The sequence below is a fragment of the Phyllobates terribilis genome, unplaced genomic scaffold (assembly GCF_046119375.1).
Source record: "Phyllobates terribilis strain yellow unplaced genomic scaffold, ASM4611937v1 Scaffold_1__5_contigs__length_1240528914, whole genome shotgun sequence".
Lineage (NCBI taxonomy): Eukaryota > Metazoa > Chordata > Amphibia > Anura > Dendrobatidae > Phyllobates > Phyllobates terribilis.
In genome coordinates, this window is record NW_027362761.1 from 499,264,137 (window position 1) to 499,408,315 (window position 144,179).

The following is a 144,179-nucleotide window of genomic DNA, read 5'->3' on the forward strand; positions in this document are numbered from 1 at the left end:
TGAAATCTTGTGGAATCAAAAGAGATGTTCACACTTGACAGATGCAGATCAGTGAATAATACCTTCTGGTCACTTTTGGGACATTTCTGGTATATTTCTAATGTGCGCTTAAAAACTGCTTTTGAGAAGGTGCACTCAGAGACTCGTGCAATATTCCTGGCTGCAGGTAAAGCCGGGTTCAGATGAGCATAAGAAAAATGTTCTGATTTTCATCCGTCTTCCATCCATGTGTCCGTTTTTTGAGACCAATACAATTTTGCATGTTAAGAATTACAATGTAACCTTAAAAATGGGATGCATCACGCGTGATCTGTATCGGGTTGATTATTTTTTGTTGCGCACCCATAGACTTAAATAGACACGCCTCATCCGAAATATAGAAGGGGCTATATTTTTTCACATGGACACTCTCTCCCTGTGAAAAAAACATCATCTGAACAGCACTATTGAGTAACATTGGTCTGAGTACTATGTGATTTTAACACGGTCAGCACATGTATATGTGATAGATACACTCTTCTGACCGAGCCCTAACACCGTCGCACAACAAAGGCACCGCATAATTTGTGCTAGAGATACATATTAATACTTATATGTACACATACTGCATTTATCTCCACAAAGCTATAATATTTTTACTCCAAACTAGATCTGCTTGGCCGTTGATTACTATATAATTGTAGGGGGAAATTATTTAGCTAAATGTAACAAGGAAAGACACAGATATAGACTGACATATACTTATGGTATTTATTAAGGATGTAGAATATACTATTTTGATACACAGAGGTCCAGTTTTGGGAATCACATCATTGCCATGTTCTTTTCTATGTATACATACTTTCTCTCGCCATGAATATTCTTACTTAAGCACTATATGATTCTGGGAAGACTCTATGCATGCTGTGGTTGTTCCAGGAGACACAAAATTATAGATCTGTATGTATTCTACTGAAAGCACAGCAGACAGGGAACCACAAACTGATGAGATGTTTCCACTCCAAAAAAACAGGCTGTATTTAATCCTGACCATTTCTTTTCATCCAAGATGTACTGCATAGACACCACCTACAGTTGAAATCTGAAATTTGTATAAATATGAAAAAAAAAAAATATATATATATATAAAAAAAATAACATTTCAAATCATCACCATTTTTCCTTGTTAAAAATTTTGGTCTGTAAAGTCAGGTCTATCAAAATATAAATTAATTAACGTGAGTGGTAAACAGCTTAATTAGAAAAAGAACTGAAATGCCAGAATTGCAAAAACTACAATAAAAAGAGATCAGTTTATTGCATCTAACCAAATATACAGTTGAAACAAGAAGTTTACATACACTATATAAAAAGACACATATGCATGTTTTTCTCAATATCTGACATGAAATCAGAATAAACCTTTCCCGTTTTAGGTCAATTAGGTTTACCATAATTTATAATATTAGCTAAATGGCAGAATAATGAGAGAGAGAGAGAGAGAGAGAGAATGTTTTAAGGAATTTTTATTACTTACTGCAAAGTCAAAAGTTTACATACATTTCATTAGTGTTTTGTACTAGGCATGAGCGAACATTTCAATGTTCGGTTCGGAAAAGTTTGCCAAACAAATTAATATTCACCGAATTTATTCGCTGAATGTTCGTCGAACATTTCCGAATCCCATAGGAGTCAATGGGGGGACCAAAAAAAATGCATATACAACACCTAGAAACGGGACCAAAAGCCGCCAAAACACATCAAATTAGGTGTAGACACCAGGGAAGTGCCATCAATTGACCCAGAGTACAAGTACTATAATTATTATTACAGCGACATTTATCCAGTTGCGTTTACATGTGAAAAGGGGTTACCAACTGGTACAACAGGAGAGAGGACCCGGCCTGCGAGGGCGCACTGTCACGGACGTGGTTTGTGGAACCACTGTGCCACGGACCCCGGAGAGCCTGGAGGAGCGTGACTAAGTGAGCACCGGACTGTTGACTAGAGCCTCTGATGGTGAGGTTAGACTTGGCTCCCGATGAACGCCAGGTGCCACTCCAGAACAGACCAATGCACGCACAGCAGCTGGACCCAGTAGACTAGATGGTGCAGCAGGCAGAGTCTGTATCAGAGTGCAGCAGGCAGAGTCTGTATCAGGAGTGCAGCAGGCAGAGTCTGTATCAGGAGTGCAGCAGGCAGAGTCTGTATCAGACTGCAGCAGGCAGAGTCTGTATCAGGAGTGCAGCAGGCAGAGTCTGTATCAAAGTGCAGCAGGCAGAGTTTATCAGAGTGCAACAGGCAGAGTCTGTATCAGGAGTGCAGCAGGCAGAGTCTGTATCAAAGTGCAGCAGGCAGAGTCTATCAGAGTGCAAGAGGCAGAGTCTGTATCAGGAGTGCAGCAGGCAGGTTCTGTATCAGGAGTGCAGCAGGCAGGTTCTGTATCTGGAGTGCAGCAGGCAGAGTCTGTATCAGGAGTGCAACAGGCAGAGTCTGTATCAGGAGTGCAACAGGCAGAGTCTGTATCAGGAGTGCAACAGGCAGAGTCTGTATCAGGCATGCAGCAGACAGAGTCTGTATCAGGATTGCAGCAGGCAGAGTCTGTATCAGGAGTGCAGCAGGCAGAGTCTGTATCAGGAGTGCAGCAGGCAGAGTCTGTATCAGAGTGCAGCAGGCAGAGTCTGTATCAGGAGTGCAGCAGGCAGAGTCTGTATCAGGAGTGCAGCAGGCAGAGTCTGTATCAGGAGTGCAGCAGGCAGAGTCTGTATCAGACTGCAGCAGGCAGAGTCTGTATCAGGAGTGCAGCAGGCAGAGTCTGTATCAGGAGTGCAGCAAGGACTAGTACGCAATCTTACACAACTTAGACTGCAGAACAGGAAGGTTCCACCACAGTCAACCTAATAGATGGAGACCCAATCAGGATTCCCCACATTTAAAAAAAATTAGTGGCAGATGGCAGCAAAGTGGCATCAATTTCACTACTGTACAAATAGTGTAAATAAGACCCACACCTCTTCCAGTACAGCCAACCCAGGAGATGGAGACCTAACCAGGAGTGTTCACATTGCCCTAAATGAGGGCCTAACACCACCGAAGTGGCATCAGTGTCATCAGACTACAAGTAGTTTGTCGCAGACCCAAACCTGTCCCACTACAGCCAACCCAATGAATGGAGACACAATCAGAATTCTCCACATATCCCAAAATTAGGGCCTAAAACCTGCAGCAGCAGCAGCAAGAGCAGGCGCAGAAGCCATATCACAGACTGCAATTTCAATAGATCAATGCAGCACACTCAAAACGACAACATCTGTACAGTTTGCAATTGGGGTGCAAAAGTCCTTGGAGATCCATGACTTGTTCATCTTGATGAAAGTTAGGCGGTCTACACTTTCAGGGGACAGCCAAGTGCTCTTATCCATCAAGAGACTACCAGCAGCGCTGAAGACACGTTCAAAGAGAACGCTGGCTGCTGGGCATGATAAAACCACCAAGGCGTGAGAGGCGAGCTCAGGCCATTCATCCATTTTTGAAGACCAAAATGTAAAAGGGTCCAAACCCTCCCTGATGGTATTGATATTGAACTCTAGATACTCCTGCACCATCCTCTCCAGTCGTTCACCACGTGTCAGACTTGTACTCTGTTGTGCTGGTGCATCAGCTGGTGCAAAAATGTGTGAAAGGACTCCCAGAAATTGCTTCTGCCACTTACTCTGCTGTTGCTGCTAATGTTTTGGCATTGATGGACTGACGTGCCGGAGGTTGAAAGACTACAGCTGCGATGCACACTGTGTGTCTCACTGTTATCTTGGGGAAAACCTCTATTAAGGTTGCTTAAAAGCTTGTTTCAATACTCCAACATAAGTGGGTCCCTTTCCAGGGCGGGAAGCATCTGGCAAAATTGACTCTTATAACGTGGATCTAACAGAGTGGCAGCCCAGTAGTCAGCATTATTTCGAATCCTAACTATACGGGGATCATGTTGCAGATAGTGCATCAAGAAGGCACTCATATGTCGAGTTCTTCCAGGAGGTCCAAAGCCAGGCTGTATTGTGGGCTGCGTAACACTGATGCTTGTTTCCTCCGTCCCCTCCTGCCAACCACATTCAAACGAGAGGGGATGATTATCCTCTGACAGCTGCTCGCTCGTCACCTCTTGCTCCTCCATTAGTTCCTCGGCTCTTGCACTTTCACTAACAGTTTGCCTGGTATTACCAAAACCCCTTGATCGCTGTAATCCACCGTCACTTGGCATCCGCCTGTGTGACGACTGTCTGGAAATTTGAGACATTGGTATCCCTTCTGCATCCTCCTCTTCTTCTGGGGCCACCACATCTTGCCGCGGGTTATTAAAAGTTTGCTCCAGCATGTATATGACCAGAATAGTGATGCTGATGATGGCATCGTCAGCGCTAACCAGTTTAGTAGCCACTTCAAAACCATGCAGAGGGGTGCAGAGGTCCTTAATCTGTTCCCACTCTGCTAACTTGATATGCCCCAAGTCCGTACTGCGTTGCCCCAAGCTATACATCATAACATACTGCGTCAGAGCTCGTTGCTGCTGGCACAGTCACTGCAACATGTGCAGAGTGGAATTCCACTGCATCGGCACATCGCAGATCAACCTGTTAACTGGCACGGACAAAGACCTCTGTATCGATGCAAGTCGATGACATGAGGGGTGCGAACGGCAGAAGTGATCACACAGCTTCCGTACTTTGTGAAGCAGCTCATCCAGGCCAGGATAGTGGTGGAGAAATCTCTGTACCACCCGGTTGAGGAAGTGAGCCATGCAAGGCACGTGTGCGAGCACCGTTATCGCACACGGCCTTCCCTGGCTCTAGGTTCAGCGGAGACAGCCATTGCTCAAACTGAGCCTGGAGAGCTGCCCACAACTCTTCACCTGTATGACTGCTATTTCCAATGCATATTAATTTGAAGACTACCTGATTAAGGTGAGCCCTGACTGCGCAGCACAGAGGTGGTGTGTAGTCGCTCTGCACCCTTGGAACGTGTGTCTCGTTAAGGCAGAGGTTGAGTACGCAGGTGGAGGCCCTAGGAGGAGGTGGAGGACGCAGAAGCAGCGGAGGAAGTGGGAAATACAGAGGTTTCTTCTGCAAGCCTTGAGGATTCTAAGATTTGTGGTGCAGCCCCTTCCCCACTTGCCCCCACAGCCACCGAGTGCCCAGTCAGCGAGATGTAACGCCCTTGGCCATGCTTATTCATCCAGGTGTCTGTGGTGAAATGCACCCTGGCACACGTAGATTTAGACAAGGAATGGGTGATGTTCTCTGCGACATGCTGGTGTAGTGCAGGCACAGCTTTCTTAGAGAAGTAATGGCAACTGGGCAACTGGTACTGCGACGACCATCAGTTTTCGGAAACCATCTGTATCTACCAGGCGGAAAGGCAGCATTTCCGTGGCCAACAGATTGGAGATGCGTAGGATGTCATGGGTAGGATGAAACAATCTTTTACGTGACCATAACTGCGGGACCGAGGGCTGGCTAATGTGCTGAGAGAGGGTGGAGTATGGTGAACCGGAAAAACTGGTGGCTTGTGAGTGAGGTGCTGATGTTTCGGTGGATTGAGAAACATGCGGGTGCTCGGTGAAACAAACATAGCAGGCATCCGCTTCCATTACAGCTGACGGGCTGTCACTCAGCCTGACTGGAGTGGGTAAAGAACCGGAGTTTCTGCGATGGGAGACCTGCGTGACAATACTTGGCACAGTAACAGAGGAGGAGGAAGAAGCAGTGGATGCATTTGATGGGGCAGCTAATGGTTGTTGAGGTGTGCTGGTCCACATTTCAGCACGGTAAGAATCCCAGTGTAAAGAATGTTGTTTGAGCATGTGAACATTCTTGCATGTAGTAGTCAAATTATTGCAGTTTTTCCCTCTACTGAGTTTTTTATTACAAAGTTTGCAGATAACGTGAGTTGGCTCATCCATTCCAGTGACAAAAAAGGCCCATGCTAGGCAAGCCTTGCTGCCCCTGCGAGCTGCAGACCCATGACCGCTGCTTGCCACAGCCACGGTTGTGGCTAAGGATGCAGTGCTCCTCGTGCTTGCATCACTCCGTAGGGTGAAATGTAACCTCCTAGTCTTCCTCCTCCACCTTCTCAGATGAGCTACTCGGCTGCGTGAATCTGGGTTCACATGAAGTAGGATCTTCAACCTCGTCATCATCCAATGTGTTATCCCATTCCTCGCCCTCAGAGTGACCCCTCTCCTCTTGTTGCCCTGACAACACAGTACAGTCCGCATGAGCCTCAGGTATCTGAGTGTCATCGGGATCACCTCCCTCCCCTGTGGGTAACGTCTGGTAACGAGGGTCAGGAACCTGCTCAGACCCTACTTCGTCCGGCCCCGAATCCAAGCTAAAAAAATTTTGGGCATCGGTGCAGATGCTTTCCTCCCCTTGACTCTGTGACTGTTTGGAGTACACTTCTGATGCCCATGGTGTAGAATGGGTGAAGAGTTCTACAGACTCGCCCATCTGTGTTTCGCTACAATCAGTTGGGCAGTTGTGACACGGGGGAAAGCATGGGTAATTGGGGTCCCATCTCTGTGGACTGTACTGCGTGTGATGTTGAGGTGGAGGAAGAAGAGGAGAGGGCACTGGAAGCAGAGCTTGCCATCCACTGGAGCACTTGCTCTTTCTGGGCCTTATCAACAAAGCGTATTTCTATGCGGCTGCCAAAGGCAGGGAGTGCAGTAGGCCGTCCACTAACATAAGTTGTCAGTTGTTTTTGGATAGGACCTGTTTGTGTTGGTTCACTAGTGCTTTCACTAAGATTACCACGTACCCCACGTACACCTTGAACACTAAGCCTATTCCCCCTTCCACCATGCCCTCTCTTTTTCCCACTCATGTTGGTCAGATACAGTGGTAGGAGCACGCAATTAACTAAAGAAAAATACATTTTTTTCCTGTGCAATAGCTCAGCACACACCTGAATTTCAGCGACACTAAATGACAAGGTAAGATATGGCCTGCCATATAACGTTACTAACAGACAAAAGAAATTTGTTAGTGTACATGAGGCCGATAAAACCTACGAGATATTCTCCAAACAATTTCAAACTGAGATGTCCCTTGCTGTATTACTTTAGGAACAGAAGAAATTTTTTTTTGAATGTGGATGAGGCCAGTATGATATAGAATATATGCTCTAAAATATTTCAAACTCAGATCTAGCCATCTGTATCACTTTACTCAGAGCAAAAAAATTTTGGGGGTTACTCTGCATAAGCTTTGCGTCCAGTTGACTTTGAACGCCACTGACGTAGTAGTTGGCTTATAGCACTGTATGACTTTTGGCACAGGAAAAAATATTTTTTGGACTAGGCGTAGCAAGAGAAAAATGTTATTTTTTTACTCTGAAACCACCTGAAGTTCAACTCCACTTAGATAGTATTTGACACAAAAAAACATTAGTGCACACAGCTTTCAATATCAGAATAGCAACAGAAAAAAAAACAGATTTTGTGCTCTGCAATAAGAAGTTCTGCAGACTGTGCAGAGCACAATTTCAACCCCACTAAATGAAAAGGTGCACTGCGCTTGCTTGATCACATTAGCAAGTGCAAAAAAAGATTCAAGGTATAGTGAGACATGGAGCTATATACCAGCGGTACACAGCACTATTGTATGGCACGGGCCCTCTGTTTCTGTCAGAATCTCAGTACTTGCACAAGAACATCAAAATGTGCTGCACCAGTGGTTGCAGAGGTACACAGGCCAGGAATTATCTACACTATCTGACTACCACACAAGCGCCCATCTATCTAGCTAATATCTCTCATTACACAGGAAAACACTGAGCTGCGTCTGTCTCCAGCTGTGACATGGATATAATGGCGCTGAGGGAACATGGCCGCTTTTTATATTGAGAGGACATGTGATTTCTGCAGCCAATTGCAGAAGCCGTCTGGACAGTGTAGATGCGTACTGCGCTATGATTGGCTGGCCGCGCTTTCCTCAGTTAAAGTTACCGCCCACAGGAATAAAATACAAAACAAAAAATAGTGCTCCGCTGATCTGACCTGTTCTAAGCTCTCCACAGCTCCCATACTCACCTGGCACATGTCACCGCTCATCATACACTTGCACTATGCTAACAAAACTGTTCAAAACGCCGTGGTTGCCCTGTATTCGCAGTCCCATGCAAATTCATAAAACTTTTCCGGTTTCAAGAAAATTTGCTCACCTTTGCGATCATGAATCCGAATCTGCCATATTCGTTGCGAATTTGAAACTTTTGAACATTCGCCGAACAAATTCGCTCAACACTATTTGGTACCATTGCCCTTAAACTGAATGACTTGGGTGAAACGTTTGGGATATCCTTCCACAAGCTTCTCACAATAGTTGATCGGAATTTGGGCCCATTCCTCCTGACAAAACTGGTGTAACTGATCCAGTTTTGTAGGTCGCCTTGCTCGCATCTGCCTTTTCAGCTTTGCCCATAAATTTTCAATAGGATTGAGATCAGGGCTTTGTGATGAACACTCCAAAACATTGACTTTGTTATCCTTAAGCCACTTTGTTAGCATTTTGGCATTATGCTTCGGGTCATTGTCCATTTGGAAGACCCATTTCTGCCCAAGCTTTAACTTCCTGGCTGATGTCTTGAGATGTTGTTTCAGTATTGCCACATAATCTTCTTTTCTAATGATGCCATCTATTTTGTGAAGTGCACCAGTCCCTCCTGCAGCAAAACAACAATACAACATGATGCTGCCACCCCCGTGTTTCACAGTTGGGATGGTGTTTTTAGGGTTCCAAGCTTCTCCCTTTTCCCTCCAAACGCAACGATGGTCATTATGCCCAAAAAGTTCAATTTTAGTTTCATCATATATAGTGTATGTAAACTTCTGGTTTCAACTGTATGTCAGTACAAGTGTAAGCTACATAAAGAAAGCAACTGGAACCCAAACTGGTACAAACTGAATCATTTTGGTGCTCCAGTTTACCCCAACAAATCACAGGTAGATTCCTGTAAAGTATGCCCTACAAATAGAGAAAAACTTCCAGATGTTCAAATGCTAGTTCCTGATCTCACTAACCCTAAGGGATCGTTCAGACATGTTTTATGGATGTATACAGTCTGTACGTACCATGGACCACAGATGGAGAACATACACCCATTATAGCCAGTGTACCACAAAACATGGGCGATTTTCCAGAGACCAACCGTTTCTGAGGAAAAATCACAGCATGCACTGGTCTGGTCCGATTTATGGACGAGCATATGGAGCAAGTCATGTCCGCAGTTTGCGAAAGTGAATGTCCTGGGATTCAGTGTGGCTGGCTGAACTTGGCCCAAAGGAGTTGTTCACTTTTATGATACTGATAACATTTCTTATCGGATTGGTGATGGCGATCTGACACCCAGCACCCGCTGGATGTAATCATCACTGTATGGAGCAAGTCACGACAGCTCCATCATACTGGTGACTGCTTCCGAGTACTGCAGATTAGCTCCTATTCATTTAAAGAGCACCCCACCAATCTGATACTGATGACCTATCCTAGGGATAAGTCATCAATATCATAGTAATGGAAAACCCCTTTAAATGAAAATGCAACCAAATGTCTCTTGGTGGAGATTTAATCATTGACTTCTCTCTCCTGGCCCCTTAGCTTAGTATTCTGTTCAAAGGATAGCTTATACTTCAACCTTAGTTTTTCTCTGGTTTACAAAAGCTATGCTTATTTATTTTCTTAGGTTTTTTTTTTTGCTTAAAGATTTTTTAGCAATGCATTAAACAGTATAACAGTGAAAGGGGAAGATGTATTATGGCGCCGTTAACACCGTGACTGAAGGAACGGACAAGACCCACCCCACATGTACCCCAGCTTTCCATCACTAACAATCCTCCTCTGCATACTCTGCTGCAGCAGCCTGCACAAACTTTTTCCCTCCCCTGCAGGCAGTCTCCTCCGGTACCTCTTCCACTGTGTTAGGTCTCTTTCACACGTCCTAATATTTCCGGTACTGGAAAAAACAGTACTGGAGATATCTGTGTCCATGTGTCATTGTGTGGCAATCGTGTGCCGCATTAGACTGGGAAGCAGCGGTACAGTTAGCGCTGTTCCCCAGTGCCGGGTGCTGAAGGAATCCCTCATCATTGTCCCCTGCTGGCTCTGAGATCAGCTCCAGCAGGGGACAATGTTAAGAGTTGTAGTCAGTCCCTGCTGTCTACAACAAGTGTAAAATTAAGAACAACAAAAAAAACACATCATACTCACCTTTACACCTAATTTCCTGAAGCCATTGTCCCCTATAAACAAACCAAAAATAAAAAAAAACACAATATCCCTCACCTGTTCGAAGATGAAATAATCCAGTGTTCCACGCCATTATCCATCTGTGCGACATTTCTTCATCAGCGTATGGGGTGGCTTGATGCGATCATGCACGCTGAGGAGCAGAGGAGAATGACTCGATGCAGCGAGCAGGCCCCTGAACTGCGCTGAGCTCACCTCACTTTCCACTGTGCATTTATTCACATACTATTCTGGGACATGTAGTACCCCAATATTGCAGTGTGTATGTCTTAATTAGATTATAAGCTTTAGGCCAGATTCATACATCTGTATTTTGTGGTCTGAGTACAGACCACTACACATGGACCAGCAGCGGGTTTGCTGACATACATGTCTATGGGTGTGTGTGAAACACCAGACTGCACTCGGATGTCATCCGAGTGCAGTCCGATGTATGCTCACAGAGACAATGGAGAAAATGAAGAAATTAAGTTCTCCGTCTTCTCTGCACCTGTGCTGCAATTCTCTTATGTGAGAGAACTGGACCACATTCAGGTGACACTCAGCTCAAACTCTGACAGAGTTTGAGCCGAGTGTCATTAGCATAATTGGCCTGATTTTCTTGCATGAGAGAACATATGGCCTTCTGACTGCAGCCTTAACCTCAGCGTTGTGTGTATTTGTTCATGTCTATGTTGTGCTGGCATTTGTGGTACCTCAGTGTCGCAGTGTGCATTCATTCAGGGCGCAGTCAGACAGTCGTACTACTTGCATGAGGATCGCATCGCAATGATCGGACTGGCCGTCGGCTCTCCTGACCTGAGCGTGACAGCTGCATAGAAATACATCACGCTGTCACGCTCAGGTCAGGAGAGTCGACAGCCAGTCCGAGGAGTGCAAGAAATATGGCAGTCTGACTGCATCCTCACAGGGCATCCAGTACAGCCAGTTCCAATGCAATGTGATTGCCATTTTGTTTAAATTACAAGGGCATGTCCAGGTTTGTATCAGACTTCTACTAACCCGCAGCATCAGATTGACTTCACTCAGCAGAATCTCCTCCTCTCCTCCCGGCAGACATGTCTCCTGTGTCACATCACATCTGACGACGGCTGAATTCTCAAGTCAGAAAAGGCCTCATCCACTCCAATTGTTGTGGGAGAGGGGTAAGATTAATATAAATGTTATTACACTCTTCACCATTAAAATTACAATACCAAGAAGGAAAAGTTGTGGAATTGTGGAAATCACAGGGTGGATAAACTTATATTAATGATATGCAAATAATGAAAAAAATTGGAAACAAAATTTTCAGGACATCTCGATTTCTCCAGTATCAAGTATAAGCACCATGTGAAGAAATCAAACTTACACCCAGAGCCGACTCCAGGTTTTTGTGGGCCCCAGGCAAAAGAGTCTCAGTGGCACCTTTAACACATACCATGAGTCATGATGCACAGATACCGCAGAGAAATATAGGTATAGTACAGAGGGCCCAGCCTGTCCCCTCATGCTTCACATATGCAGACATGTGCACACACACACAGTACGCAGACATGCATGCACGCACACAGTACGCAGACATGCATGCACGCACACAGTACGCAGACATGCGCACACACAGTACGTAGACATGCATAGACACACGGTGCGCAGACATGGCCCTGGACCATCAGGGAGGGCCCACTCGACGTCGGGGCTCGGGCTGCTCCCCCAGCATCTGTGCAGGAACACTGGCGGTGTTTGATTGCAGTCACTTTACCAGACATGGCCACGCGCAGTGCGCTGTGTGGCTGTGTCTGATAGTAATGACGAGGCAGGGCCGTCACACAAACACAATTAAAAGTGCAGTGCCCCTGCCGTGTCATTACTATCAGACACAGCCACACAGCGCACTGTGCGCGGCCATGTCAGGTAAAGTGACAGCACTCAAACAGTGCCAGTGTTTCTTCACAGATGCTGGGGGAGTAGCCCGGGCCCCGACATCGAGTGGGCCCCTCTAATGGTCCAGGGCCCCGGCACTTGCCTGGGTGCTGACGCCGGCCCTGCTTACACACCTTGGCTGCTATCTATGAGATTATTAATGGTTGTCTGAGGAATGCTCTGTCATGCTGAAGCACTTGGTCATTCCAATCATCAAGTCAGACGTTGCTGATTCTTTAAATGGTGCACACCTCTTAATGAATCAGGAGCAATTGACAGGTGGTGTTGTGCACCTCGCCACAAATCTCACTCCAGGCAGGGACTGGAGTAAGATTTCTGGAGTAAGGAATGCCACAACTTGTCATGAATTAAGATGAACTGTGATGTCATGCCCCCATACCGCCCATTTTGGTTAAAGCTGGGTGAAACTGGCGGGAAATCGCCAAAAGTCGCAATATTTTTGTTCAACTCTATTTTGTGCTAAAATTTAGCGACTTTTCAAAAACATTTATGCCACAAATCTGGCGCAATCACTTTGATGAATCGGGATTAATGTGTGCAACACCATGAACAGGCATTCACAAGGGAACGTCAACACTAAACTCCCCCAACCTTGCCTTCATGGACCTTGTGTTCACTGGTTCACAGTCATGCTGGAACAGAAAAGGGCCTTCCTCAAACTATTCCAACAAAGTTGGAAGCTACAATCATCCTAAATGTATTGTATGCTCCAGTATTAATATTTCCTTTCACTGGAACTAAGGAGGTCTATGCCGACTACTGAAACACATCCCATAGCATTATCCCTCCTGTGCCAAAGAGATGGCACAATGCAGTCAGGCAGGCAACGTTCTGGCATTTGCCAAATACAGACTTGTTCATCAGACTGTCAGAGAAACGTTAATCTGTAGAAATCTTTCTACTGCTCGGCCGCATGCTTTATACCGTTCAATCCGATGCTTGGCATTGTGCTTGGTGTTATAAAACTTGCATGCAGCTGCTCAGCCATGGAAACCCATGTCATGCCTGGTGCCTTTTTACGGTTGATGGTCTTTGCAGTGGAGGTTTGTACTCTGCAGTTATGGAGTCATCAGAACGTTGGTACTTTTATTGTCTGTACTCCTTAGCACTCGATGACTCCGCTCTTTAACTTTATGTGGTTCCCAGTTCTTGACTCGATTTCTGTGGTACCTTCCACATTTCAATAATGTGAAAAATTTAAGATGGAAGAAATTTTCCTGAACAATGAAGATGAGAAAACCCCTTTAAACAGGTCTATTTTACCAGCTGAATAGTAGGTATGGTTATGCTGTAACATTAGTATTCCTATAAACTGTGCGCATCGCCTTATTCATGAGAGCTGAGAACTATTGGATTAAAGGGACTCAACAATGGATAATTGTGCCACGTAAAAACACCCAAGTCAAATTAAAAAAAAGAAGGCTACATATGTTACTTATACATCAAAACTTTATTAAGAATATAGTGTTTAAAAAGGATATAAAAGGCTTTATATAGGAAACATTGCATGACTTTAATTTCACAGAAATGACAATTGAACCTATGGCCGATACTCCCATCATCTGCCAGATTTTGTGGAAAAACTAGAACAACTTCAGATAAAATCTTTCCACTCCCCATAATGCAGATCACATCCTCCGTCTGTCAGCATCAATCATGAGAGCTGAAATTCTGTACAGAAAGACGATCTATAGTTCTCACACCAAGCAGCCTGAGAATTGGCAACAAATACCAGAAATGTTCTGCGCAGCTTCTAGCATCCCAATTTTTTTTACTTAATAAATTAAATCAAAATCCCCACCACCACCCGATAAAAAATATACAAAAGCAAAAAACTATAAGTTAGGACTTTTGAAATAGAAAAAGGGGCAAATATATAAAAATTCTTCAAAATATCAGGCTTACGAAATAAAGAATAAATCAGTGTCTTTGCACTCCTGGACCTACATTGATATTATTAGTACTTTTTTGTACCTAAATTGGATATTTGGGCTTGATTTAAACTATTTCCAATTGTCTGCCCTTTGACGATAGTTCTCAGCAGGACTCTACTAATAGTATTTCTCCTGTGCGGTTTTTGGCAGACACATATAGAGATGTAAAAGACAGACATGGCTTTGGCCCTATGGACTATTTAGTTCCGGCAGGTGTAATGACAGATACCATCTATAGGTGCAGTCTTTTTATGGGAAAGAAGTGGATTGGAATCCTCCATTGACATAAATGTATAGGAAATGTTTTCTACTTTTAAGTAGCCTCTATAGTAGTGCTGACTGCATGTATGTGTATAGACAGCTCAGATGGAAATACTCCTTTAAGACTAAACATTGTCCTATTACGTGATGTGAAAAAAAGCTGAATGTTTTCTTAGGGGAACCCAAAAAGGGCCGATAACAGGAAGAAAATAACTTGTGGTTGAAGTTTGTGCATGTTGCCAAAGAAATAAATGTGTCTTATCTCAAGTTACGGGTAAGCAGAACTTCCTATTACTGCAGACACTGGAGCAGTGTTGTGTGCAGGCAGCCATTAGCTTATCTCCACATGCTGGCAAAAAAAAAATCATGTATACATTTTGTTATAAGAGGGCTGCTATGGGGTCTGCTATGCACCCATGATGTATATCCACTGCTCCAAGGACAGCGCAGTCCGCTTGGATTTCAATCCTGAGACCACGGCCCCACTATCAGTATTCGGTCAGCATTTTTTCTCAGGAGTGGGAGCCAAAACCAGGTGAGGAACGATCAAAGAAAATGTTTTCTTAGGGGAACCCAAAAAGGGACGATAACAGGAAGAAAATAACTTGTGGTTGAAGTTCGTGCATGTTGCCAAAGAAATAAATGTGTCTTATCTCAAGTTACGGGTAAGCAGAACTTCCTATTACTGCAGACACTGGAGCAGTGTTGTGTGCAGGCAGCCACTAGCTTATCTCCACATGCTGGTTAAAAAAAAATCATGTATACATTTTGTTATAAGAGGGCTGCTATGGGGTCTGCTATGCACCCATGATGTATATCCACTGCTCCAAGGACAGCGCAGTCCGCTTGGATTTCAATCCTGAGACCACGGCCCCACTATCAGTATTCGGTCAGTATTTTTTCTCAGGAGTGGGAGCCAAAACCAGGTGAGGAACGATCAAAGAAAAGGTATAATAGAAAGAAGTGCACCAATTCTGTATTTATCACCCACTCCTGGTTTTGTCTCCCACTCCTGAGAAAAAATACTGACCAAATACTGATAGTGGGGCCATGGCCTTACATAAAGTTTAGGCTTTGCTTCTAAGGAGACTCCATTCCCCTGATGCTTTTACTGAAAAAAATAGAGAACAAAAAATGACCAATGCACAGAATGCTAAATTGATGTAGAATCCCATTAGGCTGCTTTCACACTAAGCAATTTTTGAAAAACGCCATTGCAATTTTTGATCCAAAGCCAGACATGAATGGAGCAGGAAGGATGGTATAAATCCTCCCTAAACATTTCCAATTACTATAAAATGGGTTGTCCGGCTTTGGGGTACAAATCTGCAGTCACGCTTTGTGGCTGCAGACTTGTGAACCCTCACAGTGCGCTGTCAGGAAAATCCAGTGCCGGCAACGGGAGAGAGCAGTCATGTGACAGCAGGTATGCAATCTGCATACTTCCGACCACATGCCGACTAGACGTGTCCAGCCTTGCTCAATTTACTTGTATTGAGTGAAGCTGCGCATGTCTAGTCGGCATATGACCGCATATATGCTAATCACCTTCTTGCGGTCACGCGCCTGCCCACTCCCGACACTGGAGAATCCTGAAAGCGCCTACATCATGTGCTGTGAGGATTAACAAGTCTGCGGTCACAGAGCCGCAAGCCTATTCAACCCTTTTTAATCCACTTAGGGATTTGTCTCCAAAAAAGTACAATGGTGTTTTTTCTTGGCCTCAATTCTGGAGATTTGAGCTTTGACTTTGGTAATATTACTCCGGCTGGTTACTCGGAGCACAAAGTGGATGACCCCTTGAATCTTTCCATTTGGAGGATTTAAGACTAGAAGACTAAAGAATGGAAACAAGCATGGAATCATGATTAAAGGGGTTATCTGATTCTTTATTGTTAATGACCTGTCCTTCGGATAGTAGATCACTATGGTGTAAGTTTTAATCAACTTCAGATTAAAATGGATTGTCCGGTGAAAACAAGTTATCACCTATCCACAGATGATAACTATTTTATCAGTGGGGGTCCCAACGGCTGGGACCCGGTCCATTCAGCAGAACAGGGAAATTTTATCCCCATTAAAATGGAGTAGCAAATGCACATGTATGATCCACTCATTCCCTATGGGGCTGCTAAGTGCTGTGCTCAGCTTTACCAGAAGGACCCATAGAGAATAAATGGAGCAATGGTTGGGTGTCTGATCTGCCGCTTCGTTTTGTAACAAGATAAAAAGTTCCCTGTTCTGCCAACCGCTGCAGGTGGGACACCCACTGATCGGCAAGTTATCACCTATCCTGATAACTTGTCTTAACTGGACAACCCCTCTAATGTGTATAGCCACCTCTTGGTCTCTGAACTGATCTTCTTCATCATGTAGAAACACTGGCGTCAATTTAATAGAAAGCCCAAGCATATTTTTGGGGTGATTGAGGTGACCTGCATGGACATTGGAAGATGATGCATGCTCTTTATAGATGATGTCCGGGTAATGAGTGATTTCCAGTGCTACAAAATGGCAGTGCACTCATTCCCTATATTTTATCACAAAGATTAAAAAGGTGTTGTCCAGTTTTGGAGCTCAAGAATCCGCACACTATCTGGATTTTCCGGTGTTGGAAGCAGGAGTCATGTGACTACAAGTATGGGATTAGCATACATTCCGACTAGACGTGTCTGGCCTCACTTAGTTCCTTGTATTGAGCAAGCCCATGCACATCTAGTCGGCACATGACCGCATGTATGCAAATCGCATACTTCTCGGCCACATTGACGCCCACTCCCTACACTAGAGAATCCCGATAGTGAGAGGTGTTATTAAAAAATATGAGGCAGGACTAGTCTAAGGGAAGAGACGTCCCTCCGGGCTAGTCCTACTTCACTAGCAGGACTAAAGTTCACTCTTGAAACATTGAAGCATTGGTATGGCACATAGAATACCTCATCATATTAACGAAATCTGCACCCATACCGCTATAGTATATCCGGGGACCTGACAAGTTCTATTCAATGTGAGTACTCACCACAATGCATGATAGTCCATGAAAAATACATTCAGTTTTCACTTATATACTAGGATGACATTAAATGAGTTGTGGATGTTGGTTTTTGAAATGAATAGAGCTAAGTTGCACTACATGACATAACCAACAGACAAGGGTGGTGACATTACTTAAAAATACAGACCTTTTTTTCCTGATCTCATACACCTTTAATTTGATTTGAGATCGAAAATAATATTTTATGAAAGTTTTGTTTCAAGAAAAATTGCATCCTTTCTAAGTAAAGAAAAAATGTACGACTCACTGCCCATGTAAGAATGTTCGGAGAATTCCCCAGTAATTAATGTCAAAAACACATTGTTCCATTTATGCTACAATTAAAGAAGTTCTGATGAGTAACACAAACCAGATGGTACCGGAAACCCAACTACAACACTAAAATATGACATACGACCAAGCGGAAAATGTAACAATACATTAACAGAGAGAAGGGAACATGGATTTAATTTTAATCCAAAATGTGTACAAAATGTTACAGACTTTACCAAAAACTTTTAGCAAAATGGCAGCTAATATGACAATTATGCAAAATAATTAGTTTGTATTTGATTCTTCTCTATACCCTATTCCCTTATACTGTACAAAAATTATATGAAAAAGATCACTTTTATGCTTTTATACACTTATTATTCCCTTTTCATTTAAAATTTCAAGAACCACTGATCTTATCAATACAACCAATAAGTACGGCTCAAAGCGGATTAAAAAGTATTGCAATGCATATTAGATATTTTTCGGTTTCACAATGTACATTGGTTAGTAAATTATTGTACTGAGAAGTAAATGATTTGTAGATATTGAGATAACGTATATACCCCATGTAACATTTCTAGAGCTCTGGAATATTGGAGAATTGACACATAATACAGATTATTTGGATAATTTCAGTTCCAAATTCAAAATCTAATCTCAGGCTTCTGTGGTGTCTTATTTAGAGGAGACGAGACAGAAGAACATTTCTCAGACACAGCTAATGACATAATAAAAAGAGATGGTTTGCACAGTATCGGATTAGGGTCATTAATTTGAGCATTCAATGAATTAGGCACATTGCCCTGGCCTGGCTTTCTAGAAGTGAAAGCTTCCAGTAACTGCATCACAGGATAAGGAAAGTTCTATGCATATCTATAGTACAACAGCTCCACAAGGAACATCATCTTATGTTATCCTACCTGAGGGCAGCTGAGGAGAGAGGGGTAGATGATGAGCTCGAGAATATATGTTTTTTATAGTTTTATATAGTATTTTCATTTAAAAAGCTGTAAAGACTACTGACATGTGCATGAGAGTCCTGCCTCCCACATCCAAACAGAGAGAGCCTGTGAGTCCTGCCTCCCACATCCAAACAGAGAGAGCCTGTGAGTCCTGCCTCCCACATCCAAACAGAGAAAGCCTGAATCCTGCCTTACACATGCAAACAGAGAGAGCCTGTGAGTTCTACCTCCCACATCCAAACAGAGAGAGCCTGTGAGTTCTCCCTCCCACATCCAAACAGAGAAAGCCTGTGAGTCCTGCCTCACACATGCAAATAGAGAGCCTGTGAGTCCTACCTCCCAAATCTAAACAGAGAGAGCCTGTGAGTCCTGCCTCCCACATCCAAACAGAGAAAGCCTGCGAGTCCTGCCTCCCACATCCAAACAGAGAGAGCCTGCGAGTCCTGCCTCCCACATCCAAACAGAGAGAGCCTGTGAGTCCTGCCTCCCACATCCAGAGAGCCTGAGTCCTGTCTCCCACATCCAAACAGAGAGAGCCTGTGAGTCCTGCCTCCCACATCCAGAGAGCCTGTGAGTCCTGCCTCCCACATCCAAACAGAGAGCCTGTGAGTTCTGCCTCCCACATCCAAACAGAGAAATCCTGAGTCCTGCCTCCCACATCCAGAGAGAGCCTGTGAGTCCTGCCTCCCACATCCAAACAGAGAAAGCCTGTGAGTACTGCCTCCCACATCCAAACAGAGAAAGCCTGTGAGTCCTACTTTCCCCACTCACATATAGATAAAGCATGCAAGTCTTTTGTTCTCAACCTTACACAGTGACTTGCAGCTCTTCTATACAAGCTCATATAAGAAAAAAAAAATAATAACAAAAAACTATCAATCAGTATGTCAGTATGTGAGGGCGTGGAAAGCAGAACTCACAGGCTTTCTCTATAAGTTGGTGGAGGAAGGAGGACTCACAAGCTTTCTCTATGTGTGAGCAGGGGAAACAGGACTTACAGGCTTTCTTAAGTGTGAGCAGGGGAAACAGGACTCGCAGGCTTGTAAGCAGGACTCACAGGCTCTCTATAAGTGGGTGGGTCAAGCAAGATTCACAGGCTCTCTCTCTAAGTGGGCGGGACAAGCAGGACTAACAGGCTCTCTATAAGTGGACGGGGCAAGCAAGACTCACATGATCTGTATAAGTGAGTGGGTCAAGCAGGACTCACAGGTTTTCTCTAAGTGGGCAGGGCAAGCAGGACTCACAGGTTTTCTCTGTAAGTGGGCAGGGCAAGCAGGACTCACAGGTTTTCTCTGTAAGTGGGCAGGGCAAGCAGGACTCACAGGCTTTCTCTATAAGTGGGCAGGGCAAGCAGGACTCACAGGCTTTCTCTATAAGTGGGCGTGGCAAGCAGGACTTGCAGGTTCTCTCTGTGTGGGAGAAGAAATTACAACTCACATGCTTTCTCTACAAGTCCTGGCAGAAGTTTAACAGGATTTTATATGAAAATATTGAATCAAGTCATAGAAACCAGTAGATCACCTAGCTCAGCACCTACCTCTCTATCCCATGTTGCCCTCAGACAGAGAATCAGAGTAATTTATATTAGTATAGTTACAACAATCAGAACAAAGACATAAAGCTGTTTTTTTTTTATGGCTCGGAAGATTCACAGCTTCAAGTAACACAAAGTAAATAACGTTTTTGGCAATGTTATTATGTACATGTGCTTATGCATAGCCTTTATATGGTTTATATTACTATAGAATATAATATACGATCTTTATTAAAGCCACTTTACTCTGAATAATCCAATGTACGACTGAGATATAACAAATAAAAATATATTATAGAAATGGTAATAAATGGAAAAAAAAGTCATCTCTCTCTAGTCATACACAATTTACCACAGATTGCAGAACAATACACAGTAAGAATTGCACGCTTCCTTTGTCCAGTCTATAGTATATCAGTTTTTTTCTCTATATGTCAGGCTACGCTCCCACGGAAGGTGTTAACTGCGGACGTCTAAGCAGAGATGACCCCAGGGGTATTTACCGCTGTGGATATCACTGAGGAAAAGGTGCGGGGAAGCAATGCAAAGGATGAAACTCGCACCCATATCCACAGTATAAACTGACATGCTGCAGATCTACAACCCACAGCGCGTGTCAATGTGGAGATTTTTCACTGCTTGTGTGGGACATTTTTTAAAATCTTAAGCACTATGCCGTCACTGTAAAACGCAGCGGATTTTCTGTAAGCAAATATTTAGCAGAAAATCCGCTGTATTTTCCCTGTGTGGGAACTTAGCCACAGAAATTTGCCTGTAGGATGGTCTCTGTAATAAGCCCTAGTCATATATATGGTATATGTATTCCCGCTATTGGCAATAAAGGACTGTTCTTAAGGAAGCTGAGGAGTGCTGCATTTTCCTTTTCTCATCTTCTAATACACACACATATATATGTATGTATGTATGTATGTATGTATGTATGTATGTATGTATGTATACACACATACATATATAAGTTATATATATATATATATATATACATATACACACACACACACACATACATATATAAGTGATAGATATATATATATCACTTATATATGTATGTGTATATATATATATATATATATATACACACACGTATATACATAACATAATAATATATGTGTCTGTATGTGTCTCTCTTGAATATGAATATATATATATATATATATATATATATATATATATATATATATATATAGACATACATAAATATATATATTTATTTATTATAGTGCATATGTCCCACAAACTAAAGCCGCCTGTCAAACATTGGTTTTTATTGCACAAAATAATTAAATGATCATTTCTGATTGGTCCTTGTGGTTTGAGGACAGTCCCGTAATCAGTATTTAGATACTAATGCCCCGAATACATCATACTCATAGCCCTTACTATAAGGGAGCAGATAAGCGGCAGCAGCCATGACACTTGTTTATTTGGCTCTAAGTGTAATTCACCACTTGCGTATTGCATAACACACACACATACATATATAAATATATACATACACACACACATATATATATATATATATATAAAAAAGTGTGTATATATATATGTACATAATATAATAATATATGTGTCTGTATGATAGGTGTCTGTATGTGTCTCTCGAATATGAATACATACATACATATAGAAATATATATATTTATTATAGTCCATATACCTCACAAACTAAAGCCGCCTTTCAAACATCGGTTTTTATTGCGCAAAATAATTGAATGATCATTTCTGATTGGTCCTTGTGGCTTGGGGACAGTCATGTAATCAGTATATAAATACTAATGCCCCGAATACATCATACTCATAGCCCTTACTATAAAAGAGCAGATAAGCGGCAGCAGCCATGACACTTGTTTATTTGGCTCTAACTATAATTCACCACTTACAGTGGGTACGGAAAGTATTCAGACCCCTTTACATTTTTCACACTTTGTTTCATTGCCGCCATTTGGTAAATTCTAAAAAGTTCATTTTTTTCTCATTAAAGTACACTCTGCATCCCATCTTGACTGAAAAAAACTAGAAATGTAGAAATTTTTGCAAATTTATTAAAAAAGAAAAACTGAAATATCCCATGGTCATAAGTATTCAGACCCTTCGCTCAGACACTCATATTTAAGTCACATGCTGTCCATTTCCTTGTGATCCTCCTTGAGATGGTTCTTCTCCTTCATTGGAGTCCAGCTGTGTTTAATTAAACTGATAGGACTTGATTTGGAAATGCACACACCTGTTTATATAAGACCTCACAGCTCACAGTGCATGTCAGACCAAATGAGAATCATGAGCTCAAAGGAACTGCCCAAGGAGCTCAGAATTGTGGCAAGGCACAGATCTGGCCAAGGTTACAAAAGAATTTCTGCATTACTCAAGGTTCCTAAGAGCACAGTGGCCTCAATAATCCTTAAATGGAAGAAGTTTGGGACCACCAGAAGTCTTCCTAGACCTGGCCATCCAGCCAAACTGAGCAATTGTGGGAGAAGAGCCTTGGTGAGAGAGGTAAAGAAGAACCCCAAGATCACTGTGGCTGAACTCCAGAGATGCAGTAGGGAGATGGGAGAAAGTTCCAAAAAGTCAACTATCACTGCAGCCCTCCACCAGTCGGGCCTTTATGGCAGAGTGGCCTGACGGAAGTCTCTCCTCAGTGCAAGACATATGAAAGTCGCACAGTTTGCTCAAAAACACATGAAGGACTCCCAGACTATGAGAAATAAGATTCTCTGGTCTGATAAGACGAAGATAGAACTTTTTGGTGATAATTCTAAGCGATATGTGTGGAGAAAACCAGGCACTGCTCATCACCTGCCCAATATAATCCCAACAGTGAAACATGGTGGTGGCAGCATCATGCTATGGGGGTGTTTTTGAGCTGCAGGGACAGGGCGACTGGTTGCAATTGAAGGAAACATGAATGCGGCCAAGTACAGAGATATCCTGGATGAAAACCTCTTCCAGAGTGCTCTGGACCTCAGACTTGGCCAAAGGTTCACGTTCCAACAAGTCAATGACCCTAAGCACACAGCTAAAATAACAAAGGAGTGGCTTCAGAACAACTCTGTGACCATTCTTGACAGGCCCAGCCAGAGCCTTGACCTAAACCCAATTGAGCATCTCTGGAGAGACCTGAAAATGGCTGTCCACCAACGTTCACCATCCAAAGTGACAGAACTGGAGAGGATCTGCAAGGAAGAATGGCAGAGGATCCCCAGGGGTGAAAAACTTGTTGCATCATTCCCAAGACAACTCATGGCTGTACTAGCTCAAAAGGGTGCTTCTACTCAATACTGAGCAAAGGGTCTGAATACTTATGACCATGTGGTATTTCAGTTTTTCTTTTTTAATAAATTTGCAAAAATTTCTACATTTCTGTTTTTTTCAGTCAAGATGGGGTGCAGAGTGTACTTTAATGAGAAAAAAAAAAGAACTTTTTAGAATTTACCAAATGGCTGCAATGAAACAAAGAGTGAAAAATTTATAGGGGTCTGAATACTTTCCGTACCCACTGTACATATCTAGAATGACCAGATTACTAGAATAAAAGCTTTACATGTAGCTAGAACATTCGTTTATGATATTCACAGAATTTATGTTATCCCTTTATTGCTTATAAAAGTGAGCCATACAACAAGCCCCCCTCCACATATATTGGGGTCTTCTATCACAATTTCCCCCAGAAACACTGGAGGAAAACCGATGTTAAAACTGGACCTATGAAATAGTAATTTACTTTTTGGTGCTTCTTTGCGGCATTAATACCCATGATATCTGCAATAATTGATGCTGTAATGTCGGCGTTGGAGAAGCATATTAACCTGAAGAAGCTAAATTTCCAGGGAATGTGTCATCAGAAAATGATCTATTGTTTAAATCGGGTTTTTGTGTTCCATGTTTTTTTTTTTTTTACATTTCTATTCTTTCATATCACAATCTGTATAACACATTTAGAAAGTTTTCAGTTATCACACTGTCAACTGGGACTATTTTACAGTAATACACTTTCTGCTCTTTACAGAATAGTTTTCAGCAGACTCATTATCATCACAGGCAGGGTGACAACATCAGGTAACACTTCTATAGACAGATGAGAACACCGAATCCACCATTCACATTAGGTAACGTCACAGCTCCTTCTCCCTTCACAATGATCCTTGAACGCGCTCATTAGATGCTTCAATACAAAAGATAGGGTCAGGGTTTGTTCATTGTTGCTAAAGTACATGAGGATAGACTGAAATAGGAGGTAAGAGTCTAGAACAGCCCCAGTGACCAGTGTGAAAATTGTAAGATTTCTAATTTTTTTTTGTATATACAGACAGATAATGACACATTTCCTTTAATGATTAAATAACACAGTAAATCCATGTCTGCTGGGTGCACAAATTTTGCAATTACCATCCAGCTGACTGTAAAACAATAAAAAAGAAATCTTTGTAATTTCTGACCTAAGCAGTGAAGGTGGTAACAGCCCTCAGAGTAAAATAAAAAATCCTTGAAAAAAAAACCAAAAACAATAATAATCACTAAACCAAAAACTATAGCAAAAACACACAAAATTATATGGCAGCACCTGAGCCAAAAATACAAAAATGTCAAACCCTACAATAAAATGGAACATAAAGCAAACACTGTCTTAAAAAATGCAGAATCCTGACGTACTTCATCTATTGTACAGATTATACTGTGTAGGCATTGGGGCCAATTCAGTGAAACGTTTACTCCACAAAAGTGGCTTGAAAGCCACAAAACTGTGCATTGCAGAGCTACAAAAACATGTTCCGGCTTTTGAAATTTTCACGCCACTTTGGATCACCACCGCCGAAATGGGCGGAGCTAGAAAGCAGCAGGGGCATGGCCACGCCCACCGGTCCGATGCATCAAAAGTGCCGGCGTTTTGAACGGCAGAAGTGCTACTGCAGTCCCTGACTGGAGTAGCATTTCTGGCACGGCGCATGCCAAATTCATGAAGTGACGTGTGCATCTTCTACTCCATCAAGACTGTTGAAGTGCGCTACGCCAGTCTTGATGAATCGGCCACATTGTGTGTAAAGCTGCCTATACATATTTTATAAGTGTCTTTCAGAACTGCCAACAATCTGCTATCTATGGGAAGTGACAGACCCCAATCTGAGGTTCAAGATTGGGTGGGGGAAACTGTGTATAAGGTGGATTTTCCTTTGACTGTTGTCACCAAGACAGGAGGCACTGGACCTGTAAGGTATCCACCCATCTTCCCCTACCATCTTACTGTTGCCAATTAGGTCTACAGTCAAACTAAATGTATAGTGCTTAATTCAAGTGGACATGTTAGATCAGACAAAAGTACAGAAAAATACAAAAAGTTACTTACACGATTGTTATAGTTAAAGGGAAACTTGTCACATCGAACACAAAGTCCAATCCGCTGGCAGAATGTTATCGGGCAGGCCGAGCCAACTGACTGATATATAGTTTTGTAGGAAAAATGAAACTAGTACTTTATTCATTTCAATAAGTGCACTTTTTAAGCTTAAGAGTCCAGTGGGAAGTCCTATTCAGTGATCGACTGCTGTCACTGTGTGTAAGACCGCCCACTGGACTCTTAAAAAAATAAAAAGAGCAAAAATTTCAATCAATTAATTTTAAGGTTCAATTGAATCTCCCGCTTCTTAACCTATACATCAATCTGCTCGGGTCCTTCTGCCCTATAACACCATGCTCGTGGATTGATCAGCATTTTCAGGGTGACTTAAAATAAGTCAAGGCAAGAGGGCACGTTTTGAGGAAGACGTCTGAAGCTAAATAAATAGAAGTTCTAGTGTAACAAAATCTGCATCTATTAAACAACCCTAATTGAAGAGCAAACAATAACTCTACTTCACCGCAAGCCATTACCTCTGCTTTGCTCTGTTTTACACACTATGGCTGAATATTGTTTGCTTTTTTTAGTTAGTGTTGGAGCACATCTACATATAGCCCTGTTCAAAAAAGATAAAAAAAAACGTTTTAAGAGTAAAAAAAAAAAATGTAATTGTAAGACACTGAATTGTAAGACAAGCACATTGTGACTCTCACAACAGAATGAGCAATGGTCTACATGTTCCTGCACATGCTAGAAGAACACATATCTAAAAATCCTTTGTGTCCGGCACAATATGCTTTAGGGAAAAAAGTAAAAATCAGAAAAGAAAACGTAAAAAACACACGGATGTTCTGCCACATCTGGATTAAGGGCATGTAACAGATAAGTCACAATGTCAGATCATATATTTAGACTACGTATCCTCCACTTGAGCAGCACACGGGGGCCAGTAAAGTCCAGAGGTAGACCGCCACACACCCCCAGCAGGACACCATCTTGATCCAGAATGGGGACCAGCTTCCAACAAATAACTTTTCTATGTCAGCGTGGTTGTAACTGTTGAGAAAAAAAAGAAATATAAAGTGAAAAAACTTTGGGTCAAAATGTCAGTAGAGAGAACTCTTGGAAAATGGTAGCACAAATCATCAAGTCATGAAAACTGAATGACTGAAACTGGAGAGAGTGTCCGGCTACTCACTGGAACCAGTTGGTGATGGTCATCATCATGTAGAAAGTACCAAGAAAGAAGATAAAGTGGAAGCCGGCGTAGCTGTACGTGGTCTTTAACTCCTCATCGTACGCCACCATCTGTCCGCCCTTTGCTTCAACTCTTTGCTCTTGATCTGTTCAGTGCAATAAAAAAAAGTTACTAGAAAGTTAAAAACAAAGAATTTTAGCGGCACAATGATGAGCGCTTTTACGGAGCCCCTGAAGGATTGGGGGTCAGACCAGGAATAGGGTAGTATACCTAAAACCTTGCATTCATACTAATGACATAAACTATAAAATGTTTTTACCGTCATGACTGTTTCCGCAGCAAAAACAGCAACGCGCCACCTGCAAACATACAAATGTAGAATATCAGATTGTCTGTGTCCATGCAACACCATGAGGCATCCTGTGCGTTTCCTTCCACGAGTGTCTTTTTACATGCTGGATGTTGTAACCTGTCATTCATGGTGATTACTTGTTTGGTTATAAGAATTCATGCACATGGCAGAGTCATGTACAAGTCATTATATATAAGAAAAAAAGTCATTAAATAATATCACTGGCAAATATAACAACATTCTGATGATATATATGTATGCTACTTGCAACTCCCTCGAACTTATCCAAAATGCTTTTCGTATAATCATAGTGTCGTTCTAGAATGGAATCTATGATAAAGTGTTCCTTGGTTGTCTCTAGGTAAAGGAGGCAACTGTTGAAAGTCAGTAAATGGTTTACAGGTTATTTGTACTAATTTTCTTGCGTTGAACAATGATTTGAAAGGAGACTACCTAGTGGCAGATAGACAGAAATTTGCCTTAAAGGGTTTGTCTGATCTTCATACTTCAGAAGCGCACAGCTCCCTGCCTGCTGGCTTCCTGATGATTGAGAACTCTGACCACCAGCATGGTTAATCTCGAACTGAACATTCTCCAATGCTGCAAAAAGAGACAGCTTTGGAGCATCAGAAGAGCACAGGGGCACTGAAACTGGCCAAATTCAATAGACAAATTGCAAAGTTGCTCCTTTTAACAAGCACTTTGCCATTTTTCTCATTTAAGAAGATGAGCCAACCCCTTATAAGCTCATGCTCTTACTGCTTTTTTGGTGGAAATCTCACTTGGCCTTGTTTATTTCAATCTTTCTTCAAAATTTTTTCACTTCTAAATACAGTACAGACCAAAAGTTTGGACACACCTTCTCATTTAAAGATTTTTCTGTATTTTCATGACTTTGAAAATTGTACATTCACACTCAAAACTATGAATTAACACATGTGGAATTATATACTTAACAAAAAAGTGTGAAACAACTGAAAATATGTCTTATATTCTAGGTTCTTCAAAGTAGCCACCTTTTGCTTTGATGACTGCTTTGCACACTCTTGGCATTCTCTTGATGAGCTTCAAGAGGTAGTCACCGGAAATGGTTTTCACTTCACAGGTGTGCCCTGTCAGGTTTAATAAGTGAGATTTCTTGCCTTATAAATGGGGTTGGGACCATCAGTTGTGTTGTGCAGAAGTCAGGTGGATACACAGCTGATAGTCCTACTGAATAGACTGTTAGAATTTGTATTATGGCAAGAAAAAAGCAGCTAAGTAAAGAAAAAGGAGTGGCCATCATTACTTTAAGAAATGAAGGTCAGTCAGTGCGAAAAATTGGGCAAACTTTGAAAGTGTCCCCAAGTGCAGTTGCAAAAACTATCAAGCGCTACAACTGGCTCACATGAGGACTGCCCCAGGAAAGGAAGACCAAGAGTCATCTCTGCTTCTGAGGATAAGTTTATCCAAGTCACCAGCCTCAGAAATCGCAGGTTAACAGCAGCTCAGATTAGAGACCAGGTCAATGCCACACAGAGTTCTAGCAGCAGACACATCTCTACAACAACTGTTAAGAGGACACTTTGTGCAGCAGGCCTTCATGGTAAAATAGCTGCTAGGAAACCACTGCTAAGCACAGGCAACAAGCAGAAGAGACTTGTTTGGGCTAAAGTACACAAGGAATGGACATTAGACCAGTGGAAATCTGTGCTTTGGTCTGATGAGTCCAAATTTGAGATCTTTGGTTCCAACCACCATGTCTTTGTGCGACGCAGAAAAGGTGAACGGATGGACTCTACAAGCCTGGTTCCCACCGTGAAGCATGGAGGAGGAGGTGTGATGGTGTGGGGGTGCTTTGCTGGTGACACTGTTGGGGATTTATTCAAAATTGAAGGCATACTGAACCAGCATGGCTACCACAGCATCTTGCAGCGGCATGCTATTCCATCCGGTTTGCGTTTAGTTGGACCATCATTTATTTTTCAACAGGACAATGACCCCAAACACACCTCTAGGCTGTGTAAGGGCTATTTGACCAAGAAGGAGAGTGATGGGGTGCTACGCCAGATGACCTGGCCTCCACAGTCACCAGACCTTACCCCAATAGAGATGGTTTGGGGTGAGCTGGACCATAGAGTGAAGGCAAAAGGGCCAACAAGTGCTAAGCATCTCTGGGAACTCCTTCAAGATTGTTGGAAGACCATTTCCGGTGACTACCTCTTGAAGCTCATCAAGAAAATGCCAAGAGTGTGCAAAGCAGTCATCAAAGCAAAAGGTGGCTACTTTGAAGAACCTAGAATATGACATATTTTCAGTTGTTTCACACTTTTTTGTTAAGTATATAATTCCACATGTGTTAATTCATAGTTTTGATGCCTTCAGTGTGAATGTACAATTTTCATAATTATGAAAATACAGAAAAATCTTTAAATGAGAAGGTGTGTCCAAACTTTTGGTCTGTACTGTATACTGAGATTTCTTTTGACAGATTTTCTCCCCATACGGGGTACATGGGAGTCCCTGTTGCTCTGTGCTACAGAGCTACAATTTGGTGTGCACCTCCATGAGGGAACCTGTGTAGAGCATGCAATGGAATATGGCAAGACTTTTTTTTTTGACAGTTTGACATATAAAACAAACCCTTATGCCTCTGCAAAAAAATTGAGTTAATAAAAATATATAAAATAGTATGCCATAGAGGTCTAAAATCCTTTAATACCTCTACATACAACTAATGCCTCATTCATACATAAGTATTTTGCATCAGTTGTTGTATGCCAAAACCAGGAGTGGAACTTGCAGACAAAAACTATAATTGAAAAATTGATAAAAATACTGGTGTGTGAAGAAAGCCTCAATTTGGCAGAGTACGAGTCCTCATTCAGGTATTCACTGCAGAACATTGGCGCTCGGGCACAAATCTATATCACAGAGACACTCAGTTGTAAGATTTGTTGCACCACAGAATTGGGGTCTAAACCTTTAAAAAAAAACAAATTGACGTATTAAGTGGCTCATATAAAACTAGAGTCTTCTATGAGTGAGGTTGGGATTCTATGCCCCACTGGAGACGTGGATTTCCAAGAATGCAGATCACAGATCCACTATGGCGTCCGCACACTTGTCAGCTGAAGATGCTTTCATTATCAGGCTTAGTATAGAACAGGCATACAGTTTTCTAATGAACTTTCAAATAGTAAATGTCACGGGTGTGTCAGGTGTGACAGACAGTCGCTCTGGATCCGGCTGTAGAAGGTCACTGGGCTTGGCATCGCAGATGCCTTATTGAGCCTCTCATCTCTGTTGTATTTTTATATCCTTTTCCCTTCAGGACCCAGCAGCGACCTCCACCTTCTGCTGCTGATTGACACACCCTTGCTTGGTAGTTAAAAACTCTCAGTTTCTCCAGAGAGTCGCCGGGGTGATAGTTCTTTGTACCTCTGTGCAGACTTGGAGTACTGGCAGTCGGCTAGTCTCGTCTTTGGAGCCCTTGGAGGATAGTTGGCGTTATCTCTCTGGTGTCTGCTCAAGCTAAGTGTATCCCCTTTGTTTGTTTACCTTGTTGTCTTTAATTTGTAGTGGGGCCACTACCGTCCCCTCCCTATCTAGGGCCTAGCTCTCGGGACATTCAGGGCTTAGGTCCTGCTCAGAGGTAGGTGCGGCACCTATATAGGGATGATAGGGTAGGCAGGGTGACATTAGATCTGCCTAGGGGTCTCCACTCCCCCTTTCCCTAGTTGTTGGGCTCCTTCCCCCTCTTGCCATTGTTGTACACTTACACTTATTCCTTCCTTCACCTTGCGTGACATTAAATCAGCAATAGTAGTAGTACCAGGGAGCTGGTTACACTACATGAGAATACAGCCTGTATACCAGGTAAATATAGGGCAAACAAGCAGTAATGAGCGCTCAGAGGATTTCTCTGGAATTACGGAAACCATAAATAGAAAGACGTTCAGGAAACAGATGCTTAGAACAAAGAAATCATGTCCACAAAATAGAGAAGGAAATGTATTCTGGCCCAGATCTAAGCCATGAACAAAGCATTGAATCTGCACAGGTAATGGGAAAGACGATGATCCAGCTCCACAGACTCCAATAGTAAAAACAAATGTCTTTTATTTAGAATTTTTTTTAAAATATCCAGATGGCGATAATGTAACTCCAGCTGGTGGAAGAACAATATTAGAAGGGAAACACAGGGGCACCAAGTTTTGAGCGCAGACCACTCTTAAACTTAGTATGAATAACACTTATCCAGCGCTGATCACGGATCCCGGAGACACCCAGCTGGTTCATGGAAGTGAGCTGCTTTTTTTTACTTTTCTCTTTCCATTGAATCTGCACGCCTTAATATGTAAAGTATATGTGACCCTATGTATTTCTATAAAGCGCCACTGTCACATGTTTATTTCTGGCCACAGCAGGTGCCCCCGTGGCCTCACTATCCACAACGATTTATAGAAAATTTTAGGTCACCGTATTTAAAATTCATATATTTAAATGAGACCCCGTCCAGACAGAAAGAGCAAAGGCTTATTCATATGAAAGTATTTCTCATCCATGCGAGGTGTGTTTTATGGACCTATAGAATTTAATGTAAATGTCTGTTGTTATTTTCCATTTCCATGCTGTTCTGGTCCTTTTCGCTGATCAAACTCTGCCATACAAGTCTATGATGCCAGTGGGTACGCGTGTGTGAATGTGCCCTAAGGCTACATTTGTATTTGCAATAAATGGATCTGTGAAAGCGGGCGAGTACACATATGGCTTCTGTGTGCGTTAGTATTTTTGGCAATCTCATAGATATGAATAAAATCTGTCATGTGATCTGCCAAAATGAACCAGAACGATCACACGGGTCCATGATAAAATGGATGTGTGAATAGCCCTACTGAATTGTTTGATTTTCCAGGAGGAACAGCAATAAGAAATTTCAGCCACTAATTAAGGGGAATCTGTCATAAGGTTTATTCCACCTAATCTAAGAGCAGCATAATGTAGAGACAGAGATCCTGATTCCAGCGATCCGTCACTTACTGGGATGCTTGATGTAGTTTTGATAAAATCACTGTTTTAATCAGCAGGAGATTATCATTAGAGGACTAGTTGTATTGTGTCATGTAGTCCTCCGTATTCAGGAGCTCTGTATAACCCCGCTCCCACCAATGATTGACAGCTTTCTTCCTACGTACACATAAAGCTACCAATCAGTGGTGGGGGCAGGGTTATACAGAGCTAAACATTTCGAAAACTAGTAGATCTGCAGCAGAGAAAACAATGATTTTACCAAAACAGCAGCCCAATAAGTGATATATTGCTGGAATCAGGGCCTCTGCCCCTACATCATGCTTTTCTCAGTTGTGATAGCTAAAACCTGGTGACAGATTCCCTTTAACTACAACAACCAACAATTTACTAAATGCACTCAATATATCTCTATAAACCCCATGGATTACAACAGCAATAAACACAACAACCAAAACTAATTAAAATTGAAAGAGACAAACACAGTGTAACGGGTCTGGGAGGCGGAACCTCTGGGCTACTATACAAGGGAGCGGTCCTTGTAAGGGAGCGGGTGGCGACCAGGCAGGCAGTCACAGCAGGTGACCGGGACAGTCTCTGGGTGTACGGGCAGGAGGTCACGGCAAGTGATCAGGGCAGTCTCTGGAAGAACGGGCTGGAGGTCACGGCAAGTGACCGGGGCAGTCTCTGGAAGAACGGGCTGGAGGTCACGGCAAGTGACCGGGGCAGTCTCTAGGTAAAGGGTAGGTACGACCTGTGATGGCTGAACCTCCAGGTAGGCTAGCAAGGCAGATGGAGGATGTGTGCTCCCAGGTGAGCAAGCGAGAGTCTCTGGAATAGCAGGTGGTCACAGCACGTGACGGCGGAGCCTCCAGGTAGGCAAGCAGGCAGGTAGCGGAGAAGCGCTCCCAGGTGAGCGGGCAAGAGTCTGGAATAGCTGGTGGTCACAGCACGTGACAGCGGAGCCTCTGGGCTGGCAAGCAGGCAGGTAGCGGAGAAGCGCTCCCAGGTGAGCGGGCAAGAGTCTGGAATAGCTGGTGGTCACAGCACGTGACAGCGGAGCCTCCGGGCAGGCAAGCAGGCAGGTAGCGGAGAAGCGCTCCCAGGTGAGCGGGCAAGCTGGTTAATAGACAGACTGACCGGAGTTGTAAGGCAGACCGTCGGACCTCAGGCAAGCAGGCAGGTAGCTGATGTGCGCTCCCAGGTGAGCGGGCAAGTTGGTCCTTAGACAGACTGACCGGAGTTGTAAGGCAGACCGTCGGACCTCAGGCAGGCAGGCAGGTAACAGGAAATCAGGCAGGATTAGGACAGCAAGCTGGCAGGAATCTGGCAGGTAACTGGCAAGGGACCTGAGGGCTGAAGCAGAGTAGAACGGTGCAACAACATTGCTCGGGCACCTCCATTTTGGAGGAGGTGCCTTATATATGGTAAAGTCCTCCGGCCATTGGCCGGGGACTCCTTAGGACGGCGCGCGCGGCCCCTTTAAGAGGGAGGGAGGGCGCGCGCGCGCGCCCTAAGCACAGTGGCCGGGAAGGAGCGCGCGCTGCCAGCAGAGCGGGAGAGGGACGCCGGGCACGGAGCAGAGCGGTGAGGGGAACAGCGTCCCTGCCTAGCAGAGGGCAGGGACGCCGGCACTACAGTACCCCCCCCTTTAGGCCCCCCCTTTTTTAGGCCAGATAGAAATTTAGCTAGGATGAGAGGGGCATGGATGTTCTCCCGGGGCTCCCACGTTCTCTCCTCAGGACCAAACCCCTTCCAATCTACCAGAAAAAAGGTCTTTCCTCTTACCCTTTTGGTGGCAAGAATGTTCTCTACCTCAAACTCGTCCTCAGCAGAAACCGGAGCAGGAGGCGTACCTGTAGACTTGGAAAAAGAGTTAAGCACCACGGGTTTGAGGAGAGATACATGGAAGGAGTTAGGGATCCGTAAGTTGGCCAGGAGTTTCAATTTATAGGCCACCGGGTTGATCTGACTGATGACCTCCAGAGGACCGATGAACCGAGGTCCTAACTTGTAAGAAGGTATCTTGAGTCGAACATATTTAGATGAGAGCCAGACTTTATCTCCTGGACGAAATTGTGGAGGATCCAGGCGTTTTTTGTCAGCGTGTCTTTTCATACGCTCGGATGACAGAAGGAGTGCGGACCGGGTACTCTCCCATATGGAGGAAAATTTGCTAACGAGAGATTCCGCAGCCGGGTTGTCCACAGAGGTGGAGACAGGAAAAGGAATCCGAGGATGCTGACCAAAGACTACAAAAAACGGGGATTTGGAGGAGGATTCGCTCTCGTGATTATTATAAGAGAACTCGGCCCATGGTAGGAGATCCACCCAGTCAGAATGGTGGGCATTAACGAAGTGCCGGAGGTAACTGGTCAGGTTCTGATTGATCCGCTCCACTTGACCATTGGACTGTGGGTGGTAAGCGGAAGAGAAGTCCAGGGTGACGTCTAGTAGTTTACAAGTGGCTCTCCAGAAACGTGAGGTGAACTATACCCCACGATCCGACACGATGTGGAGGGGCAGGCCATGAAGACGGAAGATGTGGCGGATAAAGTCTTTAGCCAGCTCGGGTGCAGACGGAAGGCCTGGCAGGGGAATAAAGTGAGCCATCTTGGAAAAGCGGTCAGCGACCACCCAAATGACCGTACAACCGGCAGAGACGGGGAGATCAGTTATAAAGTCCATTGCTATATGCTGCCAGGGGGCAGCAGGTACAGGAAGCGGAAGGAGGCGTCCGGCTGGCAGATGTCTCGGGACTTTGTTGCGGGCGCAGGACACACAGGCAGAAACAAAGTCTATTATGTCCTTGTGCAGGGTAGGCCACCAATAGTGCCGGGCAATAAGCTGGAGGGTCTTTTTCTGACCGGCGTGGCCAGCTAGTTTAGACGAATGGCCCCAGTGTAGGATCTTCTCCCGATCAGGTACTGAAACAAACGTCTTACCGGGAGGGAGACGATTTAGACTCACGGGAGCCACCTGCATTACTCTGGCGGGATCGATGATATGTTTAGGTTCTTCCTCGAGATCGGACACCAGAAAGGATCGGGACAAGGCGTCTGCTTTGACGTTTTTGTCAGCCGGGCGAAAATGAAGAACAAAATCAAAGCGAGCAAAAAACAAGGACCACCGGGCTTGGCGCGGGTTAAGTCTCTGGGCATGCTGGAGGTAAGCCAAGTTCTTGTGGTCAGTGTAAATTATTACCGGATGAAGAGCCCCCTCGAGTAGGTAACGCCACTCCTCCAACGCCAGCTTGATGGCCAATAACTCTTGGTCTCCTATGGAATAGTTGCGCTCAGAAGAGGAGAAGAGTTTGGAGAAGAAGCCACAAGTTACCATTCTCCCGGAAGATGATTTTTGAGTAAGTACCGCTCCGGCTCCAGAGGAGGAGGCGTCAACTTCCAGGAAGAACTGCTTGTTGCCGTCCGGGCGATGCAGCACCGGGGCGGAAGAGAAGGCCTGTTTTAGGGAAAGAAAGGCCTCCTCTGCTTCGGGCGGCCACTCTTTGGGATTAGTACCCTTACGGGTGAGCGCGGAAATTGGGGCAGTCCGGGAAGAGAAGTGCGGGATGAAGAGGCGGTAATAGTTGGCGAAGCCCAGGAACCGTTGAATAGCCTTCAACCCCTCTGGTCGGGGCCATTTCTCGATGGCAGACAGTTTCTCAGGATCCATTTGTAGGCCGGTCTGAGAGATAATGTAGCCCAGAAACGGAAGCGAGGTCTGCTCAAAGAGGCACTTCTCATATTTAGCGTAGAGATGGTTCTGCCTGAGCCTGAGCAGGACCTGACGAACATCCCTCAGGTGAGTCTGGAGATCCGGAGAGAAGACCAAGATGTCGTCCAGGTACACCACTACGCAGGAGTAGAGAAGGTCCCGGAAGATGTCATTGACCAACTCTTGAAAGACGGCAGGAGCATTACAGAGGCCAAAGGGCATTACCAGATATTCATAGTGGCCGTCCCGGGTGTTGAATGCCGTCTTCCATTCATCCCCCTGACGGATACGAACCAGGTTGTACGCCCCATGGAGGTCCAATTTGGTGAAGATTCTAGCCCCCCTCAGACGATCAAATAACTCCGGAATGAGCGGAAGGGGGTACTTATTCTTCACCGTGATCTGGTTAAGGCCTCTATAGTCTATACAGGGACGGAGAGAGCCGTCCTTCTTTTTGACGAAAAAGAAGCCTGCTCCCGCCGGGGAGGTAGATTTCCGGATGAATCCCCTGGCCAGATTCTCCTCAATATATTCGGACATCGACCGGGTCTCAGCAGCGGATAATGGATAAATACGCCCACGGGGAGGAGAAGTACCAGGTAACAGGTCGATAGGGCAGTCGTATGGTCTATGAGGGGGTAGTGTCTCTGCCTCCTTTTTATTAAAGACATCAGCATAAGACCAATAAGGAATCGGAAGTCCAGGTAGATTAGCTGGGGTAGGAGAAGGACGGACGGGATGAACGGGAACCAGACAGGTCTTATGGCAGCCCTGTCCCCAGCGAAGGACTTCTCCGGTCTGCCAGTCAAGAACGGGTGCATGTTTCTGGAGCCAAGGTAGGCCTAGCAAGAGGGCGTGAGAGAGTCCAGGCAGAACATGGAAGGAGATACTTTCAGAATGCAGCATTCCCACCTGCAGAGTAATGGATTCGGTGATGAGTTGGATGGGGCGTGGTAAGAGCCCCCCATCCACGGCAGCAACAGACAAGGGTACAGCCAGAGGTTTGGTGGGGATGCGGTATTTCTCTACCAGGGACTGTGAAATAAGATTCCCGGCTGCTCCAGAGTCCAGTTGGGCTAGTTCGAAATAACGGTTCTCCCCGTAGACGATTGAAACTGACAACAGCAGGGATGGAGAGGATTTATTCTTGTCTAGGTGGACCTCTCTGAGCGAACCTAGACACAGGCGTTTCCCGACCTCTCCGGGCAGGCACGGATCCGGTGCTCCTTACTGCCACAGTAGAAGCAGGTCCCCTCGGCACGGCGTAAGTCCTGACGGGTCTTGACCATCTTGGTCTGGTCGACCTGCATAGGCTCAGGAGGGTGTACCTGGTTAGAGACAGAAGGAGTGACGGGTTTCTGAAAAGTAGGAGCTAGACGTGGTAACCTCCTCTCACGGGTGACCTCTCTGGCACGCTCCTGGAACCGTAGGTCAATCCGGGTGGCAAGAGTTATTAAGTCATCGAGAGTGGTAGGACAGACCCTCCCAGAAGACGGAAACCAGAGCGTCGTTATCCCAGGCCAGCTCCGAGGCAAGGGTACGGAACCGTATGGCATATTGGCCCACGGTGAGACTTTCCTGACGGAGGCGTAGCAACGATGATGCGGATGAGGTCTTCCGTCCGGGTTCGTCGAAGACTTTCCGGAAAGCCGTGAGAAAAGCAGGCAAGTTGGACACCAGGGGGTCTCCTCTCTCCCATAGAGGATTTAGCCAGGCCAGGGCCTCCCCGGTGAGATGGGACATGATGAATGCAATTTTGGCTCGGTCGGAGTTAAACTGGTGGGACAATAGTTCAAAGTGCAGGGTGCAATGATTTATGAAGCCCCGAGCCTGGGCTGAGTCGCCTCCGAAGCGAGGAGGTGCAGAAAGCCGAGGTCCGGGGTAGGATATCATGGTGTTAGTGGACAGCGGAGCTGCCGGATTGCGAGACATGGCACTGGCGGAGGTTGTTGGTGGAGCAGTCAGAGTGTCCAGGCGAGTATTGACATTCCGCAGGTGACCCAGGATGGACTCCTGTTGGGACCTCTGACGGGACAGTTCATGACACAGGTCCGAGAGCGAGGGAGCTTGGGTGCCACCGGGTTCCATGGCCCGAGCAAACTGTAACGGGTCTGGGAGGCGGAACCTCTGGGCTACTATACAAGGGAGCGGTCCTTGTAAGGGAGCGGGTGGCGACCAGGCAGGCAGTCACAGCAGGTGACCGGGACAGTCTCTGGGTGTACGGGCAGGAGGTCACGGCAAGTGATCAGGGCAGTCTCTGGAAGAACGGGCTGGAGGTCACGGCAAGTGACCGGGGCAGTCTCTGGAAGAACGGGCTGGAGGTCACGGCAAGTGACCGGGGCAGTCTCTAGGTAAAGGGTAGGTACGACCTGTGATGGCTGAACCTCCAGGTAGGCTAGCAAGGCAGATGGAGGATGTGTGCTCCCAGGTGAGCAAGCGAGAGTCTCTGGAATAGCAGGTGGTCACAGCACGTGACGGCGGAGCCTCCAGGTAGGCAAGCAGGCAGGTAGCGGAGAAGCGCTCCCAGGTGAGCGGGCAAGAGTCTGGAATAGCTGGTGGTCACAGCACGTGACAGCGGAGCCTCCGGGCTGGCAAGCAGGCAGGTAGCGGAGAAGCGCTCCCAGGTGAGCGGGCAAGAGTCTGGAATAGCTGGTGGTCACAGCACGTGACAGCGGAGCCTCCGGGCAGGCAAGCAGGCAGGTAGCGGAGAAGCGCTCCCAGGTGAGCGGGCAAGCTGGTCCATAGACAGACTGACCGGAGTTGTAAGGCAGACCGTCGGACCTCAGGCAAGCAGGCAGGTAGCTGATGTGCGCTCCCAGGTGAGCGGGCAAGTTGGTCCTTAGACAGACTGACCGGAGTTGTAAGGCAGACCGTCGGACCTCAGGCAGGCAGGCAGGTAACAGGAAATCAGGCAGGATTAGGACAGCAAGCTGGCAGGAATCTGACAGGTAACTGGCAGGTAACTGGCAAGGGACCTGAGGGCTGAAGCAGAGTAGAACGGTGCAACAACATTGCTCGGGCACCTCCATTTTGGAGGAGGTGCCTTATATATGGTAAAGTCCTCCGGCCATTGGCCGGGGACTCCTTAGGACGGCGCGCGCGGCCCCTTTAAGAGGGAGGGAGGGCGCGCGCGCGCGCCCTAAGCACAGTGGCCGGGAAGGAGCGCGCGCTGCCAGCAGAGCGGGAGAGGGACGCCGGGCACGGAGCACGTAGCAGAGCGGTGAGGGGAACAGCGTCCCTGCCTAGCAGAGGGCAGGGACGCCGGCACTACACACAGCTGCAGAAACAAGAAGACTATTGCCTCGTGTTCAAGTTTGGATCATGATAGTGAAACAAAAGCAAAAGAAAACCTTCAGCCGGAAGCAGCTTACTTCAAGAAAACCAGCTCTTAGCTCATATTTCTCACAAATACTTTTCAAGATATTCAGGGATGTTGCGCTCCCCATGTAATAATCAAGGACGTCTTGATACTGGTGGAATGTTTAAGAATTCCAAAGATCCCGAGGCACCAGAGAATGTATATAGGGATGAAAATTTTACTCCATCCTTAAAATCACATGGTGAAAATACTAAATTGAGGTAGGGGATGCAACATTTCGGCCACAGTAGGCCTTTATCGAGCCAGAAATACAAATGATAAAAATTCAGCCATGGTGAATGTTTAGATCACTAAATGGCGAGGGGATAATATGACACTAACTGCTACAAAATCCAATTAAATATTGTTTGTTCTTGGTTGCACATCTATTGTAACAAGTCTGTAAAACAATGTGTAATGCCCAGGACTACCGTGGTTCTACCGGACCCACAACTGTCTGGACCACCAGAGGACCCTATATTAATATAAAGAGCAACTGTGCTTTTGCAAAAAAACTTTTGGCGCTAAATGTTTTGATTGGTGGGGATTCGGGTGCTGAGACCCCCATGATTGCTAAAACCATGGGTCAGGCGCTGTCCTCATTAACTGAAGATGGGTTCATAGACCTTTTTATTAAGCCCATTATCACTTTCTGAGGAGCGTTATCTGGTTACGCTCAGTTTTAGTGATCAGAGGAGGTCTCTGTACCCAGACATAAATTGATCAAAACTTAACCAATATCTTATTCCAGAGAAATACAGGTTTTTCTTAATATGAAAATGAGCTGTTAAGATCTATTGGCCGGACATAGATCGCCCTAAGAATCTGCCTCCAGAGCTCATATTAAATGAAAGGGGGCGTTACCAGTGTGAGACGTGTAATGACTGACAGTCTGCTCTCCTGATCTACATGTTTCACACTGGTAACGCCCCCATCCATTTAAAATAATTTCTGGAGGCAAATTCTTAGGGAGATCTGTGTCCGGCCCATAGATCTTAACAGCTCATTTACATATTAAAAAAAATGGATTTCTCTGGAATACGACATCAGATCGCAGATATCAAGGTATCATTTTATTCAACTTTCTATGACTTGTATGCCTATATAGACGGCTTAGGAGGGTTGCTCATACGGACAGATTCCTTTTAACAAACCATATGGCACAACAGTCTAACCAACAACGCCAAATTCATGTATGTATGTTTTTGTAGGTCACTTTTCTAGTTGTAGATTTTCAGGCAGCAAATAACTGAAATTATAGTACAAATACCTGCAAGAGATGAGCAAATCGAACCCTGGTCTACCGGCCAGGTCAGTATTCTGTGGTTGCTGGACGGTATCCCTGCGCACCTCCCCCTACCGGCCGGCATTCCCAGCGCCTCCTTTGATAAGCTGGCCAGGTGAGACGTCATCGTTTTGGCATGACGCACACACGTAGTAGTACCCAGCTAGTGAATGTGTGTAGTAGGAGGCGGTTCGCAGGGCTCCTGTCCAGCGGCTATAATATACTGACCTGACCGCTGGACCTGGGTCATGCGAATTTCTTCATTCATCTGTAACATCCACCCAACAATATGGAAAACGAAGAAACGGACAACAGAAGTCAGAGTTTAGGATCAAATTGGTGAAAGGTTCGTACTGATAAAACATAAAATATATAGTAAATATGTGTGGATGGCCAAATAATAATACTAACACTATATATAACAGCTACTACTTGCCTTCGCTACGCCCTCCGCCTCCTATTCTGCAGAACATTTATGTATTGGGGAAAATATCTACATTGTATAAAAAAAAAATAAACTTAACAGTGTTGAAAACGAATGCAAAAAAGATGTTTGACTCATGACTGACTCCGATTGTGATGACACTTCTGGGATTTCCTAATTGATGGAAATTTGGGGGAATAACTATAGGAATGAAAGCAGATGTTTGCTTACTTCTTCTTCGGGGGGTCCGTATCTTCCCATGAGGGCATCACAGCTCGATCGCGTTGTCGATGTGAGACTGCAAGAAGACAAACATGTTTTATGCCGAGGACACAGTCGCATGACATTTTGTAGCATACATTGATATTTAACCCTGGTTACAATAAGGATGGAGGCACTCAGGACAGATTTGTTGCAATTTCTATAACTATCCCATTAATTTGAATGGAGCTTGCAAAAAGCCATGTGCTTGCCACCAAAATAGCCCCGATCAGGTGACTAAAACAGATTGTGTAAAGCAGAAATTAATGCAACAAACCTGCAGTGTGAACATACCATAAGAATTATGGCTGTTGTATGAAAACTATAGCTCATTTATAGAAATTGTGTTCACCATTGAATAACATTAATTGGTCATTCTCTTCTTCCATCTTCAGGAGTGCACGGCTCCCCCGGCTTCCCGCTTGCCAGGGGATGGTTCACTCCTGACAATTTGGACAGCGTCATGGCTGCATTGCTGGTCCAAACTATTCTTTCTCAGATGCTGCAAAGCACGGGCAGCTTTGCCTTTGTAACATCACAGGAGGGCAGTGATCCGGCCGGCATTGGAGCAACACTGACAAGCTCTATAGCAAAGAGCTAGCAAGTGTGTGCTTCTTGTCCAGGAAATCAACCACCGACAGTAGACTGCAATGGTGGCCGGTAACGAGCTGTAAACTACAGAATTAAATATTCTCCCCATTTGGGAGGAGGAGACGACTTTGGAATATTGCTCATTTCAGAAGCTGAAACAATCCCTTTAAACTCTAGGCTCGTCCCTTTTGAGCTCTCTGGGATCTGTAGAGGAAAATGGAAATCGCTCTGCATGATACAAAATGCTATTATTGGAGGTTTCGATGTCACCGACCTTGAGACTTCGAGTTTTTGCACATAATGGCACTTACATTATTCCAGTGGAAAAATATCACTTACCAAGAGTATAATATGCAGCCAAGCAGAATGACGGCACCCAGCAAGGACACCCAGCGCTCATCCGGGCTTATTCCATTAGTGAAGCTGGGCACACAGACTGTGGTGTTCTTTCCGGTATCATCCAGAACTATACAGAACAGACAAAACAGAATGGACAAGATTAAAAGGCAGATGTAAGGAAAAGCACAAAGAGCTGTATTATGTGTAATCTACCAGCAGGTTTTCACTATGAAATCTAAGAGCAGCATGATGTAGGGGCAGAGAGCCTGATTCCAGTGATTTATCACTTACTGGGCTGCTTTATGCAGTTTTGATAACATCCCTGTTTCTCTGCTGTAGATGTAGCAGTGCTATGAATGCAGAGCTCTGTATAACCCCGACAACACACCCGATTATCTGCTTCCTGTGTACACTGCACATTTGGTGGCATTTTCTTCATGCGATGCTCCTCTCTATACAGATATTTCATGTGCATATATGGTTTTATGATGGTTTTTAAATATTCTTGTTTATCTGACGTGTCAGACTGCTGTAGTCACAACCTGGATGGGCCCCTGGGAGGAGGAAGAGGAGGAGCCCACTCATTATGGAATATATGTAAAGCATTGCTGTGCTATCTGTGCATCATAGTTGCATTTTTTTGGCTTTAAAAAAGGTCAGATATGGTGGAAAGGTTGCCTTGTCTTCTTGCGGTGACCAGTTTTTAACATTATGGAATAAAAATGTAACTTTCTATAAGGATTTGCTTTTTGGTGCCTTGGTTTCCCTGGACTGCTGAATTATCCGGGACCGAATGGAGAGGCCCTGCCGAGTGAAGCACATAATAGGCCGATGGTGCATGTGAATTATTTATAGGACAACACTGTTGTCAATGGTATTGCAGCTCAACCCCATTGAAATGAATAACCCCATTTACTTTAGGTCATAGCTGTGCACAAGCTACCAAAAGCTACAATGGCCGACATTCTCTTAGGAAACCAAGTAGCACCTCTATGAACTATTTTTTTTACATTGCAGAAGTGCTGTAGATTATACAGTCCATAGCATTTCTGCAATGTAAAAAAAAAAAAGGTTCAAAAGCTGCAGTGACAACCGTGACCAGGCGCAGACCATGAACTGTAGGAGCCTACAACTCCCAGCAAGTCCTGAAAGCAGCACGGTGTGAGTTGTAGTCCCACCCCTGCTGTGGCGAGCCACTACTGGTCCCATACTTCTTTTTCCAGACATATGTTTATTCTCTATACTTCAGTGACCAGATGTGAGACATGGCCTCCAGTGATTTATAAGCAGCTGCATCTTCCTGTGCTACAATACTGGATTCCTGTCTCACCATACTATGTATATTATATATACACTATATGGACAAAAGTGTTGAGACACTACACGTTACACCTACAGGACCTTCCATTCTACGTCCACAGGCATTATTAAGGAGTATCCCCCCATCCTTGGCATCTATACCAGCTCCCTTTCTTCTGGGAAGGTTTTCACAAGATTTTGGAGGTGTCTGTAGGAATATTTGCCCATTAATCCAGAAGAGCATTTGTGAGGTCAGACACTGATGTTGGACGAGAGGGTAGAGATCATAATCTCTATTCTAGTTCATCCCAAAGGTGTTGGATGGGGTTGAGGTCTGGGCTCTGTGCGGTCGGACATGTTCTTCCACACTAAACTCTTACAACCATGTATGTATGCACTTTGCTTTGTGCACTATGCATAGATATGGGGAATAGAAAAGGGTCTTCCCCAAAATGTTCCCACAAAATAGGAAGCTCCAATTATCCATGATGTCCTGGTAGCTGAATATCAAGATTTCTCTTCACTGGAACTAAGGGGCCTCGACCTAACTCAGGGGAAGTGTTCTCTTGTCAGAATTACTTTTGTCCTTCTACAGTTTGACCACTTGTGGCTGCTATTGTTCACCTTAACAATTGTGCTGCAATCCCACTTCTTACCACGGGAGGCTGCTGTTGTGTTCTGAAATTGCCCTTTACTAAGATGGCAGATTCTGAACCTGTGGGATCCATCTTATTTCCTGTTTGGGCCTACTTAAAACTGCATGGATCTCTCACTCATTGCTCGAGTATGGTATCTAGCTGTTAGCCTAGTTCCAGTCTCCAGCTCCTGAACATTCTTACCCAGACTGTTCTCACCTATCTACGGATTGTTTCCTACAACTCCTTTGCTAAGTACAAGAACTTCTACTACCACTTGCTGTTTTTGCTCGTGCTCCTTCGGCCACTGGTTTCCAGCAGTACTACGCCAGTATCGTAACATATCTAAATATGCTTCACATGGATGAGCAGATATATCTATCTATGGACACTGAAATCTCTGTGATTGTACGCAAGTCATCAGCTCCTCCTCCAACTTCAGCAATCTATAATATATGTAGTAAAAAACATGGCACCCTTTCATTCCCCAAGTTTGAACTTTTGTATCGCACAAGACTAATGTATTAAGGACTACAGAGGCAATTCAGGTATGTGTGTCTCATATTTAGGTGATCTACGATGATACAACTTACTGTACTCTGGTGGCTTGTTAGAAAAAGACGAGAAGGTCAGATACATGACATAGCAGCTGATGACTCCCGACTGCAGCAATCCAGACTGGGGGTGATCTGAAATCAAGAAAAGAAGTGAAAAGTCACTAATCCAGTGTCTGATCCAAAACAGAACACTTTGTATAAGGGAAAACTGATAAGGAGAACTAACAGGAAAATAGTCCGCAGTAAGTTACTAAGAGTGACTAAATAACATCTGGAGCATATAGAAGAATATTACAAAGAACTGATGTGTTTCACATCCATTTACACAGAAAGTTCTGTACCTAGTCATGTCTTACAGAGATCGGACATGGACGAGGTTCTGCAGCTTGGTTGTGCCAGCCACAATACACCCAAAGGGGTTAGTCACAGAGTCCCTCATAATATCGCAGGACACAAATGCCTCTATACAGCACTATGTGTAGACATGTACTGCATGTATCTCCAATACATCACTGTATAGCATACTCTGGCATACATCAACAGTTAACCAAATCAAGGCTAGACCATTTTGTCCCCCCATTCTTGACTGGACACATTTTCGTTTTTTTTTGGTACAAGCGGTTTTAAAAGCTCATACATCATAAAAGCTCCCCATCGGATATTCAACTAATTTTTGCATCTTTTTTTCGTGACACCTGAGACCCAATTTTTATGTCACTTTCATATTCTGTCTTTTTTTGGGGAGAATGGGCGATAACTGGGGGGAAAAAGAGAATGTGTGTCTGTTTTTGCCTTCTCTATGGTGAGTGCTGCTGCTTACTCTGTAATGACGTTTTATCATTGCAGAGTAATATACAGTTATATGAAAAAGTTTGGGCACCCCTATTAATCTTAAGCTTAATGTTTTATAAAAATTGGTGTTTTGCAACAGCTATTTCAGTTTGATATATGTAATAACTGTTGGACACAGTAATGTTTCTGCCTTGAAATGAGGTTTATTGTACTAACAGAAAATGTGCAATCTGCATTCAAACAAAATTTGACAGGTGCATAAGTATGGGCACCTCACCAGAAAAGTGACATTAATATTTAGTAGATCCTCCTTTTGCAAAAATAACAGCCTCTAGTCGCTTCCTGTAGCTTTTAATGAGTTCCTGGATCCTGGATGAAGGTATTTTTGACCATTCCTCTTTACAAAACAATTCCAGTTCAGTTAAGTTTGATGGTCGCCGAGCATGGACAGCCCTCTTCAAATGATCCCACAGATGTTCAATGATATTCAGGTCTGGGGACTGGGATGGCCATTCCAGAACATTGTAATTGTTCCTCTGCATGAATGCCTGAGTAGATTTGGAGCGGTGTTTTGGATCATTGTCTTGCTGAAAGATCCATCCCCTGCGTAACTTCAACTTTATCACTGATTCTTGAACATTATTGTCAAGAATCTGCTGATACTGAGTGGAATCCATGCATCCCTCAACTTTAACAAGATTCCTGGTGCCGGCATTGGCCACACAGCCCCAAAGCATGATGGAACCTCCACCAAATTTTACTGTGGGTAGCAAGTGTTTTTCTTGGAATGCTGTGTTTTTTTGCCGCCATGCATAACGCCTTTTTGTATGACCAAACAACTCAATCTTGGTTTCATCAGTCCACAGGACCTTCTTCCAAAAAGAAATTGGCTTCTCCAAATGTGCTTTTGCATACCTCAGCCGACTCTGTTTGTGGCGTGCTTGCAGAAATGGCTTCTTTCGCATCACTCTCCCATACAGCTTCTCCTTGTGCAAAATGCGTTGTATAGTTGACCGATGCACAGTGACACCATCTGCAGCAAGTTGATGCTGCAGCTCTCTGGAGGTGGTCTGAGGATTGTCCTTGACTGATCTCACCATTCTTCTTCTCTGCCTTTCAGATGTTTTTCTTGGCCTGCCACTTCTGGCCTTAACAAAAACTGTCCCTGTGTTCTTCCATTTCCTTACTATGTTCCTCACAGTGGAAACTGACAGGTTAAATCTCTGAGACAGCTTTTTGTATCCTTCCCCTGAACAACTATGTTGAATAATCTTTGTTTTCAGATCATTTGGCAGTTGTTTTGAGGAGCCCATGATGCCACTCTTCAGAGGAGATTCAAACAGGAGAACAACTTGCAAGTGGCCACTTTAAGTAGCTTTTCTCATGATTGCATACACCTGGCTATGAAGTTCAAAGCTCAATGAGGTTACAAAACAAAAAAAAGTGCTTTAGTAAGTCAGTAAAAAGTAGGTAGGAGTATTTAAAACAAGAAAATGATAAGGGTGCCCATACTTATGCACCTGTCAAATTTTGTTTGAATGCAGATTGCACATTTTCTGTTAGTACATTAAACATCATTTCAAGGCAGAAACATTACTGTGTCCAAGAGTTATTACATATATCAAACTGAAATAGCTGTTGCAAAAACACCAATTTTAAGAAAACATTAAGCTTAAGATTAATAGGGGTGCCCAAACTTTTTCATATAACTGTATTTACCGTCCAAGGGGGAATCTGTAACCACGTTTTTGCCACCTAATCTGAGCGCAGAATAATGTAGAGACAGAGACCGTGATTACATCGACGTGTCACATACTGATCTGCTTGCAGTAGTTTTGATTAAAAAAAAAATCACTGTATTATCAGCAGGAGATTATCATGTGAGGACTAGTAAACCTGCTGCCATGTAGTCCTTCATATTCATGAGCTCTGTATAACCCCGCCCCCACCACTGATTGGCAGCTTTCTGTCTATACACAGTGTACACATAAAGCTGCCATTGGAAGCTTTCTGCCTATGCACTGTGTACACAGAAAGCTGCCAATCAGTGGTGTGGGCGGGGTTATACAGAGCACAACATTCAGAGAACTGCTAGATCTGCAGGAGATCTGTGATTTTATCAAAATGATAGCAAGCAGTCAAATAAGTGATACATTGCTGGAATCATGGAGGTCTCTGCCCCTATATTCTGCTACTCTTACATAGGGTAGCAAAAACCTGGTGACAGATTCCCTTTAAGACTATGGGCAGTCTGGAAGCAGTTAAAGTGGTTCAGAATCTGATGGGAATTTTGCAACTCATATCTTTCTTCTTTTTTTTTTTTTTTTTGTTTAATGCCTCTTAGCTGATTTATTACTACAGACCACATCAAAGTTGAAAGTGCCGAGAATCAGAAAGTTTTTAAAAACAAAAATGGTGCAAAATTTTAAATAAAACCAAATTGCAAAAATGATGTTTTAGCCCCAAATAATCCTGTGATGTTGCAACATAGGAATGATGTAAAAAGGTAGAAAAGTTGATGTCCAAAGCAGAAGTAACCATGGGACTCCCATACTCTGATGTACTCGCCAAATGTAAAGCACTAATGCAATATGAGCAAAACCTAAAAAACTGGGACAGGGGAAAAAAGGCTTCTGGACAGTGTACAGTATATGTTGTGCCAGTGTCAGACAAAGCGCACACAGGTCATATCGTGTACATATATGACCCAGTGACATGATGACCTCACTACAGATACACAGATTGGTTTAGTACACATACAGTACTGATACACATACTTACTTCTTAGTACACAGGGCAGTATGGAAACGATGGCTAACAGAGCACACAGACCAGCGTTCACACCAAGTAGGATTTTATTGAGCAGGCAGTGTTCGGGATGTGTATAGAGCCATATTAATAAGGCAAGGGCGCCAAGTGCGACAGTGTACAATACAAGGATGACAATGGCCAGGGCTCCATTCCACAGCTTATTATGCTGTGCTCCAGCAGTCCTGATAGAGGAAAGTATACCGACATTGTGGTTAATGATATAATATTCAGGAGAAAATGAAACTATAACAAGTACATATGTAAAATATAACAAGGGCAGTCACAAATGGAAAGGTGGCCAATGATGAGACCACTGACAACACCTAGGAAAAATGGAGAGCCTCCGATCACTGAGCACAATTATTGTCTCCAAGTGTGCCACCAAACCAGAGGGAAGTGTGCCACCAAACCAGAGGGAAGTGTGCCCCGCCGCCGCGAACTGCACACTAGATCCACGGGTGCTTACGCCATGTACTGCGGCAGATTTATAATGCAGTTTTCTTCACGCCTCGAAGAGGATAATACAAGATAAAAGGCAGATACTGCAGCATTTCAGTGAAATAGTGTGTGCAATTTTCTGTGATTCTCGGCCACATGGCAACTACATTCTCATGTACATGCAGCCTTAAAGGGGTATTCCCATCTCCAAGATCCTATCCCAATATGTAGTAGGTATAATAATAATATTACATCCAATTAGAAATGTAGAATAGTTCTCCTTATAAGCTATGTGGCTTACCCCATGTGCAGGCATTGCTTTAGCTTAGGTATTGATGGTTACGACCACTAGTAGCAACTAACTGTCACTATATGAGTGATCGGAACCATGGATACCTAAGCTACTGCAATGCCCTGCACATGAGGAAAGCGACAGTTATCAGAAAAACTATACTACATTTCTAATTGAAGGTCTTTGTTAATATTATTATGAGGCCCACGCTGCAGATTTGATGAAGAGCGTTTTTGCCTCTCTCTGGCAGAAAAAAATCGCATGCAGATTTACATGCATTTTTTTCTGCCAGAGAGAAGCGTTTTTTCAAGCGATTTTGAGCATCACTTGGAAAAGTGCTTGACGAGTTGGTCACACTATATAAATCCATGCAACCGGCACTTGACTAAATGACGTCACCGCAGGTCCTGCAAGCATAACGCGGGACGCAGAGGAGAGAGGACGCGGCCGGGAGCAGACCGGAGAGGTGAGTATACAGGTTTTTTTTAACTTTTTTATTACTTTTTTTCACCGCGTGGTAGCCGGGATGAAGAGGAGTTGTAGTCTCCCTTCATCCCGGGTACCACACGCACCGCGATTACGCCGCAAATTCGCGGCCATTGAATTCAATTGAAATGCAGCAAATCCACATATACCTGCGGGTTTGCTGCGTTTCAATGTTCCTCAATGGCCGCGAATTTGCGGCGTAATCGCAGTAGAAATGGTCATGCTGCGTTTTGCAACACAATGGGAATTCGGCGCGATCTGAATTCACATTGCTTTGCATGGCAGACTGTTTTACAAGAGTTTTCGCGGCCGTAAAAACACCGCAAAAACGCTATGTGGGCATATAGCCTTACACCTAGTACATATTGAGATAGGATCTTGGAGATGGGAACTCCCCTTAAGGCTATATGCCCACGTAGCATTTTTGTGGTGTTTTTACGGCCGCGAAAACGTTTGTAAAACCGTCAACCATGCAAAGCAATGTGAATTCAGATCGCGCCGAATTCCCATTGTGTTGCAAAATGCAGCATGACCATTTCTACCGCGATTACGCCGCAAATTCGCGGCCATTAAGGAACATTGAAACGCAGCAAACCCGCAGGTATATGTGGATTTGCTGCGTTTCAATTAAGTTCAATGGCCGCGAATTTGCAGCGTAATCGCGGTGTGTGTGGTACCCAGGATGAAGAGGAGACTACAACTCCTCTTCATTCCGGCTACCACGCAGTGAAAAAAAGAAATAAAGTTAAAAATAAAAAAAACCTGTATACTCACCTCTCCGGTCTGCTCCCGGCTGCGTCCTCTCTCCTCGGCGTCCCGCGGTGTACTTGCAGGACCTGCGGTGACGTCATTTAGTCAGCTGATCGTCAAGCGACCGCTCACGTCAGCAGTCAGGTGATGGTCGCGTGACCATCAGCTGATCAAATTAAGTCACCGGAGGTCCTTCCAGTACACCGCGGGACGCCGAGGAGAGAGGATAGTCACCGGGAGGAGACTGGAGAGGTGAGTATACAGGTTTTTTTCATTTTAACTTTTTAATTCTTTTTTTTTTTTTTTTTTTTTTTTTTTTTTTTACTATAGATGCAGCATTTAAAGCATCTAAGTTGGTCACACAATATAAATCCATGCTGGTTGCATAGATTGATATTGTGTGACCAACTTGTCAAGCACTTTTCCAAGTGATGCTCAAAATCGCTTGGAAAAACGCATGCGAAAACGCATGTAAAAAAGCTGAAAAAACGCTTCTCTCTTGCAGAAAAAAACGCATGTAAATCTGCATGCGTTTTTTTCTGCCAGAAAGAGGCAAAAACGCTCTGCATCAAATCTGCTACGTGGGCACATAGCCTCAACCTCTGTTCATATGTTTCTCCTGTATGTTTGGTGTATGCACTTGTAAGGGAGGGGGATGATCAAGCCTAAATGCCGGATGTAAGCCAAATGTGTGTATTTTTATCAGTTGTCATCAACATAACTTTTATACTGACTGTAGAGTAGCATAGCTGACCGCACCATACAATACAATGACCCCATAAGTACAGTGCTAATAGTCAGCCATCTTTAAATACAAAAGTTGGTGTTGGGGCACACTAAATATTAAAAGGAAAAATGCTATTAATCATATGAACTTAGGATAGGTTTCTTATATTATCATCAGCCACCTGGCATATCATTTCTTGCTGGTTTCTTCTAGGTGACACACTGCTATTTTGGAGCTATGTTTCCCTCATAGCCTATATATCCAATCACTCACACTTGTCAACTTCACGTCAAAAACATCTTAAGAATCCTACCTCTTCTTCCCAAAAGAACCGTAAAAACTCTTATTATTGCTCATTCAATATCATGATTAATGCAATGAACAACTGGATGGTCTTCCACTCACTAAACTACCTCCCCTGTCCAATCTATCCTGAATGCAGCAGCCAGGCTCATTTCTATCCAGCAGCTACACCAATGCCTCCACCTTCTGCCAGTCATTGCACTGGTTGCCCATCTGCTAAAGAATACAGTGCTGTACCCCCTACATCTCCTCCCCATTTTTGTTTACCCCTCTATCCATGCTCTTCCTTTTGCTAATGATCTAAGACTAAGATCTTCCATAAGCTCAACCTCCCACACCTGTCTCCTACACTCTCCTCGTGCAGCACAAGTTCTCTAGAATGCACTACCTCAGACAATCCTGTTGATTTCCAAAGATTTAAGCGCGTCCTTAAAAACACATCCTTTTAGAGAGAGGCCTATCATATCACTTCTAATCTGCCCTTTCCATATTTTCCTTCTTTCACCAGTCTTCCTCACATTCCATGCACCCAACTGCATTTCTTATCTGTACAGATACACATACAGACTGGTGACTACTAGTTCATGTAGCTATAAATGTATACTATAATTTATTATAATCATGGCTAGGGACACAACACAAGAACTTTTTATCTTTAGTGTCACCCCCTTTCTCTTCATACTTTGTGAGCAGGGTTCTCACTCCTCTGGTTTAAAATTCATTACATCTGTGTTAGTCATCTTATATGGTTTGTACATGTACCTCTAAATTGTAGAGTGCCGAGAAATATATTGACACTATATAAAAAATTATTATTTCATAGTTTTGAAAAGGCAATTTGAATATTTCATTTCCCAGAGAAGCATACATGGCCTATAAGTCTCCTCTCTCTGACATGCAAGGCCTGGCTTGTCACTCTCCACAGGGAGAAACATTACCTTTTAGATATCAAATTCTAGTAATGCCATGACATCCCTAGTGCCACTAATACACAAGAGTAAATGGAGCTACACACACATGGAGCCACTGGTTGGTGAAAAATTACCTAAGGGCTACAATTTTTAGCAGATTGAGCTCACATGGTTACACGACATCTGGTCAGTCAGACCGGTCTTTGTAGGGAAACCTTTAACAAGTCATTTTTTATGTCTCAACCATATATCAAAGTAGAAAAAAGATGAAAATGTCTTTGATGTTAAAGTCTTCCAAACCACAAAGAAACTTGGATTTTTTGGCAAGTCATATGAGGCACAATCTATTCACAAACAAGTCACTGTGCAAAGCGGAGGCTGTGGCCAGAGGTTGTAGCCTGGAGCACTTTTATGTGTCGCCTTCAAAACGACAGACCGGCAATGTTCCAGTTTTTGATCAGCCATGTTTGATCTCGATGACTAACTAATAATGCTTTTAATATTTTAAAACTCAGATTTCTTAGAACCCAAGAGTTTTTTTTTTCTTTTTTCAAGTATTTTACATTAAAGACCCATTGTTTCAACCCTAACCCAGCAAAGCTGCAGCACCAGGCACAGTCCCATGTAAAGATGCTGCCATGTCAAGTGGAGCAACAACTCCCCTTCATGCTGGTGATCGGCTTTGTCCTCAGGAGAATCAATGCTAAAATTCCAGAAAACCTTTAAGTTGACATAACCATTAGGGGGCATTCTATCAGGTTTCCTTTGCACTTTATAATTCCGTAACTTTCTTACCTTTTTTAAAAAAAATGGACTCCAAACTTTTTACGTTAAAGGGGTTTTCCAAGATGTTTTTCACTGGTAGTCAGCCAGCACTGCTTTTGGTGCTTTTGGCTACAACACATGACAATTGCAGCCAATCACCATGCTCAATGATCTCATTCTGACTACATTGTTATCACCACTGAGCCTAGTGATTGGCTGCAGCGCTCACCTGCTATAGTGGTGATGTTACCATTGCAGCCTGGCTACAACGAGGCATCGCTGGGTGAGTAAAGCTCATTTTATTACTTTTATAATAGACAAGTTGGGGGATTAGAAATAGAGTAAAATCAATAATAATGCAAGCCACACCCGAGCCACAGTGCTGTCACCAATAAGAACGACATACCAATTTTTATTCCATTTGTGAGCAAATTTCACCAAAAGCATGAGCTGGATGACCAGAAAGAAAATGGCAAAAAAGGCTCCGATACAACGCCATGCTGCAAAAAAAAAAAGAGAGACATTCTAAATTTATATGGAAACTAGGAATTTGTTGTTTACATTTATAATATATATGGACATGCAATTAATTTAAGAAATATGAAATGAAAGGCGATGATCTTTACGGATCCTTTGTCCAGAATTAAAAAGACATGGCCACTTTATGCTCTCCCCCTGTCCTAGGGCTGTGCTGCAATACCACAAACAATCTGTAGACGAGGGTGGCGCTGTGTCTATATGAAGGCATCCATGTTTTTCTACTAGACAAACTCTAGAAATCATTACTTGCTTATCCCGCTCTCATTATATGCTTTTCTAAGACTCAGTTCGTGAATGTGTACATCAACTCCTGTATCATTGACATCGTGTATTGTTTTGGTCCTCTTATACCTTTTTCCAAAAAGGAAAAGTAAACTGGGTGAAAAGTGTCCATTTTTTCAAAAATTTTAATCATCTTTTTCCAGTAAAAAAAAAAAAACGATAAAAAACAAATCAAAACAGCTAAGCCTCAAAATTATAACCATGTTTATTTTTATTTTTTTCTTTCAACGAGATCCTATCACCAATTTTCCCTATAACCACCACCTTTTAGCCGTGTTTAAAAGCATTCCTGAAGCATGTTCATCAGCGTCCAGCTGCCCGATGTACCTAACAAAATTATTTTTAAAACTGTCATTTAAAATGTTCCTGTGATGTGTGAATATGCAGCCTAAGTGTCTCCATGGTAACAGACTACAAAAGACGCTTGAGTAGTCAGATGCAGCGCTCGGCTAAACTGTGAGTGATTGGATTTGTGAACCCCGAAGCTGCTGATCGACAGAATACAAATAAATACAATAAAGAAACCTACCATAGAGGAAAGTCTCCTGATCAGGAATGAAGAACGCTCCAGAACACATCCCTACTAGCAGCAGAAACTTGATAAGCCAGAAGCTGGGGAAAAAAATAGATGGAAGATTCATGATATCACTTAATTTTAAAATTAATTTTCGCCTCTAGAAAAAACACACAACAACTAAGGTTTCTTATCAGCATAAACCTACGGTGAACTAACAAAACTGGTACAGAAAACTCCCAGGACTTATTTCAACCATATCAGGAACAAAAGAACAGGCGTATTAAGCTAACCATCTAATGTGTGTGGGGGTGTCCTAACTTTTCTCAGCCAGACGTTGGGTGAAAGAAGGATCAGCCATGTTGGATTTCAATATGTCCAATCATTTGTTTCCATGGGAGAGAAGCGAATTACCTTTATTAAAATTACATGCATGATCGTGAGTGCAGAGAGTACAGCGCTTGCTCAGCCGACAGCTATCTGTAGCGTATGGGCTCCTTTATGGATGGTTATGATCCCTGTGTCTATGGTAAGGTTTGCTGATTTCTCCATGATTAGAAAAATTGGCTGCTTTCTTCCCTAAATCTATGCCCCATCTGTCCACAGGTTGTGTCAGGTATTGCACCATACTTGAATTCATTTAATTTCAATTGAGCTAATCTGCAATGCCAGACACAACCCATGGACAGGGGTGGCGCTGTTTCTGAAAAAAAGCATCTATTTTTTTCCTAATCCTTTTCAACCCCTTTATTTTTGTGGTTCTTGACCGCGATTAGGCAATTGGTTTTGGGAGAGGTTTAGCTCCTTCACTTGGGAAGCCAGAACACGGCCTTTACTCTGTGGAACATTTCTCCTGATGTTTTTTTCTATCACGAAGCCCATTTTTCAGATGTTTTAAAATAGCTGCAACCTGTTTAATGGTTTGAAAAGGGACAATGCCAGTGTGAGACATGTAGAGCAGGAGAACAGACTGTCAGTCATTACATGTCTCACACTGGTAATGCCCCGTTTCATTTAAAATAATCTCTGGAGGATCTATGTCCGGCCCAGAGATCTGAACAGCTCATTTACATATTTAAAAAAAACATGGATTTCTCTGGAATAAGACATTGGATCATAGATATCAAGGTACCATTTTATTCATCTTCCTATGACCTACATGCCCATGTAGATGGCTTAGGAGGGTTGATCCTACTGACAGATTCCCTTTAATTATCAACTCGGCACCCCCACAATCAGCTGTTCCCATCTCCAGATGTAAATAGTGTACAGAGGACACCGCAGCTCCATGCATGGTTTAGTGGCCGCTTCCCAGGTTCCACAGATCTGTAGTCCCATGGAGTGGTCACTAAACAGTGTATGGAGCTGTGTGCGGAGTGGCTGATGGAGATGGTCACAGCTGATCATGGGGACCCCCCACTAATCCAATATATTGGTGACCTATCCTCACTATATCTTATAAATATCAGTAGTGGACAAACCCTTTAAAAGTGAACCTGTCATATTTGAAAAGGTGATCTGCATACAGCAAATTATAAGGTAGGAGGAGCTGATCAGACTGATTTACATTTTTGTCTGAAACGTTTCAGGTAAACTTGCATTTTATTCATTGAAATCCCTGGGGTGTATATGGAGAAGTTCAGTGAGCGGTCCTACTAGTGACTGACAGTCTTGCCTGTATGGCTGTGCATGCAGAGAGAGCTGTCAATCAGTGAGTAGGACCGCCCACTGGACTCATATCTGTACAAACAGTAAGAATGTCAATGAATAAAATACAAGTTACACTGAATCTTTCCCACCTGTAAATCATTCTGCTCAGCTTCTCCTTCTCTATACCGTGCTGTCCACAGACCGGCCTGCAAATACAACATGACAGGTTCCCTTTAAGTAATGTGCCTAATTATAATGATAAATGGTGAAATAACAGGATAATAGTTTTTTACCCATTGTGGAGGTAGGCTCGGCAGCCTCTGCTGTTCTTGATGTTTATCGTAAGGAGGAAGAGTAGAAAGAAGAAGCAGGCCATGCCAAAGCAGACTCTGTACACGGCAGAGTACCCAACCAGCTTGTCACATTTCAATCCAGCCTGCAGATGCTCACAGATGTCTCCATAAAATGGGATCTAGTGCAGATAAACATATAAAAAGGCAGGTCAGGAATATCTCACGACATCATCACTCCCACAGTAAGGCTTCACTGGGTAGAATAAAGTAGTCATCAGATACATTGTACATCGCAGCGGCACATTCTTGGCTCTGTGTGTAACTGGTCTCAGGAGAACACGCACCAGAATGTCTGTGTCTGCCTCCGGCTCGTCCTCCTCCCTCCATAGAACTTTATAAGCACCAACTGTCATCTCCTAGAACGTCTACCTTCAACTTGTCCTCCTCCCTCCACAGAACTTTATGAGCACCAACTGTCATCTAGAACGTCGGTCTGCCTCCAGCTCTTCCTCCTCTCTCCATAGAACTTTATGCACACCACCTATCATCTCCTATATCAGTAATGGGAAAGTCTGCGTTCACTGAAACAGATTTTTTTTTACCCATGAATTGAAAATTTTGAGAATGATAGATCAGTCAAGGAGGAGAAAGAAGCAGATTTCTCTGATGAGATATATTACAAAAAGTTTTATTATTTTGTGTAGTATTGAGTTATAAAAAAAAAAAAGAAAGAGAAAAACAACGGTTACTCATTAACTATTCCTGTAAATGACAGAGAGCCGAACAGGACCAGTGAGTGCACTGGGTGTGAGGCAATTTAAAAATAAAAATAAATTCAGAGGACTATAATACAATGGCCAGCCCATTATTCAAAAATACATAAAAACACCACACAGGTCCTAATATGTCCAAGTGCACCCTCTGCACCCGCAAGAGCAAGAACCTGCACTGGAAAATTAAATTGATGCAATGTAATACGCAGGGCCTAAGAGGAGGTGCATGTCAGGGCTACGCTCTGTGAATCCCTATTTTATGCACTATACAACACAATGTAAATCTTTATCCTGTAATGTTCCTTAATAGAGGACCATTCACTGGATTTTTTTGTTTAATCTGAACACCTCCCCCCAATAGGCGCTGCTCCACTGGTTCTGGAACAGTTTTTCTTTTTTTGGCCCTCTGTTTCCAAAGTTATGCCCCCTGGAAATAGAGGTGCAAATTTTCCCTTTAACAAACTGGGCGTGTACCACAGAGCTTCTCCGTGGACACCGGCCAATCAATACCCAGCTGCATCCACAGAGCAGTTCTGTGGTATACGCCCAGTTGGTCAATCATTCCCATTAGAAAATCTGAGATCGGAGTAGTCAGGGGAAGAGAAATCCCGCGGATCAAACGTTCATTCTTCAAACATTGCAACATTAATAATAATCACATAAACACCTTATTAGAATAAAGAAATCCGCACCAATACCACCACAGTAGCAGATGGGGGCAGCCAAGGCCTGAGGTTCCCTTTCAATAGTGAATTTTCAGGACAAGCCAAGGTGTGTGTATATCATGCATTATATGACTTTATGACTTGTATTATATTTTATTCATCAGTTTCCCATTTTACAAGTGTAAAGAAAGTTGCAAGAAACTAACGATCCTCACCGACTTACAATATTTTCGGCATTTTTACAAAATTAGCAAAATGTGACATAATTTACTAGCCTATGTCTGTCTCCATCTCTGTGCAGCAGCGCACTTTTCCACTTTCCATAGACTTCTATGGGCAGCTGATTTCTCAGACAGGCTGATAATTGTCTCACTGAATCTGGGCTATAACAGTGTATTTAAATAGAATGACCAGTGCATAATGTTGGAGAAGTCTGCAGAATAGAGAATCAGGCATGTTCTGCCGGAAATGTAATATTCATGCATGCTCAGCGAAGGTCTATAACTAATACAAGACCATATAATTGGATTATCCATTTGACGCCCCATTGGAGGAAGGTTAGGTTGATTTGTACTGAATCTACAACCAGAGGGTGAGAAATTCCTCTCCGCACTGTATAAATACCGGCTGTATAGCTCTGAGCATCTGCACTAGGAATAATCCATGTAATAATATGAATGGCCTCTGGGTTTATTTGAGGATAATAATTTATTTGCTTCCAAAACGTTTCTGCTCGTGGCTTCTGTGTCAGATTTTCCATCTGCTGCTGTTAGAGACTCTGCGGCTGAGACAAGTATGAAGGTTATTACTTCTAAATGAAAGACCAAGGTAGAATCATGTGTAATGCTTCCCCCACTGCTCCAGCATTGAGTAACAGCATGAGTTTACATACACCTTAGCCGCATTCATCTAACACCATGTTCACACATTACAGAACATTTCTGCACAAGAACGAGCAGATGCCGCAGATCTGAGATCCGAACCTTGATTTCACTTTCATTCAGATTTTTTTCTCGCAACATGCGAATGGAGTTTTGGAAAAGCCCATTTACTTTTACTGTAAATTGCGACAGATCAGCGGTGTGACCACAAATCTGCCACGTGTGAATTTGGCCTAAATCCGACACATTCCTTCTCTTAGGATCACGACTATAGTTCAAGAAAGTGTCCGAAAAATACTGAAGACAATGATTTATTTCAGTTTCTTTCGTCACATTCTCAGTGGCTCAGAAGTTTACATACATGTGATTATTATTTTGTAGCATTGCCTTTAAATTGTCTGACTTGGGTCACACGTTTCGGGTCGCCTTCCATCAGCTTCTCACAATAAGTTGCTGGAATTCTGGTCCCATTTCTCCCAATAGAACTTGTGTAACTCATTTTTGTAGGCGTTCTTGCTTTTCGATGTTGCCCATACATTTTCTATAGGATTGAGGTCAGGATTTGTTGTCCTTCAAGTGAATCTGTCAGCAGGTTTTTGCTATGTAATCTGAAGACAGTAGGATATAGAGGCTGAAACACATAATTCAGGGATGTGTCACTTGTCAAAGTATGTGCTGCTGTTTACTAACTGTGAAGGATTTATCACTAATAGATTAACATTGCCGGACTGCACTAGTGCGGCCACGCCCCCTCCTGTGATAGGCAGCTCACAGTCTATGGACTTTATACACAGGAGCCTGGTGTGGGCGGGGTTAGCTTCCTCAGCTCTGCTTCATTCTAAATCTAAGATCTCTGATTGTGTGAGAACGGCTGCACCCAGTAAGGCTGCACCCAGTAATCTAAGTGATAAATCACTGGATTCAGCTTCTCTTTGCCTACGTCATGCGGCTCTCAGATGAGATAGCAAAAACCTGCTGATAGATTCCTTTTAAAGGGAACCTACCACCAGTCTGTGGTTGCCCTTTTTATTTAAGAAATCAGTGGGCAGCCTCCGACTGATTCTAAATATAATTTAGAATCACAAGACGCTATAACAAGGACGCTATATCAGCAAACTGTAGGTCTTCGTTTTGTTACTCCTTCGTGTGTTTCACATGCATGATTGTTAGCTGATTTGCTAGGTCTGCAGTGGTAACTATTTGTAGCATTATAAGCGGACATGTTTTAATAGAAAGAGATTGATGAATTATTTATAGATAGATAGATACTGTAGATAGCAGAACACCACAAATTGTTATTTCTTGTATTGGAGGCACTGATCATAAATACCTGTGTGGAAGTTTGAATTACCATGATTTTTGAAGGGATTATCTGAGCATTACTTTATACATGCAATTAGTATGGATATTTATCATTGCACGTCCTCTTTATTTTTGTTTCTTCCATTTCTGCCACTAGCTGTTTAGCGCGATAGTATCAATTTTTTATCTGATTACCTTTCTCCACGGGTTTGTCAAACAGGATCTGTTTTTCTGTCAGCAGCACCTATTCCCTAGGGGCTAGTGTTTTACTTTATTTTAGAATTATATAATGTATTTCTCTTTATTTCCTATTATTTGCACTTTCAATCCCTTTAGCATTGACACTTTAACATTGCTGTGGTACATAACAAATTATTGATTATTCTATTATTTATGTATCCAATCACTGGTGGGTACTGTGTTTAATAGCGTTATGAATTACTTTTCATAATTACTGTATTTATATTGCCGGATTTATTTTTTATTGGTCCTTGCACTGCACTTTAATGCTGCTGTAGTACACATTTCCCTAATTGTTATTTTTTATATACCCGGATTCCCGTTGTTTAGCCATCTATTCATTTTGATTATGAAGTGATATGATTTGATGGATTGACCCTGACCCTGTGTTATCATCATTGATTTTTCCTGCATCATGGCTAATCCCTATTTGTATGTTTTTTAATGTTTTAAAGATCATGTCCTTTTTTCTCACTTAATAAAGATTACTTGTGTTTATATCAGTATAAGGGGTCTTCTTTTCTTTTCTTTTTTTACTTAAAGGGGTATTTCCATCTCCAAGATCCTATCCCAATATCTAGTAGGTGTAATAATAATAATATTAGCAAATACCTCCAATTAGAAATGTAGTATAGTTTTTCAGATTTTCTATGTCTCTTTCCTCATGTGCAGGCATCACAGGACCTTAGGTATCCATGATGACAGCCACTAGCAACTAGCTAACTGTCACTATATCAGTGATCGTAACCATGGATACCTTATGTCCTGCAATGTCTGCACATGAGGAAAGGGACAATGTGAATTAGAAAAACTATACTACATTTCTAATTGGAGGTATTTGCTAATATTATTATTATTACACCTACTACATCTTGGAGATGGGAGTACCCCTTTAAAGAGAACCTGGTACTTGCCATAAATATGGCATTTTTACCTAGTATAAATGCCGCTGTTCTCCACTCTCTGACATTTTGGTTTTTTGCCCCCCTACCTCTGTTCCCGAGATATGACCTCCTCTACCCTAGTCCTTTTAGCCAAGTCGGTGTGGCCCTCAACTGTTCTCTGCAGCCATCTTCTTGAGGGCCACGCCCACTTGATTAAATAGACTTATATACAGGGAAGAGTAGCAGGAACCAAAGAAAAACATCTACAAATTCAGTAAAACAGTGGCATTTACACCAGGTAAAAAGAAATATATATTTATGGCAAGTGACACGTCCTCTTTAAACTTGAACAGTTGTAGACATGACGGCACAGAGTGACACATACTGTGAATCATGTATACGCCTACTGGGGGCACACACTCAAATCCCGTTTTGGGGGAGGTTTGGACATAAGCCCCGACGGTCTATTTTTTTGTTATTTTCTTTTGCGTAGAAGAATCAAATGGGCCGCCTTTCATCAGTGAGCAGATCCGATTTTCATCAATTCTTTATCGGTGCATCCATTTTTATCGCGAGTGTCATTTCATCTTCTTGTATGTAAAAAAATAAAACAAAAAAAAAAAATTCCAAGCGTCTCCTATGGATTAAACAGTAAAAGACGGACAACACTTTGATGGCATTCATGTGCCTTACATTTTTTTTTTTCCTTTTTCTTAACGGGCCCACTGATTTAAATGGAGTTAAAATAGTCATTTCCCTGTGGTTTTTTTTGGGGTACACCAAAAAAAAAATAAAAAAACTCAGACATGTGAACAGTCCCATAGACTATAAAGGGTATATTTTTTTTTGTGTGAAAAATAAATCAGAACATGTGCGTGAAAACCGACAGTCTTTTGAGGCCTAATCCTCACATGTTTTGCAAGCAGGGCAGACGCTATTGGATGTAAGGCATTTATTTTTGTTGCAGTATTGGATTTCTGAAAGAGCTACAAAAACGACATGCATTTACCAGCAGTGCATTTACCAGCAGCGCATTTACCAGCAGCGCATTTACCAGCAGTGTCCTGTGTGAACAGACTTCAATTTACAAGGCATTTGTGTCCGCTTGTTCGCTAGATTACACAAAACATTATTTTTTTTAAAAAATTCTTTAAAAAAAAAACGAAAAAATGCTTTTGCCTAAATAATACCAATAAATGTTTTTTATGATGGGTGTCTAATGCTGCTTCATGCCGGCCGTCCTGGACAATCACAGGAATGACCCTCCCGACCGGGGTACAGCACGATCTAGACCAGGGGTCTCAAACACGCGGCCCCTTCGGCTGCTTCTTGCGGCCCGCAGGCACAGACCCCGTAACGATCGCAGCTCTCTCCAGCAGCCGCCATCAGCGCTGTAATGCAGTGTATTGCCGCGCAGAGACCGGCTCTCTGCACAGCAATACCAGTGTCAGCCGCCGGCCTATCAGAGGCAAGCAGCTGACATCTGGATGGGAGATTGTGACTGCAATATGAGGGATCTGGATGGGAGACCGTGTCTGCAATATGGGGGACCTGGATGGGAGACCGTGTCTGCAAGATGAGGACCAGTTCAAAAGGTGTATAGAAAATAAAATGGTATCACTAAAAATGTCACTTTGTCATGCAAATAATGCGGCCCCCAAAATTAAATGTTTTTCTGTGTGCGGCCCATATGCCCAGCTGAGTTTGAGACCCCTGATCTAGATAATATAAAGGACTTCAGTGGCCACCAGCACCAGACACACCTGCAAAGTTATATTTAAAAAAAAAAAAAAAAACAGAAGTGCCGTATACCAGCAGCCCCCAGCAGATATAATGGGGTGCGCATTGGGTTTTTGTGACTTTTCTGTAAAAACAAAAAAATCCATTTTAATGGAATCTGAGACAGAGGCAGATGTGAACCTAGCCTTAGGTGGACGTTTTAAAAGCAAAACCTTGATTTTATTGAAACAGCAACTCACAGCCTAGTAAGTGACACACTGCTAGAATTAGGGACTCTACATTATGCTGCTTTCAGATTATAAAGCAAAAACCTGCGGATGGATTCCCTTTAAAGACATCAGTATAAAGTTGTAGAATGACTGCTGAGCTGAGTTTTCATATTATAGTTTCCTTGACTTCATGGATAACTTACATGGTCTTCCATGAGTTTGGCCACACTTGTGGACATCATGACAGCGCAGAGTATGGTGACCAGAATGAAGAAAAAGGCATACATAATGCGGGTGCTGGTGGACTGCTTGATCTTCGGGCAGCATGTACAGCACAGGGCGCAGGCCGCAGCCCCGCAGCAGCAGGCCACCTGCAAAACAAGAAAAAGGACTATTAATTTCAACCAACCTCTACCCTAACACATAATATTATTATTAATAATAATAATAATGGCCTTCCGCTCGATCTCGGGCCATGGCGACTTGATGGATGAACACTCTGTAGGAAGATAGATCTTGTGCAAGCCTAGATATGTCCACCAGGGTCTTCATATTCATTGCATCAATAGAAATATACATCTCCAGACCCATCAGCAGACACAGGCTGTTATATGGCAGTCTGGCAGACTACAGGTTGCAGCAAGCAGGTCTGCTGAGAGGTCGAAAACGTCGACTTCCTCACCTTTTTCCCATTCTCCATCTTGTAGCCAAGTATGTACATTTGGTGTGAGCGGTGGTAGCAGGCGCAGTCACACTAGTGCCAAGTACTAAATTGACGTGGTTGCGCTGTTCCATGATTGGTCACATAATATAATAATAATAATAATCATCATCTTTATATAGCGCCAACATATTCCGCAGTGCTTTACAATTCAGAGGTTCATATACAACAGTCATAAGTAACATAATTAAAGATCATATAATAATTAAAGCAAAAATAATGACGACCCTGCTTGTTCCCCAACTCTGAGCACTGTTTTTCCAGCAGGACAATGCCCCATGCCACACAGCTAGGTCAATCAATGTGTGGATGAAGGAGCACCACATCCAGAGCCTGTCATGGCCAGCCCAATCTCCAGACCTGAACCCCATTGAAAACCTCTGGAATGTAATCAAGAGGAAGATGGATACTCACAAGCCATCAAACAAGGAAGAACTGCTTACATTTTTGTGCCAGGAGTGGCATAAGGTCACCCAAAAGCAGAGTGAAAGACTGGTGGAAAGCATGCCAAGACACATGAAAGCTGTGATTAAAAATCATGGTTATTCCACCAAATATTGATTTCTGAACTCTTCCCGAGTTAAAACATGAGTATTGTTGTTTCTAAATGAATAAGAACTTGTTTTCTTTGCATTATTTGAGGTCTGAGAGCACTATTTCTTTTTTATTATTTTGACGATTTCTCATTTGCTGCAAATAAATACAAAACTTTTAGCTTTGAATTTCGGAGACATGTTGTCAGTAGTTTATAGAATAAAACAACAATGTACATTTTACTCAAAAATATACCTATAATGAGAAAAAATCAGAGAAAATGAAAATTTTGCAGTGGTCTCTTAATTTTTGCCAGAGCTGTATGTGTGTTTTTAGGGAGCACCTAAAACTGTGTAAGTTGTGGTTGGTCCTAATTTCTTGGGGTAGTGCATTCTAAAGAATAGGTGCAGCTGGGGAGAAGTCTTGGATCTGGGACTGGAAGGTACGGATTAGTGCGGATGTTAGTCGAAGGTAGCTTATGGAGCGTAGAGAACGGGTAGGCCGATAAACAGAAATGAGGGAGGAGATGTAGGGGGGTTCATTTTTTTTTCTCATTAAAGTACACTCTGCACCCCATCTTGACTGAAAAAAAATAGAAATGTAGAAATTTTTGCAAATTTATTAAAAAAGAAAAACTGAAATATCACATGGTCATAAGTATTCAGACCCTTTGCTCAGACACTCATATTTAAGTCACATGCTGTCCATTTCCTTGTGATCCTCCTTGAGATGGTTCTACTACTTCATTGGAGTCCAGCTGTGTTTAATTAAACTGATAGGACTTGATTTGGAAAAGCACACACCTGTCTATATAAGACCTCACAGCTCACAGTGCATGTCAGATCAAATGAGAATCATGAGCTTAAAGGAACTGCCCAAGGAGCTCAGAGACAGAATTGTGGCAAGGCACAGATCTGGCCAAGGTTACAAAAGAATTTCTGCATTACTCAACGTTCCTAAGAGCACACAGGCCTCCATAATTCTTAAATGGAAGAAGTTTGGGACCACCAGAAGTCTTCCTACACCTGGCCGTCCAGTCAAACTGAGCAATCGTGGGAGAAGAGCCTTGGTGAGAGAGGTAAAGAAGAACCCCAAGATCACTGTGGCTGAGCTCCAGAGATGCAGTAGGGAAATGGGAGAAAGTTCCACAAAGTCAACTATCACTGCACCCCTCCACCAGTTGGGCCTTTATGGCAGAGTGGCCCAACGGAAGCCTCTCCTCAGTGCAAGACATATGAAAGCCTGCATAGAGTTTGCTCAAAAACACATGGAGGACTCACAGACTATGAGAAAAAGATTCTCTGGTCTGATGAGACAAAGATAGAACTTTTTGGTGATAATTCTAAGCGGTATTTGTGGAGAAAACCAGGCACTGCTCATCACCTGCCCAATACAATCCCGACAGTGAAACATGGTGGAGGCAGCATCATGCTATGGGAGTGTTTTTCAGCTGCAGGGACAGGACGACTGGTTGCAATTAAAGGAAACATTAATGCGGCCAAGTACAGAAATATCCTGGATGAAAACCTCTTCTAGAGTGCTCTGGACCTCAGACTTGGCCAAAGATTCACCTTACAACAAGACAATGACCCTAAGCACACAGCTAAAGTAACAAAGTAGTGGCTTCAGAACAACTCTGTGACCATTCTTGACAGGCCCAGCCAGAGCCCTGACTTAAACCCAATTGAGCATCGGTGGAGACCTGAAAATGGCTGTCCACCAACGTTCACCATCCAACCTGACGGAACTGGAGAGGATCTGCAAGGAAGAATGGCAGAGGATACCCAAATCCAGGTGTGAAAAACTTGTTGCATCATTCCCAAGAAGACTCATGGCTGTACTAGCTCAAAGGGTGCTTCTACTCAATACTGAGCAAAGGGTCTGAATACTTATGACCATGTGATATTTCAGTTTTTCTTTTTTAATAAATTTGCAAAAATTTCTACATTTCTGTTTTTTTCAGTCAAGATGGGAAGCAGAGTGTACTTTAATGAGAAAAAAAAATGAACTTTTTAGAATTTACCAAATGGCTGCAATGAAACAAAGAGTGAAAAATGTAAAGTGGTCTGAATACTTTCCGTACTCACTGTATATGAGAGGCAAAGGAAAGATTGGTGTCGAATATAACACCCAGACAGCCAGCCTGTCAGAATTAGGGAGATAAGTAGACAGCGGGAGCAGAAGTAGTTCCGTTTTGGAAAGGTTGAGTTTCATATAGAGCTGACATTATGTTGGAAACTGCGGACAGACAGTCGCTAGTAATCTGCACTACAGCGGGGATGAGGTAACATAGTAACATAGTTTGTAAAGCCGAATAAAGACTTGCGTCCATCAAGTTCGACCTGTTAGTTCTGTAATTGCTAAAGTTGATCCAGAGGAGGGCAAAAACCCCAAATGATTTAGCCAATCTTCACCTGAGGAAAAATTCCCTCCCGACTCTGAAACCAGCAGTCAGAATAAATCCCTGTATCAACCTACTATTTTATTTTATTTTTAAGTATATGCTGAAATCTGCCTGGTATCTAGAAATGCATCCAGTCCCCGCTTGAACTGGTGTAGTGAATCCTCACTCAGTGAATTCCATATTCTCACTGCTCTTACCATAAAGAACCCCTTCCTATGCTGGTGCTGAAACCTTTTCTCTTCCAGTCTTAGTGAATGCCCTCTTGTTACCGTAATATCCCTCCTTTTGAACAAATTCCGGGCAAGATCTCTATACTGTCCCCTAACATATTTGTACACATTTATTATGTCCCCCCTCAACCTTCTCTTTTCCAGGCTGAATAGTCCTAGTTTTGCCAACCTCTCTGGGTATTGCAGTCCCTCCATTCACTTTATTAATTTTGTTGCCCTCCTTTGTACCTTTTCAAGCTCATTTATATCCTTTCTATATATTGGTACCATAACTGAGCACAGTATTCCAAGTGTGGTCTGACCAGTGCTTTGTACAGTGGAAGAACAATGTTCTCATCCTTTGCAGCTATACCTCTTCTGATACATCCCATTACCCTGTTTGCCCTTACAGCAGCGGCCTGACTTTGGGCACTCCAATTTAGTTTGCTATCAATCAAGATGCCCAAGTCCTTCTCCTTCTCTGAATTCCCCAATGATTTCCCATTCAGTGAGTACTGGTAACTTCCATTTTTCCTTCCCATATGTATGACCTTACATTTCTCCTCATTAAACCTCATTTGCCATTTAATGCTCCACCTACCCAGCTTATCCAAATCCCTCTGTAGGTCTGCACTGTCCTCTTTTGTATTAATTGTTTTACATAACTTTGTGTCATCTGCAAATATTGATATTTTACTATTTATCCCGTTGACTATGTCGTTAATAAAGATATTAAATAACATTGGGCCTAGTACAGACCCCTGTGGTACCCCACTAGTGACGCTTACCCATTCTGAGTATATTCCATTTATAACCACCCTCTGCCTTCTATCCTTTAGCCAGTTAGCTACCCACTTGCAGACATTTTCCCCCAGCCCCATCATTCTCATTTTGTATACCAACCTATTATGTGGCACGCTATCGAACGCTTTTGAGAAGTCGAGATACACGACATCCACTGGTTCCCCCTGATCTACTCGAGAGCTAACCTCCTCGTAGAAGTCAATCAGGTTTGTTTGGCAGGAGCGATTCCTCATGAATCCATGTTGGTTCGGGATTAAAAGATTATTAGCATCAAGATGCTCCGTAATTGCCTCTTTAATGAAGCTTTCAAAAATTTTGCCCACAACGGACGTCAGACTCACCGGCCGATAGTTTCCGGCGTCACTTTTCGCTCCCTTTTTGAATATTGGCACTACATTCGCCTGTCGCCAATCAAGTGGTACAGACCCAGTCTCAACAGAGTCCTTAAATATAAGATATAACGGTCTGTCTATCACATTACTTAGTTCCCTTAGTACCCGTGGGTGTATGCCATCAGGTCCTGGTGATTTGTTTATTTTAATGTTACTGAAGCGTTTCTGTACCTCAACTTGGGTTAGATTTGTCATACTTAGTGGAGGATTAAGCTTGTCACTTCTCATTTCTCCTGTTAGTTCTATTTCCTTTGTGAAAGTTGTCGAAAAAAAATTGTTTAATAGATTAGCTTTATCCTCATCTTTCTCTATGATTTTGCCTTCCTCACTTTTTATCGGTCCAATATTATCCGATTTAATCCTTTTACTATTTATATACGTAAAGAACAGTTTGGGATTTGATCTACTTTCCCTAGCAAGTAGGGAACCCTAGGTCAGGGGTTGAAGTGTATAGTTGTGTGTCATCAGCAAAGATGGTACTGAAAGCCAAATTTGATGATGGTCTGTCCAATTGGGGATGTGTAGAGAGAGAAGAGGGCCAAGGACTGACCCCTGAGGGACCCCAATAGTGAGAGGAAGAGGGGCAGAAGTGGAGCCAGCAAACGATACACTGAAGGAGCGGTTAGAAAGATAAGAGGAGAACCAGGAGAGAGCTGTGTCCTTTATGCACATTCCAAAGATCATACATAAAATCCCAAGAAAACCCCCCTTAGTAGAAAAATGGCGAAAATAAAATCCAAAACACACAGAAGAAGTGACATTACATGTGTTTTCTACCAAGACTGATAATTATCATATGATCTGTATACAGGTACAGCTCTTCTATGCATGTATCCACCTGCCAGGTTAAGTATAGTTTTCAGCGCAAACACAAATGAGACAAAATGACATAATAATAATAATTATAGCCATAATTCATCCCATCAGAAGAGTTACCAGATCATGAGCCATGACTGCAGTGGCCATATACATGAGGGCAGGGCAGGATGCAAGAGCACAATTATCGATCATAGCTCAAAGGTGACGAACTGTGGTATAAAGGGCCCATAACATGGGAAGATAATCGGCAAAACGAGCAACTGCAATCATTACCGGTGTAAACATGTGTTGCGATCAGAAGATGAATGTTAATTCACACGTCTGTTGGCAGAACTCCTGTAAATGGGCATCTGCATGTCGTAATGGATGCAGCACAGGCTGGAGGAACGGCAAGTGATCCCTATCATGAAAACTGCGACATGTGGATGCAAGTGTTGCAGGTCTAAACGACTCCCTATCTTGTCAAATCGGCACTTGTTACGAGCACTTTATCTTCCCATATAAAAAGGCCCTTTAACCTCCCTGGACAACCCCTTTTAAATGAATTTGTCCTCCTTGTAAATTAAAAATAACATACACTAGGCTCCCAGACCCTCAATTTCCAGTGATGTTGACTCCCGGTTTCCCAAGCGATGCTACGTGACCCCCTGCAGGTAATAATCAGCTGCTGCGCTTTTACTTCTCTAGGACAAATGTTGGATAAGCGGAAGAAGTGAGAGCGCAGCAGTCCTATGACGGCCGCTAATTGGCTGAAGGGCTCATGTGGTATTATAATGCTACACAAACCCCGAAAGTCTCAGTGTCGACATCGCTGGAATGGCGCTGGTACGACAGGTGAGCATATGATTTTTTTTATTTTATAATGGGGACTACTTCACTGAAAATAGGGTTGTCCAGGTAGTGCACATCCCCTTTAATTTCAATGGCTGTTGTGTAATGTTTTATTTCTCCTGTGTTGGCACAACAGTGAAACAGTTTCTGTGACTCTACAGCAATTACAGATGATCCCATCTCCCTGTGACAGCAAAAGAACATTGGACTCCTCATTTTCAATAGAAAGCAAACTAAAGTAAACTTGTTTTTTTATGGATCTTTACAACTTGTATTCCTCAAGATCCAGTGCCTGAGCCTCCCCCAGCTACGCTCCAGTTCCGTCCCCCAGCTACGCTCCAGTTCCGTCCCCCAGCTACGCTCCAGTTCCGTCCCCCAGCCACGCTCCAGTTCCGTCCCCCAGCCACGCTCCAGTTCCGTCCCCCAGCCACGCTCCAGTTTCGTCCCCCAGCCACGCTCCAGTTCCATCCCCCAGCCACGCTCCAGTTCCGTCCCCCAGCCACGCTCCAGTTCCGTCCCCCAGCCACGCTCCAGTTCCGTCCCCCAGCCACGCTCCAGTTCCATCCCCCAGCCACGCTCCAGTTCCGTCCCCCAGCCACGCTCCAGTTCCGTCCCCCAGCCACGCTCCAGTTCCGTCCCCCAGCCACGCTCCAGTTCCGTCCCCCAGCCACGCTCCAGTTCCGTCCCCCAGCCACGCTCCAGTTCCGTCCCCCAGCCACGCTCCAGTTCCCCCAGTAGTTTTTAAATTTTCCAATAATATGTTCATGTTTTTGCTGTCTGAACATATACCACTAAAGCCACTGATTGGCTGCTGACATCACATGGGGTATATGGGCTGTGACGCTTGCAGCCATTGTAAATAGAGGACGGGACAGGGAGATTAGGGACACTGCGCTGGAGTAAAAGGATGCAACTATTACATTATCTACAATTAATGGCAATTGGGGCAAGTCTGCGAGAAAGAAGAGGAATTAATAAGATTATTGGAAAACCCCTTTAAGGCATGGGCATTCACAATTATGTGGTCATGTAGATAAAACAAAGGTAACTGTACACTTCATAAGATATTACACATGAAGGATTATGAAGATCAAAGTCTTTATAGAGTAATTTCCGTAACTGACAAGTCTCTTTCAGTTGTCGGAAGGGCCAGGTCACAATCGGTGGAGGATTCACAAGGCACAAGGAATGTACGGGAGACGATGGGTGTTTTTCTTCACTATATAAGCAGCACAGTCTCGTCAGTTCCCATTCCAGACAGTCCAGAAACAAACAGTCACAGACGACTACAGAGCGCACCGTGTCTGCCGTGCACACTACAGACGGGACATGTCCCATCATACAGATTTTTACAGGAGAAAGTTTCCAGCACCTTGCTGATTCCGTGCAAAGAAAGGATCTATTCTGATGGAATGAGGGGACCCCTACCCGAGGCTGGTACCTAATTAAGTAGCCGCCCGTCTATACTCAGTGACGGCCTGTGACACAGTGAGGCGTACAAGCTACATTTCATCATATAAACAGGTGAAGTCACTGGTGGACACAGACAGAAAAGGGCCCCTGAGCAAGAACAATATATGGGCCCTTTGCAGCCCAAGAGCTCCTAAAATTGCACCTGCTTTGGAAGTAGAAATGGGCCCCGTCACCTCTCAGGCCATTGTGCGGCTGCACAGGTTGCACCAATGATATGTTTGCCCCTGGGCGAAGTGTGGTCAAGAGAATCTCAGGGAAAAATAGAAGATTGTGCACATGGTCTAATAGTCACAAATTAAACCACCGACCTCCATTAAGCCCATAGGTTGGCTGATGGCCATATTGTGGGATAGCTAAGCTTTTGGGTCCCAATACAAAACCTCTAACAGGACCCCAAATTATCACAGGTTTTTAATAGTATTTGGTTTCCTCATATGTACAAAAGTGCCCTTTTAGGCCCCTGAGCTCCGGGACCTGGGCGTGATTGCAACCCCCACACCCCCGTGGCCACTATCTCTTGTCCAAATTGTAAGTGCAATATATATTTTATAATAAAAAGGACAAATAGGCGTACATAAGATTTTATCACAGACAGAAATGTGGCGGATTTCGTTGACACCAACATAAACATTTCTCACAAGTTTCTTATAAAGTAAAAATGAGGAGGTAAAATATATCACCGCCACATACTGTCATGGAGTCTTAGGACACGTTCAGTATTTGGTCAGTATTTTACCTCAGTATTTATAAGCCAAAACCAGGAGGAACAATCAGAGGAAAAGTATAATAGAAACACGTCACCACTTCTGTATTTATCACCCACTCCTGGTTTTGTCTTACAAATACTGAGGTAAAATACTGACCAAATACTGAACGTGTGACCATGGCCTTAGATTAACAGCCCAGTCATGCAGTGCTCAGTCAGTGCCATAGCTGTTCATACAGTATAAGGTGCATATAAGCAGTGCCCAGACCCTGTTATACGTTGCTCATATAAAACTAAAAGGGTACCTAATCAGTACAATACTGTGCCCACATGGTGCCATACTCTTCCAACATAGTCATATAATGTCCACAGTGTCATTCTGTGATCACGTAGATCCAAGCACTTTGCTAAGGGAGGGTCAATGGCTCCTCAATACTGGACTTCACATTAAAACAAGTCTGGCATGGTGTCTCCATCGAAATCACAGGGCTGCTCACAGTTCGCTCTGTATTTAGAGCCCTAATAGCAGGCCTAGCTAAGAATACACCAGTAATAAGCTAAATGTGTAGACAAGATGACAAGGGGGATGTTTTCATCTGTCGCCAACATGAGGTTTCCATTTCTTATATATTTTTTCTTTTCTAAAAAAGGAACAAACGGCGAGTAGAGAAGGTCTATGGTAAGTGACACCGCTCGACGTGAAGAACCTCAGTCAGTTGGGCTAACATCAGAGAAACCACAATGAAAGGCCTCTACAGGACAACAAGATGCTATGGTTTTCCGAACACTACACTACAATCACCGTGTATCCCTAAGGATTACAACAAGCCACATAGTCTGGCTGACCACTGGATCTACAGCAGATGCTTCCTGTGCCCTCCATGATGACGCGGACGGGCAGGCAGTGCGAAGGCACACAACGATCCCCCATGTCCACCTTTTATTACTACCGTTCTGTATCCCGCAGGTTTAAAGAGGGTTTTGAAAGGAATTCTAAACACAGAAAATGCACAAAGAAAACAAATAAATATCCCAGAATTTCCTCCCATAACCTTCTACTTTTCCTTGATGTTATTTTGACTTTTAAATTGCAATTAAAACTGAAAAATATATAAAGAAATCTTTTCTATGATCTCATGAATTCAGCCATTACTCCCTCCTCCTGCACTTCATCCTCACTGCCCTGTGTGTGGCTGTAAGACAACCAGCTGCAGCAGAAACCTGTAGAAGGATATAAGACATCCATTATCTAATCAGGTGAACCTTTCATGGACCACTAGCTGAAGATGGAACTAATTTATTTGATTTGTTTTACTCGCCATTAATTAAGCAGACATTATCATCACTGTCCCCATTGGGGCTCACAAGCTAAATTCCCTATCAGTATGTCTTTGGAGTGTAGGAAGAAACCAGAGAACCTGGAGGAAACACACGCAAACACGGGGAGAACATACAAACTCCTTGAAGATGTAGTCTTTGGTTGAATTTGAACCAGTGCTGCAAAGCAACAGTGCTACCCACTGAGGCACCGTGCGGCCCTAAAGCTGGCAGGCTTTTCCCTGGAAGGGTTGCTGTGATTTTTCAGCGAAGACTGAACATGGCACTTCTTTTAACTGCTTTGCGGTTCCGAAACCCTGCAGAGGTTAAAAGCAACTTAAGACGGAACAAGTGCACAGCAATGTCGTTTTTACATTACTGTGCATTATGTTTTTTTTCTGGGGTCGTTTTGTGGCACTTCTTCAGGCAGAAATAGCCTGAATAAGACACCATGTGAACATACCCCAACTTCTTTGTCATGTGCAGGATTTTCGAAGACTGGTCATACAGAAAATGCTGCAGACTAACAAAAAGCAGGGAAGTTTACATTTCTTACATATTTCTATACAGATTTCTAACTTGTGTTCCTTTGCTAGAAATATATCTTTTGATTTCTATGAAAAGAGCTTTAGACTCGGTAACATATGGAAGATAACAAGGGACGATAGCGATATGTTGTCAGATCCAAAATAACGTTCAATTGAAACACGTACATATCTATCTATCTAAAGATAGATCTATATTTGGTTGAAAGTTACACGTGATTTTGATTTGTGAAACTTTTGCCACGTTTCCCAGAAATCTATGGTTGCCCTAATAAAGTTATCAAGGTAGTACATAAATATCGGTGCAACTAGCTGTGACACAACTATCTAAAGCAGTGATTTGCCTGCATTAAAAAAAAAGAGAAAAATAAAAAAAAGTAGAATGCGAGTTGCATCCACATTAAAGTCTATGGGAGCAGAGTCACAAGCAACTTGGCACCAAAAATAAAAAAGATTTAATTTCCTTTGAAGGGTCGTGTCGCAGGACACAACATAACCTCACTAGCCATTGTTTGATGCGATGTCGCATTTGACATTATGAGCTTAATGTTGCACGACATGTGTAGCCCCAGCCTTAGAGGGGTTTTCCCATGAACAAAAGTTCATTTTAATAACTGGCTGTGTTTGACCGTATAGGAAAATGGTCTGATCATACCACAGCTCCTGGGCAGGGGAGGAAGCAAAAGAGTATACAGACAGGACAGCACAGGATAGCAGAGGATTCATTTTGTGAGGTAAAACATTTCCCTGTCTGTTTTTAAACAATATTTTACCTCACAAAAATGAATCAGCTGTGATCCCCTGCTGTAATGTCTGTATACTCTTTTCCTTCCTCCCCTGCGGTATGATCACACCATGTTCCGTACACGGTCAGATACAGCCAATTGTTAAAATGAACTTTTGTTCGTGGGAAAACCCCTTTAAGCTCCCCATTTACATAATACCAAAGTTGCCTGAACCCACCAATATCTGAGGGATTGGCTGACAGTCGAATGTATATGTGGGTCTCTTAACTTCCCAAAAAAAAGATGTCCAAGGAAAGAAGGATGCGGCTCTTTGGATTTCCAATAGCTGAACCTTTAGTTATGTTGGAGATGAGCCACTTTCAGGAGAGTCTGGTAACAGCTCATCATAGGGAACACAGGAGCGCTCGGCCGAGTGGTGCGTTCCTGTGTGCGGAGAAGTTGTGTAAGAAAGCTAGCCAATATGTATAGGGGGTTTAATTCCCTAGCCTTAAAGGGTTATTCCGATCATTAAAGCAGACCTGTCACCGGGTAGGTCTAAAGTGGACAGATTTTGCTCATATTTTATTCCTGCTGCTCCAGAGTATTCTCTTTTTTTTCTTAAATCCTCCACACAGTTCCAGAGAAATGGGCCTTTTTAAAGACCTGCCTAATTCTAAGGTCTTTTAAAGGGGGCAGTACTCACAGGGTTCCTCAGGGGCGTGTTGTTAGGCTGCTTAGCCTATGAGCACTGCCCCCTCGTAAAGACTATAATCATTAGCTCTCAATTAAAAAGACCATATCTCTGGAACAGTATGGCGGATTAAAAACAAAACCGCAAAAAAGAAAAATATTCAAGGGTGCAGCGGGAATAAAATAATCTGGGTTTTAATTATTTAATTCTCCGCTCTTTGTGGGATTTTGATTCCAGTGGACGGTCCTAGCAGTGACTGACGGCTATCTCTGCATGCACACTTATACATACAGAGCTGTCAGTCACTGATAGCCCCGCCCACTGGACCCAAAATCCCAGAAAGAGCAGAGGATTAAATGATTAAAACACAGATTATGCTGAACGTTTCCCCACAAAACTATATATCAATCTTCTCAGCTTCTATATGATGGAGCCTGCAGATTGGACTAAATTTTCACAATGACAGGTTCCCTTTAAGCAGGTTTCTAATTAGAGTCAGATGCCTGGAGGAGCAGGCTGCAGCTCAGGTGTAAATGAACGAATGGGGACAGGTGTGGAAGTAACAATACCTGGATTATAGTTTAAAAAAGCCTCACGAAATTACTACACGGATGTATGATAAACAGAGCAAAATGCATGACAAGACTGGGCTATGGTCATTTCAACTATATTTAATCCATTAACCTTTATTATAATGTATTGCTCCGACAGAGGGAGAACGCCACACTGATTATCCCTTCCCCCATACATTATTCTAAAATTATATTTACCAAAACCTGATTATAATCTCTCCCTTATAAAACACAGATATGAAAGTGCTAACAGAACGTCCAATACAGACAGGAATCTACACGACGCGACTTCAAAATAAAGTGACCATCATTGTTACTTTTTAGGTGGTGGGGGTATTTGTGCTTTGTATTTTAGGCGTTATAAAGATTGAGGGTAACAAATAGACTTCAGACGGGCATAAAAGGACAGGAAAAGTCCAATACTGTACATACAAGACATGCAAATATTCTCTTGTGGGAGATCAAAAGAAATGGCTCAGGAAATAAGTTCTACATGAAGAACAGCTAGAAATGTTCATGCAACCGCTCTCAGTACTGATGCTCTAGAGACCAGAATTTTCAGAAAGCCTTATTCACAAGTCATTAAGTTGTTTTTTTTCACGCCCGAACAAAGAGGGACATTTTCATCTGTTTGATCTCTGTGCATCATCACATTTTTATTTTTGTATGCAAAAAAAAAAAGGGATGGAGATTTCCCAAGCTTACCAGCTAGTACTAAAAAAAATGGACAGTGCTGTATGACAAAGCAGTATTGGAAACCCGCACTCATGGTTTGTTTCATCATAGATCTTCTAAGAAGTGGATACATCTGGAGGTCTGTAGGAATGTCCCTTTGTGTTTTCAATGATTTGGATTGTGATTTTTATAACATACTAGCTGTACCCGGCCACGCGTTGCTGTGGCTCAGTCTGGTTAAATGGAAAAGAAAGAAAAGAGAAAGTGCACGTTTCTAAAATATTTAATTTCACAATGCTTCATAGATGTACCCATCAGGTAGGCATGGTGGCAGCCTGTACCCTGTGACCCCTGCAGGCCTGTGCTCTGCACAGGTCACTAAAGAGGTCGGTACTTGCTGTCAGGTGTCACAATGGAGCCGGTCATGTCAGGGATTGCTAGTTATGCAATTTCCTAGTACAGAGGCAACGTGACAGGAGGGGGCGCCAAGATGAAGGCAGGTGACTGCAGAGGAGGAGGAGGGGGTGATCCGCTTGACATGTCCAGGGCCGGTACCGGCCAGATCACAGTGCCGCTCCCGTCGGTGGCACAGTGGGATTTGCACTCGCTCGCTATCAACCCACTGCTGCAAGGCTCGGGCCCAGCTCAGTGCTCAGAGCGGAGGTCGCGGCCTGCGCCTCTCTGTGCAGCCTCCCTCTCTCCTTCCCTCCCCCACTTGTTGTAGCACAGTTGGAAATAAGACTCAACTGCTGGAGAAGAAGCCGCAGCAGCAGTGGTGCCGGAGAGCAGAGGCGGCCGCCTCTCAGGCGGTGGTGGTGATGAGCAGCAGCATCTTTCGGCCTCAAACAGACAGTCTTGTCATTCCCCTCATCCCCCCCAAACTCCACGGGGGACACGAAAGGAGCAGAGCACAGGCAGCGGCTGGGGCGAATGAAGGAGAGGGAGAAGGGTTTATGAATGAGATGTCACTAAGGGGGGAGAATGCCGGGGGGCCGGGGAAAGTCAACATGGGACTGAGCTCGTAACACCCCCCTCTCGCTGTTGCTTTTACATCCAACAGCTGGTATATAAAAAACATAGTAGATGAGAGAAAGAATTAGAACCGAGTACTAAGTTGCTAAATATGATTAAATATCCAATATATACATCATACATTTTGCAACCTACTCATGGACATATGTCTCTGACCACTCGTTTAAATCAGTTTTATAGGAAGGATGCCGAAGCAAAAACAACGAGTCTAAGGCCCATTATATGAAAAAAATAGAAAATATTTTATTAGACATTATTGTTTAAACAGTATCCGGAGTGACGCAAATATGCAACCAATACGTGAGTGAGTTAAAACATACTAAAAACATATATGAGTATTACAGCAGATCACCACAGGTAACCGGTGTATATCTCACTGATATCCCCATTTCACCACTCATTATCACATAGAAAAAAATACACATAAGGGGAAAAGGGAGAAACCATCCAAATATCACAGATTGTCATATCCAATGACTCCCAAATATACTGTGTTCTCCCTCTCCTCCCTAAAAGCAAATGAAGAGTAGAATCTAGTTACCTTTGTAGCGTGGCACCGGTACTCTGTGTGATTCCCCGACGCGCGTTTCGGCGCTAATGCCTTTCTCAAGGGGATGGTCTTGGATGAGCCCGGAGTGTTTAAATATGACGTCGCCCATGTTTCTAGCCAATCAAGTAAAGGTCACGCCCATTCCGAAAAAGAGGGCGATCACATGGGCATCGTCATAGCGACCATAGCCGCTGTTAGAAATATCCCGCGACCCGGAAGTAGTCGATCACGTGGGCATCGTCATAGCGACATAGCCACTGTTTAATGTATCACACGACCCGGAAGTGGGTGATCACATGGGCATCATCATAGCAACATAACCACTGCTTATTGTACCCCACGACCCGGAAGTGACGCAGAGTGCGTCGCCGTAACCCAGACAACAGGACCCTCCGGCATCGCAGCAAAAACGCTACCCAGGATGTCGAAGGAACCAGGCGTGAGGGGACAGCGGTGCACCTGCGTACAGAGTCGATGGTAGATTACCGCCACATATCACACTGAACACTGCTGTCTAAGCCCTATTTCAACACAGATACTGATATTACCATTTTAGCCCTTATTTACCCCTATATTGTCCCTTAATACACATAGATGTTATTCACGACACCAATATTCAAAATACCGTAATATATATATATACTTCTATAGATACACATGTATCATTGATGGTTATTACCTCTACGTATTAGTATTGTGAGTAACATCAGTAACAACTGAGCATAAATACAGGACAAATTAATTAACAATAGACTTATTTACATGTAATTACACACCATGAATGGATATTAGGGATATCCAAATATAAATACATGTATTTCTCCCGTGACCATACCATCACTTCATATCACAAATTTTAAGTCCTAAATTATGGTTACATACCAATATTATGTGAATCAGGGCCAAATACCAGTACACAAAGGGGGGATCACCACCCACATATACATCATCTAACCCTCTATGTGTACATAGAATCATATAACATAGATAAAATATAATCACAACAACTGTGCGGGTACAAATACATAGAAATCATTGGATATATATTTTTTCTTCTTTTTTGCGAATTCCTCTGTATTCGTATGACATCTAAGGCGAAATATCACGGATTGTGATCACGGGTGTGATATATAGCAATGTTGCAAAGACGGCCCCATCTATGGACGCACAATGGACCATACTCATCCAAACCAATAAATTCATTAGGCCTGCTGAAAAGATATCATAGTTAAAAACCACATCAAAAACAACATAAAACCGTTATTACACATATGGGTTGTATAGGACACCATGATGTAACTACAAGATAGGTTCACAAAAATGGGGCAAACGTATTATTTTCATTAAGGCCATTTGGGTGTAGGGTTCCAAGGGTCCAGATCCACCTTGTCTCCATACGGGCAAGTTTCTGTGAGATGGGCCCACCCCTTATCCCCCCGTCCACCATATCTATACCTTTTACCACCAACAGTTTAGCATTGCAATCGTGGTGGATTTTAAAGTGTTTAGGTATCGTCTTAAGGGATGATATATCTTTTTGTTCAGACGCAGCTATTATCCCAAGGACATGTTCTCTAACCCGTATTTTTAGGCAGCGCGTGGTCATCCCAACGTAGATAAGGCCACATGGGCATGTGGCATGATATATCACATTGCGTGATATACATGTAATATATTTTTTGATCTTATATATCTGTTTGCCCGTGGAATCGACAAATGTGGTACTTCTAGCCACGTTGGGACAGGCCACACACCGCCCACATGGTATACATCCGGGATTGACACTAATATTGTCCATAAATGTCTGCACTTTACCACCCTCATAATGGCTCCGGACCAAATGGTCACGGAGATTTTTTGCGCGGCGAAATACGATTGCCGGTGTTTTTGGGACGTATTGGGATAATACAGGATCAGCTCTCAATACTGGCCAAGCTTTGTTGAGAGCATCTCTAACGGCGGGTATCTGAGTGTGGAATGTTGTTATAAATCTAACCATATCATTCTCTTGTTTATCACGGGATTTATATAATAAATCATTCCGTGAAGAGTATTTGGCCCGATTATAGGCTTTTTTGATCATTCTACGACTATACCCACGCTCATAGAAACGCTCCCTCAGTTCCAATGATTGTTTCTCAAATTCCTGCTCCGTGGAGCAGATCCTGCGGAGATGCAGAAACTGCCCCACCGGAACAGCTCGAACCATATGTGATGGATGGGATGAGGAAGCGTGGAGAAGGGTGTTAGATGCAGTCGGTTTCCTAAAGATATTAGTTTGGACGGCATTGTCCCTATCACGTATTAAACATACGTCCAGAAACTCAATTCTGTGCGGATCGTATGCAAACGTGATATGTATGTTCATTGTATTGATGTTTAAAGAATCCATGAATATAACAAGATGTTCACATGAACCCTGCCAGATCAGAAAGATGTCATCAATGTACCGCGTCCAAGAAAGGACGCGGCCCATTGACGACCCCTGATCGGGCAGGGAGAGGTCCTTCTCCCACAGCCCCAGAAATAGGTTAGCATATGAGGGGGCAAAGGCCGCCCCCATAGCAGTCCCCTGGAGCTGTAGGTAGAAGGACCCCTTAAACACAAAAAAATTATGAGTAAGTGTAAATTCCAATAACTCCATTATTAGAGCTTGTATATCCATAGCTAGAGATGACCCTCTCAGAAAATAATGGGTGGCACGTAGGCCATCATCATGTCTAATATTGGTATATAGCGACTCCACGTCGGCTGTTACCAATAAAGAATCGGTCTCTAGAAAGAGTCCGTCTACTCTTCTAAGCAGGTCACTCGTATCCTTTAAGAACGAAGGGAGATTCTCCACCAGTGGGTTCAATTTAGAGTCTATCCATCTATTGATGAACTCCAAGTAATTCCCCCTACCCGATATAATAGGCCTTCCGGGAGGTTTATTCAGATTTTGGTCCGGAGCTATTATGAGGGTGGTAAAGTGCAGACATTTATGGACAATATTAGTGTCAATCCCGGATGTATACCATGTGGGCGGTGTGTGGCCTGTCCCAACGTGGCTAGAAGTACCACATTTGTCGATTCCACGGGCAAACAGATATATAAGATCAAAAAATATATTACATGTATATCACGCAATGTGATATATCATGCCACATGCCCATGTGGCCTTATCTACGTTGGGATGACCACGCGCTGCCTAAAAATACGGGTTAGAGAACATGTCCTTGGGATAATAGCTGCGTCTGAACAAAAAGATATATCATCCCTTAAGACGATACCTAAACACTTTAAAATCCACCACGATTGCAATGCTAAACTGTTGGTGGTAAAAGGTATAGATATGGTGGACGGGGGGATAAGGGGTGGGCCCATCTCACAGAAACTTGCCCGTATGGAGACAAGGTGGATCTGGACCCTTGGAACCCTACACCCAAATGGCCTTAATGAAAATAATACGTTTGCCCCATTTTTGTGAACCTATCTTGTAGTTACATCATGGTGTCCTATACAACCCATATGTGTAATAACGGTTTTATGTTGTTTTTGATGTGGTTTTTAACTATGATATCTTTTCAGCAGGCCTAATGAATTTATTGGTTTGGATGAGTATGGTCCATTGTGCGTCCATAGATGGGGCCGTCTTTGCAACATTGCTATATATCACACCCGTGATCACAATCCGTGATATTTCGCCTTAGATGTCATACGAATACAGAGGAATTCGCAAAAAAGAAGAAAAAATATATATCCAATGATTTCTATGTATTTGTACCCGCACAGTTGTTGTGATTATATTTTATCTATGTTATATGATTCTATGTACACATAGAGGGTTAGATGATGTATATGTGGGTGGTGATCCCCCCTTTGTGTACTGGTATTTGGCCCTGATTCACATAATATTGGTATGTAACCATAATTTAGGACTTAAAATTTGTGATATGAAGTGATGGTATGGTCACGGGAGAAATACATGCATTTATATTTGGATATCCCTAATATCCATTCATGGTGTGTAATTACATGTAAATAAGTCTATTGTTAATTAATTTGTCCTGTATTTATGCTCAGTTGTTACTGATGTTACTCACAATACTAATACGTAGAGGTAATAACCATCAATGATACATGTGTATCTATAGAAGTATATATATATATTACGATATTTTGAATATTGGTGTCGTGAATAACATCTATGTGTATTAAGGGACAATATAGGGGTAAATAAGGGCTAAAATGGTAATATCAGTATCTGTGTTGAAATAGGGCTTAGACAGCAGTGTTCAGTGTGATATGTGGCGGTAATCTACCATCGACTCTGTACGCAGGTGCACCGCTGTCCCCTCACGCCTGGTTCCTTCGACATCCTGGGTAGCGTTTTTGCTGCGATGTCGGAGGGTCCTGTTGTCTGGGTTACGGCGACGCACTCTGCGTCACTTCCGGGTCGTGGGGTACAATAAGCAGTGGTTATGTTGCTATGATGATGCCCATGTGATCACCCACTTCCGGGTCGTGTGATACATTAAACAGCGGCTATGTCGCTATGACGATGCCCACGTGATCGTCTACTTCCGGGTCGCGGGATATTTCTAACAGCGGCTATGGTCGCTATGACGATGCCCATGTGATCGCCCTCTTTTTCGGAATGGGCGTGACCTTTACTTGATTGGCTAGAAACATGGGCGACGTCATATTTAAACACTCCGGGCTCATCCAAGGCCATCCCCTTGAGAAAGGCATTAGCGCCGAAACGCGCGTCGGGGAATCACACAGAGTACCGGTGCCACGCTACAAAGGTAACTAGATTCTACTCTTCATTTGCTTTTAGGGAGGAGAGGGAGAACACAGTATATTTGGGAGTCATTGGATATGACAATCTGTGATATTTGGATGGTTTCTCCTTTTTCCCCTTATGTGTATTTTTTTCTATGTGATAATGAGTGGTGAAATGGGGATATCAGTGAGATATACACCGGTTACCTGTGGTGATCTGCTGTAATACTCATATATGTTTTTAGTATGTTTTAACTCACTCACGTATTGGTTGCATATTTGCGTCACTCCGGATACTGTTTAAACAATAATGTCTAATAAAATATTTTCTATTTTTTTCATATAATGGGCCTTAGACTCGTTGTTTTTGCTTCGGCATCCTTCCTATAAAACTGATTTAAACGAGTGGTCAGAGACATATGTCCATGAGTAGGTTGCAAAATGTATGATGTATATATTGGATATTTAATCATATTTAGCAACTTAGTACTCGGTTCTAATTCTTTCTCTCATATTCTATTTACTGTGTCTAGCACAGGTTGTGATATTAGAAGTATGGATTATAAAGCCAAGGAAAAGGCATGGCTTAATCAAGTTGAACAGGCGTTTGGGGTGGATGGTGACACTCCCCAGCAAGATGGGAGTCGCAAATGGGAGGAGGATTTTTCCAGAATGCAAGACATGATGGTTAAACGTACTCGGCTATGGTGGAATAGGGCGTTTCTGGATACCTACCTTAATAGAAAAATGATACCAAGGGGTCTACGTGTGCGAATTGTCCCTACCTTCCCTGTAGATGATGTATTATTCATCTCTAAATGGGAAGCAACCTGTGATGAATGTTCCATCAATCTTATGAAACAGTTGATCGAGCTCAATACGGGTAAAATTATTGATTTAGATGCATCTATTGATACTGCTCAGGCAGTCTTTAAGACAAGTTGCCCTTCGGATAAATTACCCGTTTTTGATGCAAAATTGGAGAAATCTTTGGACGGCATTGTCAAAAAAATACAAGAGGTCCAATTCAAAAAAATTAATAGAGACATGCGCGATTATCAGTCTAAAAGGGTATATTGGTGGCGAAAAATAGCTACTCAACAAACTCGACTATCCCGTACATCATCGTTTACATCTGGATCATCTATTAATGAAATTGGTGAAGATGCATCTACATCAAGGGTGACTAGGTCCAGTTCACAGACAAGAAAACATCGTGATATTAATTATCATCCTTATAAGCGGCAAAACTTTAGACCACCCGAAATAAAGAAAAATGACAACAAGGTAATTAATTTGAGTCAACACATGTTATCTGAGTCCGATCTCTCTTTACTTGGCAGGGGATTATCCTTTTCCCCCTCAGCGGGATTTGATGAATTTACATTAATCAAGGATCTACATATATTTGCTAGATCCTTGATTTTTAAACATCAATTCCATGATCCCAATATAAGGAATCTATTTCCCACTGAGGAGGAGCAACGAGCATTGAGAACGCTAGAGGAATTAGCGGTGGAGCATAATTCCGTAGATGGTGACAAGGTACCTCCATCTATTAGAAAGGGCTCCAAGCGGTTCCCCCCTTTATCTAGTAATACTAATGTGGAGATGTTTGTGCAGATTGTATCTAATGAGTTACATAAGATCCCAAGATACATTTCTGGTGATAACTTGAGTAGGGAGGAGAGAGAACGGCTTAAAACTTTGAAGAACTTACCAGATGTGGTAATTAAACCAGCCGATAAGGGTGGGAATTTGGTGGTTTGGCCACGGCACATGTATGAAACAGAAGCATTTCGCCAGTTACGAGATGGAATATGCTATAAGAGACTTACATATAATCCACTCCTTGGCTTTCAGGCACAACTGAAAGGGATTCTGGATAAGGCAGTTAGTGGAGGAGTCATTACGGATGAACTGGCATCTACATTAACTGTGGCCGAGCCAACAATTCCCACCCTATACCTTCTCCCAAAACTACATAAAAATCTGAATAAACCTCCCGGAAGGCCTATTATATCGGGTAGGGGGAATTACTTGGAGTCCATCAATAGATGGATAGACTCTAAATTGAACCCACTGGTGGAGAATCTCCCTTCGTTCTTAAAGGATACGAGTGACCTGCTTAGAAGAGTAGACGGACTCTTTCTAGAGACCGATTCTTTATTGGTAACAGCCGACGTGGAGTCGCTATATACCAATATTAGACATGATGATGGCCTACGTGCCACCCATTATTTTCTGAGAGGGTCATCTCTAGCTATGGATATACAAGCTCTAATAATGGAGTTATTGGAATTTACACTTACTCATAATTTTTTTGTGTTTAAGGGGTCCTTCTACCTACAGCTCCAGGGGACTGCTATGGGGGCGGCCTTTGCCCCCTCATATGCTAACCTATTTCTGGGGCTGTGGGAGAAGGACCTCTCCCTGCCCGATCAGGGGTCGTCAATGGGCCGCGTCCTTTCTTGGACGCGGTACATTGATGACATCTTTCTGATCTGGCAGGGTTCATGTGAACATCTTGTTATATTCATGGATTCTTTAAACATCAATACAATGAACATACATATCACGTTTGCATACGATCCGCACAGAATTGAGTTTCTGGACGTATGTTTAATACGTGATAGGGACAATGCCGTCCAAACTAATATCTTTAGGAAACCGACTGCATCTAACACCCTTCTCCACGCTTCCTCATCCCATCCATCGCATATGGTTCGAGCTGTTCCGGTGGGGCAGTTTCTGCGTCTCCGCAGGATCTGCTCCACGGAGCAGGAATTTGAGAAACAATCATTGGAACTGAGGGAGCGTTTCTATGAGCGTGGGTATAGTCGTAGAATGATCAAAAAAGCCTATAATCGGGCCAAATACTCTTCACGGAATGATTTATTATATAAATCCCGTGATAAACAAGAGAATGATATGGTTAGATTTATAACAACATTCCACACTCAGATACCCGCCGTTAGAGATGCTCTCAACAAAGCTTGGCCAGTATTGAGAGCTGATCCTGTATTATCCCAATACGTCCCAAAAACACCGGCAATCGTATTTCGCCGTGCAAAAAATCTCCGTGACCATTTGGTCCGGAGCCATTATGAGGGTGGTAAAGTGCAGACATTTATGGACAATATTAGTGTCAATCCCGGATGTATACCATGTGGGCGGTGTGTGGCCTGTCCCAACGTGGCTAGAAGTACCACATTTGTCGATTCCACGGGCAAACAGATATATAAGATCAAAAAATATATTACATGTATATCACGCAATGTGATATATCATGCCACATGCCCATGTGGCCTTATCTACGTTGGGATGACCACGCGCTGCCTAAAAATACGGGTTAGAGAACATGTCCTTGGGATAATAGCTGCGTCTGAACAAAAAGATATATCATCCCTTAAGACGATACCTAAACACTTTAAAATCCACCACGATTGCAATGCTAAACTGTTGGTGGTAAAAGGTATAGATATGGTGGACGGGGGGATAAGGGGTGGGCCCATCTCACAGAAACTTGCCCGTATGGAGACAAGGTGGATCTGGACCCTTGGAACCCTACACCCAAATGGCCTTAATGAAAATAATACGTTTGCCCCATTTTTGTGAACCTATCTTGTAGTTACATCATGGTGTCCTATACAACCCATATGTGTAATAACGGTTTTATGTTGTTTTTGATGTGGTTTTTAACTATGATATCTTTTCAGCAGGCCTAATGAATTTATTGGTTTGGATGAGTATGGTCCATTGTGCGTCCATAGATGGGGCCGTCTTTGCAACATTGCTATATATCACACCCGTGATCACAATCCGTGATATTTCGCCTTAGATGTCATACGAATACAGAGGAATTCGCAAAAAAGAAGAAAAAATATATATCCAATGATTTCTATGTATTTGTACCCGCACAGTTGTTGTGATTATATTTTATCTATGTTATATGATTCTATGTACACATAGAGGGTTAGATGATGTATATGTGGGTGGTGATCCCCCCTTTGTGTACTGGTATTTGGCCCTGATTCACATAATATTGGTATGTAACCATAATTTAGGACTTAAAATTTGTGATATGAAGTGATGGTATGGTCACGGGAGAAATACATGTATTTATATTTGGATATCCCTAATATCCATTCATGGTGTGTAATTACATGTAAATAAGTCTATTGTTAATTAATTTGTCCTGTATTTATGCTCAGTTGTTACTGATGTTACTCACAATACTAATACGTAGAGGTAATAACCATCAATGATACATGTGTATCTATAGAAGTATATATATATATTACGGTATTTTGAATATTGGTGTCGTGAATAACATCTATGTGTATTAAGGGACAATATAGGGGTAAATAAGGGCTAAAATGGTAATATCAGTATCTGTGTTGAAATAGGGCTTAGACAGCAGTGTTCAGTGTGATATGTGGCGGTAATCTACCATCGACTCTGTACGCAGGTGCACCGCTGTCCCCTCACGCCTGGTTCCTTCGACATCCTGGGTAGCGTTTTTGCTGCGATGCCGGAGGGTCCTGTTGTCTGGGTTACGGCGACGCACTCTGCGTCACTTCCGGGTCGTGGGGTACAATAAGCAGTGGTTATGTTGCTATGATGATGCCCATGTGATCACCCACTTCCGGGTCGTGTGATACATTAAACAGTGGCTATGTCGCTATGACGATGCCCACGTGATCGACTACTTCCGGGTCGCGGGATATTTCTAACAGCGGCTATGGTCGCTATGACGATGCCCATGTGATCGCCCTCTTTTTCGGAATGGGCGTGACCTTTACTTGATTGGCTAGAAACATGGGCGACGTCATATTTAAACACTCCGGGCTCATCCAAGACCATCCCCTTGAGAAAGGCATTAGCGCCGAAACGCGCGTCGGGGAATCACACAGAGTACCGGTGCCACGCTACAAAGGTAACTAGATTCTACTCTTCATTTGCTTTTAGGGAGGAGAGGGAGAACACAGTATATTTGGGAGTCATTGGATATGACAATCTGTGATATTTGGATGGTTTCTCCCTTTTCCCCTTATGTGTATTTTTTTCTATGTGATAATGAGTGGTGAAATGGGGATATCAGTGAGATATACACCGGTTACCTGTGGTGATCTGCTGTAATACTCATATATGTTTTTAGTATGTTTTAACTCACTCACGTATTGGTTGCATATTTGCGTCACTCCGGATACTGTTTAAACAATAATGTCTAATAAAATATTTTCTATTTTTTTCATATAATGGGCCTTAGACTCGTTGTTTTTGCTTCGGCATCCTTCCTAAAAAACATAGTAGGTATATAAAAACATGTGTGTATTCGAATGCAACGTTGTGTTAAAATTTCAAAGCAATCGGTGAAGAACTTTCGGAGATTTAAGATTTTGAACAAACGAACATTTACATTTTTAGTTATATATAAATTACCGATTTTCCTAACTTTACAAGTATACTGTTATATTGCCATATATAAATTTCTGTAAAAGCAAAAAATGCCTTTGATTTACCCTATAATGTTCTTTTTGGTTATCACTAACCCGTTCACCTGAATGTGCAAATTCAGTCTGCAAAATAGACCAGAATAAAATATATATCCGTTTCTTTTTTGTGGCCCATTTTCCTGCCTGGAATGGTGACCAGGTGGGTGCTACTGTTCTAAGGATCAGTAAGGACCAAGCAATTAAATCTGTGTGATAACAATTTTATGGTGCAGTGTTATCCCATCGATAAGAAGCCGTAAAGGGCTCGTCTCAAGATTCCTGTAGCAGAGGAGATGTAGAATTTCTTGCTGGCCATTCAAATAAATGGAAACCTTGCAATACTAGGACACAAAGTCACAATGGGGTCCTTCTTCAACGACGTTGTGCTGAAACCCCCCCCCACACCCCCCAGCAGAATACACAACTAGCCAAGTAAATCTGATTTCTCAAATCTCATGTACACATCACATTTTTTATCCCTACACAATCTGACATGTGGTGGCAGTGTTAATATCTGCAGAACGTCATTTGTGTCTGCATTTTTTATGGGTTTTTTTCCCATAGACTTCAATGAGGAGCTCATTTTCTGCATCAAAAACACATGTACATGTACATGCTGCTTTTTTTTCTTTTAATAAGTTTTACATGCATTTCCGGACCAAAAAACACAGATGTGGCTTTCTACAGGGAAGGGATGTGATCTAACAGAAGCCGGAAAAAAACACAAACAAACAAACAAACAAAAAAGCACTAAGAATGCAGATTCTCATAGGACAAACTGAGTCTCAAAAATGTTTTAAAATTGATGCATATATGGCTCAATGAAAAACTCTCTAGGTCCGTGGCTGTCCTAGAAAGGTCAGTGGCAGTCCTAGAAAAAAAGACGCACAACACTGGTACGTGTCACACAGATGTGTGAATGAAGCGTTAAATGGGAGAGAAAAAAAAAATCAAGGAATTGTGAAGCTTCTTGGGCCTTGGAGTCACCGCAGATTATTACACCGGTCGTAAGTAATGTAGAACAGTCAGTCTTCCAGGAAAAGGCAGAAATCAGTTTTGCTTCTGAAATGTCCGTAACTGTCGGCTAATACCGGGAAATCTCTTTCCATGAACTATCAGCAGCGCACCATCCTGGGCCTCATGGTATTGTGCACACCGGCAGGGGGTCAAGGGAAGGAAAGCCAAATCTAGGTCACAGACATGTGTTATACCCAGAGCCACAGACAGGGATGAGCCCCCTTATATCATCAGAGGAACATCCCACGCCATGCCCTGATGTGGCATCCACCAGGACCATGAAAGAAGAGATGAACAAAAAAGGATTTTTAAATGAATTTAAAAACAGGGAGATCCATCATGAGGATAAATCCTTACGTGTTTCTGGTGTACACCCTTAGTCCTTGAGGACCATGAATGGATAATGCCCACAGAGCTAGGTCTATTATATCACATTATATTATTATTATATTATAGCATAGCTTCTCCCCGGCAGATCGCGCAGTCCTGTACATTACATGACAGAGGGGACGTACACGGGTAAGAGGGGACCAAGGACACAGCAGATGGGAGACAAGAAGTCCTCATCGTTTGTTACGGGGCGAGAGAAATAGCAACCGGGTCAATTTTAACATGACTGATTGATTTGCTATTAGGGGAGATCATCCACCCCCCGAAATGTCTGGCAGCAGACTACTTCTCACAAGGAACATGAGCATTATTGTGCATGGAGGCTGCGGAGGGAAAGCTGCTGGCTAACAGAGCTTGGCTAACAGCTATCTAAGGTTATCAATAAGTGAGTTTTCAGATACTGGTTACACTGTTTGCTGATAGGAGCAAGTTTCATTACCCGAGAGAGAGAATTCAAGAGATTCAGAGGCAGCACAAGAGAAATCCTGTAGTCCAGTGAAGAGAAGAGGTGGCGAGAGGGGAGGACAGAGGTAATTTAGCAGGACGGGAGAGGACGGGATTGGGCTTATCTGTAGCAAAGTGTAGAAATGTCTGTGGCAGCAGTAGTAAAGGGTAGAGCTAAACTTGTGTGTGTAGTAGGGAGGGGGGTTTCAGCTTGAGAGAGAGAGTCTCCAGCTATTGAATATTTCGATGACAGCTATCTATTGTGTAAACTCAGTTTACAGCCATGTTCACATCTGTCACCAGGTTTTCCCAATATAAACTACGGCCACTACCTTTAAGGCCTCTTTTACAGTATTCTAGTAAACTGTATATAAATCCTCAATTCCCTCTGCAGAATACAAAAAATATCTTTTATAATCCCCCAATACATCAGTCCGGTCCGATAGACGTGACTAGTCTTGCTTCAGTGCCTCCTCTCTTCCCACAATCTCCGTCCTCCTGTGCCACTTCATGTGGATTACGTGTCCTACGTCATCTATACAGTGTCCCCCATTGAGCTCCTGAGCAGGCGCACTTTTTACTTCCCCGCCGAGGGCAGAACAAAGTCCTGTAGCGCGCATGCGCCGGGGGAGGCCAAAGTGCGCCGATGACCCAAAAGTAAGGCTGGCACACGTGCATTCGATAACATTGCTCTGCTCTCAGCGCGGCAGAAGGAAGTACGCCTGCACAGGTGCGTGATTGGGGGAGACTGCGTGGATGACGTAGGACGAGCCATCTACATGAAGCAGTGCAGGACGACGGCGATTGTAGAAAGAGAGGAGGCTCTGGATCAGGACCAGCGACTCCCATCAGACCGGACCGCACAGTAATCAGGGGATTATAAAGTTCTTTTTTGGTGCTATCCAGAGGGGATTGGGGACTTATATGCAGTTTACTAGAATACTGTAAAAGAGACCTTAAATGTGGTGGCCGTAGTTCATATTGCGAAAACCTGATGACAGGTTCCCTTTAAGGGGCTGAATGATCACTAGCTGTGGCATTTTGTGAAAAAAGTTGTGGGTATTTCCTGATTTGTTTTCTATGGACAGATTATTTAATGGAATAGAAAAAGAAACTAAAAATCAAATCAAAGGGTTTTGTGGCATCGCACAGAGTATTTCACATATAACAGGACTTTATATACACTGGTTTGCATTTTTTGTCATAGTGATGAACTCTTCATCAAGTCTTCAGTTATTCTGTTCTCAGGTTTCACCCTGCTCTGTATAACTGACTTCTTTGTTTTGTGTGGGAGATACCAGAAATTCAAGGCTGCACTTAATTTCCACAGGAGATAAGACGCTGTGTGCCCCCTTGTATGTGCCCCCTTGTATGATGGCGCTGTCATGTTCTGGGCCGGCGCACAACAGAAGTCTGCACTGAGGAACCCTGAGACTTGGAGATCAAACAAAAAGTTTACAGACACTTTCTACTCATTAAAGCAACTGGAAAGTCCACTCTTCTGCCCGAGGATGTTGGCTTCTAAAGGCCCCGTCACACTTAGCGACGCTACAGCGATCCCGACAACGATACGACCTGTCAGGGATCGTTGCTGCGTCGCTATGTGATCTCTGGTGAGCTGTCAAACAGGCAGGCTCACCAGCGATCAGGGGAGCAGCGACATCGTGGAAAGAATCTTTCCACGATGTCCTGCTCCTGGTTACCAGCCTGCTGAAGCAGGAGCAGGCTGGTAACCGTGATAAACAGCGGGTTACTAGGGGCACACGCGCACTTAGTAACCCACTGTTTATCATGGTTACCACTCTGCTACGGTGAGCGGGAGGTCACCGCTCACTGTAGCAGAGTAGTAACCATGATAAACAGCGGGTTACTAAGTGCGCGTGTGCCCCTAGTAACCCGCTGTTTATCATGGTTACCACTCTGCTACGGTGCGCGGGAGGTTATCGCTCACCGTAGCAGAGTGGTAACCATGATAAACAGCGGGTTACTAAGTGCGCGTGTGCCCCTAGTAACCCGATGTTTACCATGGTTACCAGCCTGATTGCTGCTCCCCCTGGTCACACACAGTGATGTGTGCTGACCAGCGGGAGGGCAAAGACCAAAAAATGGTCCAGGACATTCTGCAGCGATCAGCGACCTCACAGCAGGGGCCTGATCGCTGCAAAGTGTCACACATAGCGACATCGCTGGTGAGGTCGCTGTTGCGTCACCAAAACCTTGACTCAGCAGCGATCTCGCTAGCGATCTCGCTATGTGAGACGGGGGCTTTAAAGGGGCTGTCTCCAGACTTCTAACCCTACACAATCAGCAGTTATCACTGACTGCTGTAAAGATACATAGTGTTACATGCCACAATTAAAATGAACGGCTGTATTGAGTCCTTCTGAGCAAGAGTCAAGCTCAGGAGGACTGCAGCTCTTAAGGAGGTTGTCCACTACTTTAGCATTGATGACTTATCCTTAGGAAAGGTCATCAATGTCTGATCTGTAAGGGTTCGACACCCGGCATCCCCCTCCGATCAGTTGTCATTGGTGTTGAAATCGGAGGCCGCTGTCCGGAAGTACTTACTTGTAATATGGCCGTCTGATAGTGGCCGAGGCTTGGTACTACACATCCGTCTCCTATTCAAATCAATAGGGGGCGGATGTGTAGTACCCTCCGGCGGCCACTATCAGTAGACGGCCAGCTCTGCAAGTGAGTACTTCCGCCACCGATAACAGCTGATCGGCGGGGTGCTGGGTGTAGGGATAGGTCATCAATGTTAAAGTAGTGGACAACCTCTTTAATTCCTTTTTATTTTGGCTCTATGGTATTCATATGATTTTGCTGAGGCAACCCCATTAATAAGTAACCAGCATTATAATTATTTTTCTCCATAAATTAATAGTACATACATCTTATCAGAGAAATGTGTTTCTTTCTCCTTCTGGACTCATAATTTACTCTCAAAATTCTTAATTCATGGGTAAAATCTCTGTCTTCAACGTACAAAGACTTTCCCATTACTGAGATAGGACATGACATAAGACTATGGAGAGTGGAAGGGGAAAGAGGAAGGAACAATAGTCAGACACAGATTCTGCTGCAAGTTCTCCTGAAACATCAGTTACATCTTAACTGTAGTCTGATTGGTCGATGCATATGAGGGTCTGTGACTTCCTCCAACGTCAGGGACCAGAAGGATCAAGCAATCAGCTTGTCTCTTTTGGAGATCTCAAATCTGATCAAAAGCTATTTCAGGGATCAAGTCTAAAGTTGGGTTTACATTAACCAAATCGACTGCGAACCTGTAAATATTTTCCAAATGGCCATTTTCTAATAGCCTGTTTACACAGGCTCTTAACGATCAGTATGATCCGTAATACATTGTTCTCGGCAGCACAGATTCTGTTTACACAGGATGATTCGCTGCCGAGAATGATGATCTTTTGTGCAGCACAAAAGATGATTTCACCTGATGAATGAGCATTTTCCTCATTTATTAGGTGATCAGCAGCCTGTTTACAGAGAAAGAGTAATTGAGAAATGAGAGTTGTTAAAAATTCTTGTTACGAATAATCAGCCAGTGTAAATGCACTTTAAGAAAAAATGCCAACTTAAACAAACCGGATAATCCGTATTTCATGATAGTTTGGGGTATTGCTAGGGATTTTCCATTGGGGCCCACAAGCTTCAAATTACATTACTGCAGAGTGTATACAATATTAGTCTTATTTTAGAACATGAAAATAATAAAAGTAAACTTCATGGATTTCTCAGATTAGCGTTTTATGAGCTAAATCAGAGTTAACTGGAATCATATCAGGGATTCCCCAAAAAATACCAACAGGAAGAGGAGATGCCTAATGTACAGTATCCATAGGCTTCTATGGGGCACTATTTAAAGAGGACCTATCACTTTCTTAAAAAAAATTGAGTCATACCTTGCAAAAATCCCTGAACTCTCCTGATTCTGTCACTCTTTTCCATTTTGCGCTGCGTTGTACTGCAGAGATATTCACATTTGTTGCTTTTGGAGCGCAGTATGTGAAATCTCTGCTTGCAGAGTAGCTGGGTATTTCTTCATAGTCTTCTCTGGGGGTGTGCGCTTTCACCCCTCCTTCACAGATGCTGCCAATCACAGTTCGGTAGCTGATCTAGCAGTCTCAGACGTTGTCAAGCTGTGGTTGGCAGCATGTAGAAGGGAGGGGTGAAAGTGTATGACCCAGAAAGGACAGTGAAGAAACGCCCAGTTGCACTATAGATAGAGATTTCCCAAAGTGAGCTCCAAAAGCAACAAATGTGAGTATCTCCGCATTGGAGTGGTGCAGCATAAAACAGAAAAGAGCAGCAGAATCAGGGAAGCTCAGAGTTTTTTTTATCTTCTTTAAAGTTACGGTTTATGTCTTGCCACTTTTTTCCAAGTGCGCCAAGTAAGGCTATGTGCACACGATGCAGAAATGCTCAGGATTTTTTCCTGAGAGTTTCTGCATCTCCCTGGCAGAAAAAAACGCATGCGGATTGTACATGCATTTTCCTGCCAGGGACATGCGGAAATGGAGCGGTTACCCACTGACATTTCCACATGCGGATTGACAAGCTCTTTCCAGGCGATTTTAGTATCACTTGGAAAGTGCTTGTGACAACTAGGTCACACTATATAAATCCATGCAAACAGCATGGATTTATATAGTGTGACCCGAGAGAGTGGTAAAAAAAAGAAATAATGTATACTTACCCTCCGATGGCCCCCGGTGTCCTGCTCACTCCGTTCTCCCTTGCCGGCAACATTGAATTGAAAGACCTGCCGACGTCAGCGTCACGTGACCCGTCACATGACTCTGACGTCAGCGCAGGTCCTTCAACTCACTGCAAAGTGCCGGGAACCAAGCAGGAGCGGTGCGCGGGCCGACAGAAGGTAAGTATACATTTATTTTTTATTTTATTCTTTTTTTACAGATTTTTTTAATGGTACCTGGGTGTGGATGAGACTCTCCTCTCCTCCACACCCGGGTACTATCCGCACATTAGAACGCGTGGATTACGCATCTACATATACAGTGATGCGTAATCCATGCGGTCTAATGCAAGTCAATGGCGGCGAAAACACCGCGTTTCCGCAAAATTAATGGACATGCTGCGGATTTTTGAGCGCAGCATAAACGCTGCGGAAAAATCCGCAGCATGGGCACAGCACATGCGGATTATCATTGGGGAACATTGCTGCCCTTCTACCATGCGTTTTTAATGCGTTTCCGCAGCTGCAAAAACACTGCGGAAACGCATTAAAAACGCATCGTGTGCACACAGCCTTAATTATATTTTTATATGATTTTGTGCTTACTTCAATAGTGCTGAAAGCTGTCTCTAAAAAGGTTGTGGTTACTATAAGTTGTAAAATTTCAAAATTGATTTAGGACTTGCAAAATTTATCAACACACACTATCGGTGCATATTACAGCAGCCATGAAGTGGGTGCCATTTTTTTTTAATTTTTTTTAATGCATTCAAGTGATGATATTGTCTGTAAAGCACTGTGAGATTAATGGCGCTATGTGAGTAAAATAAATAAATAAATATTGGTTGGCCAGTGACTTTGTCCAAATTTTTCATTTTGGCCCTCTGTCTGTTTGAGTTGGACATCCCTGCTGTAGTTGATCAAACATGACCCCCTCATACACTGCTCAAAAAAATAAAGGGAACACTCAAATAACACATCCTAGATCTGAATGAATGAAATATTCTAATTGAATACTTTGTTCTGTACAAAGTTGAATGTGCTGAAAACAAAATCACACAAAAATCATCAATGGAAATCAAATTTATTAACCAATGGAGGCCTGGATTTGGAGTCACCCCCAAAATTAAAGTGGAAAAACACACTACAGGCTGATCCAACTTTGATGTAATGTCCTTAAAACAAGTCAAAATGAGGCTCAGTATTGTGTGTGGCCTCCATGTGCCTGTATGACCTCCCTACAATGCCTGGGCATGCTCCTGATGAGGCTGCGGATGGTCTCCTGTGGGATCTCCTCCCAGACCTGGACTAAAGCATAAGCCAACTCCTGGACAGTCTGTGGTGCAATGTGTCGTTGGTGAATGGAGCGAGACATGATGTCCCAGATGTGCTCAATCGGATTCAGGTCGGGGAACGGGCGGGCCAGTCCATAGCTTCAATGCCTTCATCTTGCAGGAACTGCTGACACACTCCAGGCACATGAGGTCTAGCATTGTCCTGCATTAGGAGGAACCCAGGGCCAACAGCACCAGCATATGGTCTCACAAGGGGTCTGAGGGTCTCATCTCGGTACCTAATGGCAGTCAGACTACCTTTGGCGAGCACATGGAGGGCTGTGCGGCCCTCCTAAGAAATGCCACCGCACACCATTACTGACCCACCACCAAACCGGTCATGCTGAAGGATGTTGTAGGCAGCAGATCGTTCTCCACGGCGTCTCCAGACTGTCACGTCTGTCACATGTGCTCAGTGTGAACCTGCTTTCATCTGTGAAGAGCACAGGGTGCCAGTGGCAACTTTGCCAATCCTGGTGTTCTTTGGCAAATGCCAAGCGTCCTGCACAGTGTTGGACTCTGAGCACAATCCCCATCTGTGGACGACTGGCCCTCATACCACCCTCATAGAGTCGGTTTCTAACCGTTTGTGCAGTCACATGCACATTTGTGGCCTGCTGGAGGTCATTTTGCAGGGCTCTGGCAGTGCTCTACCTGTTCCTCCTTGCACAAAGGCGGAGGTAGCGGTCCTGCTGCTGGGTTGTTGCCTTTATACGGCCCCCTCCACGTCTCCTGGTGTACTGGCCTGTCTCCTGGTATCGCATCCAGCCTCTGGACACTATGCTGACAGACACAGCAAACCTTCTTGACACAGCTCGCATTGATGTGCCATCTTGGGTGAGCTGCACAACCTGAGCAACTTCTGTGGGTTGTAGAGTCCGTCTCATGCTACCACGAGTGTGAAAGCACAACCAACATTCAAAAGTGACCAAAACATCAGCCAGAAAGCATTGCTACTGAGATGTGGTCTGTGGTCCCCACCTGGGAACCACTCCTTTATTGAGTGGGTCTTGATAATTGCCAATAATTTCCATCTATTGTCTATTCCATTTGCACAACAGCATGTGAAATTGATTGTCAATCAGTGTTGCTTCCTAAGTGGACAGTTTGATTTCACAGAAGTTTGATTTACTTGGAGTTATATTCTGTGGTTTAAGTGTTCCCTTTATTTTTTTGAGCAGTGTATATACACTGCATTTTGCGTTACTTTTTGTGCATGCTGATGCATTTAAAGCTATCCTGGCTTTTCCTCTACGCTACGACTCTTCATTGCAAGAGACAAAGTAATTGTCTAAAACTTGAGGTGTCATTTTGTGCTAAATTTTGATGAGGTCTATGCACAGATATATTAGCAAATCTGCCCCACAGTCTCCCCAAACCCTTTCCAGAAGAATATCCTGGGTATATAGAAGCAGTTGGGATTTCTATGTAAAAGGATCATAGACAATTTCTATCTCATTACAGTCATTGCAGAGATTCACTCTTTCTCTCTTTAGTGGCAGAAATAATATAATAATTACATCCAGGGCTGCAGAGGAATTTCTCGTTCCCCGAGGTTTTCTTGAGAATTTGTCAGCAGTTTGTAAACAGATCCAGACCTTCATCGTAAAAAATGTCCATAACATTCCGAAAAATGTCCATAACATTCCGAATAGTAAGGAAAAAGCTTATTACTATAGTCTCCCACATCTAAAGGGAGCAATACCAGGAAGAAAACTAAATTAATTGCTAATGGGAAAGTGTCATCAGAAAATGACCTATTGTTAAAAAAAGGTTTTTGTGTTCATTTTTTTAATAAATATTTTGGGCAAGGTTTATTTTTGCCCAATATCACAACCCTTTAAAGAGAACCTGATATATGCCGCCGAATCCATGGACAGCATTTATCAGGCACTGGCTGTATTATCTCGCCCAGGTATGTCCGACTGAAACGCTGGCTCCTTAGGATCACCCATTTACGGCTGCTTCAATAAAAATCCAACCAATACCACAACTATAGGTGGGCACACAAATTTTTGCAATGTTCGTATGGTGGCATTTAACAATAATAACTTTATCCAACCAATGACAAACTCTGATCGTCAAACAAAGTCGGACATGTTTGGATATTTTGTCCAATAGTTTCGTCCATGAACAATCTTTCCTTGAAGAACTTACCTAGATAGGTTGCTTATCCTTTTCACAGTGTCATTGGACTTGTTTGGCCAAGTCGAATGACTGACGACCAACATGGGCTAAAATGTCATAGTTTTTCAGCCATTGCCAGATTTACGATATTTAGCCATAGCAGAGTCTTCTCCAATAGGAAAAGCTACTTATCATAGACAGCTGTTTGGAAGTTTTTGCCCCTCAGCTGTACAGAACAGGATACTGGTTGGTTGGGTGAGAGGCCTTTGATAGATCTAATGGATTCTGTTTCTCCATGAAGAATCATAGAATCATAGAATGGTAGAGTCGGAAGGGACCTCCTGGGTCATCTGGTCCAACCCCCTGCTCAAAGCAGGATTCACTAGATCATCTCAGACAGATGTCTGTCCAGCCTCTGTTTGAAGACGTCCATTGAAGGGGAACTCACCACCTCTCGTGGCAGCCTGTTCCACTCATTAAGAGATGGACTTAGAGGACTGATAGGGAGGGCAATGCTCCGAATACACTTGTGTGCGATTCTTTGCAATTCTTTTGCAATATGCTTTGCAATTCTAATGTAAAACTCAGCCACACCGAGCTCCATGACTCACATTATCACAATGTTGTCATTCGCTTTCGTTTACCTCTGTTGTCACCTAGAATTTCACTCTAATGTAAATTGCCATTTGGGTAATTTATTTACTTGTGGCTTGTAGGTTTCTCTCTATCATCAGATCACATCGTTTTAGAAAATGACTTGCGGTATATAAGCCTGGGTTCTCACTATTGCACTATTTTTTCCCAGGTTCTGCGTACATCTGCATACCATTTCTGGTGGTTCCATTACTGACCCATACAGAAATGTAACTGAACCAGTCCACCCTATTGGGATCCAGCAGTTTTGATTCCAAAGAAATAAAATAAGCCGTTAACGAATCGCTGATAACAGATGCACAGCAACTCAGCACACAATTTTATCTTTTGTGTCTGCTTTAGGAGCTTTTACTTTGGAAGTTACCTCCTTTGAAACTGATAAAGACAACCCAGTCTCCTGCTGATATCTGTAGGGAGTGTAACCATTGTCTCTATTATCTTTATGCAAATGGACGAACTTTTAAGAATTTTCCCAAAGAAGGTCGGGTGGTTTATAAAGTTTAGTAACTCTTTAAATAGTAATTACTGTCACTCAGCAGTCAGTGTGATCGGATATCGCACATACATGTCACATTCCCAGCTGTTGTCTTGTAGAACAAGTAGTAGCCAAAGACAGAAGCTTGTAGCCTATTATTGACTTACAGGCCGCAGGCTGTCCATAAAACAGCTTTAACCCCACCATACACAGACTAATGTCAGCTGAACCCAGTAATAACTAATATCGACATGTTCGAATGACAGTCTAATGTGTATAGGGGTGCCGGCCGACTGATGGTTGGTAAAGATGTCCCACACCCGGCACCCCCGCCGTTCAGCTGTTATCGTGCCGGCGACGGCGGCACCCGGCCGGAAGTCCTTACTTGCGGTGCTTGGCCACCCATCTGTAGTGGCCGCCATGGGGTACTGAACATCCATTGAATTGAATAGGAGGCGGATGTGCAGTAACAAGCGGCGGCCACTACAACTTGACGGCCAAGAACCGCAGGTAGACTTCCGGCTGGCGGTCGCAACCGGGACCGATAACAGCTGATCGGCGGGGGTGCCGGGTGTTGGACCCCGGCCGATCATACATTGATGCCCTGTCCAATGTGAAAGTAGTAGAGAACCCCTTTAAGGCTCAGGGGAGTGTATGGAAAACGTCCGATTTTCATCTGGAAAACGATATTCATCCCTATTCCATCCGTGCGTCCGTTTTTCACATCCATGTGGCATCTGTATTTATACAACATTTTAATATGTAGATGATTGAATACAGTTTCCTATATGAATAACTGCGATCTATCCGTAAAAATTGGATGCTACACGTATGATCTGCATGGGATCCGATTTTTTTTTTTGGTGGACCCATACACTTGAATAGACGAATCGCATACAAAATATGGAAGAAATGAGAGCATGCTGAGATTCTTTTCAGATACTCGTTCATCTGAACAGCTCTATTGAACTTCATTGGTCTGTGTGCTGTCGGAGAGCACAAGTCCGTATAATATTCCTGTCTAAACGAGCCCCTAAGAGCTTATGATGTGACTTGGGTTTTCCATCTTTGAAGATGGGGAAAAATATTAAATCAGATTTGTGCCACATTTTCAAAAATAATGTAAGGACAAACATTTGGACCAACAGTTGAGTAAGACCACTTGTGGCACTCCTAGAACGTGTCTTTGATGCCCCTTAGTCCAATAATGAGAGGGTAAATTTGAAGAGCAGGCACGCAGAATAGCGTTGGCCTGAGGGAGCGCCGCTCTTCACGTGTATACCCACGTGTTGTCAGAATAGAGTGCACTGAATACCCGTTCTGGGAGTGCCACAAGTGTTCTCTCTCGACTACGGCTTATTGTAGTGGATCACGATTGAAGAAGCCCCAGTGGCCCGAGTGATATCGTGAATATCTGAATTCACTGTAAAATAGTTAATCACAGTAAGAAAAAAAATCTGTATAAGTTCCTTCAGCCTCAAAAAAATCATGGATGCCTCGATTTATTTAACGGACAGGGCAAAAAAGTGCCCCACTTTTACGGACTGTTTTGGAATTTCTGAATGGATGACAAAAGGAATGCCTGTCCTATGAACACGATGCGCTCTTCTAAAAATGGTGCCACTCTGGTATTGCAGTCAGCCCCGAATGCCAATACCAGACAATGTCCATAGACAAGGGCGGCGCTGTTTCTGGAAACTATTTTTTGCTACTCTTATACACCTCCTATAAGAGAGATTGGAAGTCTGATAGAAAAAGGAAGGAAAGTAGCGGCCCTCCCTATGCCAAGGACGGGCAGATGTTGCACCAGCGGTTGTGGGGGAGGCACGCGACTACAAATTCCTCCACAGCATTATGTAAGCTGATGTTTTCTAGGCTTGGATTCATTTTCCCACATTCCCTGACAATAGTTACAATGTGAATACATGAAAGCGTCATGTACTGTACTGTGATAGCAAAGACTGAAGCTGGAGCGCACAAAGAAAATGGGAGTGATCTCAGTCCACGGCACCGAGCCAAAACAATGCTGGACCGCCTCCAAGAAAACGAAGATGAGACCCGTCCCTAGACTTGTAATCTCCTCACTGATACAAAGAAGCAGAAACTTCAGCTCCGACGTAGATAAACAAATGATACAATGGAGGTAGACATGTGGGTTATATTGAAAGGAAAGGAGGGGGATATTCTGCAAGAAGCTTTACAGACAATGAAAGCCTCAGTAATTATATTTTGGAATCTGTAAGGCCATACGGGGGTCCCAGTGGTCTTATAAGATGGCCTCAAAGGAACTCTGTGAACTGATGTACAAGGAACTGCTATGGGGTCACTGCCGCTCCCAAAAGTGGCTTACTGTGCTGGTGTCATGTTCACACACCAGACTGCAGAAGTCAAGCATTGGTCTTAGGCCGGGTTTAGATGGCTATATTTCACGGTCTATACACGGACTGCAATGCTCGCACTGACTGCAGGACCCCTGACCAAAACTTCCGACATTATGTACATCTACATGGCTGTAAGGTCGGGTCAGGACGTCCGCGATCAGTGCGAGCGCTGCATATACTGTTATGGTTAATTTTTTAATATCTAGATTAAATTACTAATTTAGAAAAAAAAAAAATTATATTTTTGCTATGTCTGAAGTCTGCTTGAGTGTTTTCTGATTTTACATTGTGGAATGTCTGACTAAGATACTTGTTTCCTGTGAAGTCCTTGACAAGAAGGTTTACGCTGGGCCAAGGGAAATGTGTTTGTTACTTCTAAGTCTATTTCGGTTTTCTGTTCAGTTGTATGTAACAATGAAGTTCTGTTCTGTCTAGCTAATAAATATGGTGAGTCTTTGTTGCCACACCAGAAGACTCTACCTGCTGACAATGCATGTCACATGTATTCTGTCTCTCTTCCTTCATCGATGAAGTATCTTAATTTGAATTTCACTGGCAATGTGAAGACCCTTTGCTGTCTATTCCAAAGTTCTCCTTAAAACAAAGAGGGTCTCCGTAACAATACGGACTGAGACATATTGCTGTCTAAACCCGGGCGAAATACACATTAGATCAACGTCGGGTGAACCCACTAACATTGGCGAGATTGACAGTGTAATGTGACCCCCCCCCCCCCCCCCCCCCGATTCTCTCCCGATAGATGATGTCAGGGGCAATAAGGATCCGGCATGTCTGATTTCAGACAGCCAATACTTTTATCCTTGGCGAGAAAAGCCACCACCAAAAGAGACTGATAGCGGATCTCTGGTAGAGAACGCAGGAGGAGGATTCAGGAGAGAGCACAGACCACCACTATCTATTGTGAATGAGGCCCCTTAGTGGTCACACTGCTGAGGTCACTGATTGGCTGCAGTGCTCACGTTCTTCTTTGTAGCACAGTAATATAGACAAGCAGAGAGCACAGGATTTAGTAAGAAATGGCCCTTTTGCACTGACTTTTACCGGCCTGCAATGGGCAAATAACAACACTGTATCCCTTAGCCTGAAGAGACAATCAGTGCAGGGCTCTGCAGACCCATCCTGACTGGTTCAGAGGTGCACATGGGCGACCTCCACTCCATTTGCTGCCTATGGGACAGATGGAAATAACTGAGCGTCATACGCTGCATTGCAATAGACAATGAAGAGGACAGTGGCTGCGCATGCACACCTGTGCTCTGCTCAGGACGGAGGCCGCGCATGCACACCTGTGATCCGCTCAGGACGGAGACCGCGCATGCATGCGTCTGCTCCGCTCAGGACGGAGGCCGCGCATGCACACCTGTGCTCCGCTCAGGACGGAGGCTGCGCATGCACACCTGTGCTCCGCTCAGGACGGAGGCCGCGCATGCATGCATCTGCTCTGCTCAGGACGGAGGCCGCGCATGCATGCGTCTGCTCTGCTCAGGACGGAGGCCGCGCATGCATGCGTCTGCTCTGCTCAGGACGGAGGCCGCGCATGCATGCATCTGCTCTGCTCAGGACGGAGGCCGCGCATGCATGCGTCTGCTCAGGACGGAGGCAGCGCATGCATGCGTCTGCTCCGCTCAGGACGGAGGCCGCGCATGCATGCGTCTGCTCCGCTCAGGACGGAGGCCGCGCATGCATGCGTCTGCTCCGCTCAGGACGGAGGCCGCGCATGCATGCGTCTGCTCCGCTCAGGACAGAGGCCGCGCATGCATGCATCTGCTCTGCTCAGGACGGAGGCCGCGCATGCATGCGTCTGCTCAGGACGGAGGCCGCGCATGCATGCGTCTGCTCCGCTCAGGACGGAGGCCGCGCATGCATGCGTCTGCTCCGCTCAGGACGGAGGCCGCGCATGCATGCGTCTGCTCCGCTCAGGACGGAGGCCGCGCATGCATGCGTCTGCTCCGCTCAGGACGGAGGCCGCGCATGCATGCGTCTGCTCTGCTCAGGACGGAGGCCGCGCATGCATGCGTCTGCTCCGCTCAGGACGGAGGCCGCGCATGCATGCGTCTGCTCCGCTCAGGACAGGGCTGCAGAGCCCAGCTCCCATATTCCAGAGCACAGTTCTTTGGAAGGGTTCTCTACCAAGAGCAGTTTTTTTTGCAGCCTTGATAGGACAGTGCCTAGCTTGGAGCGGTTTCCATCAAAATCGTCTTAAAAAATTACATGTACCTTTTTATCTTTTTGTCACCAGGCATTTTTCTAAATCTCTTCAGGGTAAAAAAAAAACAAAATGAAAAAAAAAAAGGGAACAATTGTCCAGACATGCAGCTGCCCGCGGGACAAGCTCCTGGGGATCAGGGTCCTATAGTCATGATCAGTGTTTGGGTCTCACCACCTCTGGGGACACAGCTGATTTTGCCAGAGGAAGGCACACCTAGTATAATATTATATGTGGGCTATTCTCACAGAAAGGCCGGAGTCACACTACCATATAACATGGCTGAGTGCTATGCGATAAAACATCCCATAGCACTCGGCCCAGTGTTATTTCATGGGGCAGCTCAGATCACGGTTTTTTTCCTGAGGCGTATTCGGCGTGCGTGCAAAATCCCAGCATGCAGCGACTGTACGTTTATATCGTGCGAGACTCCCCAATGCATGCCTGTGAGTGCGAGAAATAAATCGGACGCCACATGGACCATCCGTATGCCGTCCCAATTTTTACGGATACATTACCATTCTGTAGCATAAAACACTGTAAATGGTCCTGTAAATTATTAGAGAATAACAGTTGCAGAGAAAAACAAGCATTGCATACGGATGTCATACGGATACATGGGCGAGAAAATATTGCATCATCGCAATGCAATCGCATTACACACGGATTACTATATGGAGAACACTCATGCGACTCTTGGCAGTGAGAATCAGAACGATTTTGTCTATGTGTAGTGTGACACTGGCCAAAGAGTCTTTGTTTTGGCACATAGAGAGGACTACCGCCAATCGGGCAAGGGTGGCACGCAGAGGAGCAATCGGGCAAGGGTGGCACGCAGAGGACCAGTCAATTGAGGAATATGATTTAAGTATTGGACTATGTCAGAATGTACTAAGTGTATTAAAGGAAAAGTGCTAGAAGATGTGAAAAAATTATCAGAAACTGACACATATAAGGGAATCGTGGCGTCAGTAAAAATAGTTAATCTTAAACTTAGAGGGCGAGCATTTCATTTTTTGGCTAGAAGGACAACAACCTCCATCAGACGCACCGCAGAAGAAACTGGAGAAGGTCACGCAGGAATAATAGCACTTGAGATTCTCATCTTGTCTATTGGAATTACTGACCATGGATCCCGACCACAGAGGGATTACAGCTCATCGTTCACATTACTGGGCATTAGTGGTAAAAACATTTATCCCAGAATTATTATCCCCCCCAATTTACTCCAGATGTAATATTCCCATAGAGAAAACTGTGATGAGGAACTTGTTTCATTCTCATTCAGTGTCTGATAGCAAAAAAGTATCATAACCCCCATGAGATCAGGGGATGTCTGAAGTCTCCGGATGTATTACTGACACCATACTGTGTGTATGAGCCCTGGGTGACAGGTTAGTAGTGCAGTCCCTTCACTATGCTCCTGCAATGCTGGGAGTAGTAGTACTAGAGAGCTCTTACCTGCCGGGCGCAGCATCCAGCAGCAGACATGGTCCTGGCTCAGTGAGACAATGGCTGCAGCGGGCAGATGAGCGGAGCTTCTCCTCGAGGCTCCTGCGTGTCCGCCGTACACTCCCCGAGCCCCGGTGTAATATGAGGGTCTCCCCGGTGTGTGGCTCCGGCTCAGTGTCCCGGACTGACCGTGGGCTGTGCTGCTCCAGGACCCCGGTGCCAGGAGGATAATGAGCAGCCGCAGTTTCCGCTGTCGTCAGCTGGGCAGGAGGATCGGAGGACGGGCCAGACCGTGTCACCACCCGGGACACACAGAGCAGCCCACTCCACGGGACACTGACAGAGGGGTGTTGTGTAGTGATACACATGTACAGGGGGGGGGGGTGTTGTGTAGTGATACACACGTACAGGGGGGGGGGGTGTTGTGTAGTGATACACACGTACAGGGGGGGGGTGTTGTGTAGTGATACACACGTACAGGGGGGGGTGTTGTGTAGTGATACACACGTACAGGGGGGGGTGTTGTGTAGTGATACACACGTACAGGGGGGGGTGTTGTGTAGTGATACACACGTACAGGGGGGGGTGTTGTGTAGTGATACACACGTACAGGGGGGGGTGTTGTGTAGTGATACACACGTACAGGGGGGGGGGTGTTGTGTAGTGATACACACGTACAGGGGGGGGGTGTTGTGTAGTGATACACACGTACAGGGGGGGGGTGTTGTGTAGTGATACGTACAGGGGGGGGGTGTTGTGTAGTGATACACACGTACGGGGGGGGTGTTGTGTAGTGATACACACGTACAGGGGGGGGGTGTTGTGTAGTGATACACACGTACAGGGGGGGGTGTTGTGTAGTGATACACACGTACAGGGGGGGGGTGTTGTGTAGTGATACACACGTACAGGGGGGTGTTGTGTAGTGATACACACGTACAGGGGGGGGGGGTGTTGTGTAGTGATACACACGTACAGGGGGGGGGGTGTTGTGTAGTGATACACACGTACAGGGGGGGGGGTGTTGTGTAGTGATACACACGTACAGGGGGGGGGGTGTTGTGTAGTGATACACACGTACAGGGGGGGGGTGTTGTGTAGTGATACACACGTACAGGGGGGGGGTGTTGTGTAGTGATACACACGTACAGGGGGGGGGTGTTGTGTAGTGATACACACGTACAGGGGGGGGGTGTTGTGTAGTGATACACACGTACAGGGGGGGGGGTGTTGTGTAGTGATACACACGTACAGGGGGGGGGGGTGTTGTGTAGTGATACACACGTACAGGGGGGGGGGTGTTGTGTAGTGATACACACGTACAGGGGGGGGTGTTTTGTGGTGATACCCCAGTACAGTGGGGTGTTATGTAGTGATACACACATACAGGGGGGTGTTGTGTGGTGATACACACGTACAGGGGAGGGGGGTGTTGTGTAGTGATACACACGTACAGGGGGGTGTTGTGTGGTGATACACACGTACAGGGGGGGTGTTGTGTAGTGATACACACGTACAGGGGGGGTGTTGTGTAGTGATACACACGTACAGGGGGGGGTGTTTTGTGGTGATACCCCAGTACAGTGGGGTGTTATGTAGTGATACACACATACAGGGGGGTGTTGTGTGGTGATACACACGTACAGGGGAGGGGGGTGTTGTGTAGTGATACACACGTACAGGGGGGGTGTTGTGTAGTGATACACACGTACAGGGGGGGTGTTGTGTAGTGATACACACGTACAGGGGGGGTGTTGTGTAGTGATACACACGTACAGGGGGGGGTGTTGTGTAGTGATACACACGTACAGGGGGGGGTGTTGTGTAGTGATACACACGTACAGGGGGGGGTGTTGTGTAGTGATACACACGTACAGGGGGGGTGTTGTGTAGTGATACACACGTACAGGGGGGGGTGTTGTGTAGTGATACACACGTACAGGGGGGGGTGTTGTGTAGTGATACACACGTACAGGGGGGGGTGTTGTGTAGTGATACACACGTACAGGGGGGGGTGTTGTGTAGTGATACACACGTACAGGGGGGGGTGTTGTGTAGTGATACACACGTACAGGGGGGGGGTGTTGTGTAGTGATACACACGTACAGGGGGGGGTGTTGTGTAGTGATACACACGTACAGGGGGGGGTGTTGTGTAGTGATACACACGTACAGGGGGGGGTGTTGTGTAGTGATACACACGTACAGGGGGGGGTGTTGTGTAGTGATACACACGTACAGGGGGGGGTGTTGTGTAGTGATACACACGTACAGGGGGGGTGTTGTGTAGTGATACACACGTACAGGGGGGGGTGTTGTGTAGTGATACACACGTACAGGGGGGGGTGTTGTGTAGTGATACACACGTACAGGGGGGGGTGTTGTGTAGTGATACACACGTACAGGGGGGGGTGTTGTGTAGTGATACACACGTACAGGGGGGGGGTGTTGTGTAGTGATACACACGTACAGGGGGGGGGGTGTTGTGTAGTGATACACACGTACAGGGGGGGGGGTGTTGTGTAGTGATACACACGTACAGGGGGGGGGTGTTGTGTAGTGATACACACGTACAGGGGGGGGGGTGTTGTGTAGTGATACACACGTACAGGGGGGGGGTGTTGTGTAGTGATACACACGTACAGGGGGGGGTGTTGTGTAGTGATACACACGTACAGGGGGGGGTGTTGTGTAGTGATACACACGTACAGGGGGGGGTGTTGTGTAGTGATACACACGTACAGGGGGGTGTTGTGTAGTGATACACACGTACGGGGGGGGTGTTGTGTAGTGATACACACGTACAGGGGGGGGGGGTGTTGTGTAGTGATACACACGTACAGGGGGGGGGGGTGTTGTGTAGTGATACACACGTACAGGGGGGGGGGTGTTGTGTAGTGATACACACGTACAGGGGGGGGGGGTGTTGTGTAGTGATACACACGTACAGGGGGGGGGGGTGTTGTGTAGTGATACACACGTACAGGGGGGGGGGGTGTTGTGTAGTGATACACACGTACAGGGGGGGGGGGTGTTGTGTAGTGATACACACGTACAGGGGGGGGGGGTGTTGTGTAGTGATACACACGTACAGGGGGGGGGGTGTTGTGTAGTGATACACACGTACAGGGGGGGGGGGTGTTGTGTAGTGATACACACGTACAGGGGGGGGTGTTTTGTGGTGATACCCCAGTACAGTGGGGTGTTATGTAGTGATACACACATACAGGGGGGTGTTGTGTGGTGATACACACGTACAGGGGAGGGGGTGTTGTGTAGTGATACACACGTACAGGGGGGTGTTGTGTGGTGATACACACGTACAGGGGGGGTGTTGTGTAGTGATACACACGTACAGGGGGGGGTGTTGTGTAGTGATACACACGTACAGGGGGGGTGTTGTGTAGTGATACACACGTACAGGGGGGGGTGTTGTGTAGTGATACACACGTACAGGGGGGTGTTGTGTAGTGATACACACGTACAGGGGGGGGGGTGTTGTGTAGTGATACACACGTACAGGGGGGGTGTTGTGTAGTGATACACACGTACAGGGGGGGGGGGTGTTGTGTAGTGATACACACGTACAGGGGGGGGGTGTTGTGTAGTGATACACACGTACAGGGGGGGGGGGTGTTGTGTAGTGATACACACGTACAGGGGGGGGTGTTTTGTGGTGATACCCCAGTACAGTGGGGTGTTATGTAGTGATACACACATACAGGGGGGTGTTGTGTGGTGATACACACGTACAGGGGAGGGGGGTGTTGTGTAGTGATACACACGTACAGGGGGGTGTTGTGTGGTGATACACACGTACAGGGGGGGTGTTGTGTAGTGATACACACGTACAGGGGGGGGGTGTTGTGTAGTGATACACACGTACAGGGGGGGTGTTGTGTAGTGATACACACGTACAGGGGGGGGTGTTGTGTAGTGATACACACGTACAGGGGGGGTGTTGTGTAGTGATACACACGTACAGGGGGGGGGGTGTTGTGTAGTGATACACACGTACAGGGGGGGGTGTTGTGTAGTGATACACACGTACAGGGGGGGGTGTTGTGTAGTGATACACACGTACAGGGGGGTGTTGTGTAGTGATACACACGTACAGGGGGGGTGTTGTGTAGTGATACACACGTACAGGGGGGGGTGTTGTGTAGTGATACACACGTACAGGGGGGGGGTGTTATGTAGTGATACACACGTACAGGGGGGGGTGTTTTGTGGTGATACCCCAGTACAGTGGGGTGTTATGTAGTGATACACACATACAGGGGGGTGTTGTGTGGTGATACACACGTACAGGGGAGGGGGGTGTTGTGTAGTGATACACACGTACAGGGGGGTGTTGTGTGGTGATACACACGTACAGGGGGGGTGTTGTGTGGTGATACACACGTACAGGGGGGGTGTTGTGTAGTGATACACACGTACAGGGGGGTGTTGTGTGGTGATACCCCAGTACAGTGGGGTGTTGTGTAGTGATACACATGTACAGGGGGGTGTTGTGTGGTGATACACACGTACAGGGGGGGTGTTGTGTTGTGATACACATGTACAGGGGGGTGTTTTGTGGTGATACACACGTACAGGGGGGTGTTATGTAGTGATACATACAGTGAGGTGTTATGTTGTGATACACACATACAGCGGGGTGTTACGTGGTGATACTCACAATGGGGTGTTATGTGGTGATACACACATACAGTAGGGTGTTATGTAGTGATTTGTTGCAAAATTAACTATTTAAAATGGTTTATAATTCCCTCCACTTTGACCAAAGACCCAGTTCCAGCTGCAAAGACCCAGCCCCAAAGCATAATGCTGCCTCCACCACGCTTTGCTGTATGATCGTATTTTGGTGATGCATAATATTGGCTTTGTGACAAACATACCTTTTGTACTTATGACTAAGAAATTCAACCTCAGTCTCATCAGACCAAAACATATTTTTCCCTCTTTATTTTGGCAGATCTGATACAGGTTTTGCTAGAGCCGTGCTTGGATGCTTTCCATTGTAAGAAAAGACATCTGTCTTGCCAACCTCCCCTACATGCCAGACATATGAAGAATACGGAAGAATGTTGTTACATGCAGCATACAACCAATACTTGACAGAAATTCCTGCAGCTCCTTTAATGGTCTCTTGGCAGCCTCCCTGCCCAATTTTCTTGTCGTTTCAACAATTTTTGAGGCACGCCATGTCTAGATAATGTCACTGTTGTGCCAAATTTAAGTCACTTCTTGATGAAGTCTTCACGGTGTTCCATTGTACATCTAATGCCTTGGACATTCTTTTGTACCCTTCTCCCCACTTATAACTTTCAGCAATGAGATCCCTTTGCTGTGTTGTAAGCTGTTTATGGATTTTGGTGTAAAGTGCAACTAAGAAAAGGTCAGGAAAATCCTACTAGAACAGCTAAACTTTATAGGACAAGCATACAATCTGCAGCTCTACCCTCACCCATCCCTTGTAGACTGTAAGCCCATGCGGGCTGGGTCCTCTCTCCTTCCTGTACCAGTCAGTGACTAATTTTGTTCAAGATTACTGTACTTGTTGTTTGCCATGTATACCCCTTTTCCCATGTAAAGCTCCATGGAATAAATGGCGCTATAATAGTGATATGGGGATAATCATGGTAACTGTGTATAATCTGTGTAACATGAGTGTAAATTTAATTGCCTAATTCTGAACACAACCCTCCCCAATTAGAAGAGGGTGTCCACACTTATGCAACCACATTATTTTACTTCCCCCCCAAAAAAAAAAATGATTTCAGTTGGTTTCTCAATGGATTTGTACAGATTACGTGTGACATTAAAAGTGGAAAAAGTTCTGAAGTGATCCTTTTTAACATGACCTTTTCTATCCACCGGACGCTGTAGAGTGGTGTGTTATGTTGATACATGGTGCGCCCACTATACATACACATACTTGTGCCATCACAGGGGAGCTCTCCGTTCAGAGCATTGCTAAAAGCGTAGAGCAAGAGGTGTATGAGCATGTACAGTATAAATAAAAGCAAAAAAATGCACACAGGCCTGTCAGGATAAGAAACAGTTACATTTAATGAGGCAATAACATGTCACCCTGGTCAAGTGGTACTTGGCATCCACCAAATGCTCCAGGGAGACATACATTTGCTTATGAAAAGGATTGTGTATGAAAACAAGAATTCCCCAAATAGCAGGCAATGTGCGACAGAAGCGACATGTCATGGACTAATGTGGTCTGGAAAGGCCTTTTCTTAGTAGCCGGTCCCCGCTGTCTGGCTCTCCTCAAAGCGGCCAATTAGGGGACAATTGAAGCCATTTGAACTCCAGCTAAAAAGGAGGAAGCCCAGAACTAGGGAGTCACATTTCACACACGATCAGCGACCTCACAATGGCAGGGCCATTCATTTGCATTTCCACTGAATGTGTATATTGTTCCGGCCACAAAAGGAAACCGTATTTGTTGAGGGTGGAGAACAAGAGCTGGTGCAGGGGAGGGGGGCAATAATGAGCTGGCACAAAGGTGGGGGTCGTAATGGTACATTCACATATCATTTCTGCTGCGGTTTTATCCCAGCGACCAGACGGTACATTGTAGGCATCAGGGATAAAAACATCATTCACACAAGAAAAGGCTGATGAGAGATATATTGGGTACGTTGGCACGGCGCGGGTGATTGTCACCAAAATCCATCACACATGCAAGAGACAAACAAGTGCACAACTTTGTAGCAACATTGGTAAACTTATGTGCTCGTTGTGTACTCATCCGGTAGGACCGCAGTCTCAAAGAAACAGGGAAAACTGTAGATATATGTGCTGCTCACGTGACTATAAACAGCCAATCTGAAACCAGCACCAATCTGCAGTAAAACTGACTTAGAACAGTTTTTGGCCACTGGTCACACACCCCTTTTGACCCTATACTCCTTTCTGACCCTGAACTATTCATAAAAGGGTTGTACAAAATTAGAACAAACATTATTTTCTTCCAAAAACCAGCAGCACACCTGTCTGTATGGTAGTGCGGCTCAGTCTCATTCACTTCAAAAGGAGCAGAGCTGCAATACCAGACACCTCCCATGGATAGATGGGGTTGTAAAGGAAAACGCACCACTTATAATAAATTATAATCCTGCTCCGCTTACTTCTTTATCAAGAGGCGTCTTGGTTCATCACAGCCGGAGCCTCAGGTGTCATCTACTCTTTGCCACAACCAAAACATTTGGTTCTAGAGAACAGAAAGCTCCTTTAGAAGATCCCGCTTCACACTTCCGACATTACTCCTCCCAAGTAGAGACATCTGCAGGTCTCCTGACAAGAACACAACCTTGAGGAAGTCTACGAGGCAGTCTGGGGAGGAGACCTGCGGTTAGTTGTCATCTGTACTTTGTGATTGTGAGATGTGTGGCATCAAGCTTACAGAGGTATTCCCCAGGATGGACATTAATGGATCACAGTGATGTTTGGAGGGACGTCCAAGCATGGGCGGTGCTGCTCCATTCAACGTCTGTGTATGATGGAAACAGCCAAGTGCTGTTCTCAACCATCCAATAGTCCCATAGACTTTGAATGAAGCAGTGACACCCATAAGAGATGCAAGTTGTGTAGTGAGGGAAGGAAAAAATAAAAAATGGAGCAATTGAGTCTTTTTTTCTGATCAGTGCAGACAATCACCTATTCTTTGGACATCCCTTTTAATAGGTCATAAGTAAAGCCATTTATATGATGAGACATCAAGAAGCATTTACACTGCAAAAAAAAAAATCTTGAGCATTTTTGACACTACTCATCCACATTTCACAAGAGCTGTCTGGATAAAAAGGACTTGGGCTGCCGAAACCTATGCCATCGTTTACTTCGGTCTGCCTGTATATAGACAGGCATTTCAACGGCCGCCGATCGGTAAAAGTTTATAGATCGGCAGTCATATCATGCTGCCGGTCTGACCATGTACACGGACCCTTAGACTATAGGTCAGTGTCTACGCAAATACCCCAACAGCAATACACTGTTTCCACGATATTTTATGACCGATGAATAAACTAACAGCTTGCAATCAGGTCACAAAGTAATAAGTATATTACCCCAGTATCCCTGATACAAAGTAATGATCTTATCAGTTAATATAAAACACAATTACCCACTTCAGTGAAATAAACAGAGCAGCATACCTGTCATCTGTACATTTAATCTACACAAGAAAACATCAGCGTTACTGTTACGGTAAAACAAGCAATGAGCGGCGTCCTCTCCTGTACGGGGCGAGACCTCATTCTCTCGCCCTTAGTAGACAGTTGTCACCGGATTGTAAAGAGGAAGGAATGGCTGATCTCCAGCATGAGGAAACCCTACTTGTACATGTCACATTAGGCTCAGATTGCAATCTAGAGGAATGGAGAAGATTAGCTTTTTTAATGTGTATTTTATAGATTTATTTTATAGATTTACAGCTTCTATAACCTAGGACTTCTGCTGCATTTCCAGGGCTACGAGCCTCAAAAGAGAAGTTTTACTACAGCAGATTTAATGATCATTCCAGTAAATTGCATCTCTAACCAGATTCATCACTTGTCAAAAAAAGTTATAATCTATATAAATATAATTATATTTATGAGTCTTTTGGAGTAGAGATGTTTATACAGGTCGGCTAAAGGTTTAAAAAAAATTATATTGTTACTATGAACAGTGGGAAAAACTATTATACAATATATTACAGAGTCTATCTTCATGTCCAGTATATGTTGATGTCCAAAGATTGAAGTGGTTTGTAATAGCAGCAATTATTTTCAGTAATACCAGTGCGCCTTCAGAAGCTCAACTTTTTCACAATGTCCTCTGAAAAACAAGAGGAAAAAAAAAAGCCAAATGCAGATTAGTATGGAAGACCAAGGTTACACGTTAAATCTGTATTACAAAAACATCAGGATTATGAAATTATTAAAATTTAGGCATGAAAAAATAAAATATGGCATAAGCTTATGTGATAGTAAATTTAGTGGTAAATTCCATATTACTAGGTTTGGATGGCACAGGATAGATGCTGGATTATCAAATATTCTGGACTAAAGAGTCACAACAGTAAACTAAACTCCACTGTATTACCTGTACACCATGCTGTACTTTCAGAATAAACCCACCCCCCCACAAAGTTCACAATAAGTGATAGTGCACAATGTGGGCACGTTTAATCATATGATGCGGCATCATCTACATTACAATGCAAGAAACAAAAGATGGATAAACATATTTTCGGGAACATTGGATGCATTAGTAGAAATTACATTTACAGTACAGGGAAGGACCGAAACCAAGTTCACAGGATTAAGAATATTCAATTATACATCATTTAGCCGACAATGTACCAACGAGTCAGAAAGGTCACATGAAAATGGTGCACATCTACTATAATTATAACAAATTTATTAGTATTTCATTAAAAACAAAACACCAACATTACTACACACAGAACCCCTGAGGAAGCTGAACCAGAACATCAGCTTCGCTCTCCCTTCTACCATCTTTTTGGCCTTGTTCATGACAGTCTTGACCAGGGCGTATGCTGGAGTCAAACTCGGCCGATGAATTAAAGAGGTGCACGCTTCTTAATGAATTCTTAATGAAGTCAGGTGTCTTAAAAGGGTCTTATGCCTTGCTATAAATCTCACACCTGCCAGGGACTGGAGTGAGATTTGTGGTGTACAAAACATCACAGATGGTCATTAAATAGATGAACGGGTGTCACCATGCCCTGTCCCAGTTTAGCAGAGCTGGTCAAAACTGGAGTGAAAGCAACAAAAAAGTCGCAATATTTTTGCACCATCTTACGTTGCAAAAAGTTTCACGCCAGTTTTCTGCTATAAAAGCTTTGATGAATCAATCAAGGCACAAGACTTTCTTGGTTAAGATTTTATAGTCATAGAATTAGGCTAGTGCAGTGTACACTTTAGAAAACCTTTTTGTATTTAATACATAAAATATCCAATAATGTGCAAGAGGTTTAGATGGGTGTGAAAAAAAAACAAAAAAAAAAACAATAAATAATATATATCTATATGTGTATATATCTATCTATCTATCTATCTATCTATCTATCTCTCCAGGTGGCGAGCATTTTTATTGGTATATGGTATCCAATCCCAGTATGCGTGCCCCCCCCCTCACCCCCCAATCCCGGTATGCGTGCCCCCCCCCCTCACCCCCCAATCCCGGTATGCGTGCCCCCCCCCGCCTCACCCCCCAATCCCGGTATGCGTGCCCCCCCCCGCCTCACCCCCCAATCCCGGTATGCGTGCCCCCCCCCCCTCACACCCCAATCCCAGTATGATTGGCCCCCCTCACCCCTTTCACGCTGTACACACATACAAAAAAACAAAAAAAAAACCTCTTATACTCACCTTTCTTCCCAGTGCTCCAGCGCTGCTGCGTCCTGTTCTGTCGAAGGAGGAGTGTGGTGCCGGAGTACACGCGTGCCCATACCGCGCTGTCCTGCGCCATTTTGCTGAATACACACTGCAAATGTGTCTTCAGTAAAATGGCGCCGGATAGCGCTATGCGCATGCACAGATCCGACGCCTCACTCCTGCCCCGGTCTCTGGCAAAGCTCCTCCCATCAGGTAAGTATCTAAGAATAGCGCCGGAGATCGCAGTATGCGTTCAGTGTCTACTATACCGTGATCTCCGGACCCATACACTCCTCTTACCTGTAACGGCTGGATGCGTGATTCTGTCTGGAGCCAGACTGCAGTCTATCCAGGCTTCAGATAGAGACACGCATTTCCCGTTATATTATAGATTAAAAAAATAAATAAAAAAAAACACACGGTGGCCACACAAAATATTAGTTTGATTTAGAATTCCCCTTTGTTCATTCACCTTATGAATAGAGATGTACTAGCGAATCAATCTTGGACTTGAGTGGCTCTACCTAAGGGTGCTGGGTGTTCAATTATGGAGATGCATAAATGTCACAATAGAAAGAGAAAAATAGTGGCACTCACCATTCTTTAAAATTCAAAGTCTTTATTTAATGACACATTAAAATTGTCTGCAGGGATGGAAGGGGAATGTCTGGAGGACGACGGCCATTTCGCGCTGACCTGCGCATCAATGGGTCCTAGCAGATCTACCAGGACCCATAGAAGCGCAGGTCAGCACAAAACAGCCGTCATCCTCCAGACATGCTCCTTCCCTCCATGCAGCCAATTTTAATATGTCATTAAATAAAGACTTTGGATTTTAAAGGTGAGTGCCACTAATTTTCTCCTTCTATTGTAATATGTATCTAATGTATCTATTGCAAAGTTTTTTTTTCCTGCCAATATTAATGGTCTGTATAAAATAGAACCATTATATAAGGGTGTTTTTACTATGAGATTATATTTTCAAAGACGACGACCCTATTTTGGGCAGTTTGATTGTTTACGTGTAAAATATATAATATCTTGTATAATGCATATAGTGGTGTTCTGATAATCTTACACTTCTAGCATGATTACGTGTGATCACTCTCGCTCTTTGGTACATCATGCTTTGCACCCATTGCTGTGCTGTAGGTCTTTCTATATCTTTTTAGTGGTACCTGCTCTACTCTCTTTCAGTATATATAAAAAAAACAAAACAGTCACCTACTTTGCTCTGGGCCTTCCACCCGTTTCCTTTTGATGCCCACGGTAAGGTTTTGCTGTTCTTTCAGTGCTTCCACAGAACAGTTGGGTCTTGGTAATAGGTGCCCAGGTGTTGGTGCCGGTCTGTTACAGAAATACTTTTTCCGCAATGCCTAAACCAATGAAAAAAAAATATATTATTATACTAATATCTTGAGTACTGTGAGCAGAGCGAATAGAGAAAACACCAATAATATAAACTGAAAGACCTATTGAGGATCCCCTTTCTTGTGGCAGATCACTATATGTCTATCTCTAGACCGTATAGCAATTGCAGGTGAACGTTGATATAGCTTCCACTTTTCCCTTGCAGAGATGCAGTCATTTGGAGGAGCCAGTCAAGGACCCAAACACAGATGAAAGTCAGTCGAACATGCAGATTTCGGTGTAATTAGTCAGTCATTTAATGTATATGGGAGCCTCCCGAATATCACGTCCGTGAACATAAAGATAAGGCAGCTGGAATTGAAATCGGCCAAATGTTCGGAAGAGAGATCGGCCATACAAATCCTTCTGAATGTTTCCCTGAGCCATTTATGTCTCAGTTGCATTATGTGGTGGCTTATCTAAGAATATACAACTATTCACAAACCTGAAACTAAAAAGTTTGTTTCTTACGATACGGAACAAAAAAAAAAAAAAAGCAACGTACTTGTGAAGCCGTGCATCTTGAACAAGGACTGAAAGTGAATAAACCCTGTAGAAGATCGAGGAGATCATCTCCTGCTGCGCTGAATATAAGATGGAGTGGGGTTCCAGGAAAGCTTTTAAATGTCACGTAATCTGGTAAACTGGACATGCCCTGCAAAAGAAAGAGACAATGTTAAAAAAAACAAAACAACACAAAAAAAAAACGGCACTCATCAGCAATTGAGCAGAGGCCGAGGTCCATTCATGCTCTTTGGGACTGTCAGATAGCCAAGCACGTCCCTCCGCTTTCTCCAGTAGCCACATAGACAATGAGTGGAGCAGAAGTACACACTGGTCCTTTGCTGCGTTCAGTTGGTGCTCTCTTGAGTCTGACTCTTGCGATTGATAGGGGGTCAAAGCAGTCAAACCCCTGGAGATCAGCATTTCACCCATCACATAAATAAGCAATAACTTACCAACCTGGTACAAACCCTTTAAGGAGCTCAGGCACTATTGTGTTGCACGGACAGTATTTGATCTACAAGGAATGCTTCATGAGGTTTTCATTTTTGCCAGATTCTGCAGTCATCTAGCTTCAAAAATGAGAATATCTAACATATTGTTCATATTGTAGAGAGCGCCATTAGGGTGACACATTACACGGTGACTTTAGCCACGAAACCTGTCTAACGACCAAAGTATGCTAGGTGTCTCTGCTACAGTGAAACGCTATAAAAGTGAGTGTCCTGCGACTGCAACAAGCAAGCTGTCCAACCATGTCAGATTTTTTACAACTTGCTTGTCAAAGTACACTTGGGAGGTCACAAAGTGACCCAATTCAGTAGTATTATGCTTCAATGTAGCAAACTTTGCTTGTTAGGCAGGTGTTGCAGCCAAACTAGTCATGTTGCCCCACAGCCTAAGGCGGCACATGGAGTCTTTGAAAGACTCGGGCCCAATGACTAATCATATGAGTTCTGCATTTGTTGGCCCCCTTTATACTGCATATTGCCTTTGATCACATCCAGACAGGCAGGATACTCACAGGCCACTGCTCCTCTGTTGGGGTGCCCAATGTCTCAAATATTTTTGTAAGTTGATCGAGATCAGAATCCCCAGGTAGAAATGGGACCTAAATTAGAAATAGTTACATATGTTATAAAAGAGCTTTCCCCTTTTTTTTACCTGTTAACATCACCCCAAATTCTATAACTTACCCTTAGCAAGAGTTCTGCAAGAATACAACCCACTGCCCACATGTCCACGCCGACACCATACATCCTAGCGCCAAAGAGTAACTCAGGCGACCGATACCACCTAAAAGGCCGAACAAATTAAGATATAACCTGTTGAAATAAATTAATGTAATGAACATTGCACATAGGAAATCATTAACTGTCCAGGATCCAGGATGTTCTCTCTTAAAAAGGTAATGTCTCAATTTCATTAATGGGTAAAATTGCAGAGTGCTTTTAAAAAAACAAGCAATTTTGCAATTTACCCATTACCAAAAATCCTTGCATTCTTGATTTTTAATTTTACATATTATTGCATAGGTTGCAGTGTCAGTGCGGCTGGTTACCTAGGCAGAGTGAGTGGTACAAGCAGCCATGATCAGTGCTCGGAGGCTGGCTGTATTACTGGATCTGTGTGCTTCACCCATGCTGCGGAAGCAAAAACTGCCTCTCTAGCAGCCTGGAAGAGAGCCATGGTCTGAACTGCCAGCCTTTAGGGGAGCACCGCACCCCGCTTACTGTCACAAAGCAAGAAGAATGATGAAGATTTATCTGGAGACAACACCTATGAAGTTCCGCTGCTGTTGTTGCCTCGGCGCACAGTCTTTTTAGTAAAGATTTTTTTGGAGCAGAACCTTCAATTTTTGAAGAATTTTAAGAGTTGGAGAATTTCTGTTCCCAACACTTTGCGTGCACAAAGCCTCTTACTCACATAATGCAAGCAAGTCACATACCTGGTTACCACTTGATGAGTGTAAATTCTGTTTGGACTCCCAAACGATTTCGCCAGACCAAAATCAGCCAGTTTAAGGACCCCGTTCTCATCTAGCAATAAATTGTTTGGCTTTAAATCCTGCAAAAGAGAAATTAAATGTCAGAAATATGACATGGGAGCTGTGTCTTCCTGTGCTAGTATCACAAGTACCGCACATCAATGACATCAATCACCATGAAGATGATAAAATTAGTAGTCTACTCCTGGTTTTGGGTCAAGAATAAGCACCAAACATTTTTGAAGTGTACATGTGTGACTCCAGCCTAAAAGTAAAGCTTTGCCTTTGGTGGCCCTTCACATGCATGGTAAAGGAACTGCATTGAAGTCTCAGCAGCATCACCATTGTGGGTCCAAAGCGTCATCTTACAGGTAGCAAACATATGGAATCGCTCACCCTATGCAGGATCCACAGATGATGCAAGTACTCCAGTCCTTGCAGGGTCATCAGCATGTAAGACTTAATATGTGCCGGTGTTAGGACCAAGCTCGTATCCCTTATAATTGCCTGAAGAAATAATGATATCACCTTAGTACTTATTCATTATTACAGAATAACGATGATGTTTTCCACAATAACCAATACTGGTGTGAATATAGCCTTAAAAAGGGAATTTCCAGTCTGAGAAAGTTATTACCTACCACCCAGATGTTGCTGGTCCTGCCACTGGGAGCCCTATCATTCTCCAGGATCCTTTTAAGTCCATGGCATTGACGAAGATAGTCAAGCGCCAAAGACTTTACCAATCGAGCAGCAGGGAGCATACCCGGCTGCCCGGCCATACAAGCCCTCCTTGCCACAATCTTGTAGTTAAGGGAGAAGGGGGATGCAACTGGTGTATATCCAGCAGTGGGACTCACAAATCTAACATCACATAATGGAGATGACAACTTGCTTACATCACAATACTCCAAAAAGGAGACTTCAGAGAAAGTGGACAGTCTATTAGAGATTAGCAGTTTGGTTCCTGCTGCCCTGGTCTGATGTCCAGTCCGGGTTCTCCGTGACAGCTGGTCTTCACGTCTGCACCCACATCTGGCGCTTGCTAGGCCCTATGATGTTATAGGGCCTACTAAGCTGCCGAGGATTCAGGACGCAGAGAGATGAGTACTTGCTGGACCTCGGCACCAAGAACCGAATTGCTCATCTCTACAGTCGGTTCTTGGAACAATCCACTTCTGTGACTGACACAGCCTCAAACCCTGGCCTACGGGCATTTTTGGTTAGTCATTGAACATTTTATGGTTCGATGACCACCAATCTTATAACGATAGCCTATCCAAAGGGATAGGATTGTCTAGACTTAATTAGAATAAACTTTCAGCTTCGAGAAGTATTAGGTCCAACGATGGAGAAAGAATCAAACAGCCCAGTATCATTGACATTAGCCTTCTTCTTACCTCTAGATCTGTTTCCATGAAGTCAAACACCAGACTTATGTTTGACTTGTGGCCGAAGGCATCCAAAAGCTGCAATGACAGATTTAAACAGTTTTCCAAAATAAGTTGAATTGGTTTGACATTATACCATGGATAGCTTACAATCTCCAGGTAACATCATAGATACAACCCCCTATATTGTATATAGAAGAACAAATGGTTATAGATGTATCTTGTTCGGGTTTACATGGAGCTGTTCACAGATGTGCATCATACATAGACAATCCACCAAAGGTAGAAGACATCTAGTCAGTGAACATTAGCTCGGCATTATTAGCGCTCAGCAGCTAAGCGGGTGACACAGGTTACCAGTCTCCATGAACACAAGGTAGCAGCAAACGTAATAAAATAAAACAACAATACTACCCCTAAACCTGCCAACAGCCCCCGCACTCATGCACTGGTGCCCCCCCCCGCACTCATGCACTGGTGCCCCTGCTTCCCCCCCCCCCCCCCCGCACTCATGCCCCTGCCCCCCCCCCCCCCGCACTCATGCCCCTGCCCCCCCCCCCCCCCGCACTCATGCACTGGTGCCCCTGCTCCCCCCCCCCCCCCGCACTCATGCACTGGTGCCCCTGCTCCCCCCACCCCCCCGCACTCATGCACTGTTGCCCCTGCTCCCCCCACACTCATGCACTGGTGCCCCTGCTCCCCCCACCCCCCCGCACTCATGCACTGGTGCCCCTGCTCCCCCCACCCCCCCGCACTCATGCACTGGTGCCCCTGTTGCATTTCATTGTTGTACAGTGATTTATACATATCAATGGGGTTGTCATGGTCTTAATCGTGGAGTTATATGGTGTCCTGTATCTCTGGGTGTGCACCTTTTTCCTTTCTCTGATCATTAGTGGGGCAAGTGTTGCTTCTTTTACCATTTTAACTCATTTTGAGTCTAACAAAGACAACAGTTCCGGTTTTGTTTTTTTATATTCATCTCTGACCATTAACAGCTGAGCGCTTAACTGTGGAGCAGATAAGTATTTGTATAGGAGGAATTATGTGCTGGTGGAGAAGAACACTCGGTACTTACACCTATAATGTTCGGGTGACTTAACTCTTGTAGAAGTTTGATTTCTCTTAATGCCGTTCTGTTTATACCTGTAACATAAAAAAAAAAAAAAATATATATATATATATATATATATATATATATATATATATATATAATGATGCGTTAGAAAATAAGTCTGACAATATCGAATATTAAACGACGATGGTCTTGGAGAAATTACTGGTAATTGAACGAACCCAAAATAGGTCTTCCCCAATTCACCTCAATCTCCAGAGCCCCCCTTTAAAGGAAATCTGTCACAAGATTTTTGCTGAGCAGCAGCATAGTATAGGGGCAGAGACCCTGATTCCAGGGATGTGTCACTTATTTTACTGGGTGCTGCAGTTTTGATAAAAATTTCTGTGTACACTGTGCATAGGCAGAAAGCTGCCAATCAGTGGTGGGACTATGGTTGGACTATTTGGCAACAGGTTTACTTGTGATATTATGCTCATAAAACGCAAATTTTATAAAAACTACTCTAAGCAGCCCAGTAAGTGATATCACTGGAATCAGGGTCTCCGCCCCTACATCGTGCTGCTCTCAGACAAGGTGGAAAAAAACCTGGTGACAGATTCCCTTTAAATAGTTGAGAAATGAACTCTCAATGTTGGCAGAAATTTATCAGGCTAATCTCAAATGTATGACAGCTTAGGCCTCCAAAACCCCAAAAAAGCTAATAACCCGACATCTGATACTGATCGGTTTACTAGTCATGTACTGAATAACTTTACTGTGTCCTACGGAAACCATTGTACAAGACGAATGGCTGCAAACAGCAACATGACATAAGCCATCTATAAGCCACAACTAAACCACCTGTAACCAGGCCGGGGAAAGGAAGGTACACACGCCTGTGGTTAATGAGCACAGTCACCGCGGTGGCTTACTGCCGAACCGAGATGGAGGTCAGTGACCGGCACATTCCCAGACCGCTCCTCGGTAGCCATATAAAAGATTATTATAAAGCTCCAACAGCAGGAGGGAGCGAGCAGAGAGGAGAGCAAGTCTGCAAGTGAAGGGGGTGGGAAAGTCACCACATCATGCCAATGAAAAGGGGAAGATTTAATAGGGATTTTCTAAGAAATATGCAAGTTTAAAAGGAGTTTTCCCACAAACAAAAGTTAATTTTAATTTTAATCAATAGATCTTGGAATAATAATTTCCACAATTGGATGTGTTTAAATAAAATGTTCCTGTGCTGAGATAAGGAGCTGTGGTATGATCAGACCATGTCCCCGCACGGTCAGACACAGCCATTACACAATACACAGCAGGGACACATTTATAAGATTATCTCAGCACAGGAACATTTTATTTAAACACATCCAATTGTGGAAACTATTATTATTCCAAGATCTATTGATTAAAATAACTTCTGTTTGTGGGAAAACTCCTTTGATATTAAAATATATTTTCTAATAAACCCAGACATGCACAGTATGGAATTTGTGATTGTATTTCTTGAGCTGCTCAGGAAATGGTTTAGGTAGTAAAAAAAAAAAACACATCATAGAATTGTGTAACTTATAATTGAGCTCTGTATTAATACATTAACACCAATGCTAAAATGACAGTCAAGGTATTAACTAATATAGGAATTACTTCTTAATTTTGTTTGCTTATATAGCACCAACATATCCACAGCGCTGTCCAGTCATCATTATCACTGTCCCCATTAGGGCTCACAGTCTAGATTCCCTATTAGTTTGTCTTTGAGTGTGGAAGGAAACAATACAGATCACTACAAAATACACAGCTACCAAAAATATCCTCCACATATTCCACTTGTACTAGTTTTAGGACAGTTTTCAGTGTGAACTTCTAGTGGCCACAACCTGACATAGGAGGCCATCTAGTGGCCAAAATATTACATTACAACCAGAAAATATATACCGTATTTTGCGGACTATAAGATGCACTTTTTCCCCAAAATATTTTCTGGAGGAAAGTGGGGGGTGGGGGAGGGGAGTGGAAGCAGAGCAGGTCACAGGAGGCAGAAGCCAGAGGCTCCGGCTAACACGTGTGCCCGCTATTAAAGAAAATATTCAGTTTCCCATGCCCATAACCCCGCCCATCTCTATGCACTGAAGCCTGCGCAGAAAAGGGCGTGACTATGGGAGTGGGGAGCAGTGAATATTCATTCTCTTTAATAGGGGGCACACGCGTTAACTGCAGCCACCGGCTTCCTACAGCAGCTGGGTGATCACGTGTGTCCGCTACTAAGTAAAATGAATATTCACTGCTCCCCACTCCCATAGTCCCAGGTGTGGGGAGCAGTGAGTATTCCGACAGCCGACGTCGGCGTGTGGGGGTGCAAGGCAGTGATGTCATGCACGGCTTACAAGCTGAAATCACCTGCCAGCATCAGAACAGGACGCCGCACTAGATCAGAGGGAAGGTGAGTAGAATTGTTTGTTTTTTTGGTGTGTGCGGCATGATGGGGGGCCCATGTATACCTGGATGAGGAGCCATATACACCAGGATGGGGGATAGTAGTACAGAATTGGGGGACATTACCCCTATAACAGTGTCAGCAGCAGATCCCACCCCAGTAACAGTGCATCATGACCACATTTTTTATTTTTTTTCCTCCTCTAAAACCTAGGTGCATCTTATATTCTAAAAAATACAGTAGTTACCTTTTTAATAGCAGCATATGCAATTATCTTTAACACCTTTTTTTTTGCGCCTTCGTGTTCTACTTACTTTCTTTAAAGAGCTAGATCTTTTCATTATCTTCATGAACATAGCTGTACGAGGACTTGTTTTGGCGGGACAAGTCCCAAGGCAGGGAGAGTGACGCCAGTGGTGATTGGGCCCAGGGCTCGTGTGACGCAACAACCTCACGTGAGCCCTGGGAGAGCGAGTACCGACACCACTGGAATGGTGCCGGCATGGAGAGGAGTAGAAGTGTTTTTACTTTAAACTGGAGCAAACATTCAGATTGAGAAGGAGTTGTCCAAGTAGTGTGATTACAACAATGCCAAACATGTACAGTTTTTTTTATTTATTTAAAGGGATTGGGAATAACTTCTCGACTGCTGGGGTCTGACCACTGTCACCTCCACTGATCCCAAGTACTTGAAGAGAACCCCGAGGAGCCCCCCGTGAATGGAGCAGTGGTCAATCGTGCGCACTGCTGCTCCATTCATTCCTAATGGGATAGTCAGACAGCCAAACCCAGAGAATGAACAGAGGTGCTCTCACTTATGGATAGGGTATAACTTTCAAACATGGTACAACCCCTTTAAGTGGTGAAGAAAAATACCAAACAGAAATTTGTTAAAAAAAAGTTGGATATTGTTCTGGTTAACATACAAGTGCTTTTTATTGCAATTTTTTTTGTAATAAACACAATTTCACATTTCCTCTTTTTTTTTTTTTTTTTTTTTTACAGCGTTTATCGTTTGAGTTAATTTTAAAATTGATAGTAAGGACATTGAAAATGCGAGATATATATATATATATATATATATATATATATATATATATATATATATATATATATATATATTTATTTTTACACATGGGGAAAAGGAGTGATTGGAATTTTTACATAATTTTTACTTTTGTTAATTCTTTAAAGCGCTAATGCACTGTTATTTTTTTTTTTTGTTTATTTTTTATTTTACCGCTGCAGTGGTGCCATTAATCTACGTTCCTTGCCCCTAGTATCATACTTACCAGAAGTCGTCTTCTGTTATCGGTACCTGCTGGATCGCTCCAGTATTTGCTGGGCTTTCATACACTTAGGCTATGAGCCCACGTAGCGTTTTTATAGCGTTTTTGCGGTGTTTTTACGGCCGCGAAAACGCTTGTAAAACCATCTGCCATGCAAAGCAATGTGAATTTGGATGTGCTGTGCATGGATCCTCACCTGAAGGGAGTCATACTAAATTGGACAGACTATTTAACGTACACGTGTCCACTGACAACATACCCCTGACGAAGCTGCGGTCCAGCAGAGTAACGCGTAGGGTCTCTGGTGCCAACAGGTAATTATGCCATTTTATTTCTTTCGATTTACCCCTTGACCACTTAGGAGTGCCTGTTCTGCCACACATGATTGAACTTGTAATTCCATGTCGCATACGATGTGGGGTGACACGCTTTGGTAAATACTGACATTGTACGATCCTCTAGTGCTAGCAGGTTACTACTCCCACTCATTCCTTGATTTATTATGATTTATGGTCTGACCACTTGGGAGTGCCTGGTTCATCACCCATGTTTGGTCTAGTTGTGCTGAAGTACTCTTAACAAGGGTGACATAGCTTGGTCAAAATCAATGTTGTATTATGGGATATTAAAAATGATACAAACTATACCTGTGGCTTAAGGGGGATTTATTGCTTTGGAACATTATTATTGTTCTTCCCCCATGAACATTGTAATGCCTTGTCTGTTTTTAAATGTTTTTATTTTTTCTTGTGTTGTCAGTGTGTAATCATGTAATAAAGATTTTTTCACTTTTCTAATATTGGGTGTGCACGGTTGTATATCCTGAGTCTTTTTTCTTCTAAACTATATTATACAATTATATCAGGGTACTGTAGCACCCAGTTACATTCACAATTCTATAGCAGTGCCCATCTTCTTGCAATGATGCGCTAATTAGCGCGCCAAATTCGCATTGCCTTGCAAAACGCAGCATGACCAATTCTACCGCAATTACGCCGCAAATTCGCGGCCACTGAGAAACATTGAAACGAAGCAAACCCGCAGGTATATGTGGATTTGGTGCGTTTCAATTAAATTCAATGGCCACGAATATGCGGCGTAATCGCGGTGCGTGTGGTACCCAGGATGAAGAGGAGACTACAACTCTTCATCCCGGCTACCACGCGGTGAAAAAAAAGAAATAGTTAAAAATAAAAAAAATCTGTATACTCACCTCTCCGGTCTCCTCCCGGCCACGTCCCCTATCCTCGGCATCCCACATCGTACTGCCAGGACCTGCAGTGACGTCATTTAATCAGCTGATGGTCAAGCAACCGCTGACGTCAGCGGTCAGGTGATGGTCGCGTGACCACCAGCTGACTAAATGAGTCACCGCAGGTCCTGCCAGTATAGCGCGGGATGCCGGAGAGGTGAGTGAGTATACAGGTCTTTTTTTTTTTTTTTTTTTTTTTTTTTTTTTACTATAGATGCAGCATTTAAAGCATCTAAGTTGGTCACACAATATAAATCCATACCGGTTGCATGGATTTATATTGTGTGACCAACTTGTCAAGCACTTTTCCAAGTGATGCTCAAAATCGCTTGAAAAAACGCATGTAAAAACGCATGCAAATCTGCATGCGTTTTTTTCTGCCAGAGAGAGGCAAAAACGCTCTGCATCGTGGGCACTTACCCTTACACTTAGAACAACTTGTGACCATTACCTCTGACTTCCGGTCAGTCACAAAATGATGGATCAGGACTGGAGCAGTGCCAGGAAGAGCAGAAGACAGCAGCTGGCGAGTATAAAACTAAGGACAGAGAACTTAGTTTAGTAGCACCACTCCAGCGTAGAAAAGGAAAAAAAACAAACAAAAAGCACTGGATTGGTGCTTTACCTTTATTTTAGGCTAGTGTGTGTGCACACTACATCTTTTTCAGGCAGGCGAACTCACAGAGCTTTTTAAGAGGAAGATGCTTCATGAAACACCAGCTTTTCCATCTGTCAATTTCTGAAAGCTTTAAACTTTTTTTTAAATATTATTTTAACAATGAAGCCAGCATGGTGGCTCAGTGATTAGCACTGTATGGTGGCTCAGTGGTTAGCACTGCAGCCTTGGGGTCCTGGGTTCAAATGCCACCAAGGACGATATCTGCAAGGAGTTTATATGTTCTCCCTGTGTTTGTGTGGGTTTCCTCTGGGTTCTCCGGTTTCCTCCCACACTCCAAAGACATACTCATAGGGAATCTAGATTGTGAGCCACGATGGGGAGAGTGAGAAGAATGTCTGTACAGCGCTGTGGAATATGATGGCGCTGTATAAGTGAGCATAATAAATAATTAAGAAACTCCTGGCAGTTTTACAAGCAAAACCACTGGCAAAACGCCCAAGATGGCCTTTCCATTCACTTGTATTGTAAATTATACATCAGAGAGAGGAAAATGCCTTAAGAACGGTGCGCTTACTTCTTTTAACTGCTTGGCATCTTTGAAAACCTGAAGTGGTTAAAAGACGCTCAAGAGACTGAACATACGACTAGCGAGTCGTTTTTACATAGAAATGCATATGGTCGTTCTTTTGAGCGTTTTCTGGTCGTGTGAACATTCCCTTAGGGAACCTGTGATCATTTCATGGTTTGTTCTATACATAATACTGTAAACAATAAGCACATTTGCTCCAATCGTATGGCAGTATATAGGCTAAATGACGTTCGCCTATGCAGTCCAGTCTATGGCTGGGCTTCTGAGGAGGAGATAGATGGCAAGTAAAGGGGGCTTCGGCAGGCCAATAACTGCAATTACATCCCATCAGCTCTCCACAATCACATGGTGGGTGGCTAATGGGAGCTGGAGCGGGAACATGCACGCCGGCAGTCTTGCCATTTAAATGCCACGGTGAGTGATTGACAACAGCAATTACAATGTTAAATTACAGTTGTTATCAGACCAGCGTTCAGTGCTGCTACAATGCAACAGCCTGCGGTGTATGGAGCAGCCCGCACCCTACATGAGGACCCGATACAGGAAATAATACGTCCTACGTCTAAAAGGGGTTAAAGGGAGCGCGTCAGCCAAAAGTGTTCCTATATGGCCTATTAGGGGATATAGCAACTATAACAACTGCACAGATAGGAGAAAGGAAGGGGGGGGTCAGGGAGCTGACACACTGTATCCACAGGAAGGTGTCAGCCCGCTGGTGAGCACAGCCAATTGATAGAAGGAAAACACTTCGACCAGGTTTAAAAAAAAATGTATCAACATTTAATGGTTTTGTTTTTAATTTGATCCAATAAAAACTTTCAAATGCGTTTCTGGCGCGACAGTTGCACCCTTAATCAATACATTTTGATTCTTACCTGGTCAGAGCGCCGACTTCAATTCCCTTTTTCCTTCTATATAACAACTGCACCTTTAGTCTGCTAATCGCTGCCTCAGTTCTGCGCAACTGAAGTATAATAAAAGATGCTAATCCGGGTGCTCCGTGCACGGTTATGCTCACTGGTTTGGCATGTCCTCGCCACCCTCACTGGTGATGGATAGCGCTGGATTGTCAGACCTTTCTCTGCAGACAAAGCTAACTCCAGACAGACAACCCAGCGCTGTCCATCACCAGTGAAGGAAGTGGGGGCATGCCAAACCAGTGGGTCCCACCATGGGGGCACCGAGCCCATTGGCCCCACCATGGGGGCACCAAGCCCATTGGCCCCACCATGGGGGCACCAAGCCTCCTAATTAGTATATTTGATTAGACTTCAGTTATGCAGCACTAAGGAGATGATTAGAAGACTAAAGGTGGGACTTTTATAGTGGGCTGTACAAAACTATGTGCTTAGATTATACTGTTGTCTTGGGCTGACAGACGCCATTTAACTCATATTACATTAAGGAATAAAAACACTAGAAGGTCCTTTAGTTTGTCAGCTTTGAGGCAAAAGGTCTTCCATTCTTTTAGTTTCTGGTAGTATAACAGAGTAGTCAAAAAACTGTAAGGCGTTATTCACATGTATGCAAGTGTACAAGCCTGTTTTCTGGATGTAACATACCAACATATGCAGCGGTACTGAACCAGAGTCACCTGGTGCTGGAAGCTCAGTACAACTGCAGGGGGCGCACATGTCACACATGGAGCGGCTAAATGAGGCCCAGACTTGTAACCCTGCTACTGCCCTGAAGTGTACACCGCTATGCATTATGTGGGCACCATATAGAACATAACAAGAACTCACCATCGTTGGCTTCTGCTCTGTGACCCAGCTTAATCTATATTATAAAAAAGACAATAGAACATAAGATAAAACTACTACTTCATGGGAGGAAAAAAAAAAAAAAAAATCAAGAAAATAAGTGATTTGTGCGCAAAGGACAAGTCAAAACAACAGTCAACGCATCTTTAAAGCTTATTAGGCTATGTGCCCACGAAGCAGAAAATTTCTGCAGCGTTTCTGCGTGTTCTTGGCAGTCAAAAACGCTTGCGGATTTTACACGCGTTTTTTGCAGCGTTTTTACATGCGGATTTGACTTGAGTTTTTCAAGTCTATTGGGACCTCAAATCCGCATGCAGAAACGCACAAATAATGGACATGCTGCGGCATGGGCACAGAACATGCAGATTTTCATTGGGGATCGTGGGGCACGGATTACCAAGCGTTTTTAGAGCGTTTCTGCTGCGGAAATTCCGCATCAAAAACGCTTGAAAAACGCATAGTGGGCACACAGCCTAACTTTTTAAAAGGAGGAAAAAAAAAGGGGTGCAAAGGGTTTCATTGGATAAAGAATCTGTAGGAGACATTTTACTATTTGGGTCGGTCTCAGCAGGAAGCGCGGGGACAGGCTACTTTGGCTCCAGGGGAAGAGATGACGATGACAATCTGTCAACAGGATCTTGGAAACTTTTGGTCTATTCAGTCCTGGTTATTATGTAAAGACACCTGAATGTAGACATGTGCATAATAGGAATGCATCCAATCGACCGTGCGGTCTTCAGACTGTCTTGCCTTCTCTGTTAGTACGTTAATTCTTATGCCGAGTCAACATGTGTCGACCACGGACATTCAACAACCGTCGATATAGGCAAGCTTAAAAGCAGTCGTTTAAAGGGAACCTGTCAGCAAGATTTTGCTAAGTAAAGTACAGACATGGCCATATTGGCATGGCGATACTGATTAAAATGATACAGGCAGTGAAGAAATCCATTTTGTGTTTTTTTGCGTAATGAGTGATTGACGATTTGAGTGGCACTCACGACCAGGTGAAAAAAAATCAGAGCTGGAAGAGGCGCAGTTTACATGAAACAGCTGTCGCTTACTTACCTTGCTATGTCTCCCCTCCTCATACGACAACCATAAGAAATGCTGCTTTTTCACGTAACAGTGGTGAGTGAAGCTCTCATTTGGCTTTTCGTGCATTTTTCGCTCACAATTTTGTACGGTTGTAGCTCAACCTGAGCACCACTATATCTGGCAGCCCACAAGTAATGCTTGCATGAATGCCTTCCTTGAGGAAGTGTTAGCAGGGCCAGTATTTCAGACTTATTTTTTAAGTTTTCTTGGAATCATAGCTTTGTGTAATCACTCATTACACAAAACAGATTTATTCACCGAAGGCATCATTTTAATCAGTGTAAGAGCGCCAATATGGCCATTTGTGTACTTTACTCAGCAAAATCCAGCTGACAGGTTCTCTTTAAGTTTATACATGCTAACTGCACTCCCACGTGCACAGAACACTGGTTAAAATGGTTGTTCAGTGCACATAGAATACCATTTTTCTCGGCAGCACATCCTGGAAGATGTGCTGCTGAGAACGATGATTTTTAAACCAGTTACAAAAAAAAACAAAACACATTGCTCGTTGGCCAAGTGATCATCAGCCTGATAGTCGGAAACGAGCATTCCTAGGTATATTTGCTTCCCAATTATCGCCCTGCCTAAAAGGAGCATATTCATTGGGAAGACAGCAAAAAGTAGGGTGCAGATCGAAGTGAATATGACTGCAAGAGAAGAATACACATACTTTATTTTGTCTGTTAGCATGGAAAAATATAGGAGGACTGAATAGTAGCTGTAGATCCAAAATTATAGGACATTTGTAATTGAAGGGATTTTCCAGGAATAGTGTTCATCCCCCAGCCAGTGTCATGTTAAACACAATAAAAAGCAGGAGCAATTACAGTGACATCACAACTACAGTGCTCATCACAGCTGCAGCCAATCACTGAGCTCAGCAACTTGTACCTTCTACACCTTGTACCTGCTGAGCAGAGCCACTGAACTCAGTGATTGGCAGCAGTGGTGATGTGCGCCGTAGTCGGGAAGTCACCAGCGCAGCTAGTAAACAAAGACCAAAGCAGCAGCAGAGAAGCAGCGCTAGAACCTCTTCTTTTTTCCAATAATTTTAACCAAGCCATCTGAAAGGCAGAAGAACCTGACACCCAGACTCTTATTTTAGATACAATGGATCAATTAAAAAAAAAAAAAAAAATATATCATATATAGTGTAACGCACCTTCTTAATAGCCACTATTTTATCTGTGTTCTTATCCCTCGCTTTGTAGACGGTGGCAAACTAGAAAGAAGCAAAGAAAACGATCTGAGAATAAATACACTCAATCTGGGGAAAACATGTTACACGCCACACACAGATGTGACCGCAGCAGCTGGGAAAGGGTCGTACATGAGAGAGAATGCAATGCAGGGAGGCAGAATTAAAATAAGGTACCTGTAATGGGGTGTAAAGAGGGGGGGGGGGGAGGAGGAGGTGTATTTCTTTTTGTTCACTGTCTAAATTAAAGGGACGGGCACTTTACAGGAAATATCCACTTTTACAGATAATGAACCAAAGGAGGGAGCGTCATTTCATAGTCAGTGTGGCTACAAAAAAGTTCTGGGGGCTAGATCAGCTTACAGACGACAGCAGTGTTCGTTGGAGGCATGTGCAGGGAGGACAAGGTGCTGTATAGGCTTATGTTTTTTGTTTTACACTGGAAAAATCTCAAAAAGAAAATGTGGAGAGCTGCACTACTCCAGACAGAAATCAAACTATTCCAAGCTGATGATGGCCATAGTTGGTGAATAGGTACGTTTGGTTGGCTGCAGCATACTGCAGATATAACGAACACAGTGTTACTTTAAACTAATTGTAGAGGACGACCTGTAGGTTAAAAAGGTGTTGTCCACTACTGGACAACCTCAGCCGAATCACTTTAGAACCCCATAAAATTAAAAACAATGGATAGGTGATGTCACGATTTGTCACGTGACCGCTGCAGGCGATCCGAGTAAAAGGAATTAGCTAAAGCTCCAGCCGATCAGTGATCACATAACAATGTCACATGAATAAACAATGCCGCTGCAGGAGCAGGGATTGTGTTTCATTTCTATGGGGCCCTGAAGCGAGTTAGGCAGAGATTGCTCAGTAGTGGACAACCACTTCTTACTCCACGGGGTATATATCTGTCATGGAGGTGGACTCATGATCAGAGCCCACTTCACAAGAGGCAAAAAATAACAGCTGTGTTATACAGCCGGCGCCTGCCTCTAACAGCAGCGACTGGAGCGAGCTCTTATCACTGCATATCTCTGAAAGTGACATTTAAATTGGGCTTCTAACTGATAGCACTCTTCCTTCCCCAATGCGATTTATAGGTACCGAGGGGTTGCCATGGCAGCTGGGGTCTTCTGTAAAACCGCAGTGCCACAATCTTAGTGCACTTACATAGGAGATTATGACTTTTCCGATATACAGCTGCACTGTAGTATATAGAACAAGCGATTAGGCTACAGTTCCCAAAAAGGACTAGAAAATAAAGTGTGTAAAAAAAAAAAAAAAAAAAAAAAAAACCACACAAACACATTTGATCATTATTTTTCTGGTTGCTCCTCCTCAACCAAAAACATTCAAAGCAATGATCAAAATATTGTAAAAATGGGACCAATAAAACCTTCAGCTCATCACAGGGAAAAACAAGCCCTCGCACAGTCGCTCTGACAGAAAAATGACGTTTATTGGTCGACACAGAACTTTTTAAACTTATTTTACAAAGTTCTGAATTTTTTTAAATCACTAAAATAATAATAAAAAAATATAAACACTACACGTTTGGTATTGGCATAATCGCACCGAGCCGGAGATCCATACTGACAGGGGATTCTTACGGCACAGCGACGCTGTAAAAATAACGTCCAGCAGACGGGGGCGCCGGCGTGTTCTTATTTCCACTTCACTTGGAATTTCATCCCATTCCCAGGACATTGTAAGTGAATGGCATCGGACTTCGAGTTGTCTCCCATAACACAAGCCTCATACGGCTGCGGACGGGGAAATGCAAAAAATAATGGGTTTTGAAATAGGAAAATGAAAAAACAAAAGTGTAAAAAAAATAATTTTCTGCAAAGACTGTAAGAAGCAGCTCCAATAAGATGTAACTATTAGCTGACAGTGGAGGACAATACTGGCCATTCTATCAGCACCAGTGGAGAACTACAGATACCAGAAGAGCAGGGTCTGGGGAAGCCGTCACTCACCTGTCCCTCCCCTAAGAACTCCAGCTTCTCGTACTGCTTAGCCCGGGAGCGGACCTCTATGCCTCCAGCCCCGGGAGCCTCCATTATGCCTCCGTCACCTCCACCTGCCTAACAACACCGGCATTTAACATTAGCCCCGCCCCCTCTCTACTTCCGGCCGCGGCTGCTGTGTGCTACACAGCCGAACGCTAGAGGTCGCACAGGCGCCGCCATCTTTGTGGTGATACGTACGTGAAACTTTGCATAGAGAACACAAAGGACGCCGCTGCACAAACGAGGACTTCTGTTCTGTACGTAGTGACTCTAGCGCTGACGTAAAGATTCTCATAACTGCCACTAGATCCCACATCCGGTTACTTGAGCCACGTGTTTGCCCGTGTGGTGCTGAGGTGGTTTCTATGGTTACAAACGTCTGCGTTCTATAACAAGGGGCCGTTCTACTCTTCAGTGTTTATTCCTTTTATTTTTTTACCAGGCACAGAGTAAAGTATGCGGAGAATCCACGTCTGCGGGTGTGCAGATACAGGGGGACTTTCCGGCCATGTGGTCTAGTCAGAAAATAATCAGTGTTTTACATTAACAGTAAAGTTTCCACACACAGGAAAATAATTTGCAATGTTAATGTATGTGGCTGATCGGGTGCAAAGGTTCCTGCTTAAATTTAAAGAGAACTTGTCATCAGGATCATCCATGTTAAGCTATGGGCAGAACGGCGCTGTCATCCTGATTTAATACATATCTTTAGTGTAAAAATCTGCAGCCGGGTTTTCATTAAATCATCATGATAAACGTGGGCTGGGTCTCTGCCTCACAGGACTCAGCCATGGCCCCTCAGCTGCCTCTGTTGGATTCATCATCATGCATTCATTTAAATTTTGGGCTGGCGCCGTGTTAGCTGTGTGCGGCGCTCTTGCAAATTCAGATGGTGATGATCTTCATGAAAATGGCGCCAGCGCATGCGCAGATTGACCACCGGTGGCCTTCAGGAAAATGGCGCTGGAGGTGGCGCATGCGCAGAATGAGAGCTCAGATTGTCATTGAATTGAGCTGAGATCTAATTCTGCACATGCTCCAGCTCCATTTTCCTGAAGGGGGTCAGAGGCCAATCTGCGCATGCGCTGGCGCCATTTTCATGAAGACAGTCACCAGCAAGAGCGTCGCCCATAACTAAGACGGCGCTAGCCCCAAAACTGAAATGAATGCAACAGAGCTGAGGGGCCGTGGCTGAGCCCTCTGAGCCGAAGACCCTACCCACAGTCCCGCCCACAAGTCCCACCACAAAGCTCAGAGGAAACCGAAATTCATAATGATTTAACAAAAACCAGGCTGCTGATTTTTACACTAAAGGTATGTATTAAATCAGTATGACAGCACAGTTCTGCCCATACCTTGTTTCACATGGATGATCCTGCTGACAGGATCCCTTTAAAGGGTCCTCAGGATAAATAAATCTTCAATACCAGATTGGTGGGGGTCCGTTATTGGCTCCAGCACCTCTTCCCTTGGCTAAATGTCAGGTCATGTTCACACGGTCAGTATTTGGTCAGTCTTTTACATCAGTATTTGTTAGCCAAAACAAGGAGTGGGTGATAAATACAGAAATGGTGACATGTTTCTATTATACTTTTCCTCTGATTGTTCTACTCCTGATTTTGGCTTATAAATACTGATGTAAAATACTGATCAAAAGACACCTGGGCGTCTTTTTGAACATTTTGTACACTATTTATTGCTTTATGTAATTCAAAAAACGTCCAAAAATCCAATTTTTGGGGAGGAGTGTTTCATTTCCAAAGCGCTTATGAACAATTTTTAAAGCATTTTTTGTCTTTTTTTTCTGAAACATCTTTTTAGGCAGCCTTTTAATTGGACAGTGCCTAGTTTGGAGTGTTTTCCATTAGGAGACACTGCAAGAAAACGATTCACTTTATTTTTTCCCACCGTTTTCAAAATCTAAAGTGGAAGGCTTTGGTACCACAATGAGCTTCTGATGTTGCAGATTTTCTGCAGTCTTTTAGCTATTAGGTGACTTGCGTTTTTATCGTGTTTTTGTCTCTTTTTGGTTTGTCATGTTTTAAATAAAGCTGCTTTGTTTTTAAAACTTCCTGTTATTTGGCTTTGACAAAACTTTTATTGATACAGTCATGTGTGGATTACCTTCATTTTTGCTGCGGAATCGCACTAAAATACGTTTCTTACCTATGGATTTTCCGCATCTAGTGCAATTCTTTGGTGAAAATCTGCACATAAAACTCAGCGTACCTGCAAGAGAAACTGACGTATAGCGGATTACAAAAACGTACCGCAGGTCAACTCATGCAGCGTAAAAAAAAAAAAGTGGACAATAAATTTCTATAAATCCCATCCACTTTGCTGGGACTGTAAGACGCTGCGTTTTTTGCAGTCCAGTGAAAATAGTGTCAAAAACTCACCAGAAACTTAACCCAAGACGTCGCACTTTGCTACATTTGTTAGTGTAAATGACGAATGTCAAGTCTTGAAACCTTTATAATAGCTGACATTGACATCCGGTACACACATTGTGGGGTTTGAGACGTGATCATTTTCAAAGCATCTTTTATATATCCTGTCACTCAACACCTGAATGTGCAATTCAATACAGAGAAAATGTATTATCTTGGTGTTCGACTCTTATCACCACCTGGCAAAGCGCCCACCAGGGTCTGCAGCCCATAGGAGGTATACACTATAGTCATGAAGCCATTGATCGCCATCTGGGTGTTATACGTGACAGAGAGATACATAAAATGCATGTACACTAATGCCAGAAGCCTCACCCAACAAAATGGAGGAATTAGAATTAATTTTGTTGGAAAATAATTATGATATGGTAGGGATATCTGAGACGTGGCTGGGCGAGAGCCATGACTGGGCAGTTAATTTACAGGGCTATAGTCTGTTCAGAAATGACCGTACAAACAAGCGAGGGGGGGGGGTGTTTATATGTAAAATCATCCTTAAAAACCATCTTGAGTGAGAGTATATGTGAATCTAATGAAAATGTATAGTCCCTGTAGGTGGAGATAAGGGGAGGGGGAAAAAAATAATAAATTACTGGGTTTGTTACTGGGATATGGGTTTGTTATAAGTGTCCAAAAATAATGGAAGTAGCGGAGAATATCCTCATAAAGCAAATAGATGAAGCAGCGACTCAAGGAGAAGTCATTATTATGGGGGACTTCAACTACCCTGAAATACATTGGGGAACAAAAACCTGTAGTTCAAGCAAAGGTAATAGGTTTTTGACAACTATGAGAGACAATTAACTTTCACAACTGGTTCAGGACCCAACAAGAAGGGGGGCACTGCTAGACCTTATATTAACCAATAGGCCAGACCGCATATCAAATATACGAGTTGGGGGTCACTTGGGTAATAGTGATCACAAAATAATAAGTTTTCATGTATCCTTTAATAAGATGTGTAGTAGAGGGGTCACAAGGACACTAAACTTCAGAAAGGCTAATTTCCAACGGTTGAGAGATGATCTTAGTGCAATAAGCTGGGACGATATCCTGAGACATAAAACTACACAAAGCAAATGGGAGACATTTATTAACATCCTGAATAGGACCTGTGCACAATATATACCCTATGGGAATAAACATGATCAAGGCAACTCTGCAGGGTAATCTATACAGAGGAGGACAATTTTATATTACAGGAGGATCTATGTAAACTAGAAGCTTGGGCTGATAAATGGCAAATGAGCTTTAATGGGGATACATGTAAGGTAATGCACTTGGGCGGAGGAAATAAAATGTATAATTATATGCTTAATTGTAAAACACTGGGCAAAACTGTAACTGAAAAAGACCTGGGTGTATTGGTGGACGACAAGCTTACGTTTGGTGGCCAGTGTCAGGCAGCTGCTGCAAAGGCAAATAAAATAATGGGCTGCATTAAAAGAGGCATAGATGCTCATGAGGAGAACATAATTTTACCTCTATACAAGTCACTAGTGTGACCACACTTAGAATACTGTGTACAGTTCTGGTCTCCGGTGTATAAGAAAGACATAGCTTAACTGGAGCGGGTGCAGAGAAGAGCGACCAAGGTTATTAGAGGACTGGGGGGTCTGCAATACCAAGACAGGTTATTACACTTGGGGTTATTTACTGTGGAAAAACGAAGGCTTAGGGGTGAACTTATTACTATGTACAAGTATATGAGGGGACAGTACAAAGACCTTTCTACTGATCTTTTTACTCTGAGATGGGGACAAGGGGGCATCTTCTACGTCCGGAGGAAAGAAGGTTTAATCATAATCACAGACGGGGATTCTTTACTGTAAGAGCAGTGAGACTATGGAACTCTCTGCCGCAGGATGTTGTAATGAGTGATTCACTACTAAAATTTAAGAAGGGCATGGATGCCTTTCTTGAAAAGTATAATATTACAGGTTATATATACTCGATTCCATGATAGGGCGTTGATCCAGGGAACTAGTCTGATTGTCGTATGGAGTCGGGAAGGAATTTTTTTCCCCAATGTGGAGCTTAGTGTTTGCCACATGTTTTTTTTTGCCTTCCTCTGGATCAACATGTTAGTCTATGGGTTGAACTAGATGGACTTAGTCTTCCTTCAACCTTAAAAACTATGTTACTATGCTACTATTATCTCATTAGCATTTTCCTGTACATACGGTGGGTTTACATTAGCTCTTCTCGGTGTGTACTGAGCGTCATATATACCATTTAGTGGAATGAATCAATAGTTTTATTTTATGCTAATTGATACTGATATGATGAGTTTCTAAGCAGCAGTAGCGTTTTTTATTCCTCCTATTGTATACAGAATTTCACATTGTGTTTGTTGTTTTTAGAATTTTCTTAAGAATTTACAGGTGCATCTCACTAAATTAGAATATCATCAAAAAATTAATTTATTTCAGTTCTTCAATACAAAAAGTGAAACTCCTATATTATTTAGAGTCATTACAGAGTGATCTATTTCAAGTGTTTATTTCTGTTAATGTTGATGATTATGGCTTACAGCCAATGAAAACACAAAAGTCATTATCTCAGTAAATTAGAATACTTTATAACAACAGCTTGAAAAATGTTTTTAAAATCCGAAATGTTGGCCTACTGAAATGTATGTTCAGTAAATGCACTCAATACTTGGTCGAGGCTCCTTTTGCATCAATTACTGCATCAATGCGGCGTGGCATGGAGGCGATCAGCCTGTGGCACTGCTGAGGTGTTATGGAAGCCCAGGTTGCTTTGATACCAGCTTTCAGCTTGTCTGCATTGTTGGGTCTGGTGTTTCTCATCTTCCTCTTGACAATACCCCATAGATTCCCTATAATAGATTCTCTATGGGGTTAAGGTCAGGCGAGTTTGCTGGCCAATCAAGCACAGTGATACTGTTGTGTGTAAACCAGGTATTGGTACTTTTGGCAGTGTGGACAGGGGCCAAGTCCTGCTGGAGAATGACATTTCCATCTCCAAAAAGTTTGTCAGCAGAGGGAAGCATGAAGTGCTCTAAAATTTCCTGGTAGACGGCTGCGCTGACTTTGGTCTTGATAAAACACAGTGGACCTACACCAGCAGATGACATGGCTCCCCAAACCATCACTGATTGTGGAAACTTCACACTAGACCTCAAGCAGCTTGGATTGTGGCTCCTCCACTCTTCCTCCAGACTCTGGGACCTTGATTTCCAAATGAAAATGGGAACTCTGGGACCTTGTGGAGTGTGTCAATGACTGCCTTCTGGACATCTGTCAAGTCAGCAGTCTTCCTCATGATTGTGGAGCCTACTGAAACAGACTAAGGGACCTTTTTAAATACTTAGGAAGCCTTTGCAGGTGTTTTTTGGTAATTATTTTAATTTACTGAGATAATGACTTTTGTGTTTTCATTGGCTGTAAGCCATAATCATCAGCATTAACAGAAATAAACTCTTGAAATAGATAACTCTCCTTGTAATGACTATATAATATAGGAGTTTCAGTATTGAAAAACTGAAATAAATTAACTTTTTGATTATATTCTAATTTAGTGAGATGCACCTGTATGTATTATCTTTCATAAAAATGTTTGTTTTTCGCCTAACTTTTCTAGGAGACATATACTTGGTGTCCAAAGCTTCAATCTTGTATCGATATACTACGTCGGTGATTTATATAAAGCGGTAACACAAATAACTATTCATCACCAAAAAAATCATTATATAAAAGATATAAACCCTCTCACGGGGTAAACACTTCAAACTGAATAGAATCTAGTTATTGACTAGGTCTGCGTGTTGTCCAGTGCAAAAGAAGTGAAGAGTTATATAACTTATAAAATTAATATTTTATTAGATAATATAAAAATAATAAAAGTCAGAAAAAAAGGTGCTGAAAAATAAGGGACACAGTGGCTAATACTATATATACAGAAAATGGATATGCATCTGTATTATTGCGGTGGCAGGATAATCAGGATAACAATTGTGAACTTCTATTTGCAATCAAAAACAGTTGTTAGAAATTACATTTTTTATCTATGGTGTAGCAGTGACAGGGCAAACTATGTGGTAAGGATCATCATTAAATCATGACCGCCTATACATCTGTTACAACAAACCTCCTAGACATAGTCACAGGGGTGCTGTAATGATAGGGCCTTTCCTATAGTTATGACACTGACTCTATATAGACTACCTGTGAATACTGGTGAAGACATAACAGATATACACATATGAAAAGCTCGTGCTGCAAGTCAAAAAGTCTGGTGTGTACCTGCCAAATAAACCGCTTGAGACAATGTGGATAGGAGCTGCGTCCCTCTGCCCCGACACTTCTGAAGAAGCTGGGCGAAACGCACATTGAGTATTTGGTCAGTATTTTTCATCAGAATAGGTAATCTAAAACCAGGAGTGGGTAAAGAATACAGAAGTGGTGACGTGTTTCTATTATACTTTTCCTCTCATTGTCCCACTCCAGGTTTTGCCTTACACATACTGATGTAAAATGCTGAACGTGTGAACATGACCTCAGGGTATGTGCACACAAGGTTTTTAAAATAATTTTTGGGGCAGATGCTCTCCAAAATCCTCCTCAAAAACTTATGTAAAATTATTCAAATTAATTTCTTTGGAAAATATGTTCATATGTATGCTGTTCAGACAAGATTTTTGAGGGTTTTTTTCCTGAATATTTTTTAGAAATGTCTGCAGGAAACAAGAAAGTGCATGTAACTTCTTCGAAGAGGATACTGAAGGAAACCCTCCAAACTAGACACTGTCCTATCAAAAAGCTGCAAAGAACACTTCAAGGGGGGGGGGGGATTCTCCCAAACCTGCATCTTGAAAAGAAAAATGCCACAACACAGGAGTTTCCTGAAGAGATTTTTGCTTGAAAAACTTGTGGTTTTTGGTCTCCTCAAAAAAACATCAGTGTGTACAAAGCCTTAAAGTAGCAGTCCAGTTAATTTTTTCTTTAATTTACCTCATCACTTGTTCCCAAATGTATATAATTTTGGCACCATTACTTTATTTGTTCTTTTTCATCTGAAATATTGGACTCCTCCTTAGTTGGTAAATAAATAGATCTTGATGCAAATTTCTTACCTTAATATATAAGCAATCCATAGTAAATCTAGGCTACAGGATTCACACTCCATTCCATAGTAATGCTGTTACTCCAGCGAGGATTCACATTACCCTGAGCACAGCTGTGCCATTTTCCTGTAATTTCTCCCGTCCTTCATCAGGAGTCTGGTAAGCGAGCTTTCTTTTATACGTGCATTATCTCATTCTTATCAGTTACATCAAACCCCTTACCTGATGTTCATATCAAGTGTAGATTTAAGTGTAACTATTTATTTTTCTTTGTGAATCAACATGTCATGTGAGAATCTTATTCTATACTTATTCTCTAGTTGTTTATTCATCCTGGGAATAAGACTGTACGTTCTGTATTTTCTATTTCCTTTAGACATCCTGGATTTGTTTCTTACTATTGTTTGTATTGCTTCTGATGAAGGTATGATTCTACGGGTGGGCCATTTATATGGATACACCTAAATTAAATGGGAATGGTTGGTGATATCAACTTCCTGTTTGTGGCACATTAGTATATGGGAGGGGGAAAACTTTTCCAGATGGGTGGTGACCATGGCGGCCATTTTGAAGTCGGCCAATTTGGATCCAACTTTATTTTTTTCAATGGGAAGAGGGTCATGTGACACATCAAACTTATTGAGAATTTCATAAGAAAAACAATGGTGTGCTTGGTTTTAATGTAACTTTATTCTTTCATGCGTTTTTTACAAGGGTATGACCACTTATAAAATGTGTTCAAAGTGCTGCCCATTGTGTTGGATTGTCAATGCAACCCTCTTCTCCCACTCTTGACACACTGATAGCAACACTGCAGAAGAAATGCTAGCACAGGCTTCCAGTATCCGTTGTTTCAGATGCTGCACATCTCGTATCTTGATGGTATGGTGTGGTATATGGGGTACAAAGATAGTGGGGCAATTCTTCATCAATGGAAACCTCAATGCCACTGGATATCTGAAATTGCTACATGATGATGTGTTGCCCTCTTTATGCACTGAAGATAGCACGTTCCCTGAGTTTTTCCAACAAGATGGTGCACCACCACATTATGGGTGTCAGGTCCGAGCATTCCTACATGAACAGTTTCCTGGAAAGTGGATTGGTCGTCGTGGGCCAGTTGAATGGCCACCAAGGTCTCCCGATCTGACCCACTTAGACTTTTATCTTTGGGGTCATCTGAAGGCAATGGTCTATGCTGTGAAGATACGAGATGCCCAGCATATGAAACAACAGATACTGGAAGCCTGTGCTAGCATTTCTTCTGCGGTGTTGCTATCAGTGCGTCAAGAGTGGGAGAAGAGGGTTGCATTGACAATCCAACACAATGGGCAGCACTTTGAACACATTTTATAAGAGGCCATAAACTTGTAAAAAACTCATGAAAGAATAAAGTTACGTTAAAACCAAGCACACCATTGTTTTTCTTATGAAATTCTCAATAAGTTTGATGTGTCACATGACCCTCTTCCCATTGAAAAAAAATAAAGTTGGATCCAAAATGGCCAACTTCAAAATGGCTGCCATGGTCACAACCCATCTGGAAAAGTTTCCCCCCTCCCATATACTAATGTGGCACAAACAGGAAGTTGCTATAACTAACCATTCCCATTTAATTTAGGTCTATCCATATAAATGGCCCACCCTGTACATAGACTGAACCGTCATATGATTTACTGTGTGTGAAGGATGAAATATGCATCAAGGAGGGCCAAGTTGTCTTATGTTTATTGATTTTGGGTTTGAACCTTACTTATGCATCCACGAAGCGGGGTGCTGAGCATCCTTCTTATCATCAGTTGGATCATGTGATCTTATGGCGCTTCCCCATGAGAATTAATTGCCTTTTTGGTGTTGCAGATTTTCTGCACCTATTAAAATTAGCTTACTTGCATTTATTTATTGCAGTTTGTGTGTGTTTTTAGGCTGTATGCCCACGATGCGTTTTTTAAGCATTGCCGCAGCGGCAAAAACGCTTAAAAAACGCATAGTAGAAGGCCTTCCATGTTCCCCAATGATAATCCGCATGTGCTGTGCACATGCTGCGGAAATTTCCGCTGCGGATTATCATTGCGGAAAAAAATGCAGCACTACCAATTATTTTGCGGAAGGGCTGCGTTTTCGCCGCCATTGACTTTCATTGGAACGCATGGATTACGCATCACTGGATCTGTACATGCGGAATCCAAACTTTTCAATGTGCGGATGGTACCCGGGTCTGGAGAAGAGGAGACTCTCCTCCAGACCCGGGTACCATAGTACCTGTAAAAAAAAAAAAGAATAAAATAAAAAATATTATATTTACCTGCTGATGGCCCGCAGTG

The 144,179-nt window shown here is 43.5% G+C and overlaps 2 protein-coding genes and 1 long non-coding RNA gene across 3 annotated transcripts; all 3 read right to left on the minus strand.

The window, feature by feature from the left end:
• Positions 1 to 17,880: 17,880 nt before the first annotated feature.
• On the minus strand, positions 17,881 to 23,544 carry LOC141266754 (uncharacterized). The gene is made up of 2 exons (XR_012320784.1): positions 19,426 to 23,544; positions 17,881 to 19,388 (listed from the first exon to the last, which is right to left on the minus strand). It is a non-coding gene; the product is annotated as an uncharacterized lncRNA (long non-coding RNA).
• Positions 23,545 to 23,648: 104 nt separating this feature from the next.
• On the minus strand, positions 23,649 to 105,585 carry SERINC5 (serine incorporator 5). The gene is made up of 12 exons (XM_073680195.1): positions 105,315 to 105,585; positions 63,026 to 63,193; positions 56,129 to 56,307; positions 54,201 to 54,283; positions 53,256 to 53,349; positions 48,148 to 48,359; positions 44,611 to 44,706; positions 42,084 to 42,210; positions 41,124 to 41,190; positions 27,069 to 27,108; positions 26,750 to 26,894; positions 23,649 to 26,607 (listed from the first exon to the last, which is right to left on the minus strand). The coding sequence occupies exons 1-12, from the start codon at positions 105,342 to 105,344 to the stop codon at positions 26,460 to 26,462; spliced, it is 1,389 nt and encodes a 462-aa protein (XP_073536296.1). The 5' UTR covers positions 105,345 to 105,585; the 3' UTR covers positions 23,649 to 26,459.
• A 7,870-nt stretch (positions 105,586 to 113,455) lies between these two features.
• CDK7 (cyclin dependent kinase 7) lies at positions 113,456 to 134,467 on the minus strand. Its single transcript, XM_073680196.1, has 12 exons — positions 134,284 to 134,467; positions 132,266 to 132,325; positions 129,988 to 130,021; positions 122,078 to 122,145; positions 121,009 to 121,077; positions 120,005 to 120,115; positions 119,570 to 119,688; positions 118,818 to 118,917; positions 118,646 to 118,732; positions 117,623 to 117,772; positions 116,936 to 117,083; positions 113,456 to 114,142 (listed from the first exon to the last, which is right to left on the minus strand). Exons 1-12 carry the CDS (start codon positions 134,365 to 134,367, stop codon positions 114,114 to 114,116), a joined length of 1,059 nt encoding a protein of 352 aa, XP_073536297.1. The 5' UTR covers positions 134,368 to 134,467; the 3' UTR covers positions 113,456 to 114,113.
• Positions 134,468 to 144,179: the final 9,712 nt, after the last annotated feature.

What these genes read in the sequence shown, in the direction of transcription:
- CDK7 (XM_073680196.1), bottom strand. Translation starts at nt 134,367, where the DNA reads ATGGAGGCTCCCGGGGCTGGAGGCATAGAGGTCCGCTCCCGGGCTAAG. An exon ending in ATCTGTGGATCCTGCATAGG is followed by an intron (nt 119,689 to 120,004) that starts GTGAGCGATTCC and finishes TCTCTTTTGCAG; the next exon opens with GATTTAAAGCCAAACAATTT. An exon ending in CAACAGAGGAGCAGTGGCCT is followed by an intron (nt 117,773 to 118,645) that starts GTGAGTATCCTG and finishes TTTCTTTTGCAG; the next exon opens with GGCATGTCCAGTTTACCAGA.
- SERINC5 (XM_073680195.1), bottom strand. Translation starts at nt 105,344, where the DNA reads ATGTCTGCTGCTGGATGCTGCGCCCGGCAG. An exon ending in CTGGATGCTGCGCCCGGCAG is followed by an intron (nt 63,194 to 105,314) that starts GTAAGAGCTCTC and finishes CTTGTTTTGCAG; the next exon opens with GTGGCCTGCTGCTGCGGGGC. An exon ending in GGCTGCATATTATACTCTTG is followed by an intron (nt 41,191 to 42,083) that starts GTAAGTGATATT and finishes GTCTTCTTGCAG; the next exon opens with TCTCACATCGACAACGCGAT.